This window comes from Canis lupus, chromosome 1 (assembly GCF_048164855.1).
Source record: "Canis lupus baileyi chromosome 1, mCanLup2.hap1, whole genome shotgun sequence".
NCBI lineage: Eukaryota > Metazoa > Chordata > Mammalia > Carnivora > Canidae > Canis > Canis lupus.
This window is the reverse complement of record NC_132838.1, coordinates 18039392-18183570: the sequence shown is the minus strand read 5'-3', so window position 1 is coordinate 18183570 and position 144179 is coordinate 18039392. Positions and strand designations below refer to the sequence as shown.

The 144179-nt window shown below is 44.2% G+C and overlaps 1 protein-coding gene, 1 long non-coding RNA gene, 1 other non-coding gene and 1 pseudogene across 5 annotated transcripts; 2 read left to right on the top strand and 2 right to left on the bottom strand.

Moving 5' to 3' along the window:
* Positions 1–23260: 23260 nt before the first annotated feature.
* On the bottom strand, positions 23261–23364 carry LOC140608879 (U6 spliceosomal RNA). Its single transcript, XR_012010866.1, has one exon. It is a non-coding gene; the product is annotated as a U6 spliceosomal RNA (small nuclear RNA).
* Positions 23365–28213: 4849 nt separating this feature from the next.
* MALT1 (MALT1 paracaspase) lies at positions 28214–89127 on the top strand. Its single transcript, XM_072773865.1, has 17 exons — positions 28214–28527; positions 36278–36444; positions 47081–47202; positions 53604–53763; positions 57013–57191; positions 57712–57808; positions 58329–58361; positions 61325–61351; positions 62494–62526; positions 67628–67831; positions 76305–76482; positions 77233–77307; positions 78018–78145; positions 80275–80424; positions 82728–82885; positions 84023–84148; positions 85214–89127. The coding sequence occupies exons 1-17, from the start codon at positions 28214–28216 to the stop codon at positions 85652–85654; spliced, it is 2592 nt and encodes an 863-aa protein (XP_072629966.1). The 3' UTR covers positions 85655–89127.
* LOC140631087 (small ribosomal subunit protein uS17-like) lies at positions 47865–48441 on the bottom strand (annotated as a pseudogene).
* A 21271-nt stretch (positions 89128–110398) lies between the features above and the next one.
* Positions 110399–135799, top strand: LOC140631000 (uncharacterized). 3 transcript variants are annotated; one of them, XR_012028654.1, is made up of 3 exons: positions 110399–110567; positions 111058–111143; positions 135347–135799. It is a non-coding gene; the product is annotated as an uncharacterized lncRNA (long non-coding RNA). The 3 variants fall into 3 exon arrangements; XR_012028653.1 differs by lacking the exon at positions 135347–135799 and adding an exon at positions 115080–116457; XR_012028660.1 differs by lacking the exon at positions 135347–135799 and adding an exon at positions 111505–112299.
* Positions 135800–144179: the final 8380 nt, after the last annotated feature.

Here is a 144179-nt window from a genome sequence, read left to right as displayed (position 1 = left end):
TACAAATTTTTTTAAAGATTTAAAAAATAGTTACAAAATTATTGTCATTATTATTACTTTCCTAATATCAGGGGAAATTTAAGACATGACTCTTGCTACATCTATCCAACAATGTACAGGAGGTTCTAGGCAGGGCAATGAAGAAAAAACATTAAAACATACATATTGGGGAAAAAGTAAAACTGTCTTCATTCACAGATGACAAGATCCTGTATGTAGTAAATCTCAAGGATTCAGCAGACAAACCACTACCACCAATAAACAAGGTTAGCAAAGTCACAAGATGTAAATCAATATACAAAAATCACTTATATTTCTATATATGAGCAACAATTCAAAAATAAAATTAAGAAAACAATTCTATTCAAAATAGTATCAATAACTCTTAACTCGAGGAAACAAACAAGGTGGGGGGATGGGGTAACTGGATGATGGGCATTAAGGAGGGCACTTGATGTAATGAGCACTGGGTGTTATTTGCAACTGATGAATCACCAAATTCTACCCCTGAAACTAATAATACACTATATATTAACTAAATTGAATTTAAACTAAAAAATACTTAGAAATAAAAATAAGACATGTATACAGAAAACTATAAAACACTGAAAATAAAAGTAAGGAAAATTAAATAAGTGGAGAGACATTCCACATTTATGGATTGGGAGACTCAGTATTATCAAAGTTGCAGTTTTCCCCAAATTGATCTATAGACAACAGAATCCCCAGCAAAATCCCAGAAGGATTTTTGTAGAAATTGATAAACTGATCCTAAAATTTATATGGAAATGCAATGGAATTAGAACAGCCAAAATAATTTTGACAAAGATCAGCAAAGTTGGAGGACTTATATTCCCTGATTTCCCTGCCACATTCCCTGTGGCAAATTTGATTATTTGCCATAATAATCAAAACAGCGCAATACTGGCACACTGTCATATAGAGGGATAGTCTGAATAGATCTATCAGAATCAAGAATTCAGAAATAAATTTATGTTAACTGATTATTGGTAAAGGTACCAAGATAATTCAACAAAGGAAAGAAGAATCTTTTCAATAAATGGTTCTAGGGCAATTGGATATCCATATGCAAAAATTCTGAACTTTGAAACTTACCTCGTATCACACTCAAAAATTAACTCAAAATGGATCACAGTCCAATGAGCATTGGACTCCTGATTTCAGCTCAGGTCATGATGTTGGGGTCATGTGACTGAACCCCACATCAGGCTTTGCACTGGAGGTGGAGCCTGCTTGGGATTCTCTCTCTCTCTCTCTCTCCCTCTGCAAATCCCCCTCCTCCCTGCTCATGCTCACTCTCTCATTCTCGCTCTCTCTCAAAAAAAAAAAAAAAAAATCACAGACCTAAATGTAAATAAATGTAACAATAATAAATTTCTAGAGGAAAACACAGGAGATGATTATGACTTTGGGTTATGCAGAGTTATATCACTTGTCCTTTCCATTAAGCATGATCCATAAAAGTAAAAATTAGAAAATTGAATTTCATCAAAATTAAAAACTCTTTTACTTCAAAATACATCATTACACACCATATATTGGGACAAAATATTTGTATATCATATATCTCATAAGGGACTCATATCCAGGAATATATATATATGTGTGTGTGTATACAAATAAACACACACACACACATATTCAATAAAAGAATGACAAGTAATCCAATTAAATAGGCAAAAGACTTGAATAGACATTTCAGCAAAGAAAATATACAAATGACTAATAAGCACATGCAAGGATGCTCAACATCATTAGTCATTAGAGAAGCACAAAGACCACAATGAGATACCACTACACACCCAGTGTGATGGCTGTAACAAAAGAAGATAGACAATACTAAGTGTCTGTGAGGATGTGAAAAAATTGGAACCCTCTTACACTGCTGATGAGAATGTAAAATGGTACAGCCAGTTTAGAAAATAGTTGGGCAATTTCTTAAAATATTAAACATATCCTTGCCATACAACCCAGTAATTACACACCTGGGAATCTACCTATGAGAAATGAAAACACATGTCCCAAAAAATCCTGTATTCCAAAAACTAGAAACAATCCAAGTCCCTGTCAACCAGGGAATGGATAAAACAAATTATGGTACATCCATACATACGGTAGAATACTATTCAACAACAAAAAGAAAGGACAACTGGTAGATGCTACAACTTAAAAGAAACTCAATATTATGCTAAGTAAAAGAAGCTAAACACAAAGGACTACATATTGAGTTATTCCATTTATGGGATGCCTGGTGGCTCAGTGATTGAGCATCTGCCTTCAACTCAGGGTGTGATCCTGGAGTCCCGGGATTGAGTCCCACATCAGGCTGCCTGCATGGAGACTGCTTCTCCCTCTGCCTGTGTCTCTGCTTCTCTCTTTGTGTGTCTCTTGTGAATAAATAAATAAAATTTTTCCCTGTCATGAAGATGGCTCTGAAGGTGGAGAAGGAAGCCCCTGCCCCTCCCAAAGCCGAAGCCAAAGCAAACGCTTTGGAAGCTAAGAAAGCGGTGCTGAAAGGCGTGCACAGTCACAAAAAAAGAAGATCCATACATCACCTACATTCCGACTACCCAAGACCCTGCGTCTCCGAAGGCAGCCCAAATATCCTCGAAAGAACACCCCCAGGAAAAACACCCCCAAGGATAACTATGCCATCATCAAGTTCCCCCTGACTACCGAGTCAGCCATGAAGAAAATAGAAGACAACAACACACTGTGTTCATTGTGGATGTCAAGGCCAATAAGCACCAGATCAAACAGGCTGTGAAGAAGCTCTATGACATTGATGTGGCCAAGGTCAACACCTTGATCAGGCCTGATGGATATGTTCAACTGGCTCCTGACTATGATGCTTTGGATGTTGCCAACAAAATTGGGATCGTCTAAATTGAGTCCAGCTGGCTATAAATCTAAATTTAAATTTTTTTTACCATTAAATAAATAAGTAAATAAATAAATAAAATCTTTTTTAAAAAAAGAATTATTCCATTTATATGATATCTCCAAAAAAAGGGGACAAATTTATAGATACAAAAAAAGAACAGTGGTTCTTGAAGTCTGGAGGTGGGAGGGGGTTTAGCTGAAAAAGCCATGGAGGGGATACCTGGGGATGGCTCAGCCGGCTGAGCATCCAACTTGGTTTCAGCTCGGGTCATGATCTCAGCCCAATGTCAGGCTCCACACTCAGCGGGGAGTCTGCCTGGGATTCTCTTCCTCTCCCTCTTCCTCTGCTCCTCTGCTGCTCGTGCACGCATGCTTGCTTGTTCTCTTGTGCGCTCTCTCAAATAAATAAATAAATAAATATTTTTTTAAAAAAATGGACATGAGGGAACTTTTCAGAATGACGGAAATGCTATAGAACTGGATCATAGTAATGGTTACACAACTTTAGATATGCTAAAAATTATTGAAGTGTACACCAACAATGAAACAATTTTATGTTAATTATACTTGCGTAAAGCTGCTTTAAAAATAGAATGAAGGGATCCCTGGGTGGCGCAGCGGTTTGGCGCCTGCCTTTGGCCCAGGGAGCGATCCTGGAGACCCGGGATCGAATCCCACATCAGGCTCCCGGTGCATGGAGCCTGCTTCTCCCTCTGCCTATGTCTCTGCCTCTCTCTCTCTCTGTGACTATCATAAATAAATAAAAATTAAAAAAAATTAAAAAAAAAATAAAAATAAAAAATAAAAATAGAATGAAATAGTTAATGGATCCCTTGCCTATCTTTTTAAAACAATTTTTTTGTACTTTATTATTTTTTAATTTTTCCCACCTTTATTGAGGTATAATTTATATATAGTTTGCAATTATTTTCTCCCATTTTGTAGGTTGCCCTTTCACTCTGTTGATTGTTTCCGCGGCTAGACAGACTTTTCTAATTTGATATAGTCTTACTAGTATATTTTTGCTTTTGTTGCCTATGCTTGCTTTTGGTGTCATATCCAAAAAAGCACTGCCCAGATCAACGTCAAGAGGTTTTTCCTCTATGTTTTCTTCTAGGAGTTTTATGATTTCAGATCTTACATTCAAATCTTTAATCCATTTTGAGTTACTTTTTGTATATAGTGACAGATATGGGTCCAGTTTCATTTTTTCGCATGTGGAGATCCAGTTTTCCCAACACCATCCTTCCTCTCATCATGTGTTCTGAGTGTCCTGGTCAAAGATGAGTTGACCATACATGCAGGAGTTTCTTTCTAGGTTCTCTCTTCCGTCCCATTGGTCTGTGTGTCTTTCTGTGCCAGTATCATGCTGTTTTGATTACTATAGCTTTGTAATATAGCTTGAAATCAAACTGTGTGATACCTCCAGCTTTGTTCTTCTTTCTCAAAATTGTTTTGGCTATTCAGGGTCTTTTGTGGTTCCATATGAATTTTCTGATTGTTTTTTCTGTTTCTGTTTTTAAAATGTCCTTGGGTTTTGTTTTGTTTTGTTTTTTTAAGATTTTATTTGGGTATGCCTGGGTGGCTCAGCCGTTGAGTGTCTGCCTTTGGCTCAGGACATGATCCCCAGGTCCCAGGATCGAGTCCTGCATCGAGCTTCCTGCAGGGAGCCTGTTTCTCCCTCTGCCTGTGTCTCTGCCTCTCTCTCTCTGGGTCTCTCATGAATAAATAAATACAATCTTTAAAAAATATATTTTATTTGTTTACTTGAGGGAAAGAGAGAGCAAACACAGAGGGAGAGGGAGAGGCAGGCTCTCCACTGAGCAGGGAACCCAACACGGGGCTCAATCCCATGGGATCGTGACCTGTGCTCAAGGCAGATGCTTAACCAACTAAGCCACGTAGGTGCTCCATCCTTGGGATTTTTATAAAGACTGCATTGAGGGGCACCTGGCTGGGTTAGTCAGAAGAGTCTGAGACTTGAGTCATGAGTCATGAGTTCGAGCCCCATATTGAGTGTAAAGATAACTTAAAAATAAAATTTTAAAAAATTGCATTGAGTCTAGAAGATCGCTTTGGGTCGTATGGACATTTTAACAATATTAAGTCTTCTAATCTGTGAACATGAGATGTCTTTCCATTTATTTGTGTCTGCTTTTTTTTTTAAGATTTTATTTATTTAAAAAAAAACAAAAAACAAAAAAAAATAAAAAAAAAGATTTTATTTATTTATTCATGAGAGACACAGAGAGAGAGGCAGAGACAGAGACAGAGGGAGAAGCAGGCTCCCAACAAATAGCCCAATGTGGGACTCCATCCCAGGACCCTGGAATCACAACCCGAGCCAGAGGCAGATGCTCAACCACTGAGCCACCCAGGTGCCCCTGGAGTTTTTTCTTAATTTACTTTTTAGATAGTTCATTATTAGTGTATAGAAATTCAACTGACCTTTGTATGTTGTTTTTGTATCCTGCAACTTTATCAAATTTGTTTATTAATTCTAACGGCTGTGGGTTGGGTTTGTTTGAGGAGTCTTTAGGGTTTTTTACATATAAAATCACATTATATGCAAACAGAGATAATTTTCCTTCCTCCTTTCCAGTTCAGATGCCTTTGACCTTTATTCTTGAGTCATGTCAGAAAGCATAGGACCTACTGGATTAACCTGTGACTTTGAATGATTACTTCGGATCTCAATTGCTATGAGCCCAAGAAACAGATACCTAGTGAATAAATCCTCCTGAACATGATATTCCTCATGACAGATACCCGGAGAGCCAAAAGTCTAAGACAAGAATTATCACCAGCCACCTGGTGTGACACTTGCTCATTTGACAGTGTCATTATGCCACTCTCTTATGCAACAAGGCAGCATATGAGCCTATTCTCCAACAAGTGTAAAGGTAGCAGGGAAAATGGTGTGCTCTAAGGAGCTCTGCAAAGGTCAAGAGAAAGAGCTCCTGTACTCTATTGCCACATGTTATCTGCAGGGAGGTAGCTTTGAATATCTTAATGCCCAAAATTCTGCATTAGTAACAATCTTTTTTTTTAAGATTTTATTTATTTATTCATGAGAGACACAGAGAGAGAGGCAGAGACACAGGCAGAGGGATAAGCAGTTTCCCTGTGGGGAACCTGATGTAGGACTCGATCCCAGGACCCCAGGATCACAACCTGAGCCGAAGGCAGATGCTCAACCACTGAGCCCCCAGGTGCCCAGTAACAATCATTTTAAAAGCACAGTAAAAAAACACGTGACATTAAAGCAGGGGTTTTGGCAAACTATTATGTTTCCTATTCCTACTTTTATAGTTGCGTGATCAATTAAGGGACCAGTCAATTCTACCCAATTGATGAATGAGCAGGAAAAATGTAAGTTCCTTACCATTTTGTCAAAATGTCACAAAGGAGGTTCTCTCCAAATCACAGCGTTCTGAAGTCGTCTACCCCTGTTGCCTTCTATCCCTTTCTTTTTTTTTGGTTTCCAGAGCAATTTATTCATTAAAATATATTCAATATGCCATCAACAGTTCTCCTGTGTGTATTGTGCTGATAAATAGACACTGAGAGGATTTAACAAGTTCGTCGTTTAAGAAGTATGAATTCATTTTCACCACATGGTATGTACACGGTCATCTGTTCAAACAGATTTCTTTTTAACAGATCTTAGTTTTAGAAAGTCATAGATTAAAAAAAAAGTCATAGATACTGTGAGTTCTGTATAAACTGGTGGATAGTAAGTTAGTTCCTTTGTTTTGACTTCTAAGCCTCAACTTCACCGCAGAATAAAGAATGTAGGCCAAAGAAAGCATAATTGGTCACTCGTATAGAACAGTATTGTTTCTATAATTTGAAGCTTTCTGAATGGACGGGTTCAGGCCTGATGAAACTGTAAAAAGATTACTTAATGAATAGACTATGTGGAAATTGTACAAAATGTTATTAACTTTAATCATTACTACCTGAAATAGCACTATGTTACTAATTGCTATTCAAAACCAAAAACCTGTTTTTGAATCCCTAGGAAGGTAGCATGTGTACACAACCATGTACACAACCTTGTACTTAAGGGTGTGTCAATTCATATTTCAACAGAAACTTTGGCTTTAGGAAAGAGTCACAAACATTTAAAATAATGGCTTTAATCGTCATTATGAGTATACGGTAGGGGAAAGTGTGCTTTGATTAAATATACATCATACCAGTGATGCTGGCATGGTTGAGTTAATCCTAATGTTGATAGCTATAAAAACTAGTTTGTACACGACAAGACAATGAGAGAAAAAAGCAATCCCTTTGAAACAAAATTTTAAAAAATACATATGTTCACAGTGGTTTGTAATCAACAGTATGCACTTTATGACAATAACATGTACAGATTGAGTCTATCCCTTTCTGGAACTCCAGGGTCCTGTCCATGCTTCATGCAGTTCCATCCCTTTCTGTGGGTGAAAGATTTGCATGGCTGAGTTCTGAGCTCAGTTTTGCTAGTCCAGCGGAGGGCTTGAGGCTACAGCCTTGAAAACATGGCCTGTCTTTATATTTGAGAAATACTTCTCTCATAAGTTGTCCACACTGGTCTTCCCAAGGGCAAAAAGAGAACCTTACCGCAGGGTGAAAAACCATCATCTCTGACCTGCAAATGGTAGCTGCACGTGCTAGTAACATAACAACCAGTTAACATTTGCATTACACAGGCCTTTCTCCATATCCATTTAGTTTATGAAGGTTAATTTGAGTCCATTTTTTTCTGTCCAACCCCACCCCCACCCGCATAAATGATGAGACCACAGCAGTACCCTACCAGCCTACTCTTGCCAGGTCTACCACGTTTGCCACCACTTCCCAGCACCACAGCCACCATCAGCTGAGGCTACCAGTGGATAGCCTTCAGACCAGCCTTCCGGAAACACTGTTGTTTTTCATATTTCTCCCCTGCTGATAAATCTTCAATGATAACCCATTGTTCATGGAATAAAGCTAAATATCTCAAGTGGACATTCCCAAGTCCTCTCTTGTCCCATGATGAGAACCGACCCAGAGGTAAATTCTGAGGGAAGGGACACCTGGGTGGCTCAGCGGTTGAGCGTCTGCCTTTGGCTCAGGGCATGATCCTGGGGTCCTGGGATCGAGTCCCACATCAGGCTTTCTGCATGGAACCTGCTTCTCCCTCTGCCTGTGTCTCTGCCTCTCTCTCCCTCTCTCTCTCTCTGTCTCTCATGAATAAATAAATAAAATCTTTAAAAACAAATAAAAATAAATTATGAGGGAAATGTGGGTCATGTTTCTGGATGACTCTGCTCTTCTTTGGGGAGGGTACAAGCCTTGTATTCCAACATTCATCCTGCCTGGCTTCCTCAGCTTTCTTATCCATTTCAGCCATACCATCACCCCAGTCGATGGGTAACGATCAGAGCTTAATCAATGACACAGACTGTCAGCGGCTCATGTTGCTAGCACGTCAGAGATTTCTCAAAGAGAATTTATTTTATACTGGCATGAAGCTGGACTATATGAGCGCCTGTTGCCAGGACAGTAATACCTTGAGTGGTAGGTCAAAATGCCTTCACTGATCTCTGCTCCCCGTAGGCACTCTGCCCCTGCCAGGCCCTTCTTTTCATACCCCACCTACACACACACACACACACACACACACACACACACACACCCTGAACACCCCATGGTAATCTCTCTTGTACCTTTGCTGACCGGTCCTTTCACCTTCATGGCTCATGGAATTTTTTTCAAGACTGGGCAGGAAAATGGCACAAGACTGTGCCTACCTCCTCCCTGGAAATCCACTCTGGCCAAGAGGAGGAGGGTAAAACAGCCTCAGCCAGCTACATCTTGCTGCTGCCTCCGACTATGTGGTCTGTGCAGTGTCCTCAGCCACACTCGTGGCGTCCTGGAGACCTGAGGCCATCGTCCCATTTCTTTGTGGTTCCTGCCCAGGAGGGCACGATGCCACACCTGTAACCGGCTCTGCTGTGGATGTGCTTTGTGTAGATAATACCTGTCTAGACTGATCTGAGACACATTTTAGACTGTTTCCTGCTCCATTCCATTTCCAGGCTAAAGGCAGCAGAGGAACTCTCTTTTCTGGAAGAACAAAGCCCCTTCAAGGGCCTCACGATTACCTAATCCAACTTCCTCTTTTACCCAAATTACACAGGCCAACAAGCACAGATTCAGACACAGTCAAAGACGGGGGAGGGGTGGAGAGTGGAAAATAAGGCTGCTACATTCTGAGAACTGCACCATTAAAATAACTTAATTCCTGATGATGAGCAAACCGTTTGTTCTGCTGCTGACATATCCTTACTTGTGCCATGATGCCCCCTTACCCACTGTTTGGCCAGCCCCTTTCACTGCACACAAAGTATCTCACACCCTAACAGCGCTGAGGATTTCCTCACTTTAACTATCCCCTCCCCATACAGGAAAGCTGAAATACTATAGCATAGCTTTCCATTTTTATCATTGATATAACAACGTATTCCCTGACTTCACTGAAGTATTGAAAACAATTATCACTATGAACCCTATAATTTCCTCAGAAGCTAACTCACCTCCACCCAATCTGTAAGCTTTATGAGAAACACCTGCTCACCCTACAGCTCCAGTAGTTAGCACAGTGCCTAGCTGGCAATGGCTCAAGCCATGGTCCTTGACTAAGTGAATGGACAGGTCTTAGATAGCAGAGCCTTCTCACGGCAGTTGTTGCTCATGCTCCCCCAAAGGACTGACTTCCTGAAAGGCAGGTAAAATCAACTACAGTTACTCTGTGAAGCCTTAGCAGGCCCAGCACCAGTGACAGGAAAGACTGAGTGTTTTGAGGTACCAGTCCCTAGATACTTTCTTTTGATTCCATTTTCTCCCCCACTCCAATATTCCCTCAGCTATTACCATGCAATGTTGGGGGATTCCTGCCCATAATTTTCAGACCAGTATAGAAGTAGTGATAAAAACACAACCTATAGTGCCAGAGATTTTCATGTCATTCTATCTGGAGTTTATATTGACCTTTAAAGCTGTTCGTTTTGAAGGTCACTGTGTGCATCTGAATCTCCAGGGGCTCTTGTTCAAATGCAGGAATTAGGGGTCCATTCCCAGAGATTCAGACTAAGTGGATCTGAGTTCAAGGTCACAAATCTTCATTTTCAAAAACAACCGCCACCCCCCCCCCAACACACACACACACCTCATGCAAGTAGCCAGTGAACCACATGACAAAAATCGCTAAGACACTGATGGGCAACCAACCACCTTTCACCACATCATGTAATTAAATTTAGCCTCATATTTCTCTCTTCTACTTAAGGCTGGAGTAGAGAAGTCTGTGATAAACTCATACGCATTACAGGGTTTAATGGAAATAAGTTTAATGCCTTAACTCTAGAGAATATTTGTATCTTAAAGAGAATGCCTAAAGAAGGCAAATGTTTACATAAATGACAGGAAACTCAAAGGGTCCACTCAGAGGCCTCACCATCATTGATGAAAATTAGCATTATGTGGGGAAAGGGCGGTAAGAGGACACCCTCTTGAATATTCAAAATACTCCTGCATTTTTTAAGGGAGACCTTTAGTGACCTGGTTAGACAGTCTCTCCGTAAATTTGTTTGTACAAAGGTATTTCAAGTGTGGGCTTCATATGGCTTAGGCTACTGGTAAGAATTAATTATGCACAAAGATATTAAACTCAACCCACTTACATTAGTATATGTACCCCTAGATGTGTGGCTTGGACACATTTTTATCTCCCTGAAACTCCTTTGGTAAATGAGAATAATTGCAGCTTCTTCCTTAGGTTGATGTGGGGGTGAGTTACTTACGGAATGTTCCTAACACAATACTTGCTATATGGTAAGTGCCCGATAACTGTTAGTGATTGACATTGTGTAAGGGGAGGGGGTGCTGGGCACACAGACAAGCAGGAGACAGAACCTCGGACAGGTGTGCAGAGGGAGCCAATAAAGTATACAGGGCCGACTCTGAAGGAAGAGAGGGGGAATGGGGCGAAGGATGCTTCAGGGCAGTAACATCTCAGGGAGGTTTTGAAAGATGACTAGGCGCTTTGAGGAGAATGAAAAGGGGTCTGCAGAAGAACATTCTGATAGAAGTAACAGCTTGTGGGATGCCTGGGTGGCTCAGTGGTTGAGTGTCTGCCTTCGGCTCAGGGCCTGATCCCAGGATCCAGGATGGAGTCCCACATCAGACTCCCTGCAGGGAGCCTGCTTCTCCCTCTGCCTGTGTCTCTGCCTCTCTCTGTGTGTCTCTCATAAATAAATAAATAAAACTTTAAAAAAGAAGAAGAAGAAGAAGAAGAAGAAGAAGAAGAAGAAGAAGAAGAAGCAGCAACAGGGCAGCCCGGGTGGCTCAGTGGTTTATTTATTTATTTTTTTATAAAGCTTTTATTGTTTTATTTTTTTTAAGATTTTATTTATTTATTTATTTATGACAGACAGAGAGAGAGAGAGAGGCAGAGACACAGGCAGAGGGAGAAGCAGGCTCCATGCCAGGAGCCTGATGTGGAACTCGATCCTGGGTCTCCAGGATCACACCCTGGGCCAAAGGCAGGCGCCAAACCGCTGAGCCACCCAAGGATCCCCGGCTCGGTGGTGTAGCGCCGCCTTCAGCCCAGGGCCTGATCCTGGAGACCCGGGATGGAGTCCCACATCGGGCTCCCGGCATGGAGCCTGCTTCTCCCTCTGCCTGTGTCTCTGCCTCTCTCTCTCTCTCTCTCTCTCCTCTCTGTGTTTCTCATGAGTAAATAATAAAATTTAAAAAAAAAATAAAAATAAAAAAAGAAGCAACAGCTTGTGCAGAGTGATGTGTGGAAAAGCTTGGCTTATTCAAAGGAACTACAAAAGTAGTTTGGTAGAGCTGTACTACAATTAGCAGGGATGGCCTCATGGGCCTGTGACCTGTGGGGTCACATAGGACCTCTTGGTCACAAGGGCCACATGTTTGGTTCAACATTCTGCTATTGCCACCATAGAATTCTTAATTGCTCCTGAACAAGGGGCACTGCACTTCCATTTTACAGTGGGCCCTGCAAATTATGGAGCTGGTCTCAGGAGCAGGTCTGACATGTGCTTCATCAGAAAATAGAAGTGTGGATTATGAGCAAGTTACTCATTGGGAGGGAAATACAGGTAATTTTTGGAGGGGAATTCATGTAAAAATTAATGTTGGTCCCAGAAGAAACTTTGATATCTCTCTCCAGCTTTAGAACTCAGCAAGCAATAGTTTTTGTTGCAGTTAGATCTTTTCAACCATCCATACATATGTACACATACCACATCAGACATTGGCCGAGTGGAGAATTTCTTTTATCTTAGCTAAGAAAGTGTCAGATGATTTACTCTTCCAGTGATGACTCCTCCCTGAAAGTCTTTCGTGTACTCTCTCCTGCCAGACTGAATAGCTTGTTCTGGAATGTTCTCATGGCATCCTTGTATATGAGTCTCATCTTTTTCAGATACATTTCTAGAGATGGAATTGCTAGATCAAACAGTAAGTGCATGGTTAAATTGTCCTTCAAAGGGTTATACAAATTTACATTCTTCCCAGCAATATGAGATATGAGGTACCAGATTTGAAGCACAATCTAGTATCAGAATTTTTATTTGCCAATTTAGTAGTGGAATTAGCATTGTTCTATTATTTAATTGCATTTCTGTTATTTAAAAAGAGGTAAAGTATCTTTTCATATATTCAAAAGCCATTTGGATCATTTTTGTCTGTGAACAGCCTATTCATTTTCTTTGCCCATCTTTAGGTTGATAAGTAATCTTTTAAAATTATCTTGCAAGAGTATTTCATATGTTAAGAATAATACCCCTTGTCTTTAATACAGTTACCAGTTTGTCACTTGCCTTTTGGTGCTATACATGCTGTTTCTCCATGAACAAAATCTTCTTTTGTATGTACACAAATATACCAATCTTTTCTTTCAAGTCTTCTGAGATTTTTCATGTTTAAAAGCCCTTCGTACTCTGAATATAAAGACAGTCTCCTGAATTCTCTGCTTGTATCTTTATGGTTTCATTTTTAAGAATATTATCTAAAATTTTGATACAGTTGGAATTTGCTTTAGTGTGATGTTTAAGGAAACAATTCTTTTCCCATTTGTCTCAATACCAAACTAGTCAAAATCTAATTTTTCCCACTGATTCAAAATACCATGTTCATTATAATTTAAGTTCTTTAACAGCACTGTATTCTGTTCCATTGATCTGCCTACCCATGTGTGGTGTAAAACTGTTTTAGTACTTAGGGCGCTTGAGTGGCTTTGCTGAATGTCTGACTCTTGATTTCAGCTTGGGTCATGATCTCAGGGTTGTGGGATCAAGCCTCTAGTCAGTCTATGAACTGAGCATGGTGCCTGCTTAAGATTCTCTCTGGCCCTCTCCCTACCACTCACTCATGCATGCATGCCTGTTCTCTCTCTCTCTGTCTCTCTCTCTCTCTCTCTCTCGCTCTCTCAAAAACAACAGCAACAACAACAAAAAATCAAAACCATTTTAGTACTTATAGCTTCTTAAATCTATTTTGACATTTGAAACAGCTGGTCTCTTCTCATTACTCTTGTTTTTCAAAAACTTCCTGGTTGCTACCTATTTACCTCTCCACATGAACTTTATAATCATCCTATTTGGTCCCCTCCGCCCAAACCCTATTGGTGACATGATCAGACCGGAACTTCAGAACGATCATTCTGGCTAAAGTGTAAAGAAGCATGCAGGGAGAAGACCAGCAAGAGATGCTATTTTAGGAGTTCACAAGAGAGGTTAAGGGTAACTTGGACTTCAAGGTGGTGGCAGCAAACATAGAAAGGAAAGAGGATCAAGTGCCCTGGAGGAATAAAAAGTGGCAGAACTTGGTGATGAATGTGATTTGGCAGTTCTGGAAGATGGAGGTGGTTTTCTAGTCTTGCCTGGAGCAACCCTGGGATTTAATCCAGTCTGTAGAGGCCCTAATCCGGATCAATCCAAAGATGCCAGGCCAGGGGACCCCTGGGTGGCTCAGCAGTTGAGCATCTGCCTTTGGCTCAGGGCACGATCCAAATTCAGGGATCGAGTCCCACATCGGGCTCCCTGCATGGAGCCTGTTTCTCCCTCTGCCTGTGTCTCTGCCTCTCTCTGTGTCTCTCATGAATAAATAAATAAAATCTTTTTAAAAAAGTGGCAAGAGTGTAATCTGAGACATTCTGTAACATCACATCTGGGGCCTGAAGATCCAACTTGTGGTTAGTGAAGAAAAAGTATGATAGTTCATAAGTTTTCCTTTCTTCAGTTCTTCAAAAAGTTAAACATAATTACTCCTAGGTACATACCCAAAGAATTGGAAGTGGGGACTCCATGAGCTCCTTATACAATACGATTGGCACATTTAAGCTTTCTTTACCTTAGTCCTTCTGTAGTCTATAGGGATACACTTGTCCCTAAATACCTTTCAAAGCAAAGCAGTACTGTTCACAATATCCGAAAAGTAGAAACTGCCCACCATCAGATGCATTAATAAAATGTGGTCTATATATGCAATGCAATATTATTCAGTTTTCAAAAAGAATAACATTCTGAAACATGCTACAGCATCGATGAGCCTAGAAAGTATTTGTTATGCTAAGTGACGTAAGCCAAAAATAAAAGGACAAATATTATATGATTCCACCTTTATCATATAACTCCTAGAATAGGCAAATTCATAGAAACAGGAAGTCAATTAGAGGTTGCCTAGGACCAGGAGGAAAGGGAGAAATGGGGAGTTACTGAGTAAGAGATAGAGAGTTTCTGTTTGGGATGATGAAAAAGTTCTGGGAAAGGATAGATAGTAGCTAGGGTTGCACAACACCAAGAACTTGATGGCACTCAATGGGACACTTAAAAATGGTTAGAATGGTAAATGCTTATGTATATTTTACCAAATTAAAAAAGAATACGCTTTCTTAAAGTTCTCTTTCCTAATGAGAGAATGTGTCCCCACTGAGACACATTACCCTCAGGTGGTTATGGCTATAAGTTGTATCAGCTCTCTGAGATCTAGGTATTACCCAGTAGGCAGTACATTGTATCACCCAAAACAATGCAAAATATTTTGGGAAACAAACTATATAGCCCACATCTCCGGAAACCCCCTCCCAAGTAGTTAACCACAAAGGGAGGAAACATAACAGGGTGAAACCAAAAGTTTGCAGCCAAATCTCAAGAGTCCATGGTCTTTCGTTCTGTACCAGGTAAACGCAATGCAAGTACGCACTCAGGAACAATACGATTGGAGCCTTGAAGCTTTCTCTGCCCTAGTCTTTCTTTACTCCACGTTTTAGGGATACTCTTGTCCTCAAATATCTTTCGAAGCAAATAGGTCTAAAGCATTGGATTAAACAGAAGATACTTAAAACTCACTTGACAAATCACCTGATTAATTAAGTCACCAGAATCAGGCAGTGTCTACTGAAGAGCTCTGAAGACAGCTGGGAATGAAGCTGAGTTACTGTTGCTCAAACTGATGTTACAAAGGACCTCAGGCTAGAGGCTGTTGAGCTGCCAATACTACTTACACACACACACATACACACACACAAATTTCTTCCAGAGATACCCTTAGTGGAATCTTTCATAAAATGTACGAACATCTAAATGGAATAATAAGCAATCCGTAGAGTGAATAGTAACATGCTATCCAGAAAAAGAAAAGCATAATTGGTTAATATTGTACAAATAAGTGGATGTGAATCACAGCGATAAAATTCTTTGGCAGAAATTTTCTAGAAGCAAATTTTTCTAAACACACAGTTCTCACAAGATGAAAAAATGTGCAAAGGTTCCATGTGGGCTCAGTGATAGTAAATGAATCCTCACTCATTGCTGGTAGCAATCAAATTGTATAGCCACGGGGAGAGTTTGGTGGTTTCTTACAAAACTAAACATACTCCTACCATACAATCCCATAATCACCCTCTTTGGTGTTTACCCAGAGGAGCTGAAAACCTGCACATCGATGTTTACAGCAGCTTAAACATCATTGTCAAAACTTGAAAACAAGCAAGATGTCTTCCACAGGTGAGTGGATGAATAAACTGTGGCCCATCCAGACAGTAAATTATTATTCAGCACTAAAAAGAAATGAGCTATCAAGCCATGAAAAGACATGGAAGGACCTTAAATGCATGTTACTAAGTGAAAGAAGCCAATATGAAAACACCACATACTGTATGATTCCAATGATATGACATTCTAGAAAAGGCTAAACCATGGAGACACACACACAAAAAAAATCAGCAGTTGCTGATTGATGAATAGATGGAACAGAGGATTTTTAAGGGCAGTGAAAATACTCTGTATTATAAAATGGATATATGTCATGATGCATTTGTCTAGTCCCATAGAATGTTCACCCCCAAGAGTGAATTTTAAGGTAAACTATGGACTTTTGGTACTTATGATATGACAAAGTAGATTCATCAATTCTAACAAATGCATCATTCTGGTCAGTGATGCTGATAATGGGAGAAGCCATGCATGTGTGAGGGCATGGGGTATACAGGAAATCTGTGATATCTTCCTCTCAATTTTGTTGTAAACCTAAAACTTCCTAAAATATGAAGTTTAAAAATAGTATGAATTGATCATGTATCCACTTAGCGGATACAGTAAAATAGGGGTGCCTGCCTGGCTTAAATGGTTTAGTACCCAACTCTTGGTTTCAGGAGGGGTCATGACATCAAGCCCCACATCTAGCTCCATGTTCAGAGGGGAGTCCACTTGGAGATTTCTCTCCCTCTCTCTCTTCCCCTCTCCCACTCTCTCATGTTCTCTCTCTTGCTCTTAAACAAATCTTAAAAAAAGGGGGGCCACCTACATGGCTCAGTCAGTTAAGAGGTCATGATCTAGGGTCATGGCGGGGGCATCTGCTTAGGATTCTCTCTCCCTCTCCCTCTGCCCGTCCCTCTACACACATGCTCTCTTTCTCAGATTAATTAATCAATTAATTAAAAATCTGTTTTTAAAAAAGAAAAAGTAAAACAATTTAAAACTTTACAAGGTGTTTTGTTAAAGCATGGGCAGAAGACGATGCAAAGTGAGACATAGTACCTAGAGACAAGTAGGCTTCGACAGTGAAGGGGTTGAGAATATTCCACACCAACATATGCCACTTTGGTGTAAAGGTTATTTTTAAGCTGAAGACACTTTTGAGACTCAGCAGATGACAGTGGGGTCAGCTCTGGGAGTTTCCCTTATGTGATTAAAAGGAGCAACTTCTGGGAAATAAGACTGCCACAAATTCTTCTTCAGGGCTAATCTACAGTGGAAGGAAAAACATGAATAAAACCTCCCCCAAATCCCTTCTCCAGGGCAGTCTTATTACCCTGAAGATGGAAAGACCACTCACACCTATCTAGACATTATCATAAATCTTCTTATTCTCTACTTTTTTCCTAAAACCCATCTGCCTTTCCTTTTAAAAAAAAACAAATATATATATATATATATATTTATATATATATTTATTTATTTATTAATGAGAGACACAGACAGAGAGAGGCAGAGACACAAGCAGAGGGAGAAGCAGGCTCCCTGATCCGGACTCGATCCCGGATCCTGGATCACACCCCAAGCAAAAGGCAGACACTCAACCGCTGAGCCCCTCAGGTGTCCCCCCATCTGCCTTTACTAAAGAAACCTATTTGCAAAGTTACAGATCTTTTCTAAAAGTGACTTCCTTTAACATTTTTGATGCTAACATTTTCTCCCATTTTCATATTGTTGCTACTGTAAATTTTAAAAAGGTTGAAAAAATAAGAAACCTATTTGTTCTTCACCTAAGAAGCCTTTTCTTCCCCCCTTCCTTTTTTCTACTAGATTAGGGTTGTTGTTGCTTTTTTTAAAGATTTATTTATTTATTCATGAGAGACACAGAGAGAAAGAGAGGCAGAGACATAGGCAGAGGGAGAAGCAGGCTCCCAGGGAGCCTGATGAGGGACTAGGATCCTCAGATCCTGGGATCACATACTGAGTGGAAGGCAGACGCTCAATTGCTGAGTGACCCAGGGTCCCAGTATTTAATCCCTTAACTCTAATAATTTAAGAAGCCAGTTGCTTCCTTTGATGGTTCTCTTGTGCGTACAAAATAAACCTTTTCTCCTGTTCATCTGTCTTTTATTGGTATAATTTGCAGGCCCCAGGTACTGAATGGAGGAGGGTAGAAGAAACTTTCCCCCCCTCCCCTCCTAGTAACAAAAAAGGGAATTTGTTGGCTTACCCAACTGAACTGCAGAAAAGGTAGATGTGAGCCAGGCTCAGGGAGGATTACAACCAGGCACTGGATCAGCACCAGTCTTTTCTCCACCTCTCGTTTCTCTTTCTCAGTGTACCAGTCACTTTTCCCCACCGCCTTCTGGCTTCCTCCACACAGATGGTGGGGACATGACCACCAAACAGCTCGATTTGTACCTCCCAGTTTTGCCACCTGACACAGTCTGAGACCCTCTCCATTTGGTTGAAGGTCAGAAATTCCCAGCACAGGCCAAGTTTGGGGAACAACATGCCTACCTCCAGCGAATCACTGAGTTAAAGAAACATATTGGTAAGAGACTGGAGGCTCCTACTGAACCCCACACTGAGAAGCAGTATTTCTGAGACAGGAGTGCTATTCTAGGCAGACAAAACAGTAACCACCCACTGTGCCATCCTTCCAAACAGCATTGTGAATACCTCAGAAACAGTGGCTTCACGTGGCTCCCTTGGCATTCTGAATCCCATTCAATTTCTTGGGCATCCTGAATCCCTGGATTTCTCTGCTAACTCAGTTGGCAGGAGTGAGTGGGGAACAGTAGAATCCTTCCATGAATCACAGCCAGTCCATCTGGAGCCTTTTTTTTTTTTTTTTTTTAGCTTGTCAACAATGCTCAAGTCCCAGAGGGCTGGATCCTTCTTGATTCTATTTTGCTTTTAATCAGAGTTTCTGGAACAATATTGGCTAATATTCTAGATTCTCATCTTTTCTACTGTGTAGCTCCCAAGTTTTCCCCCCACTCTGTATTCCCTTGATTCCATGTTGTCTTAGGAACCTCAGACCCTCGGAGCACCTGGGTGGGTGGCTCCGTAAGTTGGTCGTCTGCCTTCAGCTTGGGTCATGATCTCAAAGTCTTGGGATCAAGCCCCACATGGGGCTCCCTGGTCAGCGAGGACCCCACTTCTCCCTTTCCCTCTTCCTTCCCCTCTGTTCATGCACTCTTTCTTTCTCAGATAGATTAATGGAAAGAAAAGAAAGAAAGAAAGAAAGAAAGAAAGAAAGAAAGAAAGAAAGAAAGAAAGAAAGAAAGAAAGAAGAAAGAAAGAAAGAAAGAACTCAGACCCCCAACTAAACTGTACCATGCTCCTCTTCGGAGTTGATCTTGGATTACCAAATTATCAAATAATGGTAATGGGGAAGGGGTGGAAGGTCAGGTCTTGTTTCCCTACTCTCTGCCCACTGCCAGCTATCTTCATCTCCCCTCTCAGCTTGGTTCCCCTTCTGCTGAGACCCATCCTGCACTGTTGCCCATAAAAGAACTTAAGAGAAGTATCTCTACACTTGTGAAGACTGTGTGACACGCCCTTCAAAACTTCAGGGAGATAAATTTAGACATAAAACAGGAAGTAATTCTCTATGTGGCTGAGAGAGATCTAAGGGAACTGACTGCCTCAAGATATTTTAAAGCCAAGATGTGGGGGAGTAGTTCTTAAACATTCAGGTGGATCAGAATCAGCTGGAAGGCTGGTAAACTACATACTGTGGGTCCCATCCCAGAGTTTTTATGAAGTAGGTTTGGGGTGGGGCCTGAGAATTTGCATCTCTAAAAAGCTGCTGCTGTTGGTCCAAGGGCCACACTTTGAGAACTACTATGTAGGGGTTCAAGAAGGGGGCAGCAAACCTCTCTAGGCCACAGGGCTCTCATCTGAAATTAAAGGTGTTGGCTAAGTCGGCCAGAGTGCTCTTTAGGACTGACATTCTGAGCTTACAGGGTTCAACATGTGTTGAATTCTGACTACATGTGTTCTTATTCAAGTTATTCTCATTACCATGAAATAATTATTGCTTACCTATATTAAGATGCCATAAAAATTCCCAGAAGCTTAAGAGCTCTGATCTATACACGGCAAAACCCCATTAAATAAAATTCATTCCGGTCACTTTTGAAAAATGTATATTACTGAATATTTAACTAAATGCCCTTTCACTCACAATGTCAGCTAGCCTCCCACAAAAAAAGGGGGGGGGGTTCAAAAAAAAGTCTTCACTGACGTGGCTTTACGGAACAAGTTAATAATTAGCATATAAGGCTTAGCATGGGACTAATATTTAAAGACCTTAAATATAATTTAAGCTATTGGTCAACTAAATATGTACTTCTCCTCCCCTTTCTTGTAACAAATAAATATTACTTGCATTTTAATGTAATGTTCTGTCTGCCTACCCTCCTGAAATAGCCGTGCTGTTCACAACATCTAACTTTAGCAAATAACTAATATGGTACCACTTGACCTGTCAGTCATTTAAATATTGCCCCTCTGCCCCACACAAATAAATTGTATTTACATGTTAATTTGCTTAACTCAATCCTGGAGCAGCTGCAGTTACCCTGATAAGACCTTGGCTGGTCTTTGATCACATGGTCTCCTCCCTCTGGGACCTTATGCCTTTCTATGCAGAAGCTTAGGATTAAAGGGGACTTCATGTCTAGTCCCCTCCCCTAATCTGAGCCACCAAATGCGTCTTCAAGGTAGCACGCCAAGGGATTCCCAGATCCAGAAGGGACAGTCCGAGCAATCAGGAGCTTTGAATGGATCACTAACATCTTGTGACAGTCTGCGAAGGTCCTCCATCAGTCACCCCAGAAAACAGGACAGGTCACCTTTGGAGGCACGGAGTAGAGCCAGCACAAATGTATTTAACCACCTTTCTACCTGGGTGTGTTCACATGCAAAGGTTAATTTCATTAACTGGGAATAGTCACAGTTGTCACATTTAAAATATATATATAAATGATACCATTATCATCCAGGAAATAATCATGCCTTCATCGCTCAGATTCCTTTAACTCTCTGGGCCCACCATTCCTAATTCCAGAAGTTTATTTCTCTTTGCTCCTGGACCATTGCTAGGCCTTTGATAAGTCTCTGGAAAACTAATGAGCTACAATGCACTAAAAATGTGGAAATCCTCAAGTTCAACACCTTCCTTTGCCATTTTTTCATGTTTATATAACTTATCTCCTTAACAAGATCATAGGTTCCTGGAAAACATGGGTTCTGCTTTATATTTTTTGTCCCTTGTTCACTGTGTCTGCAGAGATTGCCAGGATCTGGCACCCCAAGACCCCTTTCCAGTGTTGGGTTGGTTCCCAAGGGCCATATATATGGAAGAGGGGAATGTCTATAGGAGACATTAAAGGCACTTACCACCACTGGGCAAGTGACCAGCCAAAACCCTTATGGTGGGATTTTACCTTGATGAAATGACACAGACTAATGGGGAACCACTACTTTACCTCAAGGCATAGAGCAGAACTGGCCTCCTCTGCCCTCTCCATACTTCTTATCTTTAGGGGCCACCCTGATCCCACATTGCCTTTGAGCTGCATGACTAAATCCCTGCTCCACCCCTGGCCTAGTTGGCCTTGGTTCCAAGGAAGTAGGGGTGGACTAAGGCATTCCTAAACAAGATAGCAGGATATCATGGGACCTAATAAGTAAAATGAACCATTATTTATATAGAAGAACAGAAAAAACAAATGCCACGGAAGACATAAGTGACAAAAGACTGGCTGAAGGTAAGTCAGGATCACACAGAGGATGGTGTATGTCTACCATCTCGATATTCTTTTAAGATAAGCTGGCCAGTTTTTCATGCACCAGCAATATAGCCCCTTGATTGAGATACTCTTAGCAGCCCTGGCTTTTTGGGGCCTTGGCTGAGCAGGTCAGCTCTGAGCCCCTCCTGGGGACGGAGAGGAATTCAAAGGCAGGAAGTGGGGAGCACTGCCCATGTTAGAAGCTGTTAAGAGCTAGGTGCCTACAAGAAAGAGCCTTTCTCTTAAGAGTGAGCCTAATAGATGGATCTTCACCCTTTTCTCCTGGGCCCTCCACTGGTCTTTGCTTCTCCCATTTTTAGCATTCTGACTCTGTGGAGGGAAAAAGAAGGAATCAAGTGGCCTTTGGACTCTGCCCCTGATTTCATCATTAGCATAGAGAAATACTTGTTCTCCCAAAGTGGAATGAAAGGCAGAGATCCTGGGGTGTTTCCAGAGCAAAGGTTCTCCCCTTAGGTTGCCTACTAGAATCAGATAGGGAATTCAGAAAAAATCTCGGTGATCAGGCAGGAACCCCAAGCCAATTAAATAAGAATCCTGGGTGTAATCACAGACTCCACTGTATTTTAAAACTCCCCAAATGGTTCTAATGTGTAGTCAAGGCTGAGCCTCACCGCCCTGGAGATTAAGCATCCCGTCTTCCTCCTGTCTGCGTTAGAATACCCTGAGGGATACATCAAAAGCTACTGCTGCCTAACCTGAGACCAATTAAATTTAGCATCTCTGAGGACTAGAGCCCAGGTATCAGTATGTTTTGAAGGTTTCTTGGGTGATTCTTTTTGTATATGTGGTAAACTATTTGTAACATAGAATTTACCATTTTTGCCATTTTTAAGCATACAATTTTGTATGCTTAGTTTTTTTTGTACATTTAGTGGCATTAAGTACATTCACAATGTTGTGCTCTATCCATTTCCAGAGCTTTTTCATTATCCCAAGCAAAAGGTGTATCCATTCAACAATAACTCCCCATTCCTCTCCCCCCCCAACCCCAGCCCTGGTAACCTCTATTCCACCTTCTGTCTTTATGAATTTGTCTTTTTTAGGTACCTCATATAATTGGAATCATGCAGCATTTATCCTTTTGTGACTGGTTTATTTCACTTAGCATAATGCTTTCTAGGTTCATCTATGTTGTAAACACACATCAGCATTTCCTTCCTTTTTAAGGCTGAGTAATACTGCCTCGCTTGGACATGCCACATTTTTTTTATCATTTGTTAATGGACATTGGGCTGTCTACCTTTTGGCTGCTGTGAATAATGAGGCTGTGAATATTGGTATACAAGGAGCTGTTTGAGTGCCTGCTTTCGATTCTTTTGGCTATATACCCAGAAGTGAGGCTGCTGGATCATATGGTAATTCTATGTCTAATTTTTTTCCTGTTTCATTGAGATATAATTGATGAGCAGCATAATGATCTGACTTACATATATCATGAAATGATTATCACAACAGTTTAGTTAACATCCATCATCTCATACAGATACAAAAAATATATATATGGGATGCTCCACAAATTTGCTATCATCCTTGCTCAGGGGCTATATTAATTATCTCTGTATCATTGCTATTTTAGTATATGTGCTGCCAAAGTGCACTTTAGCTCTTTGATGAATTGCCTTGCCCTTATGTGATTCTTTTTTTTTTTTTTTTTAAAGATTTAGTTATTTGAGGGAACCTGGGTGGCTCAGTGGTTGAGCATCTGCCTTTGGCTCAGGGTGTGATCCTGGGGTCCTGGGATCGAGTCCCATGTCCGGCTCCCTGCATGGAGCTTGCTTCTCCCTCTGCCTGTGTCTCTGCCTCTCTCTCTGTGTCTCTGAGGAATAAATAAATAAAATATTTTTTTAAAAGATTTATTTATTTCAGAGAGAGAGAGAATGAGAGCAGAGAAGGGGCAGAGAGAGAGGGAGAGAATCTCCAGCACACTCCCAACCTGAGCTTGGAATCTGATGTGGGGCTCAATCCCAGGACCCTGAGATCATGACCTGAGCTGAAATCAAGAGTCAGGTGCCCAACCGACTGAGCCACCCAGGTGCCCCATGATTCTTAAGGATAGCCAAAGATGAAGAACACAGGTGTTCCTCCTACATCCTAAGAGAATACTGATTAGTAGTTGGTGAGTATTACTGCTTGACTTCCTTCATTAATTACATTGTAGCCCAATGAAATTGTTTTTGTCACAAAGTCAAAAGACTACTGGGTAAGTTAATAGTACTCTTGAATACCCCAACAAAGCATCTCATGGCCATGAGAAATAGCACCTCAATTGCAATTCCTACCTTGAGCTGAAAAGGGTCCCCAGTGATTTGTTAGTAATGATCATTTAAGTATCAGAGTTTCTGAATGATTTGCTTTGCAGATAATAAATAAGACTTCAAGGCTTTTCCTATCAGAGTGCCGTATTTATCATGATACCTAAAATTATTTCTATCATCATACTAGCACTCAGATGTGTTTTCTTGACTCTGAAGGAAAAATGGAGATAACGACGTGATTGTATTGCACATGAAGGTCTTCCATGTCATAAAGCACTGCTAAACTATCCATTGATAGTCTCATGAGAGTTCAAGGGTAAAGGGATGAATAGGTGGGGCACAGATCTTTAGGGCAGTGAAAATACCACTGGTATACTACCATAATGGTGGATACATGTTATTATACATTTGTCTGAATCCACAGAATGCACAACACCAAGAGTGAACCCTAATGTAAACTATGGACTTAGGGTGGTTATGTGTCAGTGGACGTTCATCAGTTATAACACGTGTACCACTCTGCCGCAGGATATTGATAATGGGAGAGGTTGTGCATGTGTAGAAGCAGAGGGTATATGGGAAATCTCTGTACCTTCCCCTCAACTTTGCTGTGAATCTAAAACTGCCCCCTCCCCCAAAAAAGCCTTAATAAAAACTATCCTTTAACAGTAGTTGGCACAGAGCCTGGCACAAGGTAGGCATCAGTAAATATTTGTTAATGATCGAATGAATGAGTGAATAAATGAATGAATGAATGAATGAATGAATTTAGACAAGTAATTGTAGTCTTTGGTATGGATGATTCATTATGATGGAAAATTATTATGACAGTTACTATTCCAAAGTTGAAATCCAAATGGGAAAGTGCCCCTAATTCTTTGGGAGATGGCAGCAAGAAGGGACTGCAGTGGGTGTGGAGAGCCTTGTTTCTGAGGGTACACTGAGTGGCCTCAACACAGAGCGGAGCCAGAGGACATGAAGGGTACTGGTTATGGAATGAGGGTGAAAGACAGGGGTGCCATGTAAGTTACAGGACTCCTGCATCCTCCCCCTCCATTGTACACCAGTCCAGGACTTGCAGGTTTCCTCCTGCACCCACGCGGCCTTTGAAAACCTGTCCAGATATGAAATAACATGTTGTCCTGGCATTTTTAGTTAGAGTACCATCTAAAGTCAAATTCTGTAAAGGAAAAGAAACTTGTGAGTCAGTTTCCAGATTTGTATTTTGAAGATTACATCAACGGATTTCCATAGAAAGAAACCACAAGCTTCTTGCAGATTGTCTGGATTCACAATGATCTATGTCACTTTTAACAAATGAGGAAGAGCTCCCAAGCATATCATCTAAAGATATGCATGAACTTTGAAGGTGCATTTAAAAGCCAGATCTCCACTCTCCATTTTACTCCTATCTGCGTATGATTGCAATGGTTAGCATAGGAAAGGAAGCGGAATTACTGCTTATTACTTTGTTCCCAAAATTAATGTGGCAGTTTTGAGAGTACTAATATACCCTGCATCTACTTCTCCCAGACACTTTTTATATGTATACATTATTTTTTCTCATTTCATCCTCACAACGTCATTTGAGGCAGGTACTATTATCTTCTGCTTTTTACAGACGTAGAAATTGAAGCTGAGAGGTTAAAGTAACTTGCCTAAAGTCATGTCTCTAATAAGTGGCAGCATCAACATTCAAATTCAGGGCTAATTCTAAAGGTCATAATTTTCCCTATTAAACCATCATGCCCCTTAAGAGAACCACAGGGGGTGAAATTACATAATAAAAATGTTAATATTTGATTAAGAGGAGAAAAAGACCAATCGTAAGATGTAATGTCAGTCCATGGCAGAGGTTGGAGGGTGGTGGGTGGGGTGACTGAATAGGTTATAAAACTGCAAGGTAGGTAGGAGGCACCGGGCTGGCTCAGTCAGTAGACCATGGCATTCTTGATCTCGAGGTTGTGAGTTCAAGCCTCACGTCGGGGGTTAGAGCCTACTTAAAAAAATAAAATGGGGGCAGCCCGGGTGGCTCAGCGGTTTAGTGTGGCCTTCAGCCCAGGGCGTGCTCCTGGAGACCCAGGATCGAGTCCCACGTCGGGCTCCCTACATGGAGCCTGCTTCCCTCTGCCCGTGTCTCTGCCCCTCTCTCTCTCTCTCATGAATAAATAAATAAAATCTTTAAAAAATAATAAAATAAAATAAAACAAAATTTCAAGGTGGAAAACAGGACCCAGAGTAGAATGAAATGTGGGAGGCAGTCCTGCTGGCAGGAGAAGAGTGGGTGAGGAGGACATGGGAGGGGATGGACACTGTCAGTATCTAGCTGAGCTATGTTGGATAAAGAAGCACCTGATCAAATTAGGAAGGATTCCCAGGGTGAATAAGATAGATGTGCCGAATAAGATAGATGTGCATTTGACCCCCAGGCACATTTGAAAAGCTGCATAAGCAACGTTGAGCACATAGCAGACTTAGAGAAAAGAAGCCGGTTGAATCCCAATTTTAAAAGACTAGTTGACTAATAAAGACTAGACCAGTAAAAACTAAAAGACTTGATTTCCATAACTGGCCCATGCAAGCTAATAGATTGTCCTATATGTCCGATGACTAAGAACAAAACAGGGAGGCACCAAGAAGTGTTCGGGAAAGGTTATCAAGTCAAGCTGAGTATGAAACAAGCTTTTGCGTTTGTAAAGATAAAAACTAGCATTTGTCACCTACTATGTGACAAGCAGAGTTAGGTGCTTTAGGTACATCATCAGCTCCCTTAATTCTGGTAACAAGCTTATACACACTACTGTGTCTTCGGTCCCATTTTAACAGGTGAGGCAGAGAGTTAAGTAACTTATTCAAGGTCATAAAACTAGAATCCAGCAGATCTTTCCGGATCTAAAGGCACTTGGCCGTTGCATTCTCTGAACTCTGCATTTACACCGGATGAAAAAAAGTATAGCGATTGCTTGTGCTTAACGTGATGGGAGACTGCAGGGATCAACTACCTCGCCAGAAGGCTGCAAGAGTTGGGTACAGGAAATCCTGCTGCCCTGTGTGATGAAAAACCTAATGGCACCAGAAATTGGGGGGAGGGGGGCAATCTGGCTGTGGTCGCATTTCATAAGTTGCTTGCTTTTGCCCCAGGCTACTCCACAGTCTTCAATGGGGGGGCAGTCTGACTCGGAGGAAACCAGACCATTCCTGCTAAAAACAATCATTTGCAAGATCTGCCATCCAGTTAAGAAAAAAAAAAAGTGTAGGCACAGATTTCGAGCAAATTTCCATTAGGTATCTGATGTCTAGGAACCACTTCCCTTAGCAATGCCTACACATCAAACCCTAAACGAGGAAGCCTCCCCTGAGGTTGCCCAACGCCGCTGCGGGTGGCGCCGCGGGCCGCACCGAGTCCCTGAGTCAGCTGAGCGCGGCCGGGCCGGCGCTGGGGAGCCGGGCGCCCTCCCCGCGTCCCCCGAGCGAGGCAACCCTCCTCCCACGGCCTGGGAAGCCCCGACGCCGCGGGCGCCCTCGCCGGAGCCCAGCCGCCCGGGCGCAGCCTCCACCGCCTCCTCCGCCGGCGGCAGCCACCCGGTCCTTCCCGCTCAGCCCCGACCCCACCTCCCCGCCCCGGAGCCGCGCGTCTCAGCCCCGCCCAGGCCCCGCCCAGGCCCCGCCCCCTCGGTGCTGCACCCGGGCCTAGCGCGCAAGGAGTGGCCCCGCCCAGGCCCCGCCCCGCCACAGGCCCCGCCCCGTCGGCGCAGCGCCCGGCCTAGCGGGCAGGGAGTGGCCCCGCCCCAGGCCCCGCCCTCTCGGCGCCGCGCCAGGTTCCCGCAGCCGCGTGCGCGGGGGGCCGGCCCCGCCCCAGCCCAGGCCCCGCCCCGGCCACGCCCCCTTGACGCAGCACCAGGTTCCCGCAGCCGCGCGCACAGGGGGGCGGCCCCGCCCCGCCCAGGCCCCGCCCCGCCCCATCCCAGGCCCCGCCCCGCCCCATCCCGGCCCCCGCCCCCGGCGCAGCAGGCGGGGCGGGGCGCAGCGGCCGGCGGCCCCGGCAAAGCTGTGTCGGCGGGGCGGGCGGGCGGCGGAGCTTCCTCCTCGGAGAGCGGTGCGGCGCGGCTGGGCTCGTCCTTCCGCCCCTGCCTCCGCGGCGCCGGGGCGAGCGAGGGGGCGAGCGGAAGGCGCGGCGGAGCCGAGGCCGGCGATGCGGCCGGCGGGAGGCGCGGCGCTCGCGGGGTCGCTGTGCGGGGAGCTGCTGCAGGCCCCGCCGCAGGCCCCGCAGGCCCCGCAGGCCCCGCAGGCCCCGCAGGCCCCGCAGGCCCCGCCGCCCCCGGGCTCGCAGCCGCCCCCGGCCGCGCCCTCGGGGCCGCCGCTCCCCGCGCCGGGCGGCGCGACCCTCAACCGCCTTCCGGAGCCGCTGCTGCGGAGGCTCGGCGGGAGCCTGGACCGAGCGCCCGAGGGCCGGGGCTGGAGGAGGCTGGCCGAGGTGGCGGGGAGCCGGGGGCGCCTCCGGCTCAGGTGAGGGCGGGGCGCGGGGCGGCGGGGGCGGCGGGGGCGGGGAGGCGGGCGGGCCGGGTCGCCTGCAGGGCCCGCGGGAGACGCCGTGGGGGGAAAGGCCGAACCTGGGACTCGCCGCCTCCCTCCATCAGACCGACCTCCCGGGGCCCCTCCTCGCGGGCCCGAGGGACGGGGCTGGACGCAGCACGGCGGGCCTCTTCCCGGGCCCGGAGCTGCCGCCGTGGGGTGTCGGGGCTGGTTTACACCCGGCAAGTACCGAGGACCCCGGAGGGGGCTGCCCGCGCGTTCCGGCTGCCGCCCGCATACCCGGGGTGGACACCGAACACGAAGCGTTAGGTATGCTGACTTTTTAAAAAAGAGTAATCCGTTACATGTTCACAGAAGTGACGTGTTCTTCTTTTTTGGAAAAAGAGGCTTTTCCAAAACAGGCAAAAAGTAGTTAGACAAGAGGCATTGCTTTAGGTTGGGAAGGTCCCTTGCACGTCGGGTCCCTGTTCCGTGTTGCTGCCTTCAGTGGGCCGCGCTGTATCCCGGGCCCTGTGACGCCGGATGCTCCAAAGTGTACGTTTCCTCCGAAGGTAGATGAAAACGGTAAATAGCATCTCAGTGTTCCTGTGAAAGACCGTTTTGACCTTGCGGTGCCAGGGTCCCAGGAACTGCACGAGAGATGCCCAGACCACACTTTGAACCGCTCCTCTATACCGTTGTTGGGATTTTGGTCTGCCTGGGAATCCCTGAGAAGTTCTTGTAACTCCTTATGTGACTAAACCTTGGCTTGTACTGTGATTATTTCTACGCTTTTGATGAACTCCTTGAGAACAGGAGGCATCAGTGAAGATTCTGTGTTCTATGCGTGGAACCTGTCTTAGGCACTTTGGAGTAAATACTTTGGAAAGGGGAGTCATTCATTCACAGTTATGTTTGTTTTCAGGGCCTATTATGAGCTGGAAGTTCCAGAGGATAAAAAGATGACAAATATTTTATTCCTATTCACAAGGGCCTACCTAGTAATGAACTGTTATTCTGGGGCATTCACAAATAACATGTCCAAAACGCTGTGTGGGATGTAATGATAACAATAGGTTATCATTTATTGAACACTTAGAGTATACTAACGCACTAAGCATCTCCATGTGTTATCTACTTTAACCCTCACAACAACCTCGAGTTTCAGAGTTTGGGGTTAAACTGGGGTCATGATGATTTAGGGTTCTTTGGCCACATGTGAGGTTGGAATTAAGAAGTGGTAAACTCACAAAGTTGAGCGGACAGATGGCACAATTTTCTTTTCCGGGGGAAAAAAAAAGAAAACAAAAAACATGCTTCTTTTAGGGAGAGGTGGTTGTGCAAAGAAAAATCCAAAATACTATTACATTAGGTCCATAGGTTTCTGAATTTCTAGACTTAACAACAGAAAAGTGTTTTCTTCTTTGGAGATCAGATCATCAGATCTGGGATTGGTTAGTTTGTGATTCGTATGCTAGTTAGAGAAGGCTCTGGACTCTGCTGAGGAGGGCCTGGGAATGAGGACTCCTAATTTGGCAGTGGAGGAAAGAAAAGAAAGGAAGGCCCTGCGGCTGAAGAAGCTTGGCTGATGGAATCAGAAAGTGATGGATACCTGACATCACACACTCAGTGTTCCTCCCCAAGCCTCCAGTTGGGTTTTCCCAAAGGCTACAGAATGGTTCGTTTGGCAAACTAATAGAAAAGTCTGAGGCCACATCTCTGATGAAGGTAGAATGGAGAGAAGGGCAGCAGCCTCGCAAGGGGTGACAGGCAACAAAGTGCATATATTCCTAGAACCCGGCAAATTCCAGGGTGGGAGGTCTGAAAAGAAACGGATAGGGAAAAGAAAGAAAGAAAGAAAGAAATAGATGGGATTTCACCAGACTTCCAGGTTGGTGAAGATTAGTTCAGAATAGGTGAGTGATGGTGGGAGTGGGGGCACCCCTGCAGGCTGGGAAATAGGAGAACATTAAAGTCATATACTTAACAAAATCAGAATTAAGTTGGCATAACAGAAGGAAACTAAGGGGCTGGAGAGTGACATCTGAGGAGCAAGGTAAGCTGGGGACGCTTTCTCTATGTAAAACCAAAAAAAAAGCTATTTCAGAGTAATTTCATACTGGTGCTAGAAGAGCATCTATGATAGCAGAAAATCCCAAAGATATTTTTCTCTAGTGTGAGATCGAGGAATTAAAGTGTGACGGTCCAAGTGGACCACAGTTCCCATAAGGATGTGGACTTTTTCCCTAAGGTCTTCACAGGTTGCCTGTTGTTTCTTTCCACTTTTTTTCTGACTCTATACATGTTTCCTCAAATAGATGAGAATTTACTGAATCAACCACAAGAGCCCATCCTGAATGGTCTCTCACGGATTAGGAATAAATGTCTTCATATGATTCTGGGTGACTCAGAGTCCATCCAGGTTTACGCTTTAGTTTCCCACGACCGTGTGCACACGGAAATGCCCTAATTACAACCTCAGCCCTAATTCCACTCCTAACCACCCTGCTACTGAACAGCCTTTGCTGTCAGTGCAGCTAGATGCAGGTTCCGAGTGTCTTGGCCAAGCTACGTAAACTGTGTGCTGGTGTGGGACCTCGGAGCCCGGGAGGTGCCAGAACTTTCAGGAGGCTCTCCTGCTGCCTGGACTCCATGCAGAGAGCTTGGAAGGGGGCTGTGGGATGCGGGCCAAGGAGACCCATCACAGCGCACCTGCTGCACAGAAGGCGTCTTCAGCTGCAGATTTCTGCCCTCACACAGTTATAAGCCTGAGAACCTGTGAAAAGCTGAAACAAATTTCTCCTGTCTCTTCAGTGTCAGAAATTTGGAGTGCTGTAGGGTTCAGGCCTTGTGTCTCCGCCTACACGTCCTCACCCAGTCCCCTTCTTGGTGTATCCTTAAGTCTCAGGGTGGATTACTCGGTTCCTATCTTTGCTTTGAACCCCCTGGATTCGTTAAGCGTATCACCTCCAAAACTTAGCACATCTTCCTCCACAGCCCTCTTTCTCATGCAGTTTTCTTTATCTCGGGAAATAGCGACTGCACCCCTCCGATCGCTCAGGCCCAAAACTTCACCATCAGCCCCGACTCCGCTTTTACACAGCACATCCGTGTTATCAGCGACCCTCGTCTGCTGTACCTCCTGTGCATCCGGAGTCCAGCCTCTCTCACCTGGATCATTCCAGGAGCCGCCTGCCTTCTCCCACTTTGCCCCTGCCCCCAGGCTGTTCTCAGCATGGCAGTGAGAATTATTACTACTTTTAAAAGGTTCAGTCGAGTCTTCCCCTTCTTCTGCTCAAAACCCCTTAACTGCTTTTCTGTTTCAGGATAAAAACACCAGTTAGCTAACCACCTATCTCTTGGACGCTGTTGTCTTCCTTTCTTTGCTCTCTGCACACTTGCTTTCTCGCTTTTGACTTGAACACGGGAGGGTCTTTGTACTTGCTGTTTCCTCCATCTGAGATAGTCTCCACAGGTGAACTGACTCCCTCCTTTACCCCTTCAAGTGTTTGCTCACAAGTCACCTCCTTCAATGAGGTCTTAAGTGATCACATTATTTAAAAACACCCAGTACGTCCACTCCAGCATTACTTATTCCCCTGCTTTGCCTTTTTTTGCTCCAGAGCACTTATGACCATTGGATGGACACACACACACACACCTCTCTCTTTGCCTGCCAGTGCATGTGTGTGTGTATATATATATGTAGTAGTAAAATCCAGGCTGATAGAGAATTTTGTCTTGTTTGCTACAGTATCCTAAAGAACCTAGAAAAAATGGTTGGCCTATTTTAGATGACTAATGAGTAGTTGCTGAGTTAATGAATAGAGATTTCAAAGAGTAAATGTTCCAAGAAGAGAAGCAAAAGAACCTGAAAGCGGGGTCATGATTTGTACCCTAAGGGATGCATGATGTGTTTTATTTGGGTATATATTTTTTTATAGTGAAGATAAATAACTTTTTCTTAAAAGCAAAACCCGTTTGTTTCGGTAATAGTCTTTCAACTTAAATGAGAAATTCCAAATTAGGGCTGATAGAAACCACTTCAAAGTATAGTCTTACAGGAATGTAACTAAAAAAGGAAAGAAACGGTCTGGGTATGTAGAGGCATCATCTTAGCTGAAAGCCAGGGCCCATGCGGAAAGTCAGTAAAAAAGGAAAGGAGATACAGAATCTTGTTTTTCTCCCGTGCCTCTTGTATTGGAAATTTTTGTCTACTTCAGCTTGGCCTCTTTCTTCATTTGGAAGAAAGAAGTCAAACTGTTTTTCTCTTTCTTCTGTATCAGTATAAACATCAAAGCATCACTTGGCTGCATTTGATGAGATGGCTTCTGAATTTTATGTACCAGATTCTGACTACCTTTCTGAATCATAAAATATATATATATATATATCATACAGCATCCTTGTTTTTATAGATCTTAATTCTAATTATTTAAAAGAATAGTAATCCTTCTATTGTCTCTAATACTGGTTTCTTGACCAGGGTGTTACAGGAACTAATGAAAGGAAATTTTACAGAATAGAGGACCAGCAGGCATCCATCCCCAGCTTTCATTGTTGCTGTCATCATAGTCACCATTATTCCATAAAAGAAAGGACACTTTAACACTAAAAATATAGGAAAGACCATCTTGAAGTAAAAGGCGGTCATTATAGTCCTTATTTTTATCATTTTACCGTGGACTTCAGATTATGCTGCCACTAGTCTACAGTCCAGATTTTGGGAACAGTTGACCTATGTAATGATGAGTCACATTTAACAAAAATAGGGTATTGAATATACACATAAATCTGAGACACTTAGAAAGGAAAACCTAGTGAATTTAGAGACAAGAGGCCTTGAACAACATGATCGGGATTACCAAACTAGTAACTACTTAAAAACAGTTTTAAGGAAAACCTAAAACAGTTTCAGAAATCAGCATAATTAGGAAATTAATGCTCTTTTAATATCTCATATTTCTACTGCATAATAAGAACTCCCTTTTTTTTTTAAGATTTTATTTATTTATTCATGAGAGAGAGAGAGAGGCAGAAACACAGGCAGAGGGAGAAGCAGGCTCCATGCAGGGAGCCCGATGCGGGACTTGATCCCGGGATTCCAGGGTCACGCTCTTGGCCGAAGGCAGGCACCAAACCGCTGAGCCACCAGGGATCCCCCAAGAACTCCCTTTTATTGAATGCTCGTTTTTTGCCAGTCACTGTTCTAAGTACTTCTAGCATGGATTATCTAATTTAATTCTAATAATCCTATGAGATAGATGATCTGGGATTGAAATTATTTTGGTTGAATACATTTTTTTCCTAAAGTTATGAGATTACCAACTTCACCACAGAATTTAAAACTTTGAGTGACCATTAATATAAATGCTATGGTAGCCTTTTAATAAAACTGATCAAAATGAATGTGGATTAAGAATATTCAGGAGCACCTGGGTGGCTCAGTTGGTTAAATGTCCAACTCTTGATTTTGACTCAGCTCTTGATCTCAGGGTCATGAGATTGGGCCCTGTGTTGGGTTCTACACTGGGCATGGAGTCTACTTACTTACAATTCTCTCTCTATCCCTCTCTCCCCCTACCCTACCACCCCCTGCATGCATGGGCACACCTGTGCACCTGTGCGCACTCTCTCTCTCTCTCTCTTAAACAAAAAAAAAATTCCAAGTCATATAAAAACTTGCTCACCATGCATCTGGCACAGCTGTGATACTGTTGTATCTGACTCCTTCCATCTAGTCGTCCAGCCTTTTTAATTATGATTGAAATTCACTCCATAATCATTCAGATACAAATAATGAATGTGGGCAAGGCAGATTTTAGGTATTGAGGGGTTTAAAATATGGGGTTTCTGTTTTCTAGGAGTACTACGATCTGGTTAGGTAGAGAAGACATGCCTATGAAAGAAAAGCACACAGTTTTAAAGCAAAATTGTGTTAATTGAGACATAGAGAACAGAGGTCTGCAAACAACAGTCCCTGAGCCAGATTTGGGCTACTGCCTGTTTTTGCAGTTTATGAGCTAAGATTGATTTTTATATTTAAAAAATTGTAAGACAAAACAAAAGCCAGGAAAGAAAAACATGCGCTAGACTGTATGGCCCATAAAACCTAAAATATTTTCCCTCTGGTACTTTACTGAAATTTGCCAACCTTTAATATGTAAGATAAGCACCATGAGGCAACTCTGACGTGTGTTTGGGGGACTTGTGTGGTCTGGGTGAACTCCACAGAGACTCTACAGTTTATATATTGGACTATAATTTAAATTGGCAGGAAAGGGAGAGGTCGCTGCAAAGGTGTGTGAGGTACGAATTCTGCAGTATGTCATGGAGATTATCTAAAGGCTTTGGCCTTTGTTGTTGGTTATGTCTCTTTGGGAAGATTTTGGGGGTTTTTTTTGTTGTTTTGATTGTTTGGTTTAACTTTCTTGTTTTTCTTCTCTTGAATGTTTCATACTTACGCTTTCTCTTCCTATGAAATGGTTGAAGTCCATACTTCTTGTCCTGTTATTTATGACTTTCTGTTGTCTGACCTTAACCTGGCTTTCTAACCTTGTATATGCCTACTGAGCACAATGACATTGAAAAGGAAATGGTATATGTATGTTAAATAGTGGTAGTACGTGATGTGATGAACACTGGGTATTATACGCAACTGATGAATTATTGAAAACCACATCTGAAACTAATGATGTACTATGTGTTAGCTCAGATTAAATTTAAATAAAAATTAATAAAATAAAAATTAGTGATAGTTAAAAGAATAGTTTTAACAAAAGGACAGTGAGACAGAGAGTAGGTTCTTTGGGACAGAGGTCAGCAAACTTTTTCTACAAAGAGCTAAATAGTCCATGTGTTTCAGCTTTGTGGACCAACTGCTCACCTCTGCTGTTACAACGGAAAGCAGCCATCCACCACTGTAAATATGTATGTGAACGAGTGAGGCTGTGTTTACAAGATCAGGTGGCTGGGTGGGTTTGACCCACAGACCAGATTTTGTCTTGCCCCTGTATTAAGGTATTTCTAGATGCTTAGAAGTACTTTGAATGTTAGTAGTACTGCTAGTCTTAAAAACTGTTGAAAAAAATGAGGACACATAGTAAGAAAAATTTGACAGTACACAAGAGTTTATAGTAAAAAGTGAATCCTCCAGCTGCCCTGGCTCTCCTCTGTAGGAGAATTACTACTACTGGCTTCTTGGCTATCTTGTCAAAGTTAACTCTGTACATATAAGAGCAAATATGTATTCTTACTAATAAAAATGATATCATGCAGAACAAACACTGTTCCTTATCTTTAATCATATTGAATATATATGTAAGCACACTACTTTGCTAATACAAAATACTGTATATTAAGTTTTTTCATTTTTCAAAATGCCTCTTTCTTGGGTCATATTATACTTTATAAAGGCAGAAGAATGAGTAGAGAAAGGTATCTGGTCTTTCTAATCAGTATTCCCAAATTAGATAAAAATTTTTATTGACATCAGAGCCAAACTTCTATCCTGTTTCAAGATTTCTCTCATTTTCTAATTTAGTAGTCACAGGAGCTGAGTTGGAGAAGGGCATAAAGAGGAATCCTCTATGATGGCAGAAGAAGGAAAGGACAGGAGCATTCATAACGTAAATAACTGCACCGGTGACTTACAGTTTATCCCTACAGAAGTTCATACCAGACATGTAGCAGGCATATCATGTTGGAGAATCCTGTTGACTTGAATTAAATCTGTTGTTTGCAGTTGTCTGGACTTGGAGCAGTGTTCTCTTAAGGTCTTGGAGCCTGAAGGAAGTCCAAGCTTATGTTTACTGAAGCTGATGGGTGAGAAAGGTTGTACGGTCACAGAACTGAGTGACTTCCTGCAGGCTATGGAGCACACGGAGGTTCTTCTGCTTCTTAGCCCCCCAGGTAGGTTCTTCTCTTGGGTCTGTTCTCCAGGAGTTTGTGTAGACAAACGTAGAGGAAGATCTCTCATTTGACAATGAATTGTATTAAATATTTTTGGAAAATATAAACATTTTTTCCTTCCAGGTTGAGACTAAAGAACACATGAAAAACAAGTATAATGCATAAATATTTATTGGGTTGTGGTTCAAAAGCATCAACTATAGATGATATTTTGGGGACTTGTAAAACCATTTGGATTTAACAAGTGTATTAGATATTAGGGAATTATCATATGATAATGGTATTGTAGCTCTATAGAAGAATGTCTTTATTCCAAGGAGATGCATGCTAAAGTATTTAGGGGATGGAGCACCTGGCTGGCACAGCTGGTAGAGCATGCAACTCTCACCTCAGGGTCGTGAGTTCAAGCCCCACGTTGGGCGTGAAGCCTACTTAAAAAAAGTATTATTTAGGGGTAAGATTTCTTTTTTGTTTCTAGAGATTTTTATTTATTTGAGAGAAAGAAAGCAAAATAGAGAGCATGAAGTGGGGGAGGGGCAGAGGGAGAAGGAGAAGCAGATTCCCTGCCGAGCAGTGATGTGGAGCTCGATCCCAGGACCCTGAGATCATGACCTGAGCTGAAGGCAGATGCTTACCCTACTGAGCCACCCAGGTGCCTCTACGGGTAAGATTTCTATAACTCGTGTTGAAATAGTGTAGCCAAGGCTCAGTCAGTAGAGCCTGTGATTCTTGATTTTAGAGTTGTGAGTTTGAGCTCCACGTTGGGGGTAGAGTTTACTTTGAAAGAGAGAAAGAAAAAGAAAGAAAACAAAGAATCAAAGAAAGAAAAGAAAAGAAAGAAGAAAAAAATGCAGCCAAAAAAATAAGTATATATTAATATGTAGACAAATGAGATAAAGCATATATAATAAATGTTTATTGTTTAAGTATTTCACCAACATGATGCTTTTGAAATGTTGATTGATTCAACCGTGATTTTTCTTCTGATCATACCAATATTGAGAGATTTTTCACTTCCAGGGTCAGGTGTGAGGAATAGGAAACAGCCCCTTGTCTCCACAATGACAGATAAAGTTGGTCTGCTGCAGCAGTGTCAGGCAGGAGAAACCATGTGATCTAAGTCACTTGATGGCACCAGCACCGCAGACCTTCTCTCTCAGGGGTTTGGTTCACCATTATAGGTTCCACTAGAAGCAGAGAAACCAGTCAAGATTGAGAGGTCCATGGTCTAAGGACTCATGCTCTCTATTTTACATGGTTTTGATGTATGCAGTTTTTATTACATAACCGGCTTATTTGTGATAATGTTTTGAAGTTAACATGGGGAACCTAAAATTATAATTTAGATCTTTGTCAGTTCTGGGGTTCCGGAATCTTCTAACTGAAAAGTCTTGAAGCAGGTTGGGCTTCAAGAGAGGCTGAGGACAGCCCTGTTTTCAAAGAATTGGTTTGTTTTCATCTTTGCCCCTCCTTTCTTGTTTTTGGCTTCCTTCCAAGAGTGACTTTCTACATAGTTGCAAGAGCTCTCCTGACTGTTCCTTGCATTCATCTTTGTTCCAGCAAAAATCATAATAAGATTCACTCTTGCTGGGATCCCTGGGTGGCGCAGCGGTTTGGCGTCTGCCTTTGGCCCAGGGCACGATCCTGGAGACCCGGGATCGAATCCCACATCGGGCTCCCGGTGCATGGAGCCTGCTTCTCCCTCTGCCTGTGTCTCTGCCTCTCTCTCTCTCTCTCTCTCTCTCTCTCTCTCTCTGGGACTATCATAAATAAATTTAAAAAAAATTAAAAAAAAAAAAGATTCACTCTTGCTAACTAATTTCAATGACATGCTTGTCCCTACAACTGTCACTGTGGCGAAGGAGATGGAATGTGCCCATTTGCTGGCTTAGACCCAGGAGAGAAGTTGGGTTGAGTCAGCTTTCCAGAAACTACGTGGATTACCAAACGAAAGTGGGCCAGCATAATATGCTGAGGAGGTAACTTAAGAGTCCGCTACAAATGGAAAGGACCCTAGATTATAAGTCAGGAAACTTAGACTCTTAAGATCCTCCTCTGCTTCCCGAGGCCTAATGTAGATGATATAATAGGTCTTCTGTAAATGCCTCGTTTGAGTTACATGTTGTTTTGGATGCTTGACATCTGTTCCTTAGCCTCTTCATACCAAGAGGTATGGGGTAGGAGTAACCACTGTTAATGCAGCCCTTCTAGATGAAATCATTGTCTGTCACCAATCTTAATAAGGTGACATTTGTTAACTTTTATATCCCCACTCCCTGGACTGTTACCCAGGAATTGTGACCATTGAAATCTGCCAGTTGGGGCACTCAGCTACTAAGTTCTCACACTTCATAGAAGCAGGGTCTCTGAAAACTTAGGAAACCTCTCCAGGAAGTAAATATAACTTCTATATCTCATTATCTTTTTTCAGTAAGTACACTAATTACTGTTGGTTGCCAAGTCTATAAAATGAGAGTAAGTCTTCTGTACTTGGTAGAGTTGTAGGAGCTGCATGAAGTGATGCTGTGTGGAGTTGCCTCTAGGCAACCACAGAGGCTTCCCATCTCATTGGTTGTGGTGGGATCACTGGCCTAAGATCTCGGGCTTCCACGTTTTCTGTTTCCCACGAGTGACACTGGGCTTTACTGAAATTGAGTCCTGTGTTTATTTATGTGTAATGATCTGCCTAAAATTTTTGACAATATTTTATATTTTGATTTTTTACAAGCCAGCAGCGAATTACAGAGAGAGCCATTGGAGATGGCTGTAATAAGGAGTTTCTCTGTTTTTCTGAGAAACTGAGTTTCTCTTGTGTATTTGTTTTGGTAGCCCAAGAATAGTGGGGGCAGCATCCCCCTGTCTCTAACTAGAACGATTCCCTTGATTAGGAACCAGCCTCAGAGGTCCCTCACTTAGGATGGACTCTAAGCCAAGTGTAACTCACCCTTAAATTCTTGCTCTCCATGGGCTCTAACACAATATATTTTCTGAAGGAACCCCGTAGATTGAGGTTTCCTCTCTTCTACTTTCTTTCTAATTGGGCTTTTTCATAGCACATGGATGGCTCGCTGCTCCCTATCCTCAGTATATCTGGCCTGTACTTTATGTTACAGAAATCACCTATAGTTTTTGCGTGTGGATGCTGTCCATGCCCATTTCTCAGCACTGATGGCTTCCCTATTTTATTCTTTTGATCATCTCTGTGGGAATTGGAGGGAAGTGGGAGCGTTAGTGAGTGTGCTGAAATGGCTTGAACCAGAAGTCCACAATGATTTTTAGACCTTTATTTTCTCGTTAAAGCATCAAAAATTCTGATCCCAAAGCAACTGACATTGGCATCTCTGTCCTTTGCAAATGTCGTTGAGCCTCGATGTGCAGTTCAAGATGTTCCTGTTTCCTGTTGTTTTTTTAAGTGAAAACATTTTGAGTGTAGATTATAGGCTCCATCAGTTATGTAATTATGCAGATCACACAACTGCTGCCAAGGAAGTAATGCCCTGGCCCCAAATTAGTTAAGCAGAGGCCAGACAGTAGGGGATAGTTAGAATTAACATTTTATATATGGGTTTCGTTAGATGAATCCCAAGGTTCCAACTCCAGTTCTGTGATGTTTCATTTTGTTTCCTTCTTTATATAAAAGTTAGATCACGGGCAGCCCAGGTGGCTCAGTGGTTTAGCACCGCCTTCGGCCCAAGATGTGACCCTGCCTGTGTCTCTGCCTCTCTCTCTCTCTGTGTCTCTCATGAATAAATGAATAAAATCTTTAAATAAAAATAAATAAAAGGTAGTTGACTGGGTGGGGGGATGGGGTACTGGTGATGGGCAATTGATGGGATGAGCACTGGGTGTTATACCATATGTTGGCAAATTGAATTTAAATTTTAAAAAGAAAAATAAAGATTTAACTGAAAACAAACAAAAAAATACTTCATTCTCCAGACATACGAGAAGACTCTGGCCAGGGTCTCCTCATCTGCCACTCCTCAAGTGGCATTTTTGCACTTGCCCCACATCTTTTTTGTCTTTAACAAAGGAGCCAAGGGGCACCTGGGGGGCTCCGTCAGTTAAGCATCTGCCTTCGGCTCACGTCATGATCCCAGACTCCTGGGATGGAGCCCCATGTCTGGCTCCTGCTCAGCGAGGAATCTGCTTCTGCCTTTCCCCTCTCATACTCTATCTTTTTCTTTCTCACTCTCTCTCAAATGAATAAATAAAATCTTAAAAAAAAAGGGGGGGCAGGAGCCAAGATTGTTGAATATTATTCTTTAATTTCCAAAATACCTTGAGTTCAGAACCATCTTATCTTTACAGTTCTGTGAAGGAACAAGAGCTCTGCTATTATGAACATTTAAATTTTCAAAGTGAGCAAACATTTGTGTGGAAAATGAGATTTCCAGCGTTTATCATTTAGCCAGAGTCAGAGTTATTGACAAAAGCAGATTAGAGCCCAAGTCTGCTGACCCCAACCTGAACTCAGTGGCATTTCCATCATGCTAAGAGATTGCTGGGTCATTCCAGAAGCTTGGTGATGAATTATTCCTCCAGTTGCCTCTTTGACCTATGGACTGCAGTTCTCTTGTCCTTGCCAAATTAAAAAGTACTCATACCAAGGGCACCTGGGTGACTCAACGGTTGAGCTTCTGCCTTTGACTCAGGTCATGATCCAGGGTCCTAGGATCGAGTCCCTCATCGGGTTCCCCGCAGGGACTCTGCTTCTCCCTCTGCCTGTGTCTCTGCCTCTCTCTGTGTGGGTCTCATGAATAAATTTTAAAAATCTTTTTTTTTTTAAAGTCCTCATCCTAGATCTCATTTATAAGGGATTTTTTTGATTGTGCGAGTGACAGAAATTACTGAAAGGAAAATATCAAGAAGTGGAAGAAGCAATGGTGGTATTGATGGGAGCAATGACAAAAGGAGGAGGAAGAGAGAGGGGAAGGGAGTGATGAGGTCCGAAGGAACGTCTCTGTGGAGCTCTTCAGGTCCCTGGGCAATGTGGGAGCAGGCGGGGTATAATGAGATAGGTGTAGACAAGGGGCAAATGTCAACTGCCTTGTAGGAGGGTCATACGTGGACATGCTTTGGTTGTGTTGCAGGGAAATTATTGGAGAAAGAGAAATGGTATTTATTCTGGGACAGTATGAGGCACTTTTCAATGAAAACTTAGACATTTTCAGAATAACTATGAAAGAGTTTTAGATAGAAGCTGATGGAGAGAAATGTTTGGTTCGCAGCCTCTGAAGACAGATGTGCCATCGTGTATACAGTGGATCTGTTTCTGGAACAGCTGTTTGTAAATTACCTCAATATTTAAATACATCCTGAGAGAGGCTAACTTAATGGGGAGCTGTAGTGAATCCTTCTGTCAAGTCAAGAACGACCCTAATTTATCTGCTTTGGAATTCCAGCAGGGTTTTTAATCTTACTGTTCGGTATCATGAATCTGTGATCAGCACAGGTGTGTGTTGGACGCACGATCCTCATGTTCCATCGTACCTAGTTCAGATTCTCCCTGGCTTACAGGAAACCAAGTAACCTCTTTGACTTCTTTGCAGATGTTATCTGAAAATAGGCTTGTTTGTCAGGAAACTGTGCATTCACCCTTTAAAATAGAACTTTCATTTGTGTACCTTGGTACACCCTCCATAGCCCTGTGCCATCTTCTTTCCTTACCTTTGTTCAGCACCTTCTGACTAGTGGGCGCCCCGCGAGGGCGGTTACAGGTTGACCATGGTTCCCTGCCGCACAACACTACGTGGGAGGAAGGAAATTTGTGTGGTGAAGGCATGGGAGGTATTGTGACTTCTTGTCTTTACTACTCACCAAGGGCGGTTTCCGAATCACATTGTGCCTTTCAATTCTCAGTCTTTGAAGCATTAAGTTAATAAATACGTGTATTTATTCGCTGGCTTATTGTAGACTAGGCTACTGAAATTGATGGTGCAGGTGTAAACGGAGCTTGAATGTACATTAGAAATCATGTAGGCTTGTCTCCCACACAAAGGAGGGACACCTTTTAGGACATCCTGGCCGTATGGATCCTTTGTCCATTAAAGTCATTCATTTCTTTGTAAGACACTCTAGGGAGAAAGCCTTTTAAGTTCCATCATTCTTGTCTCTTGTCTCTTTGTATAATAGGAGAGAATATTTGCCGTGGTCCATTTATAAGCACTGCCATGGTACGAGACATTGCACTCTGCCTGACATTCTCCCTTCAGTAAGAGAGGCTCACTGTAGCAGAAGATTAGCATGGGAGGTGCGTTAAGGATCACTGAAAGGGGGGCACCTGGATGGCTCAGTCCGTTAAGTATCTGCCTTTGGCTCAGGTCATGATCCCCAAGTCCCAGGATTGGGCCCGCATCAGGCTCCCTGCTCTGCAGGGAGGCTGCTTCTGCCTCTCCCCCTGCTCCTTTCTCTCACTTGCTCTCTCAAATAAATAAAATCTTTAAAAAAAAAAAAAAAAAAAAAGAATCACTGGAGCAGGGGCAGGGGCCAGAGCAGACTCCCCACTGAGCAGGGAGCCTAACATCAGGCTTGATCCCCAGACCCTGGGATCATGACTTGACCCCGGGACCATGACCTGAGCTGAAGGCAGACACTTAACCGACTGAGCCCCCCGGGCGTCCTTGGCGTGTGACTCTTGATTTCACAGTTGTGAGTTGAGGCCCCATGTTGAGCATAGGGATTACTTAAAAATAAAATCTTAGGGGGTCCCTGGGTGGCTCAGCGGTTTAGCGCCTGCCTTTGGCCCAGGATGTAATCCTAGAGTCCCGGGATCAAGTCCCACGTCGGGCTCCTGGCCTCTCTCTCTCTCTCTCTCTCTCTCTCTCGCTGTCTATCATGAATAAATAAATAAATCTTTTTTTAAAAAAAATCTTTAAAAAAAATCACTGGAAAATGCTAGCTAATGTGAAGTGATAGATGTGTTAATTAAGTCAACCATGGTAATCACTTCATAATGTGTATATGTAATAAATTATCGCAGGATATACCCTAAATGTACGCAACTTTCATTTGTCAAGCATACTTCGATAAAGGTGGAGAAAAAAAATCACTCGCTGGATTAAAACAAAAGCATGGGGATTTTAAAGCTCAAGAAAACCTAGATTGGTATTCTAGTTCTGCCATTTTACAAGGGAAAAAAATTGGTTTCCAAGAGGTTAAATAGTTTACTCAAGGTCATTTGGGTGACCTTTTGCAAATTACTTCATTTTCTTCATAGTAACATAAATTTAATGAATATCTAACTCATATGGTTATTTTGAAAGTTAAAGATCAAAACACCTGGCATATATAAAGCAGTCAGTAAACTGCTGACGTAGTAATTTTTATTACAGTGATGAAACACAGTCAGTCAACAAATACGTGTGGAACACTCAGTGTGTCACCATGTGCCAGGCACTGTTCTGGGTGTCGGGTAAACTGGTGACCAAGACAGGCAAGGTCCTTGCTCTCATGAAGCTTCTGTTTTAGTAGGTGAGGCAGACAAGAAAACACAGGGATTTCAGATGGTTCATGCAGTGAAGACCAGAAAGTGGGGTGAATGTAAGTGAGAAGTGGGGGTGGGGGTAGCTGGTTTAGAGATGTTTCCCAGAGAAGCTAGAGACCTAGATTATGAGAAAGAACGAGCCTGTCATGAAACATCGGGGGGTTTGAGGGGAAATCCAGCAGAGGAGTAGTAAGCAGAAAAGTAGAAAATAGAAAATAGGTTGGCTTCTGAAAAGAGGACCAGTGTGGCTGGAGCAAGGAGGACAGGCAGGGACGAAGTTAGAGAAACCAGTTTATGTAGGACCTTGTGACCTACATGAGAAGTGTGCATTTTATTCCAAGTACAATAGGTCAGGCAAGGGCTTTAATCAGAGGAGTGACATGGATTAATCTGTTTTATTTGATTTTATTTATTTAGAGAGAAAAAGTGTGTGAGGGGGTGGGGGCAGAGGGAAAGAGAGAATCTTTTTTTTTTTTTTTTTTTAAGATTTTATTTACTGATTCTTGAGAGACAGAGAGAGAGGCAGAGACACAACACAGGCAGAAGGAGAAGCAGGCTCCCTGCGGGGAGCCCAATGTGGAACTCGATCCCAGGACCCTGGGATCATGACCTGAGCCAAAGGCAGGCGCTCAACTACTGAGCCACCCAGTTGTCCCAAGCCACCCAGTTGTCCCAACATCCACATTTTGAAAGCCCATTTAGCCACAAATCCTATATTCTTCAGATTTATATTTGTTTTCTTCTTTTGTTGTTACAACTTTTTTTCCTTTCTTATCACACATTAAATTTTTAAATCAGAATCTCTTGATCTTGAAGTTGTGACGTACGTCTCTCCTGGCTAAAGAATGGCATTGGGAATGTTAAAGGCAGTGCTGTGAATTTGCCAGCCAAAGTGAGAGTGCTTATCCCTTTTTCTGTCTTTGACATGTACTTTGCCACCAACACAGAGTACAGGTTTCAGAAGAACTGTTACTTCCATATTGTGCTAACTTGGCATCCACATAAAAAATTAATGAATAGGAGAGGTCTCCCTTGGCAAAAGTTTTAAATTCTTTTTTGAGAGGCAAAACCTTTACTAAAGGTTTTCTAGGGTTTCTTCAGACCCTCAAATATAGTAAGTATGCAATAAATATTTATTTATTTTGGTATCTTCCTGGAATGGTTTTCACATACCTGTTTTACCTTATACGCTATTTTTGTCTGGAAAGGTTAGTATCTTTGATATACTGTAAGATTGCTCTTATTTGGATTAACTCCTCTTCAATTGTAATCTTGTTTTGATCCTTTGGATTAGTGGCTTACAGAGGAAGAAGATTCTGTTAACCATATTCAGGATAGATGAGGAAAGAAAATAAACTAGGTGGAGGGAATTCTATTTTGCAAGTTTTAATGACCTTTTCTTCTTCCTTCCTGAAAGCCAACTAACCCAGTTTTGTGTGCTGTAAGCTTGGCAAATGTCAAATTTCCTAACTTTGGTTTTTTTGTGTGTGTTCATTATCTGTTGCATAACAAATAACCCCAAAACCCAAGACTTAATACAACAACTGTTTATTACTTCACAAAATTCTAAGGCTAAGAACCTGGAAATGGCTTAGCTAGGTGTTTTGGGCTCTGGTTTTGGCCCCAGCTGTTGGGGCAGGGCTGCAGCCGTCTGGGCTGACTGGGGTTCAACAGTCCTCTTCTCAGGTGCTTCACTTAAATGGCTCTTGGCAGGAGTCCCACGTTTCTTCCCTTACAGTTTGGGCCTCCCACAGGGCTGCCTGAGTGTCCCCATGACAGGACAGCAGGCTTCCCCAAGGGAGTAATTGAGGGGGGTGTGGGGTGAGGGAATAATTTCATAATTGATTTAGGATTTTCTTTAAAGATGTCCATGTTTTTTGTTTTTTAAAGATTGATTGATTGATTGATTCATGAGAGACACAGAGAGAGGCAGAGACACAGGCAGAGGGAGAAGCAGGCTCCCTGCAGGGAGCCTGATGTGGGACTCGATCCCAGGTCTCCAGGAGCATGCCCTGGGCCAAAGGCAGGCGCTCAGCCTCTGAGCTACCCAGGTGTCCCTAAAGCTGTCCAAGTTTTGATGCTAGTAGTCATTTCTCAGATGAGAAATGTGTGTATCACATGTGTCAGATTTATCCTGCTGTTCTGTTTCCATGCCTTTCTGCATACAGAATGTTTTTTTTTTTTTTTTAGATTTTATTTATTCATGAGAGACACCGAGAGAGAGAGAGAGAGAGAGAAAGAGGCAGAGACACAGGCAGAGGGAGAAGCAGACTCCATGCGGGGAGCCCCATGTGGGACTCGATCCTGGAACTCTGGGATCACGCCCTGGGCAAAGGCAGACGCTCAACCACTGAGCCACTCAGGCATTCCTAATTTTTATTTTAATGCTAAATCATAAAAAAAAAAAAAAGCTAAATCATAGCATTGAAATTAAATGTATTTTGAAGATGTTTTCAGTAGTCAATACCTAGAACAGTGCACCTAACTCAACTGAAATTCCAGCTGTATGAACATTTAGGACCAAGTATTTGAAGAGGTGGCACTGAGAACTGCATCATGACTTGTCTAGCAGGCATCTCTTATAAAGTGCATTCTGGGGGGCGTCTAGGGGGCGCCTGGGGATCTCAGTCGGTTCAGTGTCTGCCTTCAGCTCAGATCATGATCCCAGGGTCCTGAGATTAAGCCCCGTGTCGGGCTCCCTGCCCTGCGTGGAACCTGCTTCTCCCTCTCCCTCTGCCCCTCCCCCTGCTTCTGCTCGCATGCTCTATCTCTCTGTCAAATAAATAAGTAAAATCTAAAAAATAAATAAGTAAAGTGCATCCTGATTTCAGAGGTGTTAGAACATGAAAAAAATATTTCTAAGAATTGTAGAAATATGGCAAACAATTTTCTCCCCCAGTTATGGGAAGTACAGTAGATCAAAGTCTTCTGTGGATGAGTTTCTTTCCTCTTGTTTTTACAAAGCCTGGAACTCACAGATGCACAATCTGATGGGGAAGGAGATATGAATGGGCAGTTTACAACTAGGATGAATATACAGGTTATTTCCAAAATACTCTTTTTTTTTTGGTTTCAGAAATATAAACAAGGAAAACCTCTCTTCCGTGACTTAATTTAACTTTTTTTTTTTTTTTTTTTTTTTTTTTAAAGGAATAAAGATCACTGTCAACCCAGAATCAAAGGCAGTCTTGGCTGGACAGTTTGTGAAACTATGTTGCCGGGCAACTGGACATCCCTTTGTACAGTATCAGTGGTTTAAAATGAATAAAGAGGTAAGTTTTTAAGTGTATTTTACTTCCTCTGTCATAAGAGAGAATGATAGCAAATTATTTAACGTCATTATCCTCAGTGTGTTTTTTTGAATTTTGCTCTGATAGACCTGGCTGTGGTATTACCGAAGTAGACAATAATCATTATTTTGGTAAGACAATTCCAAAAGTTGTCTTATAAAAAAATGGTGAGCAGGGCACCTGGGTGACTCAGTCTGTTACGCATCTGCTTGCAGCTCATTTCATGATCCAAGGGTCCAGGGATGGAGCCCCACATCCTTTGCACTCTGCACTCAGCAGAAAGTCTGCTTCTCCCTCTCTCTCTGCTCATGTGTACACACTCATGCTCCCTCTCTCTCAAAAAAATAAAATCTTTTTTTTAAAATGGTAAGCGGGGAGATGCCGGTTGGCTCAGTGGTTGAGCATCTGCCTTTGGCTTGGGTCATGATCCCGCGGTCCTGGGATCGAGTTCCTCATCGGGCTGCCCGCAAGGAGCCTGCTTCTTCCTCTGTGTCTCTGCCTCTCTCATGAAGAAATACATAAAATCTTTAAAGAAATAAAATAAAAATGGTAAGCAATAATAAAATCAATTCTCAAGACTTTAAAAATTGTAGAAAATTAGGGTTACTTGGAACAACAATGTTAAAAATAGTAAATATCACCAGTACATTCTAACATGCCATACAGAATTCCTTACAGCAAGTTATGTTCCAACCAAATTATTTTTTAAATAACTTTATCTTCTTTGGCGGTGTGGGTGGACGTCTAACCTCAGAACTTCTGGAATTGCTTCTTGGTGCCAACAGTCTTTGTGACTTTGAGCACATGGAAACAGAGTCTTGCTGAAAGGCCAGCACCTGCCCACCGTGACTGTATTGCCAATCTGGCCGTCCCTGCAGCAGGGGGACAGGTGCACAGATGTGTTCTTATGGTGTTTCTCAGAGTGGTTGTACTTTCAGATGTGGTGGAGGAAGGCCCGGTGGATGATAGTGGTCTCTGCGTCTTCATCCGATCACCACACCAGACTCAGTCTGCCCTCGGATGAAGACATTACCTATAAAGGGGCATTTCTTGTTGATATAGGACCCTCAGTGGCCTCCTTGGACATCTTGAAACCCAGACCAAAGTTTTGATGGTACCGTAGGAGTGTCTTTTTGCCAGTTTCTCCAGCAATCCCTCTTCTTATTTTGAAAGCTGATTTGGCTCCTTTGGGTAGGCATGTTCAGTCTAAATGTCCACCATCTTCCCGACCACCTGAAAAAAAGGCAATCAAAATCTTTAATTGAGGTATTTTTAAGATGACATGGAAGGCAAATAGAAGATTATTCTAAACATTCCATGTAACTATTATATCAAAAGATTTAGGCTAGGAGCACTTGGGTGGCTCAGTGGTTGAGCATCTGCCTTTGGCTCAGGTCATGATCCCAGAGATCCGGGATCGAGTCCCACGTCGGGCTCCCTGCAGGGAGTCTGCTTCTCTCTCTGCCTGTGTCTTTGCCTCTCTCTCTGTGCCTCTCATGAGTAAATAAATAAAATCTTAAAAAAAAAAAATGTAGGCTATTATGGTAGATTCTGAAGTCAAATTCCAGCTAGGAGAGGGGAGCATTATTCCTCCTGTAGAAATACTGTATCCCTGCACCCTCCAGCAAGTAATGCAAAATCACACATTGGAATTCTTTTTTCTTAAAAGTTCTTTGAGCCGCTCTGCCACTGGGCATGTCCCACTGCTCTGGCTCGCCCAGGTTGTGTCTCACTTTGGTAGGCTCCTCTCTTCTCCCTCTCCACCTGCCCTCTCCCCCTGCCATCCTAGATTGTACCTTGAAACTCCATATTCTGGGATCCCTGTGTGGCGCAGCGGTTTAGTGCCTGCCTTTGGCCCAGGGCGTGATCCTGGAGACCCGGGATCGAATCCCACGTCAGGCTCCCGGTGCACGGAGCCTGCTTCTTCCTCTGCCTGTGTCTCTGCCTGTCTCTCTCACTGTGTGCCTATAAGAAAGGAAGGGAGGGAGGGAGGGAGGGAGGGAGGGAGGAAGGAAGGAAGGAACTCCATATTCTTTTCAACCTGTTAGTGAAATAACTAAGCTTTCTTCCAAATGCAGTGCTAGGTCTACATTTGCAAACCTGAAACTAAGTTAAAGAGCTATTCTAAGATTATGATCTTTCCTTTAGTGGAATTGATCCTGTGCCTTAGAAGAAATGTGTGGTTTTATACAATTTCCTATTTCCATCCCTTACACACAGGTGAGGTAGGGCGGCTGACCTGCAGTAAAAGATTGTGCATAGGCTTTGGTGCTAGACAGGCCTGGGTTGGAACCCTGAGTGTCCATTATTAGTGACATGAATTTCTGTCCTCCAGGGGTATGAGAATTTAATAGGGCATTTCACGTACCTAGGCTTTCAAGAGATGGTAACTAAAGTTATCTGTAACATCTTCTCAATTGCAAAGTTGCTTTTGTCTTAATAAATGCCTTTTGAGGGAGAAACAATAGATAAAACTTGCTATATTAAGCATGTCTTATACAATGGAATATTCCTCAGCCATTAGAAATGACAAATACCCACCATTTGCTTTGACATGAATGGAACTGGAGGGTATTATGCTGAGTGAAATAAGCCAATCGGAGAAGGACAAACATTATATGGTCTCATTCATTTGGGGAATATAAAAAATAGTGAAAGGGAATAAAGGGGAAAGGAGAGAAAATGAGTGGGAAGTGTCAGAAAGGGAGACAGAACATGAGAGACTCGTAACTCTGGGAAACGAACTAGGGGGTGGTGGAGGGGAGTTGGGCAGGGGGTGGGGGTGGCTGGGTTATGGGCACTGATGGGGGCACATGATGGGATGAACACTGCATGTTATTCTATATGTTGGCAAATATACACCAATAAAAAATAAATTTATAAAAAAAATAAAATAAAGTCCAGGATAAAAAAAAAGCATGTCTTTTGTAAAGTAAGCCCTGACTTGACAAAGGTAAAAATGTAGGCAGGGGGCAGTACTTCTTCAATTCAAAGAGTTGTAATAGATTTTAAAGCCCTCACAAGGTCAAGTTTTGTCAAACTACTTTTATGGTCACGGGGTTATTTTAAGGGATACTCGTTTAACAAGTATTTGGCGAGCACCTGTTTTGTGCCAGGCCGTGATCTAAGGCCATGATGACGAAGTGCCGACACACAAGGTCCTGCCTCCCTCGGTGGGGAGCAACAGTAAATAAATAAGAGAATTCTTTGAGTTAAGAACTATGAGGAATATCAGGGTGATCTAAAGTGAGAAGCCACTGACTGTCTTAAGCAGGAGAAGTAACACGATAGAATTTGTGTTTTTAAAACACAATGCTGCTACTTGAAGGGAAGCAAAAGAAAAGCAGAAAGACCAGTTAGCTAATGCCTGTACTAGACTGTCAAGAATGACAGTGTGGACCAGAGTAGGGCAATGGAGAGGGAGCAGAGTGCCCAGGTCAGGTTATGTTAGACGGAGAGTTTTCCACACCTGATAGGTTAGAGGTGGAACGTGAAGAAAAAGGGAAAGAGATCAAGGGTGACCCTTGGATTTTTTACTTGAAGCATCTGGGGACGTGTTATATACCAAGGTATTGAAGATTGGGAAAGAAATGGATTTAAGGAGGTAAATCAAGGATTTGGTTTTAGGAGCATTAAGTTCAAAGCACCTGTTAGACATTTAGGTGAATCATCTAGGCAATTTGGATATCTGGAGTCCATGAAAGTTTATGTTACAGAAGACCAACCAGTAAAGAGACTAAGAACCTAAAAGAGAGATGGGAGGAAATCCAACAGAAGATGGTATGAAGCCTAAAAGGGAAATTATTAGGAGCACATGGGTGGTTCAGCGGTTGAGCATCTGCCTTTGGCTCAGGTCGTGATCCCAGGGTCCTGGATTGAGTCCCCCATCAGGCTCCTGGTAAGGAGCCTGCTTCTCTTTCTGCTTGTGTCTCTTCCCCTGCCCCCCATGAATAAATAAATAAAATCTTTAAAAAAAGAAAAAAGAAGAAAGATGTAGTTAGCATTCAATGCTGCTGAAGGGGGGGAGTGTGGGTCAAGGGAGATTTGTTTGGGATTTTTTTTCTTATTTAAGATAAAAAGCACTAGGGTATGTTTTCAAGAGTGATACAATAAACGAAGTAGATAGTAAAGTAGAGAGAAAAAGGCAGGAGCAAGGTAAGAGAGGGTGGGATTGGCAGGAAAGAAAAAGTTTCCCTCTGCCCCCCCCCTTTTTTTTTTGAGATTTTATTCATTTATTCATGAGAGAGAGAGAGAGAGAGAGAGGCAGAGACACAGGCAGAGGGAGAAGCAGGCTCCATGCAGGGAGCCCAATGTAGGACTCAATCCCAGGACCCTGGGATGATGCCCTGAGCCCAAGGTAGACGCTCAACCACTGAGCCACCCAGGTGTCTTCCCTCTGCCCTCTTCTGTTCAGTCTCTGAGTGCTTGTGAATTAAATGACAAAGTACAGATTAACAAGAGAAAAAGTTTATTCCTTTGGGAATTTACAAAGGAGGTAGCTCCATAAATGGTTAAAGTTAGAGCCTCACATACCTGATTTAGTAGGGAAAAGGGAGGAGGGAGAAAGACTTCTAAGAGAGGAACAAATGGGTTTCTTTTAGCACTACAAGGAAATTTCTAGAAGAATAAACAGGAGATAAGGAAGTTTGACCTTATGCAGGTATAAGTGGTCTTCCCATCTTTTTCATGACCATAAAACTCTCCTGGAGAGGGGGTTTGTGGTAGGTTTTTTTCTCCATCTCCTTCCTGAGTAAAGCCACCTGAAGAAGGAATTTATGGTAGCCTCATTTCCCAGAAGTGTCTACTTTTAGTTAGATAAGGGGATCTCTGTGTAAGCTGCCTTTTGGACCTGTTCATCCCAAATGTCTGCAGCTTGAATGAGGCTGCATACCTTCTGGGGTTCTGAGTGGATCCCCACAGATCCTAAGCCCTAGTAGCCTTTGCTAGGAAGATGTGTTTTCTGTTTTAACCAGAGAGAAGAGAGCAGTTATGAAGAGATACATAGATCACTTTGTGATTAGGTGGCAGGAAGAGGAGAGTTTCTATCTGAAGTCGGCAGGATTGTAGAAGGTTTGAGAGAGAGAAAGTATGCATAAATAGTCTAGTAGGAAAGCAGACTTAGTACATTAACACGGTGCCAGGTGCAGCCTGCCATCCGAGTTGTCAAGTCTTCAGCAAAATGCTCTTCCTCTGGTGCAGGTTCTGAGGGGGCGAGAGTTGAATTCCGTTGGTTGGGACTTGAAGGGGGGTACTTTTGAAAGGGAGCTAATGTACTATAACAAGGCACTCAACTGAGCGTCTTGGCAATGTGCTGGAAGTGAGTGGCACTTATAAATTGATGAGAGCAGCAAAGCAGAAAGAAATCAATGTCGTGACCAGAGCCCTGGGGAAGACCTTGGCCATTCTTTCCCATACTTGACCATGTTTATTCATGCAGGTACAAGTAGTGTTCTTTTTTTTTTTTTTAAGATTTTATTTATTTATTCATGATAGAGAGAGAGAGAGAGAGAGAGACAGGCAGAGGGAGAAGCAGATTCCATGCAGGGAGGCCAATGTGGAACTCGATCCCAAGACCCCAGGATCACGCCCTGGGCTGAAGGCAGTGCTTAACCATTGAGCCACTTGGGCTGCCCTACAAGTAGTCTTCTGACATGCTTTCCATAGCCCTACTCTGCCCAGACCCTGAAAGAAGAGTAGTGTTAAGGGGTCTATCCTCTTACAGAATTTTGCAGCTGAAAAAGTAGGGTCCCAAGGTGAAATATCTTGCTTATGTACTCACAGCTAATTTGACCAGAACTGAAATTAATAGCCAAGCCTAGGGATCCCTGGGTGGCGCAGCGGTTTGGCGCCTGCCTTTGGCCCAGAGCGCGATCCTGGAGACCCGGGATCGAATCCCACGTCGGGCTCCCGGTGCATGGAGCCTGCTTCTCCCTCTGCCTGTGTCTCTGCCTCTCTCTCTCTCTCTCTGTGACTATCATGAATAAATAAAATCTTTAAAAAAAAAAAAAAAAAAAAAAAAAAAAAAAATAGCCAAGCCTAACTTTTCTGTGTTACTTATAAATTTGCTGTTGTAGGTTCTTTAAATACTAAGATGTGAATAGTTTTAAATGACAGAACAGATACTTTCTGTTAGTTTTTGGAAGATCAATGGGAGAGAGCTTAACTCTCTGCTTAATGGATTTGTAAGAGTGTGGATTTCTAAGACTTTAGTCTTAAATCATTCAAAATGTTTGTTTTTTTAAGCAAAAAATATTTTAGAACTTGGGAAAAAGTATGCTTTTGACAGCTCCAAAGAAGTCAACACATTTTTTTGCATGACACATTTCTCTAAGGTATGTTTTGATGAATCATTCATTTACATTCTCTTACTGATTCTTTCACAGATTCCGAACGGAAATGCATCAGAACTCATTTTTAACACAGTACATGTAAAAGATGCAGGCTTTTATGTCTGTCGAGTTAATAATAATTTCACCTTTGAATTCAGCCAGTGGTCACAGCTGGATGTTTGTGATGTCACAGAAGTAACAGGAAGCTTCCAGGGTAAGTGATAAATGAAGTTGAATACTGGCATAGAAATTGCCTTATTTTATTTCGAACGTTTACTTTAGTTTCACAGTATCACAAACAGTATTGGCAGCTCAGGTACATACTTACCACCAACAGAAGGTCACCAGTTGCTCACACTTTAGCCCATGTGCTTTAATCCCTTCTCTGTGGACATGTAGACAAGCAGATGCCTTCGACTGGCCCTGCTGCTGGCCCCTGCAAACAGTCTTCTTTCTTTCTTTCTACACTCTATAGCTTCCTCCCAAACTGTTATATTACAGAATCGCATTTTGGAATAAAACCTCTAGAGTTGGGGGATCCCTGGCTGGCTCGGCGGTTTGGTGCCTGCCTTTGGCCCGGGGCGTGGTGCTGGAGACCCGGGATCAAGTCCCACGTCGGGCTCCTGCATGGAGCCTGCTTCTCCCTCTGCCTGTGTCTCTGCCTCTCTCTCTCTCTCTCTCTCTGTGTCTGTCATGATAAATAAAATATTTAAAAAAAAAAACAAAAAAAAAACCTCTAGAGTTGCTGTTTCATGCTGTTGCCATGAAAGGGCTCAGGTAACATATCATTCCCTGCAGTAAAGCATTTCATCAGATTTTCTGTTCTCTGTCATCCAGCCTTTTAGTCCAGTAACTAGTACTGATTTAAAAAATCTGCCTGGGGCAGCCCAAGTGGCTCGGTGGTTTAGCACCACCTTCAGGCAAGGGCCTGATCCTGGGGACCCGGGATCGAGTTCTACATCAGGCTCCCTGCATGGAGCCTGCTTCTCTCTCTACCTGTATCTCTGCCTCTTGCTCTCTTTCTCTTTCTCTCTCTGTGTTTCTCATGAATAAATAAATAAAATCTTTTAAAAAATAAAGAAAAATAAAAAAATCCGCCTATTCTAAAGAGTAGTTTTTGTTTTGTTTTGTTTTGTTTTTTGAGCTTAATTCCTTTATTTAATTATACATAAAGCTACCATATGGGTCCTTGACAATTAAGATAGAAAAGGGACAAAGCCTTCCCCAACAACAAAAAGGGAAAATAAACCATTTCTATTCCTTCTATATAGTAGTACTTTGTTGAGTACTGATGGAATATATCAATCAGAAGCAATAATTTTAATGTGTTGGTAAAATATAGTTCCTTTTGGTATATATTTTGCTTTGATATATATATAGAGATACTGTAATGAAGTTGTGTGACTTCATCTTACTCTCATTTGTAATACATTTATACAAAAAAAGAAAAAAAAAGATAAATCCTACTGGAGGAGGACCTTTATCAGAGATATGCCCGCCTATTCTAAAATCCGCCTATTCTAAAGAGCAGATGGTATTTTCTGTATTCACATTCACAGTCAAGAATCATATTCTTTGTCATTTTGCCAGACGAAAAGAGTAGGTGGGAAACAGACTTTTTGTTACCAGTCTATCTTCTGTATTCTTTGCTCTCAAATTTAGCTTTTCCTACACCTAAATAAATAATCTCTAAAAATAGTCATGATTAATTTAAAGGAATTATTTATATCTTTCTAGAATTTTTCCATGCATGTAATGAACTTTAGTATGTTTATAAATGAAATCCTGTTCATTGGAACACCTGGTGGCTCAGCAGTTGAGCATCTGCCTTTGGCCCAGGGTGTGATCCTGGAGTCCTGGGATCGAGTCCCACGTCAGGCTCCCTGCATGGAGCCTGCTTCTCCCTCTGCCTGTGTCTCTGCCTCTCTCTCTCTGTCTCTCATGAATAAATAAATAAAATCTTTTTTTAAAAATCCTGTTCATTCAGCAAAAACCAATCACTTGCAATGTGTGAGACGCTAAGTTTCATGATGGAGACTTGGTATTGTGTTAACACTAACAAGTCCTCCTTCCTCAAGGACCTTATAGCAACACGTGAGCATTCAATAAATAATGCTTTCTGGGGGCACCTGGGTGGCTCAGTTAAGCATTGGACTCTTGATTTTGGTTCAGGCCATGATAATCAGGGTCATGAGATCGAGCCCTCCATTGGGCTCCATGCTAGTTAAGATTCTCTCTCTCCCTTTGCCCCTCCTACACACACATGCACATGCTCTCTTTCTCTAAAATAAATAAATCTTTAGGAAAATAATAGTAATAATGCTTTCTGATGTCTGTCTCAGGAAGAAATGCTAGTGATAATGCATCCATATTTATTCCATGCTAATAACAAAACTTTATTTATTTATTTATTTAAGATTTTATTTATTTATTTTACAGCACGCAAGAGAGCACAAGCAGGGGGAGGGGCAGAGGGAGAGAGAGAAGCAAGCTCCCGCCAAGCAGGGAGCCCTGATGCTGATTCAGGGATGGATCCCAGGACCCCGGGACCATGATCTGAGCCGAAGACAGACGCTCAACCAGCTGAGCCACCCAGGCCTCCCCCAAAACTCTTTTTAATAAGTTAAATCAAACAGTAGAATATAGAACTTTCTGTGTTGAGTGTGAATATCACTCAAGATGTTAATAAGCTGTTTGCCCTCACCAGAAAGAATCTATAATCAAACACATATGGAAACCACTTGAACTATTTTGCCTTTTTATTTTTTTAAAGATTTTATTTATTTGTTTGAGAGAGAAAGAGGAGGGGCAGAGGGAGAGGGAGAAGCGGGCTCTCCCCACTGAGCAGGGAGCCCAATGTAAGACTCGAACCCCAGATCCTGAGATCATGACCTAAGCTGAAGGCAGATACGTAACTGACTGAGCCACTTTGCCCTTTTAAATGTACAAAGCAGGCAGCCCGGGTGGCTCAGTGGTTTAGCACCGCCTTCAGCCCAGGGCCTGATCCTGGAGACCTGGGATCGAGTCCCACGTTGGGCTCCCTGCATGGAGTCTGCTTCTCCCTCTGCCTGTGTCTCTACCCCTCCCCCCCGTGTGCATCTCTCCTGAATAAATAAATATAATATTTTAAAAATAATAATTAATAAACAAAGCATACTAACACTTAAAGCTCTGAGAAGTCCTTAAAAAAAGCTCTGAGAAGCCCTTCCAAAAAAAACAACCTGTTTAACTCTGTTTAACCCAGGATTTTCTAAGTATATTTGTCTTCAGCATCCTTTTATCCACAGAACATCTCTCAGAAGTGCCACAGCTTTATGCAACATAGTTTTGGGAGGTATTATTAAAGATCATTAAAAAATTAACTTGAAAACACTTTTGGTTTTTTTTAGTAAAGGGGAAAACAATTTTATTATTAAGCTAGAGGTTTTATTTATGTTCAGTAATGTTTTTCTTTTAATTTAAGGAAGTTCAGATGGCATCTCTGAATCCAAGTTGCAAATCTGTGTCGAACCAAGGTCCCAAAGGCTAATGCCTGGCAGTACATTGGTCTTACAGTGTGTTGCTGTTGGAAGCCCTATTCCTCACTACCAGTGGTTCAAAAATGAGTCACCATTAATACATGAGACGAAAAAGCTATACATGGTAAGAAGTTGGTAATTTGGGGTTTTTTTGTGTTGACATGTAAAATATTATAATTGAAAATTAAGACAAACATTAAAGTTCATATTCATCAGGGTGTCTTAATGTTTTCCTTTTTACTCAGTATTAACTCACTCTTATATTTACAAAAGTGCTATAACATAGCACCAGCCCATATCTAAGGGCTTATTCTAAAATGTCGTATAGGGGCACCTGGCTGACTCAGTTGATGGAGCATACAGCTCTTCATTGTGGGGTTGTAAGTTCGAGCCCCATGCTGAGTATAGAGATTACTCTAAAAATAAAAACCTTAAAATGTCGAATAGTACTACACCTCGCTTACCATGATTGGAATCATTGTATCATTTGCCTGCTTATATTTAACATAAGATATAGAAATAATCTAAGAAATGCCTAAAGTCCTCTGAAATGTTCTAGGTTTTTTTCCCTAATTCAGAACTTCTACAAGCCAATTAAATTGAAAGAAAATGTGTGTGTGTATGTGTTCTGATATTGATAATAGGTACCTTATGTGGATCTGGAACATCAGGGAATCTATTGGTGTCATGTATATAATGATCGAGACAGTCAGGATAGCAAGAAGGTGGAAATCATCATAGGTAAGCACTCTTACTCAGTGTTCTGACAAATGGATATAAGTTATGCAAGATGAAACATTGAAGCAATGGAAATTCTTTACCCCATTCTATTTAATGGGGGGTTAAGTATTCAGTTATATTGTTTATACAGAAACAGAATACATAAATTCACAATCATAAACATTTGTGGCCAAAAAAAGTATTCTTTAAGACTTTAGTTATAAGAAATCTGGTTTAAATGGGAAAAGATGTTTAATAAAACATTAAAAAAAAAAAAAAACATTTTAAGAACCAGGTATCCCAGGCATAGAGAGGAAAGAATGATCGTTAACCAACAGCCCCCATTATGAAGTTCGTAATGTGGTAGTTTGCGCTGTTGAAGCTTAATGCATTTATACTTAGGTTGTCACCAGTAGGAGAGTTGCAGCGTGTGTTGGTATGCAACATATTTCTGTGATATTTGTTTCTCTGTCTACCTGATGGCCGCCCTTCCTAAGATCATGAATTACAGTATATTCACATCTGTTTTCTCTGATACAAGGAAGAGCAGATGAGGCAGTGGAGTGCACTGAAGGTAGAGTAATCCTTTGGTTTGAAAGCACGTATCCTGCATGCTGGTTCCTCTGGGGATTGGTGGAGTGCTCTAGCCTGCGCGCGCAGTCATGGAAAAAATACTAGCTCTAAGAAGGGTGAAATTTCACGGAGTCTCAGGGTTTTGTAAATTGCCAAAGACACTGTTAAACTGACACACTTAAAGTAACTAATTTTCTGTTGATTTTCTACCGCACGTAAGAATAGTGTTTCTGCACATCATATGAATAGGGAGCATTTGCAGTTAATTCTTAATGTTAATTTTTTTTTACAGAATTACAAACTAATTTTTAGTAATTTGTTCAAATTTAATTTGAAATTTGTTCAAAAGACTGGTGGCATACTACCATGGATAATGGTTTAAATGATTTTAGCCATCCTTTTAGCCATGATTATCAGCTGCTCAGATGTGCATGTGGCTTCCGTGTCAGTTTCAGGACAGGCAATTTCCTGTTGAACACATGTCTTATCAAATATCTAATATTTCTATTTCAATATAAAATTGGTAAGATCCATTTTCTGAAACTCCCAAGTCTGTACATTAATCTACTATGTCATCTTTACCATAATATATAGAGAGACAACTGGGAAATCTGTTTCAACATAAACTTTTAAATTTGTTTCAGTTATGCAAAGCATTGTATAGAAGTTCTAATGAGTACATTTTAATACTTACGTTACCTTCTCTTAGTACATCACATTGTTTTACAAAATTTTGTTTGCAGATAGCAAAGTATTTTTTCAATGTCTGCTTCTTTAAACTATTGTATAATCTTGGGGTCTACTTGGGTAAAGTGAAAAAAAAACTTGAATGTTGTATTTCCTGGGTTTTCCTGTCTTTCATATCTCTGTGGTGTCACACTGAAATGCTATAATTACTATGTTCGTCCTAATGCATACGTTTGAACAGGAGTTCTCTAGCATAAGGGGGATTCCAGTCCTGTTGTCTATAGAGGCCTTACACGAGGGAAGCATATGAAGAAATCTTCAAAAACTCCTCTTCCTTTTCTTACTTCTTTTTGCCTAATTGCATGATTTCTAAACTTTTCCAAAGTTGTATATCTCTAAGAACAGATATAAAGTGGCACTGCTGTTTGGCTTCGAGGTATTGCATGGAAATTACCACCTTTGCTGTGCTGTTTCTTTCCCTGTATGATCATCTCTATAGTTTTTACAGTAGCAAACACAGTCAAATTCTCATTTTCACATAAACCTATCAGCACACTTCGAGATGAAGATCCAACTATGGAACCACTTCAGAAACTTCAAATGGGAGGATTAGATCCAACTTTTCTTTCGAAAAAAAGTGTGAAGGTTGAGATGTTTTATAATTGATGGATTGACACATACCCTTAACAGTATCCTACATCGTATCTTTTTTTTTTTCACCGCAGAACATATCACTTATTTCACTTTATGTATTTTATTTTATTTATTTTATTTTTTTTTTCACTTTATGTATTTTATTAAAGGTAGTCGATCAGGACAAAAGATGGGGATTGAATAAGTGAAGTCAGGGGATTTTTTTTAGGGCAGTGAAACAAGTCTGATCGTTGTAATGGTGAATACATGTATGCAAGTTTTTTAAATCATTTAGTGGGAGGTCAGGGGAGGGGGAATCCCAGAATGGAATGAAGAATATGACCAAAGAATCTAAATGCGTTACAAATGTATGCAGCAACCTCAGTGAAGAGGGGAAGGAGGAACAAGGTGCCGACCTCAGTAACTAGAAATGAATGAAGTCTCTAAGACAAGAGACAAAAGAAATTGTACAGAGCCTTGTACTCTAGTTGTTGATACTCTTTCATGGGTTTTACGTTATAGATAAGAGTTAAATTCCTCTGTGACTCTTATGAACAGTGTAACATTTGTAATTTATTGCTAATGCTAATTTGCATCTTCATAAGATTTGCAAAGGAAAAATAGATGGCTGTAATGTCATGGGTATTTGCTTAAATGATTGTATCTGTCCTTTCACCAGAGAGTACAGGTTAATAATCCTGAAACCACTGTACCTCCAAAAACACATTATACCCGTCTAAGCACGAGGAAAATATCAACTAATCCAAATTGAGAGACATTCCACAAAGTACCTCACCAGTAATCTTCACAACTGTCAAGACCATCAAAAACAGGGAAAACCTAGGGACGCCTGGGTGGCTCAGTGGTTGAGCATCTGCCTTTGACTCAGGGCCTGATCCCAGATTCCCAGGATCGAGTCCCACACTGGGCTCCTTGTATGGAACCTGCTTCTCTCTCTGCCTGTGTCTCTGCCTTTCTCCCTCTCTCTCTCTCTGTGTCTCTCATGAATAAATAAATAAAATATTAAAAAAAAAAAAAGGAAAAGCCTAAGACACTCACAACAAAGAGCCCAAGGAGACATAAGAAAATGTAATGTGGCATCCTGAATGAGGTCCCGGGGGGAAAAAAGAACATGAGTCATTTATTAGTTGTGACAAATACACCTTACTAAACATAAGATGTTAAAATAGGGAGGCAAGGTATGATGTATACGGGAACTCTTCTTTACTCGTTTCACATCTCAAATTCTTCCAAAATTAAAAGTTTACTAGAAAAAATCATTTGAGATTGTTTCTTAGTTTCACAGAGTTTTCAATTGAGGCCAAAGACCTGTCCCTTGACTGTTTTTGTCTCAAAAGACCAGAATATCTAAAACTTTGAACAAATGATGAATGAGTCTGTTCTGCTTTTTGTCATTTAACGAAAGTAGCAATAGCTCAGAAGTCCTACACGTATCAACAGTAACATTCTCTCACGCTTAGTAGTTGCATGGCTTCTCCCTGAAGGCATTTGAAAAGTTCTAAACTAATGAAATATTACAACATAATTTAATAGCTTGAAACCTACTTCTCTGATTAGTCTTACAACTTATGCTAAATTGGTGGTTCGATTATATAAAACTGATCTATTTTCTCTTCATTTTAGATGAATTAGATAATCTTGGACATCCTGGTGAGTAATATAAAACATTAGCTTGAATACAATAACTAGATAATCTTTTGCTATAGCAGTCTTAGTAATTTTTTCCTTTATTAAAATAATACAGTTTAGGGTTGAAATTAATACTTACGTGAAGGATAATTTCATGCAAGTAAAATATTAAACATTCTAGATTGTAAGACGACAGAAAAGTATACAGCAGCAGAATATATCAACGTATATTTTTATCATTGTGTATGACTCTAGGTCATAAAAAGGCAGTTAATGGAGTATCTTTATCTGAAGTAAAAGATGTGTGAGTGGGGAGAAATAGAGGGTCGTGGACCATTAGGAGACTGACACAGGGACACCTTAGAGGCTCAGTCAGTTGGTGGTCTGCCTTCAGCTCAGGTCATGATCTCAGGGTCCTGGGATCGAGTCCCTCCTCAGGCTCCCTGCTCAGCAAGGAACCTGCTTCTCCCTCTCCCGCTGCCCGCCACTCCCCCTGCTTGGGCTCACTCTCTACCTCTGTCAAATAAATAAATAAAATCTAAAACACAAAAAACCCAGAATTACCCTGTCTATAATAATGGACACATTACTGACTCAACTCCCATCTTTCCCTGCATGGTCCTTGGAGTGGGAGGTTTCTCATTCTATGTATATAGATGGCAAAGTGTGCAGACTGTGGAGTGAGGCTTACTAGTTCAATTACAAGTGACTCACTCAATCTCTCTGTGCCTCAGATTCCTTATGTATATAATGGAGGAAGTATGTATCTTAGACAAGGTGAAGCTTATTTAAATCCATTTTATTTAAAGCACATAGAACAGTTCCTGGCAAGCCTTTGGTAACTGCTAACCATTCCTGCACTGCTTATTACCACCACCCACCATTTTCAGACTACTTTCTACCTAGCATATCAAAGATTACTGCCCCCAGCTGTGGTAGTTAATTACTGAAAACATTCCCCTGCCCTCATTCTAACTCTGTCTGTCCAGGTGTGTTAATCAAAAATCTGAAAATATTAAAATTGTTAGTTAGCTGTTAGAAACCACATTCTGTCTTTTGATGCTTCTGCTATTGTTCATTTTTTCCATTGGTCTTTAACCCTGCAGATATTTGTATCATGGACAATAACACCTTATCTTTTTTCCATTTTTATCTTTTTGTAGACAATAAAGAGCAAACAGCTGATCAGCCTTTGGGTGAGTAGAGCTTTAAAATGCTTGGTCACAGGGCTCCTGGGTGGCTTGGTTGGTTAAGTGTCTGACTCTTGATTTTAGTTCAGGTCTCAGTCTCAGGATCATGAGTTCAAGCCTCATGTTGGGCTCCACACTGGACATAGAACCTACTTAATAAAATAAAATGCTTGGTTAAAATAGGGGCATCCGGGATCCCTGGGTGGCGCAGTGGTTTAGCGCCTGCCTTTGGCCCAGGGCATGATCCTGGAGACCTGGGATCGAGTCCCACGTCGGGCTCCCGGTGCATGGAGCCTGCTTCTCCCTCTGCCTATGTCTCTGCCTCTCTGTGTGTGTGTGTGACTATCATAAATAAATAAAAAATTCAAAAAAAAAAAAATAGGGGCATCCAACTTGGTTTTAGCTCAGGTCCTGATCCCACAGAGTCTGCTCAAGATTCTCTCTCTCTTTCTCCTTCTGCCCCTCCCAGCCCCTCTCATGAGCTTTCTCTCCGTCTCAAATGAATAAATGAAAAATATTTTTTTAAATAAATAAATAAATAAAATGCTTGGTCAAAATGCAACTTTATAGTGCTTTTATGGTGATCATGAAGGGATTCAAGATATTTTAATTTGACATTTTAAATATTTAAATGACACTGAGACCAAATGTTTTATTTTGGATATTTGTAAAAGAAATTCTAGAACAGGGAGCTTTAAAAGATTATGAATTCAGTTTCTGGGACCTAGTCAACTTCTGTGGGGTGATTTCTTTGTTTTAGCAACATGCAAGCAAACAAATAAGTAAACCAGGAACCTGCACATGTTACACAGAAGTGATTAATACTATCTCTTGGTGCAGTTAGAGATTGGAGAAGCAGCAGAGAGGTTGCAATAGCAGTTCTATATTTTAAAGGATGAATAGAGGGGCACCTGGTTGGCTTGGTGAGTGGAGCATGTGACTCTTGATCTCAGGGTTGTGAGTTCAAGCCCCATATTGGATATAAAGATTACTTAAAAATTAAAAAAAAAAAAAAAACTGTTTTAAGAAAAGATGAACAGAAGGACCTTCCAGACATAGGGAGCAAATTTAGATTTCTGCGTTCTTTTGAAAAGTGGTAGCTTTTGAGGGTAGCTGTGCTAAAGTGTGGCTGCCCCTTTAAACAGGATTTGTGCTCCTCTGTTTTCCTGTTGTACAACTGTGGGCCTACTTCACTCTCTCCCCTCCCTGTCCTCCTCCTTCCCCATGTGATATTGCCATGTAGCTAAATTTCTTTACATGGTGGCTGGGTCTCAAAGGTGTGAATCTTCCAAACTTCCTAGGGTTTAGATCCAGAACTGGCAAGTCTCACACCAAATTATGTTGTTCAGAGAGAATTAGGGGCTGCCCACATTCAGGGTGGGGGGGCTGGGGTGCAGTTCTGTACCCTGAGGACAAGGATAGCGTGGCTCCTCAGAGGTCCTCCCTTTTACCCCATCTGGGGAAGTAGGCTTAGACTTTACTCTGTAGGACACAGAGATTAAAAGATTGTGTGCAAACCAACAAGAACTGTATATTCAGTCAAATTTGATGCTAATACTCAATTTTTAATAGCCAAAGATTTTTTTATTTAGCAAATACCTAAATAGCACTTAATCTGTGTCAGGTTCTTTCCAGGTGCTTAAGAATATTATTTATTTTGGATGAGACAAGATGAATAACACACTGTCAGAATAATTTCTGACGTGGAATTAGTGCTGTAACATTGTGCCGGTTTTTGAAGAATACATTGCATTAAGCTTTGGAAGATGCCTAGGAGCATGTTAAAATATCTTTCTGAAGTGGTTTTATTACTCTATTGCTTGATCAACTGGCATTTATGTTTCCTTTTTCCAATAAATGGTTTGTGTTCAAGAAGTTGTGGGTGGCTCTTACAGTAAATGTTTTTCTTCAGAAGATTTCTTCCATCTATTTTATCACTTGCAAACCATCATGAATTGCTTATGTAGTTGCTATTTTGAAATTGTCTTTGATTCCTTACCCTTATCTCCTTAACTTCACATTTTACCGCTTCTTTCTCTGTCGTATCTCTAAAGTCTGGCTTTTCCTTTTCTTTTCTACAACCAATTCCTGGAACAGGTCTTTGTCATCTCTTATATTGACCACTGCGGTCTGCTTCTCTGTTCCAAATGCACCGCACTTCACCTGTCACTAAGGAACTGTTTCACATGTAGATTGGGCAAGGTAAGATTCACTTACCCATCATCTGTATTACCATTAAACTCAAGAAAATGCATTAAGACATTTTAGGAATTGGCCATTAAAAATAGTCATTAGGGAAAATTTTTTTAAAGAGCTATGGTCAACTACCGATACATTTTGAGCCATGTAGTTTTTAAATCGTTGAACCCTGGCCTTCTGTAAACTGTGCCAAGTGTTCTTTCTAAATAGATGACTCAATCCATGAATAAAGAATTGACATTAGCAAAAACAACTTAGTTTGACAGCTGGTCCTTTACCCCCCAGACTCCAGTGATTTTTTTTTTCCTGTTATAGTCCTTATAATTGTTTTTTGCCAATAAAACTTAGTCTAGGACATATATAGCATTAAATTATAATATTCCATCAAAAAAACCCTCTGGGATTTACAAATACTTTACTACCTGAAAAACTTTGGGAACCCATGATTTGGGCTGTAAGGTGTAAGCCAGAGACACACATTCTCTTACTTGCCCCCACACACACAGTTAGAGGTAGATTGCACTGAGTCTGTCACTGTAAATTCTGAGGTCTAAATTCTGAGGGGGTTGATGTGCTAACAAATGCACTGAGAATTTTCTTTCTGTGGATTAGTCAGCTAACAGTCTTGCTGGGTACTTTGGTATAATAGTGGGTACTTTGGTATAAGAGTATCGATCTAGGGGATCCCTGGGTGGCGCAGCGGTTTGGCGCCTGCCTTTGGCCCAGGGCGCGATCCTGGAGACCCAGGATCGAATCCCACATCGGGCTCCCGGTGCATGGAGCCTGTTTCTCCCTCTGCCTATGTCTCTGCCTCTCTCTCTCTCTCTCTCTGTGACTATCATAAATAAATAAAAAAAAAAAAAATTAAAAAAAAAAAAGAGTATCGATCTAGTTTATTTAAGAAGAAATTAAAACAAAACAAAACAAAACCCTAATGTTAAGTTTTATACTGCCTCCTATTGAAATCTATCCTGAGTGTCCTCAGCTTCTACAATGATTCTTAGAACTAAAGCAGTTCAGTAGAAACTATGTCTGAATCCTTATGGGTTTTTTTTTTAAAGATTGATTGATTGATTGATTGATTTATAATGAGAGATACAGAGAGAGAGAGGGAGAGAGAGAAAGAGAGGGAGGCAGAGACACAGGCAGAGGGAGAAGCAGGCTCCATGCAGGGAGCCTGACCTGGGACTCGATCCCAGGTCTCCAGGATCAGGCCCTGGGCTGAAGGTGGCGCTAAACCGTGGAGCCACCGGGGCTGCCCTGAATCCTTATGTTTTAAATAATCTTAATAATTGACCTTTTCTTTTGAATAAAGGATTATCATTTATATATGACTTGAAGTGACTTTTACTAAAGTAGAAATGCTTAAGTATGATTTCATTTTTCTAAAATAGATATATTCATGGGAATAAGCAACTTGCAAGAAATCTCTAAGAATGTAAATATAGAATAAAGATACCATGACATAAAAGTACTGAGGCTTTTCACACAGTGGGGTTTTCTTTCACTTTGAGAGAGTCCCATTCTTTGAGTTGGTGCTAGTTTTTCTCCAGACCTTGCTTAACACTAGACTTAAATGAAATGTTCTGTGGAAAGAAAAGAAGTTTCCCCGAAAGTTTTAATCCATTTAATGATTTGAAATTTTGGAAATTCTGTTCCCTATTGCAGACATCAAGTCAGCAGTGTGATGATTTGTGCTGGTTTCAATTTCATAAGAGTAGTGTTCATTATAATTTTAAGCAGTGTTTAGGGACAGAGGTTGGTCACCTAGTCCTCACCTGTGTCAGTCAGAGGCTCACACTCCTACCCAGGGCGGCTCCTTGGCCAGTTGGCTGAGTACTGCCACATGCTCTTGCTACACCTTCTCTGCTGTTCCCTTGTGTCTCTGTCATGGTTTGTACCATAATCTGGGCTGCCCATCCCCTACTGCCAGTCTTCAAGAAAAACATCATAACAGGTTACTACTGCCATGGCCTGGTCTCAGATCTTTAACCACTAACCCCACCCCAGACTAGCAAAGGTGTAGTTCTAAAGACCAGCCTTCTACAGCCATTTTGAGACAAGCTATACATGGTAAAGCTAGCTGGTACTTTCTAAGGCATAAATGTGGATCTTTTTGCCCCTTAAAAACATAAAAATTCTTTGTATGATTGATGAGTGTACATCTTTGAACAAAGTCTCTCCACTAAGGTCAGAAAATAAACTGTTAAGATATTCATACAGAAGGTCTTCACATATCCCTAAGGTCACCCAAACCAGGGATTTTTTTTTTTTTTTTTTTTTTTTTTAAGAAACCAAAAGGAGACAGCACATCAACTGAAAAAATACAGATAGAGTTCTTGTTAAGTCCCTGCTTTTCTCTCGCCTTTGGTTTTCCCCTTACTTGCTCTGACAAGAACTCATCCCGTTCCTCTTTTTGGTATTTCTTTTTTCTTTAGCCTCTTCCACTGTCACCAAACAACCTAATTTGACGGTAACCCAATTACTAATGTTGCTTGTTTAAATTTGCTTCAAACGTCTAGTTGAATATTATATTCTCTACTTTTGTTGTAACTCAATGAAGGTATTAATTCAATACTAGTTACCATACTGATGCATCATATGCAGCTCATAAATATCCTTTGCCTCGTTCTCAAAAGCATCACTAAGTTTGGTTTCAGTTGTTTGAGTTATCAGCCTGTGTTCATCAGTAGAGTTTACTATATAAAGTGGTCTACTCTGTACTGTAAAGTGATAGTTCCAAAATGAAATTAAATAGTAATGAGATCTTATTTGTAAAGCAGACATTTTATTATAATTATGCCATTTCTATAGGTTTTGTTTTAATCTTTATGTCCTCTTCTCAATCTCTCATTCACCTCCCCCCTCCTTTTTTGTTTTTGTTTTTGTTTTTGTTTTTGTTTAACAGCAAAGGACAAAGTTGCTCTTTTGATAGGAAATATGAATTACTGGGAGCACCCCAAGCTTAAAGCTCCTTTGGTGGATGTATATGAATTGACCAACTTGTTAAGACAACTAGATTTCAAAGTTGTTTCACTCTTGGATCTTACTGAATACGAGATGCGAAATGCCGTGGATGAATTTTTATTACTTTTAGACAAAGGAGTATATGGTAAGATATTTGTAATCTTTGTTTCTATAATTATTTTACTCTTCATTGCACAAGTTATGGTAAGAGATAAAAATCAAAGATTGGGTATGGTAAATACATCTCAATGAAGAATTTTATTCTTGTAAAAGTGATGGATCTGATCTTCATTCTGTAGTTCCATGTGAATAACTACTTAGCTCAATGTCTTTCCTTTCATGTCTCTTGTTTTATCAAAACAATATTATTCTTATTAGAATTCTTTCCTACTTTAGGTGATTTTGTGTGTGTGTGTGTGTGATTTTGTTTTTTATTGATAAGAGCTGAAGTGCAGTGAAGCTTAATGACCAGATGGCAAATTGTGGACTCATATATGTACAGTACTGCTGTGTGTGTGTGTAGGACAAAGGTCATCAAGTGTACATTCTATATGTTTTATTCCTTTTTCTAACTATTGCATGGCATTTTCTTGTCCTTTAATGGGAGCTAGAATTTAGCAAGGATATGTTGGTGAATGGAGCATATGAAAACAATTTGTAAACTAAAGCTCTATACAAACATAGTTAAAGGTGGACCGCCACAAAAATTCTAATGGTAAATAATTTGTAATCATTTTACGCATTCCTCATCTAAATATTAAGAACACCACATGTATGGTAAAGATTTTTTAAAGACACGGAATATGCTGTCAGTATATTTCTTTGGTGACTTCCTTCTTGTAATGGGTATAAGCACAAATGAAAGGCCAGCTGGCTGGCTGGTCTGAGCCGTATCTCACAGGGTGTGCACACTGTGATACCGTGCCGTGGCATTTGACTGCGAGAGGAGTGGCATCTGCAGGCCTATTGTTAGGCATGCTGGTGATAAACAAAAAGTACCAGTTTAGCTCCTATATCTTTCGAATTATTTTACTTCAATAATTTCTAAATTTAGCCTTTAATTTATGATTAGACTAGTATGATGAGGTGAGCTTGGTGGAATTGCTAATGGGTCTCAAAAGAAAATTTTTAATGGAAGAAAAACTTTTTTTTTTTCCAATATTTAATATGTCACTGTATATGAGATGGGGAGTCTTAAAATTTTAAATATTTAAATAAGTTTCCTCGTAAATAATAAGGATTGCAGTTGTGACACAACTAAATATCTCAAATTTGGGATTTCAGTTATGTTGATGTAGTAATAACATAACCTTGTTTATGAGTATTCACTTTTCTTGTGAAAACATAGACTGTACAAATGTGCCTTTTTGGCAATGGGTGTGCATACTTTTGATCTAGATTAAGAGGGTGGTTTGATTCTTTCTCTCAAATAATTTATCTCCGTTTATAAAGTACCAAGAAAAGGCTTCTAAAACGTCACTGAAAGGAATGAGGCAAAAGGGAAAAATATTAACCAACTTAGAGTTTAGGTTGGTGAAGTATTTTATAAAGATCTATTTATTTATTTGAGAGAGAGAGAAAGCATGGAGGTAGGGGCAGAGAGAGAGGGAGAGAGTCTCAAGCAGACTCTGCACTGAGCACAGAGCCTGATGCAGGGCCCGACCCCACAATGCTGAGATCATGACCTGAGCTGAAACCAAGAGTCAGACACTTATCTGACTGAGCCACCCAGGCGCCCCAGGTTGGTGAAGTATTTTAAGAATGAGGGAATTACATGAAGTATTGGGTACTTGATTATTCTCATTTCTTACTGACACTATCACCTTAGCTTTAAGCCCTTTGCCTAGCTAGCTCTTTAAATCAAAGCTTTTAATGCCCTTTCAAAGTAGAGAATCCAAAATATTAGAAAGCTGTGGCAAGAACAGCTCAGCTAATGCTGAGGCTTTGCCCCAGTATAAAAACATCATCCTGATCCTGGAGACCTGGGATCGAGTCCCACATTGGGCTTCCCTGCTTGGAGCCTGCTTCTCCCTCTGCCTGTGTCTCTCTCTGTGTCTCTCACGAATAAATAAATTTAAAAAGCCTTTAAAAAAAAAAATCATCTTGGAGTATGGAATACATAAGCATATTAAAGCAAAATAGCAGCTTAAGAAAGCTAGAAGACTTTTAAGTCCTACTGATTTGTGTCTCAACAGAGTAGCTGCATTATACTTTGAAGGATTATGAACCCCAGACATCTGGCACATGTGCATAGCATGTAAGTGTGGTGAGGCTTGAGGGCGAAGGCCTTCCTCCTGCACTGTGTCTTTACCTCCATTGGCAGCCCCGGGTCATGGCTGTATCCTGCGGGGTGGAGGAGGCTGGGGCAGAGCCATGGGAGCTTCAGCATGAACAGCTCTAGAGGTGGAAAGCATACACACTCAGGCTTATGCCCTTTTGTCATGTTGCCCGTGGGTTTGTAAGAGGAACAAAAATTGCCACAGAACAAAAAATAGGCAATTCACTTTTAAAACATATATGAACATAGAAAACACACTCTAAGAACAGGAATAACTGATTTCTACTACATGTCCTTGCAGACAAATGAAGATAAAGATTTCCAGTTATCATATGTGGAAGGCTCTGATAGGGAGCAACTGGCCTGGTATCTCCCCCACCGGTGCCTTCCTGCACTCACTGCTCACCGCAGCTCAGCTGTGCTTTTCTGGAGAAGGATATTGGAGGAGTCTGCTCAGAATAAGGCAAAAGCCTGGTTTATTCTGGGGGAGCCGTTCGTTTCAGCAGAGCTCGGTGGTGAAGCAGGAGGCCTTAAGTAAACTCGTTCATGTCCAGCGCTAGGGCTTTTCTACTGACCAGTGTAACTAGAACAGAGTTAACTTTTATAAGCAAGAGTTTCTGAAGTGGATAGACTAACCTGATGAGGTGATTGCAGAATAAAGAAGATAAAATAATTATCCCTGTGCCTGGCCTACTAAAAGCATTGTGGCTGTTGTTACCATTTCCTGAATTCCAGTTTTCCTTCATCTTTAGATGGGAGATTTGAACCAGATAGTATTCCACTGCAGGCCTCAATTAGAGAGACCCGGCTTTCACGTGTTGTTACCTATTAAGATTCAGCCTAAGATTTCATTTGGGGGCGGGGGAGAAGGAGTTTTCAAAATGATAGTGTAGTGAAGCCATGAAAAACCAGTACACTGACGTTTTGTATTTTCTGAGAATAAAGTTAACTAGAAAGCCAGTAGTAGGGCGCCTGGGTGGCTCAGTGGTTGAGCATCTGCCTTCAGCTCAGGGGGTGATCCCAGGGTCCTGGGTCGAGTCCCACGTCAGACTCCCTGCGGGGAGCCTGCTTCTCCCTCTGCCTGTGTCTCTGCCTCTCTCTCTCTCTGTGTCTCTCATGAATAAACAAAATCTTTTAAGAAAGAGACAGGGAGGGCAGCCCTGGTGGCGCAGCGGTTTAGCACCGCCTGCAGCCCAGGGCGTGATCCTGGAGACCCTGGATCGAGTCCCACGTCAGGCTCTCTGTATGATGCCTGCTTCTCCCTCTGTCTGTGTCTCTGCCTCTCTCTCTCTCTGTATCTATGAATGAATAAATAAATAAAATCTTAAAAAAAAAAAAAAAAGAAAGAGACAGGGAGAGAGAGGGAGGGAGAGGGCAGGGAGGAAGGAAACCAGCAGTAGATTATTAAGAGACAGTATAGTGGAGCACAGTGGTTGATCTGGCCGGTGTCCAAATTCTGTTTCCGTCACCTGTTGGTCATGTGGATTTATGTGAGCTCTTATATCTCTCAGTGTCTCAGTATTTCCATCTGTAAAAGGGAGATGACAATATTATCTACCTACTTATGAGAAATATATTATGAGGGTTATAGGAGGTGAGAACCATATAATTAAAGCAAGCACTTTATTCAGAAAGTGCCAGGCACAGAGGAAGAGCTCTGTAGGTGACGGTGGTGGCGGTGGCAGATGTCCTCATCAGCACCTTGCTAGGTGCTGCAGCTCAGCTCCAGTGGGACAATCTTCCATCCAAACAATGATTTTCTCTGTAGGCAAGAAGAAATATCTGTAATGAACTATATTCTTGGAAATCGTGTTCCCAAGAAATCAAATTCCCTGAAGTTCTAATCGATAGGATTATATTTCTAACCACATGAAGTTTTTTGTCACTTATGAAGATGCCTATGTTGTGTGCCTCTCCTTGAGTGATGGGATAGTCGATTCAATTAATAAGCAGTACTAGACATGCAATCCTTAAAATACCATGCTTTGATCTAACTTATTTTACATAAAAATGTTTAATCTCCCACAATGTCGTTCGGATATAGACTTTGATGCAAAATGTTTTTCATAAGTCATTTTGGGGTAGACAAAAGGTATTTTGTTCTAAGTGTCTTAGTGATTGCAGAGCAGGATTTATGGCTCTGAAATAACGGACCACACTTAGGTTTCCCTGCTCGATGGAGGGCGAACCTTCCCTTGAAGTTGGTGCTTCTCCCAAGTTACAAGTCTTGCTACAGACAGTTGTGTTCCGTGATGCAGATGCAATGGAGGCAATCCATGAGCCTCCTGGCTGGCTGGCTTATGTAAGAAAGCCAGTTGTAGAAATGGTACAATTTCTGTTGCATATCAGACCCTTTATGGAAAGTTCTCTAGCTCTGCCTCTGTCCTGATTGGTTTGCATTGTTCATTTAATGCATTCAAAAAATATGTTCCTTATTACATTATAGCCCAGATAAAGGAGTATGCTAGGTGTTGAAGGACATTCAGAAAATAAAGAACATGATTTATACTCTCAAAATTATTTTTTAAAGATTTTATTTATTCATGAGAGACCCACAGAGAGAGGCAGAGACACAGGCAGAGGGAGAAGCAGGCTCCCTGTGGGGAGCCCAATGCAGGCCTCAATCCCAAGACTCCAGGATCATGCCCTGAGCTGAAGGCAGGCTCTCAACTGCTGAGCCACCCAGGTGTCCCTATACTCTCAAAATTATAAATCCCTAAATATAATGAGAAAAAAATGCCTTTTTGGAGTCCAGACACCTATCAGCTATGTGATTTTAAGCAAGTCTATTTGATCTCTTTAGAATTTCCTCATCTCTAAAATAGGGGTATAAGTCATTTAAAGATTGCTGTATGGATCAAAAATCAGTTCATGGATATGAAGGTGCTTCCAAAACCATGAAAAAGCTATACCAGCTTGGAAGCTTAATGTCTATTATGATTTTTATCCAAGAAATTAAATATACATAGAACTGTAGGGTGTCCGTAAAAGCCAGTATGTGAGGGACGCATATTTACAAAGCTGTGCATTGGTTACCTAACTCCAGATCTCTTCCCCTACCCCAGAAAGAATCCCCATGTCTCTCCGCACTCACTCTTCATTCCTTCTTATCCCAAACCCCTGGCAACAACACAACTCCTTTCTAGCTTTATGGATTTGCCTTTTTGAGACCTTCCATAGAATGGAATCATTCCATACGTGTCCTTTTGTGACTGTTTTTTTTTCACTTAGCATAATGTTTTCAAGGTTCATCCATGTTGTTGCTTTACTATTATGGCTGGGTCATCATCCACTGTGTGGACGCATCACATTTCCTCTCATCAGCAGGTGGACATCTAGGCTGTTTAAATGGTGTAGATACTGTGAATAGCACTGCCTTGAACATTCGTGTACACAGTCTTGTGTGGACACACGTTTTCAGGCCTCTTGGGTGTATGTTCCTGGGATTGCAATTGCTGGGTATATGATAATTCTAAGTTTAACTTTTTGAGGAACTGCCTAACCTCCTTCCAGGGTGCTTGCACTGTTATGTATTCCCACCAGACATAAGTGAAGTTTCCACTTTCTCTGCCTCCTTGCCAACACTCGTTACTGCCTGTGTCTTCATTACAGCCGCCCTAGGAAGTGTAAAGTGGTATTTCATCATTTTTGTTTTGCTCTGCTTTTTTTTTTTTGTTTTGCATGTGCTTTTTTGCATTTGTATATCCTCTTGGGAGAAATGTTTATTCAGGTCCTTTGCCCATTTTTTACTTGGGGATTTGCCTTCTAATGGTCAAATTGAAGGGTTCTTTATGTACATACTCTAGGTACAAGTTGTCCTTTTAGATACGTGATTTGCAAACATTCTCCCTCATTCTTCAGGTTATCTTTTCATGTACTTGATCTCTGTTGTTTAGTGAATTAAATCCACTCCCTGTGTCATGATTTTCAGAATGCTCCCAATCAGTGCACTCTTACTCCCATTTACAATGATAATTTGATTCCTTGCCAGGCTGGTGTCCTTTCTATTAGCTGTCATTCCAGGTCCACACCTCGTTTCTCTTACCCCCTGCCTGTAATGAAGCTCACTCTTTCTCTGCCTTCCCACATTGTACCCATTGACTCTCAGGGCCACCCATTGCTGTGTCACTGCACCCTGAGTCCTCTCTGCATCTACTCCAATCGTGCAAGGTTTCCTTAATCACACAATTTATGGTATTTTATGGTATTTCATTATTTACTGACTTTTTTTGTTTTTTGACTAACAGCACAAGCACGAGCAGGCCTGAATGAGTTGAGAGTTCCCTGGGGCAGGAACTTTGTCTTCCTTTTCTTTTGCGTTTCTTTTGGCACATACACGGTTTCATTCAGGGCACAGAGGTGGAATAAACCCACCTGAATAAATGAATGTGCCCATTCTGACTTTTTTTTTTTTTTTTACCTGAAAGGTGACATGAAAAAAACCTATTTCTCATTTTAGTAGGAGTTTGAGAACAGTAGACCTGGGTCCTGCCCTCTAGGACCAAATGAAGCAAGTTGCTTAATGTTCAGAGCCACATTCTTTGTTAGGAATTGGGGCTATAGGGATCCCTGGGTGGCGCAGCGGTTTGGCGCCTGCCTTTGGCCAGGGCGCGATCCTGGAGACTCGGGATCGAATCCCACATTGGGCTCCCGGTGCATGGAGCCTACCTCTCCCTCTGCCTGTGTCTCTGCCTCTCTCTCTCTGTGACTATCATAAATAAATAAAAATTAAAAAAAAAAAAAAAGGAAGTGGGGCTATAGATACAAAGGATTAGCTTTCCTGTTGTTCCCTGTCTAAATCCCATTTTATTGTTGACATTAGAGTATATCCTAGAAAGAAGTCATCATATCCAGAATACCGAGATAAAAAAATTAGTGGGCCCAAAAGACCACATGCTCAGGGGAACATGTCTTCACAAGTATTTCTGTCAGATATTTTTATAAAGAAGCCCATACTGATATTTTGGATGTTGTTGTTGTTTTACAGCCAAAACAGATTTCTTTTTAAGAAAATGTTGAGTTGGGCAGCCCAGGTGGCCAGTGGTTTAGCGCTGCCTTCAGCCCAGGGTGTGATCCTGGAGACCCAGGATCGAGTCCCACGTCGGGCTCCCTGCATGGAGCCTGCTTCTCCCTCTGCCTCTGTCTGTCTGTCTGTCTCTCTCTCTCTCTCTCTGTGCCTCTCATGAATAAATAAATAAAATCTTGAAAAAAAAAAAAAGAAAATGTTGAGTTGTTTGGTGCAGTTTTTATACTATTTCTCGGTATAGAAATAATGACTCATCTATGAAATACTTTAGAACCCAGACTTTAGATTATTAATTCGAGACTCTAGATGGAAAATTAATGATATTTATATCTCATAACAGAAAGGAAAAAATAATCCATGAAATCAGATTTTCCTTCTCTGCTTAGAAAAAGCTACATTTATATTTTTATAGCCCTTACTAACATTATGTGGAAGTGCCTGCAGAATTTCTTATATTGGATATTGCCATTGCAATATCCATCTGAATTGTGTTTATTTGTTCATCTGTTAAAACTTGCTAAGCTCCTGCTGTGTCCCAGGAATACACAGATAAAGATAATACTGTCCTTGCTCTGGGGGAGCTCCTGGTCTCATAGAGGAGACAAATGAGTCACCAAAGAAGTCTTAATTAAGCCTTTTTCTTTTTTATATACATCATGAGATAAAATTGTATTCTGTGTTATACCATTGGTTATAAATGTGTTATTTTTATGAATTAAAATACACTTTAGGGGTCACCCGGGGGACTCAGCGGTTGAGCATCTGCCTTTGGCTCAGGTCATGATCCCGAGGCTCCTGGGATCGAGTCCCACATGGAGCATCCTGCAGGGAACCTGCTTCTTCCTCTGCCTGTGTCTCGTCTCTCATGAATAAATAAATAAAATCTTAAAAAAAATAAAATATACTTTAGAACAGCATCTCAATGTTGGTCTTGAAAACCATTGTCAAAATATTTTTCCATGCGAGGATGCCTGGGTGGCTCAGTGGTTGAGCATCTGCCTTTGGCTCAGGTCAAGACTTTGGGGTCCCGGGATCGAGTCCCACATCAGGCTCCCCAAAAGGAGCCTGCTTCTCCCTCTGCCTGGGTCTCTACCTCTCTCTGTGTGTCTCTCATGAATAAATAAAATCTTTTAAAAAAATTTTTCTGTGCAAACTTAGTTAACATTGACTGTGTTTATAATTGAGTATCTCTTAAATAAACTTGCATTAACTTGAAGAAAACTAAAGTCTAGGTTTCTCTCTAAAGAGTGCTCCATGCATGTTCGGAGTGCAAACTAGAATTAATTTTTACATCTTTTCTTTTTTCCTTTCCAGGATTATTATATTATGCGGGGCATGGTTATGAAAACTTTGGCAACAGCTTTATGGTCCCTGTTGATGCCCCAAATCCATATAGGTCTGAAAACTGTCTATGTGTACAAAATATACTGAAACTGATGCAAGAGAAAGAAACTGGACTCAACGTGTTCTTGTTGGACATGTGTAGGAAAAGGTAAACTGCCTCATCTTTGTTAAACAAAGTTCCCTGGAGTTAGGTAAGTATCAGCCTTGAGAGTTAAATCTGAGACAAACCTGGGAATTCTAAGGAGCACTTAAGCTTGTGAGTTTGTAATTAGATTGAAACCGACTAAGAAGGAAACTAAGGGAAAAATACATGTTCTATGTATTTAATTACTTTAACTTTTTTCCTAGTTGTTAGAGAACAGAAGTGAGAAACTCAGAGGTGTGGGTATTTATTCATACCTCAGAACACCTGCAGATGTGTCTAGTAATTGGTGCATTCATTTCTCCAGGAATTGATAGAAGCAGCCCCCGCAGAGGGGGGGCCTCTGGCAGTCCTGGGCTCGCATATACAGAAAGGGTTTGGGTCCCAGTTGTTGGCCACCGTGTTACTAGGGAATAGAACCAGTGATTATCCCTCTCCGAAATATGGTTTTGTACTTGCTCAGCATTTAGCGATCAAAAACCAGTGCCAGAGTTCAGATATAACTCCGGTTTTGAAGCAAACCAGAGAGCGGATGATGTGGCTGTTGGCTGTCTCAACAGCAGAGGAGCCCTGGGTTATTTGGGGCAAATATGTGCCTGATTTGATAATAGGAATTTTGAATCTATAATCTTAATTTATGTGTAATTGAATAGCATTCTCAGATTTTGCATCATATTATTATTTATGCTCTCTTTAAATGCTGCTTAATTTTTTTCACATTTGTATCTATCCTCCTTCCTCCTCCCTTTTAAATAGAAACGACTATGATGATACCATCCCAATCTTGGATGCACTAAAAGTCACTGCCAACATTGTCTTTGGATATGCCACGTAAGGAAATTTTGCATTTGTGTTCAAGATGCCTTCATTTTTCAATGACTTCCTTTTGATTATAGGTTAGAAGCCTAGATATATCTGTAGAAATGTAGGCATACATTTTCGTCCCTAATATTCTTAATAGGACAAATGAGTTAAGTAATTGACTTTTACTCCTCGTATCTTGGCATCTTCTTTTTACTAAACGCCAGAGCATTTAGTTCCTGCTTAAAAATTAACTTTTTTTTCCTAAGATTTTATTTATTCATGAGAGACATCGAGAGAGGCAGAGACAGAAGAGGGCTCCCTGTGAGACTCTATCCCAGGACCCCAGGATCATGACCCAAGCCAAAAGCAGCCGCTCAACCACTGAGCCACCCAGGTGCCCTAAAGATTAACTCTTTAGGGATCCCTGGGTGGCGCAGCGGTTTGGCGCCTGCCTTTGGCCCAGGGCGTGATCCTGGAGACTCGGGATCGAATCCCACATCGGGCTCCTGGTGCTTGGAGCCTGCTTCTCCCTCTGCCTGTGTCCCTGCCTCTCTCTCTCTCTCTCCGTGTGACTATCATGAATAAATAAATTTAAAAAAAAAAAAGGTTAACTCTTTAATGAGAGTGTCATTCAAAAGGCAGAGAGGCAAGCAAATGAGGCTCATCAGTATTTATATAAGCCCCACGTGGCAACTGTTAACTTTTTTTAAATTTTCTGTCTTTTTGCTGTGTTTAAGGTGTCAAGGAGCAGAAGCTTTTGAAATCCAGCATTCTGGGTTGGCAAATGGAATTTTCATGAAATTTTTAAAAGATAGGTTATTAGAAGACAAGAAAATTACTGTGTTACTGGATGAAGTTGCAGAAGGTAAAATAAATAAAGAGAAAGCTACCCAGGGTTCTCTGATAATTATTTTATTCCTACTGTTATTGTGCAGGTTTGGAATTAGTATTTATTTTTGTAAAACAATTTTTTCTAGAATGTTCAGCAGCACTCCTGTTTTGCTTCTTCCTCCCTCCTCCTTTCCCTGGTGACTGAGCTCTGTGCCATCTCTGCAGCATGATCCAGCTGCAAAGCTCGTCCCAGGCAAGACTGGAATCTGTGAAGTTTCATCCTCAGTGCTCTGTGCCTCAAGCCTAGTGCAGAGAAAAAAAAAAAAAAAAAAAACATCCAGAGAGCATCCTCTCCCTGGAACAGACAGATACAACTTTATAGAAATTTTGAGGCCCTAGTGGAGAAGCCTGGGTTCATTTTTTTCATGATGGACTTATGGGTTTGTTTGTTTTTTTTAAGATTTTATTTATTCATTCATGAGAGACACACAGAGAGGGCCAGAGACACAGGCAGAGGGAGAAGCAGGCTCTTTGCAGGGAGCCCAAAGCAGGACTTGATCCCGGGATCATGCCCTGAGCTAAAGGCAGATGCCCAACCACTAAGCCACCTAGGCATCCCGACTTAGTGTTTTGGTTTTTTTTTAAAGATTTTATTTATTCATGAGAGACACACACAGAGAGAGAAAGAGAGGCAGAGACACAGGCAGAGGGAGAAGCAGGCTCCATGCAGGGAGCCTGATGTGGGACTCGATCCCAGGTCTCCAGGATCAGGCCCTGGGCTGAAGGCGGCGCTAAACCGCTGAGCCACCCGGGCTGCCCCTTAGTGGTTTTTAAATTCTGCTTTCAGGACACAATCCTAGATGGCTAACATCATGTCTTCCATTTCCTTCTCTGCCTTTTCCTTCTCGGGATAATGTTATGCTCCCATCGGGTGCTGAACAAGTACATACCCTACTATACCAGTAGACTGCCAGGTATTTTTTTGAAATGCCATTTTAAAAACCATACCCAAAGGCAATTCTTTTATGAACTAGCCCATGGAAAATGGAGTTTCATGGGTGTTCCAAAGATGGCACGTAGAGGATAAGGTATGTGAGTATTTCACTAAGAGCTGTGAGTCACCTTTGTTTATTTTCATATTTTTATCTGTGTGTAGATCTCTTAGCTGGATCACCTGACTTAACCACTTTCCCATTTAACATAGCCAGATCTTTGACCTCCCCCCACCATCCTGCTTCAACCGGAAAAGTTCTGCTTTCATCTGTTTTTTATATTTAGCTTCTATTTAAGAATAGATTCTTCTCTTTCAGAATCTTAGTTTTACCTCTTTTTTTTTTCAGATAAGTAACTACATACCAGGGGCCAGATATTATTACTTTATGACTTTATTAATTAATAATAATAATAAATAATAAAAATAGAAGTAAGAGAAACTATAATTTATTCATATTAAAGAATATGATATATATGGCTTTGTAAATTTAAATTGATGTTTATCAATTGTCACAAGTCCTTGCCTAAAACATGTTGGGTGAAAACACAAAGCATGCATACAGCATAACATTTGTTAAGCTTAAAACCTAAAACATTGGCATAAACTACTTACCAGTGCCTATGCATGAGTGAAAATTAAGATATGCACGGGAATATACATACTACATTGGATGGTGCTTACTTTGAGTCAGGGGAGAGAGGACTTATGGTGATTTAGCCATATCAGTGGTTGTAACACATTATTTCTTAAAGATATCTGAGATAAAGATGGCATGATATCTTCCTTTCTCATAGATAAGTAGTCATTTGTTTACTAAATACATGTATTTCTCAGCAGAGTATAGACATAAAATTACCATGTCTACCCTTGTAGTAAAGAATATACTTCTAGATCTTTGTAAATGTTAAAGCTTCAAATATTAGGGATACGATAATAGAATTATAGAAGATAAAAGCTAAAAGGGGGCCTTTAGAAGTGGCCTGACCCAATATTTTCTCTGTTTGCTCATTACTTTGAACCGTGCCTGGCACATAGTACGTGTTCAAGAAAATAGTTGTTGAGTGCGTGAGTGATACTGAGGCCGTAACTGGATTTGCTGGAGAATTCTTGACTTAAATATTTTAAACACAGAAAGATTGTGGTCTTAATACTTATTTCTTATCTTTCAGATATGGGGAAATGTCACCTTACCAAAGGCAAACAGGCTCTAGAGATCCGGAGTAGCTTATCTGAAAAGAGAGCACTTACTGACCCGATTCAGGGAACAGCCTATTCCGCAGAATCTCTGGTTCGGAATCTACAATGGGCCAAGGCACATGGTACGGTGACGTCTGGCTTTTTGTGAGATTTTTCTATACTATGCTGCATTAAATGATGAAGGAGGTTTTTTCTCTCCTGAATAAATAGTTTTCCTCTTGATTTTGTAGTGAAAATATTTTAGCCTGGTGGGCAAACCCAAGACTAAACAACTTATGTAATATACAGTCCCTTAGATCCTATTCTTTTGTGAGCTGTTGGAAGTGTGCTATTTGAAAAATCAGACAGGTTTGGGTTCTGATCCTGTCTCTACCACTGGATAAGCACGTTACCTATAAATGGGGACAAGAAATAATACCTGGTAAGGTTGCTGGGCTTGAATGAGATCACACACGTAGAGAAGCACGCTCGTCAGCAAATACTACGTGCTCATAAATATTACTGAGTATTCTCTGTCTTTGACTCTTGAATCCATGAGTCAGTGAGCAAGACAATAGAAGGTGAGGTGGAAATCATACCTGTAACTTCGTTACCCTGGGTAATTCTATGTGACTTAGTGAAAAAGTAAGTTTAAATTATTGACCGAAATGAAGATTTTAGATTTGTTGTGAGTCCCAAATATCTGTATTATGTATCCCTTACTGTAGATAATTGAAAGTTGTATTCGTTGAACTTCTATATAATATCTTTCCTTTTCTAATAGTCTGTTCTCTAAGATATATTTTTGGTAAATATGTTAAAGCACATTAAAATAAAATGCCACAAATATAGTGTCTTGGTTTTTCAGATAGTTGGATAAGTAATTGAAATGAAAAAAAAAAAAGAAAGAAATTGATTCTTTTCCTTTAAAAAAAGCCCTAAACAACAACAGTAACAAAATCGTGGTGGTAAAAATCAACAGTAAATACAACCTTTATGAAATGAAACAAAGAGAGCATTTCTTTACTTGCTGTATGAGATGCTGCTGAATTCATGAATTGCCTGCCTAATAAAGCCAATTAGGACTTCGCATTAAAAAAAAAAGAAAGAAACTTTAGACATGGGCTCGTCCAATATTTTTATCTGTTCTTTACTTTGAACTATGCCTGGCACATACTAGGTGTTCAGGAAAATAGTTGTTGAGTGAGTAAGTGATACTGAAAACATCACTGGATTTGCAGGATAGTTCTTGGCCTAAATATTTAAAACATAATGAAAAAATTGTGGTCTTAAAATAATACTTAATTCTTATCTTTTAGATATGGGTAAATGTCACCTTACCAAAGGCGAACAGGCTCTAGAGACGTGGAGAGTTTGTCTAGAAAGAGCTTTTTTTTTTTTTTGTAACAGATTTGGTATTTTTTATGTTAAAGAGCGCACGCAAAGTGGTAAAAGGAAAAACATTAAGACTCCCTCAGTTAATCATCAAAGGATGCAAATTCAGCCTACACAATTGAGAATATATTAATAATTAAGAAACAAATACAGGGTGGCACAGCGGTTTAGCGCCTGCCTTTGGCCCAGGGCACGATCTTGGAGACCCAGGATCGAATCCCACGTTGGGCTCCCGGTGCATGGAGCCTGCTTCTCCCTCTGCCTGTGTCTCTGCCTCTCTCTCTCTCTCTCTCTCTGTGACTATCATAAATAAATAAAATTTTTTAAAAATAAATAAATAAATAAGAAACAAATACAGAAAATGGTAAACTTAAGTAGTAATTAGAGAAAATAAAATTAAAACTATGATAGTACAGTTTTTCCTTTTTAATACCATCAACTAGGTACACACTTTGAAAATTAATGTTACTTCATTTTGGAAATGTTATGGTGAGATCTATTTATATTCTATATAAAAGGAGATGTCACATGTGTGAGGGACCTTCGAGTAGCTGTATCTAATAATCCTAAAGCATTAAGTACATATATATTCGAAATAATGACTATGATAGAAAAACAATTAAACCCAGAAATACCACAGATACTCAAGAGTAGTGGAATTGTTCAAAGTAACAAATATTCAGTGACATTATGCTTTCTTAACTGTTTTCATGAAGATTGAGGGAACAGTGAAAATTTATCTACAACTGTATGGATACTTTCGATTCCCACTGTGAAAGTTACATATGCAGAGGGATGAGAACTATAAGGAAATAGTCAATGAAAGATTCTTATTTGCTTGACCAGCAGAACATGGGGCTTTTTTTTTTTTCTCTTTCTTTAAGTGCATGCATGTGTGTCTGTGTGTTTTTCAACAATGTGTTATAGAACATTTTTAAGCGAAAGCAGAAGCTCTCACTATATTTTGTCCCATAAAGAACAATTGCCTGTTGCTTATCAGAACACTTACCAAGCACTTCTCAAATAAGTTGTTCTTTTTGTTCTTTTTCAGAACTCCCAGAAAGTATGTGTCTTAAATTTCAGTGTGGCGTTCAGATTCAGTTAGGGTTTGCCGCCGAGTTCTCCAATGTCATGATAATCTACACGAGCATAGTCCACAAGCCACCCGACGTGGTGATGTGCGACGCCTATGTCACCGATTTCCCTCTTGTAAGAACCCCCTTTCTTCTTTTACTCAAAATAGGACGGTATAGCGTCACTTACTAAAGACTAAACATATGGAAACTTAAAGTTGATGGTAAATTTAAAGGAAATATGAGTACATATATATTCCATTTATCTAAATACTTATTTGTATTTTAGTATTATTAGTATTTAGCATTAGTCTGTTTTTCATATTTAATATATATTATATTACATTTAAAAACTAACCCCCCAAATATGCTAAATTTATCAAATTTAGGAATGGCTAAAGTTCACCTAGGAAAGAAGCCTTTAATTTCCTTAGCCCTGAGGAGGATATCAAGTGTGAAGAAGTAAAATTATAATATATTGGAAGCATAGAAATTTAGTTGTTTTTTCTGAAAATTAAGATATCATCATTTATTTCATTTATTTCCGTTGGCCTAAAGAAGCCAATAAATAGTGCTCCTCTTTCCTACATGACTGTAGTAAATTGAGAAGTAAGCAAGGAGCAAGACAAATCCAGAACATCACCCTTGCTACTGATAAAGGCTTCACAGAGGACACTGCTTTGTGTGAGAGCAAACAGTCCAGCCCTGAACCCCAGATTAGACAGGTCTGTCTACCAACCCTGACAGTGCTGGACTCGCTTGGGCCTCCTGGGCGTTGGGCAGGGAGAGCCTGAGGCCTTCTCTCTGAAGTTCCAGAACAGATCTCCCGCTCTCAGCCAGGGCTTGGCTCTTAGAGAAGAAAAAGGGAAGGGCTGCCTGTATGTACACGTCCATTTATTCTTTTTAAATATATGAATCATGTAAATCCCCCTACACCTTCCCAAAAGTGTTGAGTGAGCAGGAAGAGAATCCAGGAGTCACACACTAACAGGGCTGGAACCCTAAAGGAAGCTCAAGTGGACTAAGAAGTACTCCTAGGGGTAGTTTGAAAGTAACTAGCCTTGCAGAGCTAACTTTTTAAATGTATCTGTGCACAATTTAGAATTCCTGTTAGACTCTAGAATGTCGTTCTTACAGTTTCTTTAGTCCTAGCAAAGGGCTCACCTCTCAGGCCAAAATTCATGAGAGAGCAATACCTGTTCAGATAGTTTACTGTCATAGACTACGTTGTGACCTAAGTGATTTCATTAATAACGTCTGCTGATTTTCACAGGATTTAGATATTGATCCAAAAGATGCAAATAAAGGGACGCCTGAAGAAACTGGCAGCTATTTAGTATCCAAGGATCTTCCCAAGCATTGCCTCTACACTAGGCTCAGTTCGCTGCAAAAATTAAAGGTTATTACTTGTCCTGTTTATAACTACTAACTTAATGAAAGTGAAAGTTCATGTTGGTGTGTGACACTTGTATTAGTTTATAGATGAGCTGCTTCATTGGTATTAAATTGAAGTAGAGGTAAGTGATACACAGTGCGTCTCATCAGTGACCCTTGCATATTCTGTTCTGTCCCTGGTAGTGGCCTGAGGGTTTTTGTGTGAGAGCACATGTGATTACTCTCCACATTTTTGAAAACTTAGAGATACAGAGCATGGTCTGCTTTTAAATACCTTCACATCGGGCAGCCCTGGTGGCACAGCGGTTTGGCGCCGCCTGCAGCCCAGGGCCTGATCCTGGAGAACCAGGATTAAGTCCCATGTCGGGCTCCCTGCATGGAGCCTGCTTCTCCCTCTGCCTGTGCCTCTGCCTCTCTCTCTCTCTCTCTCTCTTTGTGTCTCTCATGAATAAATAAATAAAATCTTTAAAAAAAAGATACCTTTGCATCTTCAAGTAATCATTTCCTAGTTAAGGAACAACACAGACTATTGTCATCCTATTCCTAGCTAATCTACCTGCAGTCTCCTTTGTCTTTGTAATAACCCTAATGATCGGATTCAGTGGTATTTCTCCACCTGGGACTGTGGATTATTATTTCATGTTTTTTAAAACAGCTAAACTTCTGGCCTAGGTGTAAAGCCAGATTTTTTCATTAAGGGATCATTCTCCATCTTCACTAATAGGGAAGGGTAAGTTTCTCAACCCCCACTGCTTAGAAAACACCTTTCCACTGTTCACCCAGAGTATGGTACAAGGGCGCTGTGACTCTGGCTGCTGTCAGGAGCAGGATCTAGAGTTCCACCAGTTAGTTGAAAGTACTGAATGAGGGAAAGGGAAGGCGATTATAGCGGGCCTTCCTGAGTGTGGGGAAGGGGTAAACAGGCCTTGGGGATTTGGAACCTGGGAAAGGGGAGTGAGAGTGGCTGCTGTTGTTGTGTGATCATGTGTATTTGTATATGTCAGTAAGTACTCTTAAGATTGAGATGCTTTCACAATTGATAAAAATAATTGTTTCTTTTCCTTTTCAGGAACATCTCATCTTCACAGTCTGCCTGTCATATCAGTACTCAGGACTGGAAGATACCGTAGAGGAGAAGCAGGAGGTGAATGTTGGGAAACCCCTCATTGCCAAACTGGACATTCACCGAGGTTTGGGAAGGAAGACTTGCTTCCAAACTTGTATTATGTGTAATGGCCCTTACCAGAGCTCAGCATCCACCTCAGCGGGAGGCGGCCACTACCACTCGTCTCAAGACTCATTCCACGGGGTTTACCATTCACACCTTGGCAACTCAAGTAACATCTTGCCATCAGATGGCTGTCGCTGCAGCCGGACGGCAGATGCATTTATGTCAAGTCACCACACCCACCACTATCCATGCCAGTTCGGTAGGAGCAATGTGCCAGTGGAGACAACTGATGACGTGCCATTCAGTCTCTCCGATGCACTCCGAATTTCTGAAAAGTGACCTCCTTGTTGTTGGAAGTTGTCATAATTACCAGATGCCTCCTGTGCAACAGGACTGACATGAAGGGAAGCATCATGAAGAAGCAAATACCTATTCGAAGAGAGAGAAGATTAGTAAAGATATTTCATGGCAAACTCAGGACTTTCAGGTGTTGGAATTATATTATTTACCCACGGACCCTCTTCTTCTCTCTTAGGAGCTGATGAATTGGTTGACTTGTTCTGTAAGAGTAAAGGATGGATGTGTATATGTTCGTGTGTTTATAACAAAAATATTTTCATTTTGAGCACTCTGAAGTAAGAACGATGGGAATGACGTTATTGTAGAGTGAGTCATTGTATTTTTAGAATCAGGGCAAAAAACCCTGGTGATGATCACACTTAACCCAGTTTCATCAGTGGGAGAAACAGATGGAGGCATCTTGTGTACGTTAGAGCTGGCACCAGAACTGAGACCTCCAGGTTTCCATTCCAGTGTTTATTCCACTACACGCTACCTTCCTGACAGGTTCTGAGGTGTTACATTTGTAGATGGATTTAAAGATAATATGTAAATATGCAGGTCTGTATATAATCTTAGAAATGTATAAACCTTACTTTGTGATTATAGGACGTCACTGCAAGCATCAGTTACGAGGTTTGTATATAAATATAAATCTTATGTAGAACAGGCGGAAATTTATGGTTCCTAAGGTCAGGAAAGCACATGGAGAGGTGACGAAATGTTTGTCTGTCTTAGAGCAAGACAGCAGGATGCTTCTGCCACTGAATAATCTTGGCAGCTGCTTCTCTGAATCTTACCAACACTGGATATGTCCTCCTTGATAACATTTTCTTTTTTTTTACTTCTTCTTCTTTTTTTTTTTTTTTTGAGAACATTTCCTTAATGAATTTTACTGGCCTTAAGAGAGAATCTTACCACCTTTTGTCCTACCTAAAGCAAGTTAAAATGGCAAGTGCCAATAACAAAAATACTGAATTAGTAATCTTAAAACATTCCACAAAGAAAATACCAGGCTCAGGTGGCTTCGCTACTGTATCCTACCAAACATTTAGAGAATTACACCAATCGTTTGTAAACTCTCTCCCAAAAATGTAAGGAGAGAGAACACTTCCCAACTCATTTTATGAAGCCACTATTACGCTGATACAAAACCAGGTGAAGACATCGTAAGAAAACAGATCAAAAAGTTATCAACAAAATACTAGCAAACTGAGTCTGGCAACATAATAAAAAGGATCATATACCATGACCAAGTAAGATTGATCCCAGGAATGCAAGGTTTGTGTAACATCCAAAAATCAACGTCGAATGCAAATAATTCTCATTATTCACAGTAGTTATAATCTAGGAAGTCACAATGAAAACTGAACCAGTGAATGCAGAGCCATTGCTCCTAGGGGAAATGTGTGCGCACGTATGTGTGTGCATTCATATCTCAAATAGATTATATATAATCTTAAATCCTGAGAACAATTTATCCTGGTGTATATTGTTTTATTTTACAAAGAAAATGAGGTTCAAAAATATTAAGTGACTTCCTGAGGCTACCCCACTAATAACTGCCAGAGTTGGGATTCATACCCGTCCAGCTGGCCCCGGAGCCAAAGCTCACACAGCCCTGCCCCTGGCCCCTCATCTTCTGGTCATGTCTGGGGTGGAGCTGGAACAGGAAGGTGAACCATGGCCTTGTTCTCCCCCACTGGGAACATGCATATCAGTGAAACTCAAAATTTTCATAGGTCTGCACATATATATGAGTGATCATTAAAGTGCTGACAGTTTTGATTTGGGGATTACACATTTTACAAATAAACTGGTAAATTCACAAATATAGGCTCATAAATAATGAGTATCAACCATCCCATATTCATAAAGGACAAAACTACTACATTGACTTGCTTAATAGCTGCAGAACATATAAAATTCTGCACCCATTCATGATTAAAAATAGTTAACAAACTAGGAATAAAATGTAAATTCCCCAATATGATAAAGAGCAACTACAAAAAGCCCACACCTAACATCATTATTGGCAACAAACTGAATGCTGAATGTCCTCCCCCTAACATCAGGAATAAGAAGACAAGGACATTCACTCTTGCCCCTTCTATTCAACCTTGGTTCTTGAGGTCCTGCAGGGCATTTAGGCTAGAAAAAGAAAAGTTAATCCTACTGGAAAGAAGGAAAACTATCTATTCACAGATGACAATCTTATTAGATAGAAAATTCTAAGAAGTTTCATTTGAAAACTACGAAATGAGTTCACCAGGCTACAGGATAGAAAGATCAATATACAAAGATCAGTTTTATTTCTGTGTCAGCAGTGAATGTTCTGAAATTGAGATTTTTAAAAGTTCTATCTACAATAGCATTGAGATGAATAAAAACTATACAACATTGTTGAAAGAAATTAAAAGAAGACCTAAATAAATGGAAATACATTTTTGCTCATGGAGTGAAAGACTTTACATTGTTAAGATTGCTCCCAAATTGCTCCACAGAGTTCCTGCAGTTCCTATCAAAATCCCAGCTGCCTGGTTTGCAAAAATTGACAAACTGGTAAAATTTATACAGAAACACAAAATTGATAAAATGATAAAACTCGCATGGAAAATACAAAAGCCAGAACAATCTTGAAAAAGAACAAAGTTGGAAGATTCACACTTAACTAATTACAGAAATTAACTACAAAGCTACAGTAACGAACAGTGTGACACTGGTATGAAGATAAACATGGATTACGGGGATATAAATTGTATCTGAGAATCCAGAAATAAGCCTATAATGTTTATGATCAATTAATTTTTGACAATACTGCCAATAGCATTCAGTAAGAAAGAGTAATCTTCTCAACGAATAGACCTAGGACAACTGTATAGCCAAGTGCTAAAGAACCCCCCCCCCATACTACATACAAATTTCAACCCAGAAAGGATCCTATACCTAAATATAAGAGCTAAAACTGTAAAACTGACAAGAAAACATACAAGTAAATCTTCGTGACCTTGGACGAAGCAGTGGTTTCTTAGCGACAACACCAAATGCACAAGCAACAAGGAAAAATAAATAAATTGAACTTCCTCAAAATGACTCTTCTGTTTTAGAGAACACCATCGAGAAAGTGAAAAGACAACCACAGCACAGGAGAAAGTGTAAAACTCATGTCTGATAAGGTACTTGTGTCCAGAGTATATGCAGAACCTCTTATAATGAGCCATGTATATACTAGTGCTTAATTATGGTTACTGTAGGGCGGTAGCCAGTGAACTGCCCAGTGGGCCTTCTGTAATGATGGAAATGTGTCCGTGTCCTCCGCTGGTGTGTCCTCCGCTACCCTCCAACCCCGTGTGATAACTTGAACAATGGAAATCCAGCCAGTGGCTTCCATACTCAACTATGCGGTTGTTTATCCTGTATATTTGAATTTTTTAAGGCATGTATTTATAATTTTAAAACATTTTTTAAACTAACAGTCGTGTATTTTTTGTCTCTTCTATATGCCAGTTGCTTTATAACATTAGAGGGCTTTATACATCAGTAGAATTTAGGAAGGGCAACCCACTGATACCAACGACAATGGGAGGAAGAGATTAGGATAGTAAAGGCTCACCCTAAATCCAGAGCTAATATTTGATCCTGGGGAAGGGGTATTTTCTGGAAAGTAACTTCAAAATCCTAAAGTTAGCAATGATAAGTTACATGTTTTCTAATTTTAAAAAAGTTAAGTCAGGGGTGCCTGGGTGGCTCCGCTGGTTAAGCATCTGCCTTCAGCTCAGGTCATGATCTCAGGCTCCTGGGATCGAGCCCCACAACGGGTTCCCTGATCAGTGGGGAGCCTGCTTCTCCCTCTCCCTCTCCCTCTGCCTGCTGCTCCCCCTGCTTGTGCGTGGGCTCTCACTCTCACTCTGTCAAATAACTAAGAAAACCTTCTTTAAAAAAAAAAAAAAAGTTAACACACGGATCATCCAATAGAAAACATTAGCGGTATCCAGCTGAAGTGAACAGGCCAAATAAATCACAACCTTGAGAAGGAAAGTCTTTAAAGGATACTGACATACAAAAGGGACAATAACAGTCAGTACACACACAGTATAGACCTTTCCTGGTCCCCCCCCCTCCCCGTGCTGATTACTTTTCATACCTCTTACTTGCACACAGAGCAACCATGAGGTGGTCTCTTCAGTAGTCAAAATTGTTTTTGACTTGTTAGACTCCGTAAATCCAATCACCTAGCCACAGCTCGGATCGTCGACACACTGACACGTAGATTCAGCACAAGTGTGGTATCAGGATGAGATCTGATTTTTTAACAAAAGGCCTAATAAATTTTAAATTGTTTCCTGTTATTTGAATATTCCCCTAGTATTTTTTTTAAGATATTATTTACTTATTTGAGATGGCGAGAGAGAGAGCACAAGCAGGGTGGGAGGGATAAGGGCGGAGGGAGAGGGAGAAGCAGGCTCCTGGGTGAGCAGGGAGCCAGACTCGGGGCTGGATGCTTAACCAACTGAGCCACCCAGGTGCTTTTAGCTATTAACTAATAGGCTTTTAGCTATTAACTAATTAACTAATTTAACTATTAACTAATGCCAAACACTCAGAATTTGCACAATACTTTTAGGTTACCTGGGCGATGCAGTTGGTTAAGCATTGATCCTTGATTTTGGCTCAGGTCATGATCTCAGGGTCATGAGATCAAGCTCTGTGTTGGGCTCTGCCCTCAGCATGGAGTCTGCTTGAGATTCCCCGCCCTCCTCCTCGTGCTCTCTCTCTAAAATAAACATTTTTTTTTAACTTACACATTACTTTTGTGCAATTTCGACCTGTCCTTCTATTTTGACATTGTGGGCTTTATCCAGGCCTAATTAAAAAATATGTTTTTAATACTTTCCCTTATATGACCTACTTTTCATATTGATAAAAAAATTAGTAAAGAGAACAATACCCAGAATATAAGAATGTTTGTATAAGCATATTTAATTCTTTTTGCAAGTTGACAGCATTAAAAACACTTCATTTTAAAATTTTTTTTTATTTTTAAGATTTTTATTTATCCATGAGAGACACATAGAGGTAGAGATATATAGGTAGAGGGAGAAGCAGACTCCCTGATGCAGAACTCGATCTCAGGACCCCGCAGGGAGCCTGATGCAGAACTCGATCTCAGGACCCCGGGATCACCACCTGAGCCAAAGACAGACACTCAACCACTGAGGCCCCCAGGTGACCCCCCCATTAAAAATATTTCAGCATCGGACACAAAGTGTGACTTTACTAAGGAGGAGTCTGCTTGTCCTCACCACCCAACAATAGTGTGGCTTGAAGTGTGCCCTACAGCTTGTCTGTGCTTCTGTTTATCTTCTAGTACTTTACAGAACGAGCAGCACTGAGATGCTAAGTCCTTTCAAGAGCCAGCGCTTTGAAAAGGCTCCTCATCCTTGGAATCTGGCTTTCTCAAAACCATAGCAGTCAGTACACACACAGTATGGTGTATATTATTTGTTACTAAGGTGCTTCCTACAAAGTACTCTTAATAGTATTGGCAATGGGACGCCTGGGTGGCTCAGTGGTTGAGCGCCTGCCTTTGGCTCAGGTCGTGATCCCGGGGTCCTGGAATCGAGTCCTGCATTGGGCTCCACTCAGGGAGCCTGCTTCTCCCTCTGCCTCTCTCCATAAAATAAAATCTTTATTTAAAAAAATAGTATTGGCAATGTAGTATCACCTTCTAAAATAAGTTGTAATTGGGATAGCTGGAGGGCTCAGTTGTTGGGATATGCAACTCTTGATCTTGGGATCATGACCCTCGGGTTGCTCAATGGTTGAACATATGCCTTCAGCTCAGGGCATGATCCTGGAGTCCCGGGATCAAGTCCCACATCGGGTTCCCTGCATGGAGCCTGCTTCTCTGCCTATGGCTCTGCCTCCCTCTGTATCTCTCATGAATGAATGAATGAATAAAATCTTTTTAAAAAAAAAAATTTTAAATGCTTAAAAATAAGTTGCAATTGAATGTTGTTTACTCCAAAATCACGTTTCAGAAAGCATGGAAATTTAATGTCACCAGTTACCAGTATAAAGTATATTATGACTACACAGAAAGACAATTGATGAGCAGTGTTTCTCTGCTGAAATTATTTGTCTTTGCTTACCTGGATCTTCCAGTTTTTATACAGGAAACAGATGTGTAATTTACAAGTACAGATATACACACTGTACAATGTAAATATGCTAAGCTTCAGTGCTTTTTATTCTGTTAAAAAATAGCTAAGTCTAAAGTAATTACCACAAATCTGAAGGAATTGATGTTTTTTCTGCATCGTGTTTGAACGGCATTTAAGTAGTAGAAGTAGTAGAAACAGATGGCTGAGTGTTCCTACATTAATAAGTCACTAATACTTTGACTTTTTAAAATTTTTTTGACTTTTTAAAAATTTTGAAACACTTTCAAGCTTACATAAAAACTTCAAAACTTGTACAAAGAATTCCCATATTCCCTTCACCCTGATTCCCTATGTTAACATTTTTCCATGTTTTATCATTTTGTCTCATAAATGTGTGTGTGTGTATATATATATATATTTGTATCTATGTCTACATCTACAAATGATCTTTTTCCCAAACTGTTCAAAATGTTGCCTTTTTGCCCCTAAATACTTGTGTGTACTGCTTAAAAACAGGAACTTTTTAACTAACTAATTAATTTTAAAAACCAGGAACAGTCTCCTACATAACCACAGTAAACTGTCCAAACAGTTCCAGAACCTCCCTCCACGACAGCCCAAACGCTGAGAACCCACAGTGCTTCCCTGTCTCGCTTCTCTCACAGATCGTGACCTGTGACCTTTGTCCAATGTCTAAAAACTATTGTTTCTGAAAAAAAAAAAAAAAAAAAAAAACTATTGTTTCGTACTTTGAGTATGGCTTCCTACTTGTTCGTGGTGGGAGAGCGAATCCAGTCCTATCATCACATCGTGGCTGGAAGTGAACATTTGCAAGTGATTTTCAAAACTAATCACATATTTGAAAATAATTTTGGATTACTTTGCATACACTGCAAGAAACACCACTGTGGGCAAGCTATTCCCTTTCCTAGTCACGATTCCTCCCCCCACACTGATTTTTTTATTTTTTTCCTCCAAACTGACTCTTTTAAGGGCAGCTTGCATCCACTATTTTTGTAGAGCAAGTGGTTCATCAACATTATCGAATGAATACATGGGAGCTTCAGCGGTACACGTTTATGCAAAGGAAGGAAGCAAGGCTTGGGGTGGGGTGCTTTACGTTCTACGTGCTACGTACAAACATTTTACACACAGGCCTCATTTAATGTCTCAACAACAGAAGAGGAAACTGTAAGGCTAAATCAAGATGCTAATTCACCCTGGATAGCTGACAAGTGGCAGAGGCAGGACGACCCAGACCCAGAACAGAGCCCATTATTACTCTCCAGTGCTGCTGCTTATTACCCGATGATGGGGAGATACACAATCATTATTGAGTAATAAGTGCTGAATCAATGCAAAACTGGCATGACATTAAATGCTCATACTTGACGGAGTATCAACTATTATATCTAAGAGATACAAGTCTTTGAAAGAAGTTTGCAAAAAACCATCCTACTTTGTTTTTTTAAAAGATTTTATTGCTGAGTGAAGTAAGTCAGTCGGAGAAGGACAAACATTATATGTTCTCAATCATCCGGGGAATATAAATAATAGTGAAAGGGAATATAAGGGAAGAGAGAAGAAATGTGTGGGAAATATCAGAAAGGGAGACAGAACGTAAAGACTGCTAACTCTGGGAAACGAACTAGGGGTGGTAGAAGGGGAGGAGGGCGGGGGGTGGGAGTGAATGGGTGACGGGCACTGGGGGTTATTCTGTATGTTAGTAAATTGAACACCAATAAAAAATTTAAAAAAATAAAAATAAAAAAAATAAAAGATTTTATTTATTTATTCATCAGAGAGAGAGAGAGGCAGAGACGTAGGCAGAGGGAGAAGCAGGCTCCATGCAGGGAGCCTGACGTGGGACTCGATCCTGGGTCTCCAGGATCACACCCTGGACCGAAGGTGGTGCTAAACTGCTGAGCCACCCAGGCTGCCCAACCATCCTACTTTGAAAACAGAAGGAACGGCATCTTGAATTTGGTAACTTAAACTTGCTGTTTTTCCAACATAGCAGAAAATGAGCCAACAGGGGTTGTTGAAGATTGATTGATTTGAGACATGCAGGGGTCGGGGGGAGCAGAGGCAGAGGGAGAGAGAGAATCTTCGAGCAGACTTCCCACTGGGCGCAGAGCCTGATGCAGGGTTTGATTCCAGGGGCCCCAGGATCATGACCTGAGCCAAAATCCAGAGTCAGCTGCCTAATTGAGCCACCCAGGTATCCCCCAACAGTGATTTTTTTTGTGAAGTGTGTTAACAGTGTGGCTTAATACTTAAACCTTCTAAGTGTTTGAAAAAAAATTTTTTTTAAGATTTTATTTATTTATTCACGAAAGACACAGAGAGAGGCAGAGACACAGGCAGAGGGAGAAGCAGGCTCCACACAGGAGCCTGACATGGACTCGATCTCGGGACCCCAGGATCATGCCCTGGGCCAAAGGCAGGCACTAAACCACTGAGCCACCCAGGCGTCCCTGAAAAATATTTTTTAAACACTAAAACATTATTCTTAAAGGAGAAAATATTTGACCATCTCTAAAGATGAAAGTCACAGGTCACATTCCAAACATTTCTGAAGGAGTTGACCTAAAAATTAGTAATGTCGTTATAATATGCTCAACAGAGTTCTAACAGGGGAAGATGTTAAAATATATTTTTAAGTATTTTAATATAAGCTTTGGTTTCACCCACTAAACTAACATTCTTTGTGTAGAATGTTCAGTACTCTATTGCAAAGATTTAGTGTCTTCCTCGAAGATTGATAATTTTTATACCATATTTCTCCTACGTGCACGTGTTCCCCTTGCTGCTAGACATGGGTTCTGACCCTATTATCTGACCTCGATGTCTTCTGTCCTGTGCCCCAGCTTGTGTAAGTGGCCCCGTCGCCTTTCCCAATTTCCTTTTGTAACACTTGACCTCACACCTGAGTCTGGTGGTCTTCAAACTGTTAAGAACAGCTCCTGTTTGGGGGGTCTTTGGGGGACGCAGTCAGTTAAACATCCGACTCTTGGTTTTGGCTCAGGTCACGATCTCAAGGTTGTGAGATAGAGCCCCACGTCAGGCACAGCACTGGGCACGGAGCCTGCTTAAGATTCTCTCTCTCAGAGCGCCTGGATAGCTCAGGCCGTCACGCATCTGTTTGGGGGATCCCTGGGTGGCTCAGCGGTTTAGCACCTGCCTTCGGCCCAGGGTGTGATCTCAGAGTCCAGGGATTGAGTCCCACATCGGGTTCCTCGCAGGGAGCCTGCTTCTCCCTCTGCCTGTGTCTCTCATGAATAAATTTTTTTAAAAATCTTTAAAAAAAAAAAAAAAGTATCTGCTTTTGGCTCAGGTCACGATCCCAGAGTCCTGGGATAGAGCCCCACATCCCATCGGTTCCCTGCTCAGTGGGGAGCCTGCTTCTCCATCTGTCCCTCCCCCTGCTGGTGCTCACTCACTCTCTCAAATACATAAATAAAATCTTTAAAAAAAAAAAAAAAAAAAAAAAGATTGTCTCTGTCCTCCCCACACTTGTGTGTGCTGTCTCTAAAAAAAAAAAAAAAAAAATAGCTTCTCTCTGGCAGGTGGGACTAGGTCTCTGCACCTCATTTCATCTGGAGCATCTCTACTTTCATCTGCTTACATACCTCCTTCCAAGTTACCTTCCATTGGCATAAAAAGTTTCTCAGTGAAAACAATGGATCTCATCTCCTCTCACTGGAGCCCACCACCCGTTGGGGACCGTCCCCTCAGCCACAGCCGTCCCGCCCCGGCTGGCGACCTGGGCCAGGCTACCATGCTGAGAAAGGAGGGGAAGACCAAAACCCAGCCCAGCCGAGGGCTTCCAGCTTCCTGGTCCAAGGGAGGAGTTCAGGAGGCCAGTCTGAGCTGCTGGTGACAATGGCCTTGTGAGCAGGTGCAGGTGACCTGCTACCGCTGTGCTCGCCTTACTGTGCTCCGCAGACACTGGGCTTCTGACAAATGAGCAGTCTGTGGGAACCTCACAGGGGGCAAGTCTATAGGGGCCATTTTTCCAACAGCATTTGCTCACCTCCTGTCTCGGTGTCACATGTCACTCCTGCAGCAGCTCAAACTTCTTCTTTATTACATGTGTCCTGGTGACCTGTGATCAGTGATCCAGTGTACTGAAAGCGCAGGTGATGTGTAACCTTTTTTAACAGTAAAGTATTTTTAATAGAGGTACGTACATTTTTTTAGACATAATGCAACTGCACACTTCCTAGTTGCCGGGCCAGGGTATGCCGTGTGGGCCCAGTGCCACTCCATGCTGTCACCCGCTCGGAGAAGGCTGCTGTCGTCCTCAGATGCGCGGTCTCCAGAGCCCCCGTAGGGATCGGCCAGCAGCCCCTGAAGGGAACCCTGCGCTGGCAGGCCGAGGCACCGTGGGACCGGCCTCCCGCAGTCCTCAGCACCAGGGCAGGGGCGCCGCCTTGCCCCCCGCGCTGGCCCGCAGGGAGCTCCCCTCTGCCGCTCCCGCCTGCGCACAGGGCAGCTTCTGGAGCGCGGGGCCCAGGAGCCCGGGGAGCAGGCACCTGCCTAAGGTGGACGGACGGGGGACGTGCTCCCTGGGAGCCCGCGCCGACGGCTCCCACCCAGGTCCGTGGGCCTGCGCGGGGGCTGCTCGCCCCCACCCGGTACACCTGTGCGCCACACATGCTCCCTACTCCCGTCGGCCGCGCGTGCTCCCGTGCACTTGCGGCCACACACACTCCCGCGCACCTGTGCGCCACCCGCGCTCCCGCACACCTGTGGCCACGCGCACTCCCCGCACCCCTGTGCGCCACACAGGCTCCCGCACACCTGTGCGACACCCGCGCTCCCGCCCACCTGTGGTCACCCGCGCTCTCACACACCTGCGCGCCACCCGCACTCCCGCCCACCTGCGGGTCACCCGCGCTCCCGCACCACCTGTGCGCCACCCGCGCTCCCGCACACCTGTGCTCCACCCGCGCTCCCGCACCACCTGTGGTCACCCGCGCTCCCGCACACCTGCGCGCCACCCGCGCTCCCGCCCACCTGTGGTCACCCGCGCTCCCGCCCACCTGTGCTCCACCCGCGCTCCCGCCCACCTGTGGTCACACGCGCTCCCGCCCACCTGTGCTCCACCTGCGCTCCCGCACACCTGTGGTCACCCGCGCTCCCGCCCACCTGTGGCCACCCGCGCTCCCGCACACCTGCGCTCCACCCGCGCTCCCGCCCACCTGTGGCCACCCGCGCTCCCGCCCACCTGCGCTCCACCCGCGCTCCCGCCCACCTGTGCTCCACCCGCGCTCCCGCACACCTGCGCACCACCCGCGCTCCCGCCCACCTGTGCTCCACCGCGCTCCGGTGCCGGCAGAGGTGCGCGGCGGCGCTGGCGGTCTGGGCGGCCGCCTTCTCGGAGGCGTCCCCGCCCGGTGCTGCCGGCACCCAGGACCCCCCACGCCGCAGCCTCCCACCGAGGTGGTCCGCGCTGCTTCCGACGCTTCGCCTCCTCCATCCCGCGTGGCGCCTGCTCGGCCTCCGGGTCTCGGGCCGCCTCGGGCCCCGCGCAGACGGCCCTGCCCGGCCCGGGGCGCCCCGACGACGGCCTCGGCGGGCGCTCAGCAGCCGCGACCCACACGTTCACCGAAACAAACCGAGCGGGCCCCGCGCTGGGGGCGGAGGAGGGTGAATGGTGACCCCAAAGAGAGATCCCTACCTTCTAACCCCCGGATCCTGAACCGCGACCGGTTGGTATACGGGGGGGGGGGGGGGGGGGCCGTAGCAGGTGTCCTACGGGGATCTGGACGGGCGGCCGCCGCGGGCGGGGAGAACCCTCAGCCCCGGGCCAGGCGTCCTCACAGGCACCGACGAGGGGAGCCCGGGGACGCGGAGGAGGTGCGCGCTGGGGGCGGGGGGGCGCGCGGCGCAGCCGCAGCCGGGACCGCGGGCCCAGAAGCTTCCAAGGGAGCGTGGCCCTGCCAAGACCTCGATCTCTGCCTGCTAATACAATTTGGGATTTCCGGCCTCCAGCGCCACCCCAGGGAGCCGGATGGAGGCTGGTAGCGAAAGCGGCTCGCAGGCGCCCCGGGGCCGGCCGCGGAGGAGGCGCGTCCCGGGGTCCCTCTCGGCTGCGGTCTCCCGCGCCCCCTCCCGGCGCGCACACAGAAGTGCGCCCCTCCCGCCCCAGAGCGGTCGGAGGCCTGGGGTGCGCTTGGGAGAAGGGGCATCTCTATCCCCTCCCTGCTGGTAGGGGATCCCCGGGGGCTCAGCGGTTTGGCGCCTGCCTGGGGCCCAGGGCCTGATCCTGGGGTCCCGGGATCGAGCCTGCTTCTCCCTCTGCCTGTGTCCCTGCCTCTCTCTCTCTGTGCCTTTCATGAATAGATAAAATCTTTAAAAAAAAAAGAAAAAGAAAAAAGAAACCTCTTTGTAAGAAAACATCCTTAAATAGCACGTTCTCGGCCCCACTCCGTCTTGAAAAACACTGGTCCCAAGCTCTGCCCTGTGCCCCGTCATCTTTCCCGGGGAAACTCAACTCCCTGTTGATGGCCCTCGCCTTGCTCTCCTTCCCGTGACTTCCTCATCAACAGAGACGTTTCCTGCAACCCCACCCGCCTCCCCGGAGCCAGCCTGGACCTTGTCACCCCAGAAAGTGACTTGAACCATCCTCGCTCTGATCCAGTCTCCCCTGTGTTCCGCTCCCCTCCTCGAGTGCCCCCTGGATGGTAACTATTCAGCCCAATCCAGACTGCTCACCTGGGGGCATCTAACCTCCGGGGCATCTAACTTCTCTCTGGACTTAACTTACTCTCTCTCTTTTTTTTTTAAGATCTTATTTATTTATTTGAGAGAGAAAGAGAGAGCACATAAGAAAATGTGTAATAGAAAATACATTTATAGGGATCCCTGGGTGGCGCAGCGGTTTAGCGCCTGCCTTTGGCCCAGGGCGCGATCCTGGAGACCCGGGATCGAATCCCACGTCAGGCTCCTGGTGCATGGAGCCTGCTTCTCCCTCTGCCTATGTCTCTGCCTCTCTCTCTCTCTCTCTCTCTCTCTCTCTGTGACTACCATAAATAAATAAAAAATATTAAAAAAAAGTTTTAGAAAATACATTTATAGCAAGATACATATATTACTAAAAAAAAAAATTACTGTAAGTAGACCTGTGCAGTTCAAATCCAGGTTGTTCAAGGGTCAGCTGTAATAAGGAAAAGCAACCAATAGAATCTTAAGAAGTATTAGGATGCGTTCACAAGTAGAACAAATAACCCTATGTTATCAACGTAGTTTGTAACTATTTACAAATTATGATTTTCTTCTAAAAAGGATTTGGATAGGGCAGCCTGGGTGGCTCAGCGGTTTAGCGCCAACTTTGGTCCAAGGCATGATCCTGGAGACCCCGGATGGAGTCCCACGGGCTCCCTGCATGGAGCCTGCTTCTCCCTCTGCCTGTGTCTCTGCTTCTCTCTCTCTCTGTGTGTGTGTGTCTCTCATGAATAAATAAATAAAATCTTTAAAATAACAATAATAAAATTAAATAATTAAAATTAAATAAATAATAAAATTAATAAAAAATAAATAATAAATTAAAATTAAATAAAATTTAATTATTATTAAAATAATAATAAAATTAAATGTCTTTAAGATACCTATTAACATAACTGAAATCTAAATCCGATCCGGACTGTATTTATATAGCCAAGTAAAAGTAATTCTTCTCCTTAAAAGAAAACTTAACTCTTACCAATATTTGTGTTTAAGAAGACATCTTTCTTCTTAAAGAAAACACACACACACACACACAAAAGACCATACAAAAAAGTTCTGCTTTAACAGTCTGGAGAATGCTTTGGAGGTGTTAGGAAGCTGGTGAGATCATGCAGTCCGATAACTGCAAAAACACTTTTAATCCCACCCTCTAGTAAGTCATCAAAAGCCTGAGTGCAGGGATCCCTGGGTGGCGCAGCGGTTTGGCGCCTGCCTTTGGCCCAGGGCGCGATCCTGGAGACCCGGGATCGAATCCCACGTTGGGCTCCAGGTGCATGGAGCCTGCTTCTCCCTCTGCCTGTGTCTCTGCCTCTCTCTCTCTCTCTGTGACTATCATAAAATAAAAATAAATTAAAAAAAAAAAAAAAAAAAAGCCTGAGTGCAGGGCAGGGGCAGAGGCAGAGGGAGAAGCCGACTCCCCGCTGAGCAGGGAGCCTGAGTGGGGCTGGATCCCAGGACCCTGAGGTCATGACCTGAGCTGAAGGCAGACGCTTAACCCGCTGAGCCCCCCAGGCGCCCCTTAATTTACTCTCTTGTCTAACCTGGACTCTCCAATTCGTTCTACTCTGACTCTCACAAACACCACCCCGTCTTTGGACTGCGGGCCCTCCTCTTGTTTAACTGCCAAGGGTCAACCCCAAGTGGCTTTCACACACATTTTCTTTCTCCGCAGACCTTTGTTCCTCCTGCCACCCTCTTGTCTAGGCTGAGAACCCGGCCTCGGCCCCCAGAGACAGTGGAAGCCCCACAGCCCCCACGAGCATCCCCACCTCCACCACCACGCCCACAGTTCCCTGGCTGCTACCACCAAGGGCATGACCCCCTCCTGTCTAATCCCTCCACGGACCCCCCAGGGTCCTGCCTCCTTTCTTTCTCCCCCAAGTTTCATTTCTTTGGGTATCCCTTCTCTCCTATGGCATTGAGGTCTCTGTTTTCTTTCTTTCTTTTTTTTTTAATATTTTATTTATCTATTCATGAGAGACAGAGAGAGAGAGGCAGAGACCCAGGCAGAGGGAGAAGGAGGCTCCATGCAGGGAGCCCGATGCGGGACTCGATCCCAGGACCCCAGGATCACGCCTTGGGCCAAAGGCAGGCGCTAAACCTCTGAGCCACCTAGGGATCCTGAGGTTTCTATTTTCAATAAATTATTCTTGTCTGCTTCTCCCTCTCCCTCTGTCCCTCTCCCTGCTCCCCCCTCTCTCTCTCTGTCTCTCTCAAATAATAAAATCTTTAAAAAAATAAATAAACTCAGCAGGGAAACTTGTACTAGCTCAGAGGATCTGATGGGCTGAGAAATGAGGGGTCGAACTGGCTCCCCTGGGAAGGAAGCCAGCAGGTTTGAAGGCGGTGCTCACTAAGAGAGCTGGAAGGGTGACAGGTGGATGCTTCCAGAAGGTGGAGGGCTGACGTGTCAGGTTTCAGAGACAGTTCTGGAGAGTTCTAAGTCCAGACTAGTTGCGGGGGTGGGGGGCAGGTCTGAGGATGGGTGGTTTAGGTAAGTTGGAGGGTGAAAGTCAGGAGACAGGAGGCAGCTGGGTAAGTGGCTTTACGTGCGTAAGCCGAGGTGATAGCAGAAGTTGGAGTCCACGGAGGGACTTGGCCTAGATTTTCAACAAATAAATGGCCACCACTTACAAGGTGCCCACCAGGTGCCACGTGCGCTTCCAAGTGCTTTCCACATTCGTGTCCTTTTGGCGTTGGCAGCCGCCCATCAGCCCCGCTTTACAGATGCAGGAACCCAGGCGAGGGAGGGGGCAGGGTCAAAGCGCCAGCAAATGGAGCTGCAGACACCAGGCTGCCTGTGCCTCTGGTTCCAATGACAAGAAGACGCCACCCAAGAAGAGGTGATGTTGGTGTCAAGCACGGACAGGAAAGGAAGGCCTAGAGCCAGATGAAGGCCTTTGTGTTCCGTGCTGTTCTGGAACTGCCCTGGACAGCCGGCCGACTTCGCAGGAGTCAGACGAGGACAGGACAGTCATATAGTCATTCAGACTGGCGGTGGGGAGGGGACACCTGAGGGCGGGGGAGGGACTCTGACCCGATGCGGCTGGGCAGCACCTAGAACTGTGTTCTGGAAGGAAAACAGGAACATGTGGCCATGGTGGTCAGACCCCCAGGGCAGCCAGGAGCCAGAGCCCACCCCAGGGAGCACTTGAAGCTCACCGAGCCCCAAGGGGGAGAGCTCAGGGCTGGAACCGGCCAACGAGGAGTAACACCTGCCTGTGTCCACACCCGGGGAGGCGGACCGGTGAGGCCAGCTGGGGCCCCAGCCCAGGGGCGAGGACCAGCTCAGAGCCTGCACCAGGGCCCCCGGGGTCCCTCTCAGGCCTGCAGCTCTCCAGGCCCTGCCCCTGCTCCCCCTGCTCGGGGCCTCGCCTTGGTTTCCCTCCGGTGCCGAGCCGGGCACTGCCGTGGGCGGGGGAAGCCCAGCAGAGGGCAGCACAGGCCTGGGGCTGTCGGGGCGCCCGGGGTGGGACCCGGTGGCCCTGCCCTGCTGGTCTGCGCGAAGACACAGGATGGAGCAGGCCTGCGTTTCTGTAGGAGCTTCCACACCACTCAGGGCCTCCCCAGCCCGGCTGGTGGCTCAGTGCGATGACAGGAAGTAGGGCCCCCCCCCAGGTTTACGAAAGCAAACCTGGGAGATGTCATGAGTTTGGTTCCAGACCACTGCAAAACAAGTGAATTCAATGAAGCTTTTGGTTTCCCGGGGAACATACATATTTTTAAACTGTATTGTAATTTATTAAGTGTGCAGTAGCATTAGGTCTAAAAAACAGTGTATGTACCTTAAAAATACTTTACTGCTAAAAAACTGCTAAGTAGCACCTAAGGTACCCCAAGGAACGCGCCCTGATGGCTCGCAGTCAGCCTCCGCCAGGCCCTTGCCCACGGTGGGTTCCTCCCCTGTCCTGCCCTCTTGCTCCCACGGCCCTGGCGCTGAAAAGGGCAATGATGCTCAGAAGTGCTCCTCCTGGGATGCCGGGTGGCTCAGCGGTTGAACATCTGCCTTCGGCCCAGGTTGTGATCCTGGGGTCCCAGGATCGAGTCCCACGTCGGGCTCCCTGCATGGAGCCTGCTTCTCCCTCTGCCTGTGTCTCTGCCTCTCTCTCTCTCTGTCTCTCTGTCTCTCTCTCTCTCTCTCTCTCTCTCTGTGAGTCCCATGAATAAATAAATACAATATTTTTTTGAAATAGAAAAAGTGCCCCTCCCAGGCATGGGCATGGCCACGTGCCCCTGGACCCTCTCTGGGGGAAGTTCCTGGGGGCCCCAGTGGCTCAGTTGGTGAAGCATCTGCCTTCTGCTCAGGTCTCCATCCTGGGGTCTGCTCCTCTCTCCCTCTGCCCTGTTCCTGTTGTCTCTGCCTCTCTGTCTCTCTGTCTCTGTCTCTCTCTCTCTCCCTCTCTCTCAAATAAATAAATGAAATCTTAATCACAGATGAAGGCCCTTCCATCCTTCTCACCCCACTCTTGGGATTTTTTTAGTGATTGTATTTTTTTTTTAATTGTGGTAAAATATACCTAACATAAAATTTACCATCTTAACCATTTGAAATGTGAACAGATCAGGGGTGTTAAGAGCACTCAGGTTGTCCCCACTCTCCGTTTTTATTGTGATTTCGTTTTTACATACGGAGCCTGAGGCACAGGGAGTGAACAGCAAAGAAAAGGCAGAGATCTGGAGAAAGATTTTGCTGAGAAAAATATGGAAGGAATCCAAGCAGGGTCTGAGAGGCTTTTCAGGCCGCAGGGCCCTAAGGAACTTTCCAGGACACGTGGCCCCGGGGTTGGGGGGGGCACATCCAGTAGCCTTCATTGGCCGCACAGAACCTGCAGCTCATCTGGAGGGGTAGTGAGCACCCCGAAGGGATCCCCGCCCATGTCCAGAAACAGGACCAAAAGCCACTCAAAAATCCTTTCAAATATCTCTTTGAAAATAATCTGTACAGTATGTAAATGAGAGGCAGTTAGGATTTCCTTTTTTTTAATTAAGCAGTAAAATGCCTTAGATATTTGGCCTTTGATGAGCTACAAAGCTGAACAGAATTTGAACCCCTAATACTAATGGCTAATTTTTTTAAGATGTTATTTATTTATTTGACAGAGAGAGAGAGAGAGCACTCGGGCAAGGGCAGAGGGAGAGGAAGAGGGAGAAGCAGACTCCCTGCTGAGCAGGGAGCCCTACACGGGGCTCGATCCAGGGCCCCGGGATCATGACCTGAGCCGAAGGCAGCCACTCAAGCCCCTGAGCCCCCCAGGCGCCCCATGGCTAATACTTAGCATCTCCTGTGAGCCTGGCTTCCGGCTAACTTACTCCCCCCGCCCTCAGGCCTTTGCCCTGGAGGTGCCATTAGCAATTCCATGCAACAGAGAAGTGCAGGGAGGCCCATGGGCTGACTTGCTCGAGGTCACAGAGGAAAAGAGTGGGAGAGCCTAGATTGGACCCACACCCTGGCTCCAGTGACATGGCCTAAGGACCCCATCTGTGACCAGCACAGCTCTGGGGGCTGGAGGGCGGCCAGGAGGTGGGCTGGCGGCGGTCCTGTCCTGGGAAAGCTCAGAAATGGGTGGAAGGGTAAGTCGTGTCTCCCCTCGCCTTTGAACAATGTCAGGGTCACGGGTCCTGATGAGCTCCCATTGTCCTAAATCTGTCCGTTTTGATTGGCAAATAGCCGCATAAAACCTTTAATGAGTAGTCGGTGCAACCACGGGGCCCTTCACACATCCGCTCACCAGTCACGCCCCCTCTTTCTGCCACGTGCCTCAGTGCAGGACTAAAGTCACCACAGCAAGCAAAAATAATAATAATAATAATAATAATAAAGTCACCGAAGGACCAGAGAAAATCCCGAATGTTCTTCCACTCCCAACATTTCCCCTGTGCCGCCTGGGGAAGCCCACCCTCAGCCCTCAACCTGTTCCTTCTTCATTCTTGACTTCGCCGCCCAGCCTTTAAGGACCTGGACCCGAGAGCACCTGACGGGGAGACAGCCCAGGGAGGGAGGCCGTGTTTCCCGTGACCCAAAAGGGCAGAGAGAGAAAGCAGGACAGGAAAGAGGGAACGATGGTCTATTTTCCGTGCTTGGAATGCATTTTCGGCTCTTACGTTTCAAGCTAATGAGAGGTCGGAAGAAAAAGGGGTTGAAACCTCGTTGGTGCAGGTGCAGGTGCAGCGGGGAGCGGAGCACCCGGGCATCTCACCAACCTCCCCTTTCTGTGGCTCCCGGGGCCCGAGTTCTCCTCGCGGGGCCTGCAGCCACCACCTTGTCACCAGGCCGGGACCCTGGGGAGGGACCCCGCGGCCACTCTGACAACCCAGTCTGTTTCTTTCCCAGCCACCAGCCAACAAAATCCACAGCCTCCGGAGCCCCGGGTGGACCGTCTGCAGCCCCAGCGCTTCCCTTTGTCACCCGTTCATTGTGTTTTATAAAGGAGGCCCGCTGGCAGCGTGCGCAGGAGCAGGAGCGCGGTGTCCCCAATGTACTTGAGATTTAAGGGTTTCAGCAGAGGGGCACCTGGGTGGCTCAGTGGGTTAAGGGTTTGCCTTCAACTTAGATCATGAGGGATCCCTGGGTGGCGCAGTGGTTTAGTGCCTGCCTTTGGCCCAGGGCGTGATCCTGGAGACCCGGGATCAAATACCACGTCGGGCTCCCGGTGCATGGAGCCTGCTTCTCCCTCTGCCTATGTCTCTGCCTCTCTCTCTGTGTGTGTGACTATCATAAATAAATTAAAAATTAAAAAAAAAAAAACTCAGATCATGATATCAGGGTCTGGGATCGAGCCCCACGTTGGGCTTCCTGTTCAGTGGGGGGCTTGGGGGGGGTCGGCTTCTCCCTCTCCCTTGGTCCCTGCTCCTATTTTCTCGCTCGCCCACTCTGCCTCCCAAATAAATAATTCTTTTTAAAAAGTAAGGGTTTCGGGGATCCCTGGGTGGCGCAGCGGTTTGGCGCCTGCCTTTGGCCCAGGGCGCGATCCTGGAGACCCGGGATCGAATCCCACGTCGGGCTCCCGGTGCATGGAGCCTGCTTCTCCCTCTGCCTGTGTCTCTGCCTCTCTCTCTCTCACTGTGTGCCTATCATAAATTAAAAAAAAAAAAAAAAAAAAAGTAAGGGTTTCAACAGAAATGGGATGCTAACACAGCAAAAGGCAAATCCAAATGACAAAAAGTGCCAGGAGCGCAGAGACAGCCCCGCCTGCTGTCCGTGAGGCCGTGGCCGCACCCAGTCCCACAGGTGCTGGTTTTCGGGCGCAGCACCTGTGCTCGCGTCCCCTGTGCTGTCGGAGCTCGTGCGTCCCCGGTCCCTCCGTGCGTCCGGCCAGGGGTCCCCCCGGTGAGGACCCCCATTCCAGTGATTACCAGCTAAGACGACTATTTCTGGCTCTCTCAGCGGACAGAATTAGATATGAATTCTGCTGGGGGGGGGGCGGGGATGTCATTCTCTTGGGACTTTCTCGTCCCATCCTGTTGGACCAACTATAAATGTCCACTTTGATTTCTTTAAACCAGGGTTTCCCAATCATGGCCCTATTGAATTTGGGGGCCAGATAATTCTTTGTTGTGAGGAGCTGTCCTATGAGTTGCGGGATATGCCCTCGGTGCCACGAGATACCAGTCGCATCACCCCCCGCCCCCATCCCCAGCCTGGCCACCAGAAACATCTCCAGGTGTTGCCCAGTGTCCTCGGGGAGGGCAAAAGCACCCCCTGGTAGGAAGAGCTGATCTGGTGGTTAGAAGCCGAGGGTGTCACCAAACCTTCTGCAACGTCCAGGACCGCCTCTACCACAAAGAACCAGCTGGGGCCAAATGTCACCAGTGCTGAGAGCCCTGCCCTGTCTCACCTGGCATAACTCACATTTCTTGGCTTCGCATCCTAACCAATTCCTGTTTGACACAGTCCTCATTAAGATTTTTCTTCCTAGGGACACCTGGGTGGCTCAGCGGTTAAGCATCTGCCTTGGGCTCAAGTCATGATCCCAGGGTCCTGGGATCGAGTCCCACATCAGGCTCCCCGCAGAGAGCCTGCTTCTCCCTCTGCCTGTGTCTCTGCCTCTCTCTGTGTGTCTCATGAATAAATAAATAAAATCTTAAAAAAATAAAAAAAGATTTTTCTTCCTGTTCAAATAACTGAAAGAGCTGTGTGAAAGATAAGAGCTTCGAAGAGGGTAAGTATGCTTATCGCAAAGGTGGGGCTCTCCCAAGCTTTGTGGATGGAGGGAGCCTCTCCAGAGGGGGAGGGTGGCGGGGAAGCAAGGCTAGAGGGGAATTGACCCGTGGGTCCGAGGGAGTGATGGTCGTTGTAACCTCCTCGATGCTGACCCCAGGACCCTGGTTTGTAGAAAGTCCCCCCGGGGACATCCAAGCCACAGAACCAGGAGCGAAGGGCAGCAGGAAGTCTGGAGCACTCAGGGGAAGCATGGGCAGCGGTGCCTGCGACAGGGCAGGGGACTCCAAGACGCCCAGGAGCTCAGATCACATCCTAGAATCCACTACAACATCTGACAGCAGAATGGTGGGTGGCCAGGACCATCCTGGAGGTCCTAGGACACAGGAGCTGAGACACATCTCAGCAGATGAGAACTCTTGCTTTGAACGTGGTTCTCTGGGAAGCAGAAGGAAACGCTTACATGTGGTGGTTATGGTTTCCATCAGGGTTCCTCTCCCCAACTCAAAGCCAGGAACAGCCTCCTCAGAGATGCTCCAAAAGAACTGGATGAGGCTTGGTTGTTATGAAACCTGTTTTCCATTCCCTGTCGCTGCTGTGGCCAAGGGCATCTCCCCAGCAACCCGAGTTGGGTCTGCCCAGCTGGTAACTGAACCTTAAACAACTTCCTTCGCTTTCTGGAGGAAGAAGCTTGAGCTGCACGACTGTCTCAGCTCCCCTTACCCAGGAGAGTCTCAGGAATGACCTCTCTTGTGCCCAAGGTGGGAGGCATGTCAAGAAGCACAGCTCACCTTGGCACATTTCAGAACTCCGGAGGCAGCTCATGGATGAGGCATCCCATGGTCCTTGGCCTTAGAGAGACTGGTGTTAAACGGAGAGATTTCCACATTACAGGAATCCCTCCTTGCAATGCCATTCAGTCTCTCTGCCCTGATTTCCCAGCGAGGGAGGAAGAATAACAGCCCCCAAAGTCGTCCACATCCTAATCCCCAGAACCTGGGAATGGGATCTTGTATGGCAAAAGGGATTTTGCAGATCCAACTAGCAATCTTAAGATGGAGAGATTGTCCTGCGTTTTCTGGGTGGGCTAGTGCCACCACAAGGATCCTTATAAGGGGAGAGCTGGAGATGAAAGGTGATGGGTGACAGAAGCAGAGCTTGGGGGGATGCTCTTTAAAGATGGAGGAAGGGAGGTACTTGGGTGGCTCAGTTGGTTAAGCATCTGCCTTTGGCTCAGGTCATGATCCCAAGGTCCTGGGATGGAGCCCTGCATCAGGCTCCCTGCTCAGCGGCAAGCCTGATTTCCCTCTCCCTCTGACCTTCCCCCTCAACTCGTGCTGGCTGTGTCTCTCAAATAAATAAATAAAATCTAGAGAAAGGAAAGAAAGAAAGAAAGAAAGAAAGAAAGAAGAAAGAAAGAAAGAAAGAAAGAAAGAAAGAAAGAAAGAAAGAAAGAAAGAAAGAAAGAAAGAAAGAGAGAAAGAGGGATCCCTGGGTGGCGCAGCGGTTTGGCTCCTGCCTTTGGCCCAGGGCGCGATCCTAGAGACCCGGGATCGAATCCCACATCGGGCTCCCGGTGCATGGAGTCTGCTTCTACCTCTGCCTATGTCTCTGCCTCTCTCTCTCTCTCTCTCTCTCTCTCTGTGACTATCATAAATAAATAAAAATTAAAAAAAAAAGAAAGAAAGAGAGAAAGAAAGACTAGATTAAGCGGTGATAGGCCAAGAAACCCAGGCATTCAGTAGGACCTAAAAAGGCAAGGAAATGGGTTCTCCCTCCACCACCCCCTGCAGGCGCTCTGTCCCTATGAGCACTCCTATCTGGATCCTCCCCCTTGAAAGTCTCTAAATACTCATTTTAGCCCAACTTCACCTGTATTCATAAGTTGGAGAGGAGAAGGGGTGATGTGACCCTCCGTCTCCTCTCTGTTGTCCTGCTTGCAGACTAATCCAGAATTATTTTTCAGAGCTCTATTCTTTCCCTGCCTCGAGCCAAACAAGGAGTCTCCCTTCCTAGCAGGCACAATGCAAAACCAGGTTGTTTACCAGGGAGTTTTACTGCTCCAGGCTTCGGAGGGAGGACGTTTGAAGAACTGCTTGTTCCCTGTCCTGACTCTACCTCCGTGGTACTCAGATTAATGATTCGCTGGTGGTGTTCCCTTTATGGCCAGGCACTTCCAGGGGATTTTGCAAGGATCCATGAGTTAACATTTGGAAAGAACTCCTCGGACTCCTACATAAATAAAAAATATTGCAAGTCGTAATCTTGGTGCCTTGTAATGAGTCCCTTTAAAATCCCAAAGCAGGGGCGCCTGGGTGGCTCAGTCTGTTAAGCGTTTGGCTTGGGTCATGATCCCAGGGTCCTGGGATGGAGCTCCCTGTAGGGCTCCTCTGCTCAGTGGGAAGCCTGCTTGTCCTTCTCCCTCTACCCTCACCCTTGCTCGTGCTCTCTCTCTCTCTCTGAAATAAATAGCCTTTTAGAAATAAAAAAGCAATAATATTCCAAAGCACTGAAAAATCTGCATTGCTCCCTAGTCATAGAAATTAGTCGCACACACGCACATAGTTCTGTGCCTACTTGGTCCACTTACAACAGCAGTCACAGGCACTCAGGAGGTACCAGGCAGGGAGCTTCTCAACAACTTGACGATCTCGTTGACTTAGGGATGTAAAGATCACACGAGTTCCTGGGAGGAAAACAAAGCCCCGGGGGTGTGCTCACTTCTGCCCTGACGTCACCAGCCATGGGAAGGGCCCCCCTGCACAGTACCTGGCACAGGGTGGGAACTCGGTGTTGCAAATGGGTGGCGTTTCTTATAATTATAGCAAAGTGGGATGAGCCATTACTGGAGGGACCAAGGCTTGAGTCAGAGAAGCAGAAATGGAGGCCGCTGGTAATAAGGCTTCTCTGCTCTTCCAGTAATTTACAGAGGTTTAAAAATGCAGTGTCTGTCGGACGGAGGCTGGGGTCTGCTGCGATCAGGACTGGGCTTCACAGGGGATCCCTGGGTGGCTCAGTGGTTTAGCGCCTGCCCTTGGCCCAGGTCGTGATCTCAGGGTCCCGGGATCGAGTCCAGCATCGGGCTCCCTGCGTGGAGCCTGCTTCTCCCTCTGCCTGTGTTTCTGTCTCTCATGAATAAACAAAATATTAAAAAAAAAAAAAGACTCAGGGCAGCCCGGGTGGCTCAGCGGTTTGGTGCCGCCTTTCAGCCCAGGGCCTGATCCCCGCATGGAGCCTGCTTCTCCCTCTGCCTGTGTCTCTGCTTCTCTCTCTCTCTCTCATTCTCTGCCTCTAATGAATAAATAAAATCTTAAAAAAAAAAAAAAAAAAGACTCAGCTTCACAAGGCCAGGGTTTTCAGACCCCAAGCACTCGGAGTTCTGCGGGGAGGCCCTCTTCTGAGTACTGTCTCTCTTGCCCAGAGCACCGCCGGGGACGCTGGAAAGCGCTTCTCAGAAGCACGTGCATGGCTTGGCTCCCTTCCTGAGAACAAGGCAGGAGGGTGAGGAGGGGCTGTCTGCTGCGGGAAACCGCAGGGAGCAAGTAGGGGACAGTGCAGCTGCGGGTTCCGCAGTCAGGGCTCCAGGAGTCTCTGCACGTGGGAGCCACCAGGTGGCACTGTGATTCTCCAAAAATGCTGCGGGCGGTGGGGGCGCGTGCGTGTGCAAGTGTGGACCTGTGCACACACGTGTGCTGGGTGAGAGACCGCTTTGCTCAGCTAGGCAGATGCGCCCTCGTCCTCCTCCTTTCACCCACACCCCCGCTGCCCTCCTTCTTTTCTGTTCTTGGTCAAAAATCTGCAGAGAGGAGCAGGACAGCCCAGCAGAGATCCCAACACAGACGTCATCACATCAAAGGTATTTCCCCACGTGCCTTGGGAAGAACACTGAGGTCCTCATACCGCCCCCCCCCGCCCCGACTCCCCCATCCTGGTCCCCGTTCCTCCCCAGGCCTGGACGGGCAATGCTTTGCTGCCTTCCGGGAAGTTGGCCCATCATCTGCTGCATAGTGTAGGCTTACTTGTTTCTAAAAAGGACTCTAGACAGAACAAGACCTCAGAAGAATGATTTAATGTCTCTCTTCGGGGGCATTTTGTCTCACACACTCTAGATCTAGAGAATACGCCCATGGGGAACGGTCCTCTTCCCCTAAAATCACACCAGCATGGGAAAACCCACCTGCCCCGTCTTTGTGTGAAGCAGTTCTCCTCGGAGGCCTTAAAACCCCGGGCTCCTCCGAGACCTGGGAGCACAGACGGGGCTACAGCCCCCAGGAGGGAGCCTCGAAAACATCCTCTGCATCGCATTGATCTTGTTCTCTCTCCACCTGCTTACTCGGCACTAAAAGCCCCCCGCCGAGGCCTGCCTCCCGCCGATTCCAAATGCATCGACATAATGGACTCGTCTCCCCAGGACAAACCTCCAAGGACTCAGGTAAGGCAAGCCATTTAGAAAACCGGGGATGCAGGGGAAGCGGTGGCTGCTTTGGAAAGCAGCCCCCCCCCCCCGCCCCCGGGGTTGCTGAGCGCTTGAGCCCAGATCCAGACGCCACCGGCTAGGCGGCTGGGTGGCCAGGTTACGGAAGCCGCCTGGGCTTCCACCTCTAGGCCTGTGAGCTGGGATGGATGGCCCCGTGCACTAGCTCATTGCCAGCGGTGGCGATAACCTAGGCACACTCCCAAGGCCAAAAGGCCAAAGACCATACTACCGTGCCCGCGTGTGGGCAAGTACGCCGCCTGTGCACCGGGCCCCGGGCTCCCTGCTCAACACACGCCAATTTTCTTGATCCTCGCAGCGACCGCATGTTCAGACGTGGAGAGAGGAGCCTAAGCGAGGAGGGGCGGCACAGGATGCTGAATTGTCCGAGCAAAGCTGGTGGCAGGGGATGACCTGGGACCTTGTCATCTGTGTGGGGTTTGAGGGGGCCCGGCCTTGGGAGGGCTGGGAGTCAGGCGCACGGCCCCATTCTTCCCCTCGCTCTGGGCCAGGGAGGCCGCCAACGATGAAGAGACACCCCAGGAAGCTGGTGGCGGAGTCTCCGGGGTCCTTAACATGACCCTTCCCACAGCACCGCTTTCCAGGTGGAAACCATCGTCCCTCAGGAGCCGGCGTGAGGGGCATTACTCACACACACTCGCACACACTCACACACACTCACACACATGGAGGGGTCTCCCTCCAGGAGACGCTTATTTTTAAGGGATGTCGTTAAATCACACGGGTCATATCTGACCCTCGGGTGTGGCCTGGGAACGTTCAGAGTGGCTGCCGTTTTACATCTGGAAGCTCCCACGTCTAAGGACCGAGGGGACTGAAACCCCGCGGCCCTGACCCCTTCTTGGGGTTGCATCCGGGGAGCCCCCAAACAGCACCGGCGGCTCTAGGCCGTGCCTATTTTCTGACCCCCCTCGAGGCTGCCAAAGCCCTTATTATCCTCACACAAAAGTGGGCCTGGAAAAAGGGACGGGAGATGTTCGTGTGCTTTTGCTCTGCGTGCGTGCGTGAGTGTGGGAACGAGGAGTGCGGGCGAGGCGGGCGCTGCAGCGGGGTTGGATGAGGCTCGCGGAGAGGAGGCCACGGTGGGGAGGAGGCCACGGTGGAGAGGAGGCCACGGTGGAGAGGAGGCCACAGTGGAGAGGAGGCCACGGTGGGGAGGAGGCCACGGTGGAGAGGAGGCCACGGTGGGGAGGAGGCCACGGTGGAGAGGAGGCCACGGTGGGGAGGAGGCCACGGTGGAGAGGAGGCCACGGTGGGGAGGAGGCCACGGTGGAGAGGAGGCCACGGTGGGGAGGAGGCCACGGTGGAGAGGAGGCCACGGTGGGGAGGAGGCCACGGTGGAGAGGAGGCCACGGTGGGGAGGAGGCCACGGTGGGGAGGAGGCCACGGTGGGGAGGAGGCCACGGTGGAGAGGAGGCCACGGTGGGGAGGAGGCCACGGTGGAGAGGAGGCCACGGTGGGGAGGAGGCCACGGTGGGGAGGAGGCCACGGTGGGGAGGAGGCCACGGTGGAGAGGAGGCCACGGTGGGGAGGAGGCCACGGTGGAGAGGAGGCCACGGTGGGGAGGAGGCCACGGTGGGGAGGAGGCCACGGTGGAGAGGAGGCCACGGTGGAGAGGAGGCCACGGTGGGGAGGAGGCCAAGGTGGGGAGGAGGCCAAGGTGGCGAAGAACCCAGGGAAGAGTGAGCGGTGGGAGGGTGAGGGCCGAGGTCCCCCCCCCCCCGCGGAGGACGATTCAGAGAGGAGCCTTTAGGAAGTTCTGGGAATAGAAATGCTAAAAGGAATACTTGGTCTGGTCGGAAGATGCCAAGCGTGCAGATGCAGGGGTCAGGCCGGGACCAGCCCCTGAGCCCAGGCGGCCCGGCCTCTTCCTCCCCTTCGTGAAGGGGAAGGTCCCTGCCCCAGGACTCCTTCCAACACCCTTCCTCCCAGCATGTAGCCCGGCTGCACCCTCCTTTTCAACCCTCAACTGTGGCTCTGTCCTACCCGCAGGCCCATCTCCGGCCGCCTCCACCTGGGCAGGGACCCAGGACCCTAAAGCCTTCCCCTTCCCTTCTGGAACCGAGGGCTTCAGGGTGTCCACAGCTTCCACCAACTCAGAGAAGGGAAGGCCCTAGAAAGACCGGGCTCCTCCCTTCCTTCCCCCACGGATTTTCCCAGCTGGGGCCCTCCTCACAATGGAGCGGGGCCAGGCCCCGTTGCTGAGGGAACCAGCGGCAGGCCCAGCCCCCTTCCCCGCAGAAATAACCAGAGAGGAGCAAGGGATTAAATGGCCCTCATCTCCAGGCCTCAGAGGCAGCTGGGAGCCCGGCCAGCGCGCAGTGGCAGCTCCCCATTGGCCCGGAGGAAGCAGGAGGTCACCGGCCGGGCCTACCTCTCCCTTACCCCACCTCCACCTCTCTCCTCAACCACAAACCCCCCAAAAAGGGAGACCACCAGGTCGCTTCCCTAACACAGGAAGGGAGGGCCAAGGCCACCTGCCCCGGCCTGGCTTTACCCACCCGAGCTCTCCCGCTCGAGGAATGGGAGGGCCTGGCTGCCCTGGCCAGAGACGCGATTTTGTTTGGGTCTGACTCACTGTCTGCCAACGTTGGCGGATACGAATCGAGCCCACCCTCCACCTGCAGCTGAGGCACGGCAGGTACACAGGTAAAGGTGTGCTCGGCACGGCACCTCCTGGCCCCCGAGATGGCCCCAACGCGGCGGGGCTGAAGTCTCCAGCATGGCCTGGAAGGACAGTCCTTTAGTTCAGGGGTGTTCGTTCCTGAGTGTCACATGACGGTTCATGGGTCATTTGTTCCCAAAACCCACGCCCAGGTCCCACCCCAGCTCATGCAGTTTTGCTTGGTCTCGGGTAGGACTCCGGGGAAGGAGGTTGAGGCACCCCGGTAATTGAGGGAGCCCCTTGCTGAGAACCCCCCAGCAGCTGTTTCAGAGATGCCACTGTCAGCAGGGCACCTGGGACAGCAGTTTCCTGGCCTGAGCACAGTGCTCTTCCTGCAGGGTTGCTTTTACAGCCTTAAAAAAAAAAAAAAAAAAATTTTTTTTTTTTTTTTAAGAACTATATAACCCGGGGATCCCTGGGTGGCTCAGCGGTTTAGCGCCTGCCTTTGGCCCAGGACATGATCCTGAAGTCCCGGGATCCAGTCCCATGTCGGGCTCCCTGCAGGAGCCTGCTTCTCCCTCTGCCTGCATCTCTGCCTCTCTCTGTGCGCCTTTGATGAATAAATAAATAAAATCTTAAAAAATAATAATAATAAAATAAAATAAGATCAGGGGCGCCTGGGTGGCTCAGTTGGCTCAGTGACCAACCCTTCATTTCTGTTTAGGTCATGACCTCAGGGTCATGATCCAGCCCCACGATGGCTCCTTGATCAGTGAGGAGTCTGCTTGGGATTCTCTCTCTCCTCTCCCTCTACCCTCTTCCCCAACTCTGCTCTCTCTCTCTCTCTCTCTCAAATAAATAAACCAAGTCATACGGGGGTGCCTGAGTGAATCAGTTGGTTAAGAGTCTGACTCTTGGGATGCCTGGGTGGCTCAGTGGTTGAGTGTCTGCCTTTGGCTCAGGTCGTGATCCCGGGGTCCCTGTGGGGAGTCTGCTTCTCTCGCTACCTCTCCTCTTGCTTGTGCTCTCTCTTTCTATGTCAAATAAATAGATAGAGTCTTTAAAAAGAGAGAGAGAGAGAGTCCTGACTCTTGATTTTGGCTCAGGTCATGATCTCAGGGTCTTGAGATCACGCAGGCTCCATGCTCAGCAGGGAGTCTGCTTAAGGCTCTTTCTCTTCCTCTCCCTCTGCCCCTCCCCCCTCTAACATAAATAAATAAATCTTTAAATGATTTTTTTTATTTTTAATTTTTATTTATTTATGATAGTCACACAGAGAGAGAGAGGCAGAGACACAGGCAGAGGGAGAAGCAGGCTCCATGCACCGGGAGCCCGACGTGGGATTCGATCCTGGGTCTTCAGGATCACGCCCTGGGCCAAAGGCAGGCGCCAAACCGCTGCGCCACCCAGGGATCCCAAATAAATAAATCTTTAAAAACAGAAAGAAGATCCTACAACATAGGCAGCTCTATGTCCTCTTCTCATTCCATTCATTGCAAGCTGAATGGCGGGATGGGCCTTCTACATGCTGCTGGACAACATGTGGATTGGCAGTGTTTTCAGCAGCCTATTTGGCAACAAGTATCAAGAATATTTTCAAATTATCACCCTTCAGCCCACTAACTCCATCTCTAGGAATCTGTCTTCAAAGAAAGATCAGACGCAGGCAAAAATGTATTTACAGAGACTTTTGTTGTTGGTGTCATTTATAGGAACCAAAATTATCAACCTCATAAATGCACAAAATGTATAGGGAGAGTCTAATAAACTGTGGTTATTCATGAGACCGAATACTCTGTTGATGGTTAAAAATCACTTTTTCGAACAATGTGCTCTGGCTCTGAGAATGATCCTTTCCACAGGCCCTCCATGCTTATCTTAGAGGAAGATCCTTCTACTGATTCTACTGTAACACTTTTGGATGCTCGAGGCCAGTGATCTTTCCTCTCTAGATCACCCATAGCATTTATTCTCCGTTTTGGCAGTTTATTCTTTTTATTAGTTTTTGTTTTGTTTTGTTTTGTTTTGTTTAGTATTTACTATGCACTACTTCTACTTGCTGTCTGGCGTGCGCGTGTACTAAGAATGCATGTCGAGGGTCCACGGATAAGGCAGTGTATATGGAAGATGGAGAGAGAACTCCGTAAACCACCGAGGGCCTAGGCCATGAGTTCCACATCTTCACTCTCTGTCCGCTCATCAGTGCCAGCTTGTCTGAAACCGAAATCATCTTCTTCAAATCCATTCCAATTCCACAAATCGGTGTTTGAGGATGTGCTTCCCTCCCCAGCAGGGCTCTCCTTCCTGCATTACCACTTGCTAGAGTCATAGCACCTAAACCATTCTCCTTTGGGACATTCAGGTTCGAATTCTGGAGCCACTGGCCATCAAACCCTATCACTGTTCCAATTTTTTGTAAGTCTTAGTGCGGGGCCTCCCGTTCCCGTCACTGGCGTGCCACACCGTGAGCTCATCGCTTCCCTCCTGAACAGCTCTCTTTGCTGGGCCATCCACTTACAGCCTGTCGTCCCTTCAAACTAACCTGTGTCCAGCCACTTGTCAAAGTCATTTTTATCCTGTCACTTCTACGCAGAAGCCTTCAGTGGCCCCTTTCAACGGGCCATTATTAAATGACATGCTAACTTATCCTGACACATGGGTCTCTCTTTAATTCAACCTCAACCCATCCATCTTGTGGGTTTTTTGTTTTTTTTAATCACACAACTTGTTATCCCTGCCTCCTTTTGAAGTGTTGCATGCACCAACTCCTGTATTCTGGTGACTTCTCTTGCTCACTGGGCCATGTTGGATAATTCACATAACCTCTTTCATCTCAGCCCCATCATCTACAAAGTGTGGATAATACTAATAATATCTTCTTTGAAGGATTGTTGTGAGAACAAAGCAGATGCATGAATGCAAAGACCATCATTGATTTGTTCAGTTTTGCAACCAGGACAGAGCTTGGCCAGACAGCCCACAGCTGCACCAGGCAGCATCAGCTGAGGTGGGTCAGTGGGGTGGGAGGATCTATTTCCAGGATGGCTCGCGATGGCTTGCTCCCATAGCTGGCGGGGTGGGGTTGTTGGCAAACTCGGCTGGGGTTATGGTCCTGGAGCCTGAGTCGTTCTCCCATTTGGGCTTCCCATGTCATTTCCTGTCAACTGGGTTTTGAGAGTCAAGCAGAAAATGCCAGTCTTCTTAAAGGCTAGGCCTGGAAATAACTAGCACAGCATAATGTCCTCCACAATAATGCATTTGTCAAAGCATTGGCCCAGCAAAGTCATGGGCCAGCTCAGATTCAAAGTGTTGGAGCAGGAGACTCCACCTCTCCAGGAGGGCCGGGCCTGTGCACCCCTGGGGAGGAAAGAAGTGATGGCAGCCATCTTTTGAGACAAGATACCATCATACCATCTTTGTGATTCCATACTTTGGTTTTTAGGATTTTTTATTCATCCGTTTGAGAGAGAGAGAGAGAAGGAGAACACTTGAGAGAATGAGCGAAGGAGAGGCAGAGGGAGAAAGCGAAGCTGACTCCCCACTGAGCAGGGAGCCCGATGTGGGGCTCGATCCCATCCCATAGCTTGTCTAGTAGAGATGCTCAACAAATATTAGACAATTACTGAACTCTTTTTTTTTTATTTTAATTCCAGTTCAGTTAATGTAGTGTTATATTAGTTTCAGGGGTACAATATAGCGACTCAACAATTCTACGTGTACTACTCAGTGCTCATCACGATACGTGCACTCTTCATCCCCCTCACCCCACCCACCTCCCCTCTGTTAACCAACTGTCTCTTCTCTAGAGTTAAGAATCTTGTTTTTTGGTTTCTCTCTCTCTCTCTTTTCTTTTCCTTTGCTCATTTGTTTTGGTCCTTACATTCCACATGTGAGTGAGACCCTGGTCTTTGCCTTCACAGCTACTGAACTCCGAAGGCCTGTACCTTTCATCTGCCAAACGGTCCCTGGGATCGTGGCCTTGAATCGTGAGGTGCCTTCTTCCCGGCGTTCTGATTAGTTATGACGTTCCAGGTGAATAGTAAGCTCTTTGAGGGCAAGGCTCCGAGCTACCATATACATTTTGGTATCCCTCCCCCACCCAGACCGACACCCAGTAGGTGCCTCCACATGCAACCCTTGATTTCCTTTTCTGCACTGGCAAGGGAATAGACGAGTTGCTTCCACTGAATTTTTGTCCAATGGAAGGCTCACTAGGCTCCAGGGAAGTTTCAGAGAAACGGTCTCTTTGTTCTGCAGCCCTGTGCAGAGCTGGGGCCAGAACCTTCCAGAGGGGGAGGCTCAGAGAGGCAGTCGCAGACGGGGGACGTGGGGAGGAAATTCCATCCCAGACCCTCATTTCCGAAACTGCTCTGTGATTAGCCCGGCCTTGCGCCGGCCTGGGCCAGAGGCAGAGAAGGCCGGCCCCTAGGTCATAAAAGCACTGGGAAAATACAAATGCAGCCCCTTTACAGCCTCAAACAGGAGGTTCAAGGATCTGCTTTGTTGTTTGTTTATCTCTCAGACTGAAGCCAATTACTCAGGTTACTTTTTTTTTTTTTTAAGTTTACTAGAGATTGTATTTTAAGTGCATTTCTTCTCAAAAAACAGGCCTCTACTGCACATTTTTTTCCCCCTTTGGTTCCAAGGGCTCAAGCCTGGTCTCCGGGGCTGGGAGGGCAGGCCTGGGGTCACATGTCAGAGGTCAGGGGCCCCCTGATTGTTCCCAAATGCGCTTCCAAGTAACCATAGATTTGAACTTTGCATTGTTGTGGGCCCCGGGAGAGAGAGAGACCCGGGGGAGGGGGGAGGCCTTCTGTGCGTTCAAAGGCGGCTGCTCTGGTTTCACTGGGCCCAGGTTTCCATCCTGAAGCCGGTCCCCAGGGGAGGGGGGGGGCTCCCGTGGGTGGGGGTGGGGTGTGATCCAGGGCCGCAAATCCAGAGCCAAAACACCCAGGTCAGCGTCAGAGGCTGCAGATTCCCCGACTGCTTTCTAAAGCCCAGAAAGCCAGTAGAGGTTGTTCCTTGCCCAGAACCAACCAGTAGCTACCCACTTCCCAGCCCAGGCAGTATGCGTCAGGGGTAGCTAAGTGCATGGGGCACCTGGTAGCTCAGGGGTGGAGCACCTGCCTTGGGCCCAGGGCCTGATCCCAGGGTCCCAGGATCGAGCAGGGAGCCTACTTCTCCCTCTGCCTGTGTCTCTGCCTCTCTCCATGTCTCATGAATAAATGAATAAAATCTTTAAGAAAAAGATGTGTAGCTAAGTGCAGGGCGCGGAGGTTCAGAAAGGAACCCCAAGTTCTGGCCTTACCCCAGGGTAGCAGGTGTTCGCTAGATAATACATGTTGAAGAGGAAGTGAAAGATCCCAGACCCTCCCTCCAAACATGTATCTCCACTGACTGATAAATAGGATAAACTTATGTCTATTGATATGGAACAGGGTGTAAGATCTATTGTTAAGTGCAAAACACAAGCTACAGAGTAATACCGCGGTGTATGGCCCCATCTACATACGGGACACGCACACATAGGAGAAAAATGGGAGAAAATAAATTAAAACGTTGATAGTGAGCATCCGGGGGGCTCAGTCAGCTCAGCTCATGATCTCAGGGTCCTGGGGTGGATGTCCCCCACACCCCACCCCGCATCCCCCCCATCCCCTGCTGAATGGGGAGCCTGCTTCTCCCTCTGCCTCTGCCCTTCCCCCCAACTCATGCTCTCTCTTGCTCTCTCTCTCTCAAATGAATATTTAAAATCTTAAAACAAAACAAAGATGTTGATAGTAGTATCCCTGAGTGGTGGGATTTCAAGCCATTTTTTTCTTTCTTTTTCCAAATTTTAGAATTTATGTACACAACACATATATTCCTTACATATTTTTAAGAGAAAAATCAATGTTCATAGTTCATAAACCATTTCTTTAGTTACATGTTTTTCCAAAATGTGGTTTAAAGCACCAGCATCATCTGGGGTGACTGGATGGCTCAGTCAGTTAAACATCCGGTTCTTGGTTTCGGCTCACGTCATGATCTCAGGGTGGTGAGATCGACTCCCACTTGGGGCTCCACGCTCAGCCGGAGCCTGCTTCTCCCTCTCAGCCACCTCCTGCTTGTGCAATCTCTCTCTCTCAAATAAGTAAATAAAAAAAAATTTTTTTTTTTAAAGGCACCAACATCAGATTCAGAGAGCTTGCTAAAAAGGAAGGTCCCTAGGCAAGAACCTGGAGAGGGAGCCTGACAAACAATATTGTAAACTCCCTCCCCCGACAACTGTAAGGGCACATCTGCTTTCTTCAAAGGTACTGGCTCTGTGACGAAGCATCCATGTGTGCCCCCTGAACCCTGCGGCCCTGGACCTGCTTTCCTTGCCGCCCCTCCGCCCTTCCTGCCTCCTTTCTGTGCATCCTCAGGAACCAGAAATAGCCCGTCAGCCCTGACAACATCGACCAGGCCCTGCTCCTCCGCTTGCCCCTGACCAACAGTCCGCAGACAGAGCATCACCCTCCCCTCCTTTCCTTGATGTACTCTTCTCTTGGCCTCACTTCCCTTTTCGGACCAGAAGGACTGACTGCACACGCTGTTTCATAATTACCTAAGTCAAGTGAAACTGCAACTGTAAAGCACAATGTGTCTGCCAGCCGGCCGAGGGGCAGCAGCATGGCAGGTGGGCCTGACCCAGCTCCTTGATAGACATGTGATAGTGGGGTGGGTCCTGAACCTCTCCATGTCTCCGTTTCCTCTGTTGTAACATGGGGACAGTCCTCCCCACGTGGAGCACAGAGTGGCTGCTATGAGGCTGAAAGAAGCTCACGTGTATACGCAGAGGATCTGGTGCGTGGCAGGTGTCTGACAAAAGTTGCTATTACCAACCTGCACCAAAAACTCTTGTACAAAGTCGGAGACAGGCTTCCCAAACTCGTCAGTGAGTTTAGAGATAATGCACATTAGTAAGTCTCCCTCCCAGATATTCCAGATTCGTCCCTCTAAGGGGAGGCCCCAGGAAACTGACACTTAGCAAGTAGGCCAGGTGATTCTGATCACACCTTGCAGGTCCCTGATCACACCCAAAGGGACACTAGTCTAGATTTTCATCAACAAAACAGAAATAACTACAATGACCGGTCCCCCTATTGAGGCAGTTCACGCTTAAGCAGTCAACCATCCCCAAACTTCACAGGTTGGCTGGCGTTTGGTGGATCTGAGCTGGGCCCAGCTGGCCGTGGTTCCAGGCTGGGGTCTGGGTCCAGGTCTGCTCCACAAGTCTTTCATCCTTCCTGGACCAACGGATACGCCAGGCATGTCCTTTTCATGCCACACTTGCCAACATTCCATTGGCCAAGCAAGCACATGACTCCCAGCATCAGTGAGGAGAGGGACAGATCCTGTACTTTGCCCCAGAGACATGAGTGAAACATAAAGCCGTATCTCTATACGCCAGGAATCAACAAACTATCACCTGCAGGTCAAATTGGCCTCCAGCCGGTACAAGAATGATTTGTTTAAGTTTTAGGATTTGTAAAGAAGGCGCCTGGTGGCTCAGTTGGTTAAGCATCTGCCTTCAGCTTCTGCCCTGATCCTGGGATCGAGCCCCGCATCAAGGGTTCCCTGCTCATGGGGAGCCTGCTCCCCCTTCCTCCCTGCTCATGCTCTCTCTCACTATCTCTCTCTCTCTCTCTCCCTCAGATAAGTGAATGGAATCTTTAAAAAAAAAGGAGGGGGGACACCTGGGTGGCTCAGTGGTTAAACATCTGCCTTCAGCTCAGGAAGTGATCCTGGAGTTCTGGGATCGAGTCCCGCATTGGGCTCCCTGCATGGAGCCTGCTTCTCCCTCTGCCTGTGTCTCTGCCTCTCTCTCTCTCTCTGTGTCTCTCATGAATAAATAAATTAAAAAAAAATTTTTTTTAAAAGGAGTTGTAAAGTAAAACAAAATGAATAGGAACAGAAACCATATGTGGCGCATGAAGTCTAAAGTTTACTATCTGGCCCTTTAAGGAAAATGTTAGTTGATTTCTACCACAAATCATCAAAATGTCAAGTCTTTTTTTCTTTTTTTTGTTACACAGCATTGCTGCACAAATAAAGATGAGTAATTACATATTTTTGTTTGTTTTTAAATTAAGAAGGATTTCATCCCACTTTTGATCTTGGGGTCATGAGTTTGAGCCCCACATTGGGTATAGAAATTACATTTAAGAAAAAAACTACTACAGCTATCAGTTTAGTAAGAAGGATTTAAAAATGTTTCTAAGACGAGGCACCGGGGTGACACGGTTGGTTATGCATCCGACTCTTAGTTTCAGCTCAGTTGTGATCTCAGGATTGTGAGATGAAGCCCCGCATCCAGCTCCGCGCTCAGTGTGGAGTCTGCTTGGAAGTCTCTCTCCCTCTCCCTCTTTCTGTCCCACTCATGCCCTCTCTATCTGTCTCTCTCTAAAATGAATAAATCTTTTTTTTAAGATTTTATTTATTTATTCATGAGAGACAGAGAGAGAGAGAGAGAGAGAGAGGCAGAGACACAGGCAGAGGGAGAAGCAGGCTCCATGCTGGAAGGTGGAACTCGATCCCAGGACTCCAGGATCATGCCCTGGGCTGAAGGCAGGCACTAAACCTCTGCACCACCCAGGGGTCTCCTAAAATAAATGAATCTTAAACACACACACACACACACACACACACACACACACACACACACACACAAATGGTTCTAAGCCACGAAGCAGGAATGATGGAGAAGGAGCAGAAAGTTAAGGAAAGGAGAACGGGTCTTGGAAGAGAAGTGTCCTTAAGGAGGAAGGGACAGTGGTGAAAATATGTTGGAATCTGGTCAAGTGGAGAAGAGGGGGTGGCTGGGAGGGGTAGGATTGAGGAGTGATGCAGTTGTCAAGGAGAAAGAGGACAAGACAGGATTATGTGGGTCCAGGAATACCCAGCTACTGAGTGGCAGGGAAAATCAGCAGAAGAGGGTACTGGTGTCCTAGGAGTGGAGGGCTCGGGGTTTTCTAGGGGACCTTCCAGGAATTACCAGACTGTGGGGATGTGCACCTTGGATTATTTTTGACTGCCTACGCTATTTAAGAGATCTATGGGGAGAGGGATCCCTGGGTGGTGCAGCGATTTGGTGCCTGCCTTTGGCCCAGGGTGCGATCCTGGAGACCCGGGATCGAATCCCACGTCGGGCTCCCGGTGCATGGAGCCTGCTTCTCCCTCTGCCTGTGTCTCTGCCTCTCTCTCTCTCACTGTGTGCCTATCATAAATAAATAAAAATTTAAAAAAAAAAAAGAGAGAGATCTATGGGGAGAGAAATTAAGTCATAGAAAACTGACACCACCGGCTCTCCGGGTCCACGGGACAGCACAGCCTCCCATTCATGGCAGCGCAAAGGAATTGTGCACCCCGGAGAACAACCATCTCTGTGAGTCAAACTCTCACCCGAACCAGTTTTACCATCTTACTGATTTCCGCATTGACAGACGAGTTAAATACAATCTTTGGCACGTGTCTATTTCATAGCTGGATGAAAGTCATAATTTTACCATTAAAAAAATTTTGCTTTTAGCGTTATCTAAGGGATGTCACCTGGCAGTCACCACAGCCCTGTGAGACCATCCCTGCTGTCAATGTTACACCCCCATTTGGAGGATGACATCACTGAGAAATTCAAAGCTTATTTATACGCTGGCAGGGAGTGGCCGAGTCAAGGCAGGGACCTTGGGGGTCTTCTTCTGACTTCAAATCTCCTATTCTTTCCACAGCTGAGTTAAAGAAAAAAAAAACTTGACAAAAACTAAAAAAAACAAAAACAAAAAACTTGGCAGCCCATCACATTATTCATTTGCTCGTCATTGAGGAGCACAGGAGCTGTGACTTAGCAAGCAAACGGGCCTGGCATTCTTGGGTACATGATGGTTCATGTGCAAATGCTGGGAAAGAAGCCCCAACAGCGCAACCGCTTGCCCTGCCAAGAGGAGACAACATTTGAAACCAATAGGATTGTGGCTGAGGACCGTCACCAGGAGGAAATGGGTCTCCACTTACTCTTTGCTCCCCTGACAGATCATCAAACCAAAATTCTCAATAGCTGAATGTCTCACAAGTCCCTTCCAAAGTCTTATTGTTTTGTTTCTGCCACAAATATATGCCCCCCCAACCCTCCCCCATATGTCAGCGTTTCAGGTGATTTCACTCTGACACATTCTGCATTTTTCTCAGCATGATCACTTGTGTTCCACGAGAAGTCCAACTTTTCATGAACGCCGATGGTGGATGAGCTAGACATTTACAGGGCACTTGACAAATGTTCCCTACGTAACGTCACCGTCCGCAAGCTCTGCAGTCGCTCAATCAGCAAATGTTCAGCAGAGAGGTATAATAAGGTTAGCAACGCAAATATGACAACAAAACAAAACTGGATCTCCGCCTCGGTAGGGAGGTCTAAGGGAGAGACTTTCAGGCAAACAGACCATTGCAACACAACATGCCAATCAGGAGTTGGTGTGCGCACGGAGAAACCTGCCCCTGCGTGTTTGAGAGAATCGTGCAAAGTTTAATGGTGCTAGAATTTGCACTGAGACTGGAAGAAGCAGCAGGAATTTGCCTGGAAGAGAGAGGAGGAGGTGCCCAGAAGCTTCTAGACAGAGAGCAGTGCAGTAACAAAGGGGAACGGAGAACACAGGGTATCTAGGAGGCAGAAAACAGTCCAGGGTGGTTGTAGCAATCAGTATGTAGGGAAGAATTCCAAATATGAAACCAGACAGGTGGGCCAGAACAAGTCATGGCAGACCAGGATGTGGAAACTTGCCTGCAGGCCGTAACTGAGTCATTGCAGCCAGCAAGGGCTGAGCACACGTCCTGCACAGAAGTACCCACAGGAGACCTCCAACAGAAGGCAAGGGCTCCAGCAGGCAGACAGTCATACCCCCACTGATTGAATCAACACCCGAAAAAAAGAAAAAAGAAAAAAAAAATGAATCAACACCCGAATGTCCCACCCCTGTCCAAATCCCCAAATACCTTCCATGGCACTTGTCTTTTGGGACAATTATTAGGACTATTATATTTGCTAGTCTTTTGGGCTGTTTGGGCTCTTATAGCAAAATACTACAAACAGGGTGGCCTGTAAACAACAAAAATTCATTTCTCACAGTTCTAGAGGCTGGGAAGCCCAAGGGCAAGGCAGTGGCAGGCTCAATGGCAAGAGCCTCTTTCCTCATAGACAACCATATGTGTGCCCCCCCGCACCCGTGGCAGAAGGGGCAAGGAAGCTCTCTCGGGCCTTTCTTGGAAGGCCACTGATCCTATTCCTGAGGACTCCACCCTCCTGACCTAATCGCCTCCCAAAGGCCCCATCCCCGATAACATCACCTCAGGAGTTAGGATTCCAACCTACAAATTCCGGGGGGGGGTGCGTGCACATTCAGACCAGAGTGGTTCTCAAGAGGGATACTCAAGTGAATGGGCAGTTGGTTAGTGTAGTCCTAAGTACTTTCTGTCACCGGATTCTCTCTTCTTGGTCTGAGGTCTCCAATCCTTTATCACGATATTTTAAGTTGGGAAGGAAGAAGGCGAATGTCCCATGAACCAGAAGGAGGCCAACACTGTCATGGCAAAGTAAACTGTCAACATGGCCAGAAGCCAACAGATGCCCTTGCCATCCTTGTCTCCAGGTCTTTGGAGAAGCAAACTGGCAGGATGCAGATGACCCCCCCACCCCGGAAAATGTCTCCAGGGACCTCGCAGGGCACACTTCACTAAGTCCCTACCCTTCCCCATCTCCCTCTGCCTGCCCCCCACCCATCTCCACCCTCCCTGCCTCTCACCCTTCAGGAGGAGAAGTCTGCAGTAGGCGTATTTCCCTCTCTGACATCTGCATCCACAGGGAGCTGAGGGAGAGTCTGCAGAGATAGAAAGAGAAGCTTTCTCTTCTATCAGAGAACCAGAGCAGGGAAGTCTGCTCCCGAGAGAGGGCCTGCCTTAGCTGTCTGACAGCTTCATCTCCCCTGGGTTCCTAAACATTCCTTTTATTTTAATGTGCTGCCTCTTTATTAAGTATTGTTGTAAAGAAACTGAATTTTGGGTAATTGGGCAGTAGCAGCATCTTTTACAGCAAAACACATATCGCCTGTTAATAGTGTCTGTGACAAACACCACAGGGGAGAGCCCGGGGGTTCTCAGCAGCAAAGGGGCATTGTAGCCCTGTATCTTGTCCTTAACGAAATTCTCACTTCTTGATTCTTCTTTTATTGATTCTGATGTCAAAAAGAGAGGGGAGGAGTGGCTCAGTCAGTTAAGCATCTGACTCATGATCTCAGCTCAAGACTGCATGTCACGGTCCTGAGTTCAAGCCCCGCGTTGGGCTCCCTGCTGGGCATGGAGCCTACCTAATAAAAAAAAAAAAAAAGAGAGAGAGAGAGAGAGAGAGAGAGAGAGAGGAGGTGGGGAGTGTATACCCATCCTTCCATAAAGCACCTCGGGGGCTCCAGCATCACCTAACCGTTGGGGGTGATGTTACAGCTGGAGCCACCCAGCTCATCCCCGACACCATGGCCCATCACTACCACTCATGCACCCCTCTCTTCTCAGACCACGTCACTAGTGATTCTTCAGGGATTTTCCAGACCCGACTCCTTTGGCCTTTAACCCTGCATTTCCCCGCAGGAGCCTGCATTTATTGTTCCTGCAAGCTGAATGTTTTTGAAGGCAGCACCCATGTCTCCCTAGTATCCAGCCCAGGGTTTGACAGGCTGTATTAGTTTCTATTACTGGGTAACAAATGTCACAAAGGAAGCCAGTTAAAACAGCACCTATTTATAAACTCAGTCCTGTAGGTTAGACTTAGCTGGGTTCTCTGCTCTGGGTCTCACTTGGCTGAAAACAAGATGTTGGCTGGGCTGGGTTCTGGGGAAGAAACAGTTTCCAAGTTCATTGAGGTTGTTGGCAAAATTCAGCCCCAAGCAGCTGCAGGACTCAAGTCCCCATTAGCTTGTTTACTATCTATATGGGGTCAGTCTGAGCTCCTGGAGGCTCCTCTGTTCCTTGCACTTGACCCTCTCCATCTTCAAGCTAGCAAAGGTGCAGCAAATCGTTCTTATGCTTTCAGACTCTCTGCTCTTAGGGGGCTCCTGTGATTCAAATAGGCCCACCCAGGCTGTCTCCCTTTTGAGTTACTCTAAGTCAACTGATTAGTAACCTTCATGACACCTGCCAAGTCCCCTTTTCCCATGTAACGTAACATAGTCAGGGTACAGAATCTCATCTTATTTCCTGACCTTGAAATTAGGAAAAGGAATGGAGTGGGAGTTGCTTTATACTTCTTCCTACCACAACGGTCTCAGAATATATGCAAGAGCAAGAACCATTGAGGCAGCAGAGCCTCCACCTGCGCAGCTCTGACTGCTACCACCCCCCTTGGCAGGACAAGCCCTGACCTGGCCTCCTGACCACCTGACCACTGTAGACCTAACTGGGCACCATGATCCTCGTTGGGGCACCTCACGTACATGGTGGCAGGAGCTGAACGTCTCCCAGACCACAGTTGATCATGTGTACAAATCCTGAGCTTACTTAATTAACCCACAAATGCCCACCAGCCACACTCAGAGATTTTGCTCTCCTAAATTGGGACAGGCTGGTCAAGGGTCTTTCAGCTTTAAAAATGCCCATTTTAGGGGCATCTGGCTAGCTCAATCGGTAGAGCACACAACTCTTGATCTCAGGGTCTTGAGGAGGACCCCACATTGGGCATGGAGCTCACTTGAAAAAAAATTAAAAACTAAAAAAAAGATGCCCGTTTCTCCTCCACCGACCACATCCCCTAAGCGCTTGGACCTGGGCTGGATTGGGGTCTTTGCTTGATAGTAAAACTTTTCTTAGGTCTGTTCCTTGCTTGTTTTTGACCAGAGCTCTCCCAGCATCCTGATCTGATGTTCTTTTACCCAGTGTCATGTTCCCTATCCTGCACCAGGCCTCCATCCCAGCCCTTCTGCACCTCCTGCAGGTCTTTCTTCCCCTCCACGTGAAGATGTGGGAATCTCCCACTCCTCCTCTAGAAGCTACCATTTCTGTTTCTCACCCTGCTCTCTGTCCCCTCTGCATCTCAGGTGCCTGGTAGGGGTAGCAATCAGTAGCCATCTGTTCATCGAATGAATGAATGAGTGAAGAATGAATGAATGAATGAGCCAGTGAATGCATTTCTTTTTTTTTTTTTTCAGTGAATGCATTTCTAATCTCCTACTGTTCTTTACCATCAGTACCTTGGGGCTACCCTCTGGTTATGGGATCATTCATTTATTCATTACTTAACCCCAGGGATACAAAGAGGAACAGAATAAACATTTGCTCTGAGACTATTGGAAGAATTTGTGCTCAGTAGAGGATCTGGGGCATTTCCCCTTTGGGATAAGCTTTGCTGGCCCAAAGGTGTCTATAAATTCAGCATCTAGGAGTACAAGCCACTGTCAAATGTAATCATTAAGATTTCAGGTCTGCCAAGGCAAAAGTGATAGGATTCCATTCTTTTGTGAAATACAGCATTCGTATTGTTTTCCACTAAAAGAGACACTTTAAATTTGCTTCCCACCAGGTTTGAAGCTGGTGGCTAATGTGGCTGAAAATGTTATTGAGCCCAGGGAGGAAATCCAATGCCCTGGGGCCGCCGGGCTGAATGGCAGCCTTGTTTCCAAGGGCATTCTCCTTTGTCTGCCTGGGCTCTCAAATGACATGTTTGGACACAAAGCCTCTTAGGTAGAAATTACTACATTTGCAGGCGTTCCTAATTTGGAGTGAGGTTTATTTTTTCAAAGTCTTTGTTCAAGATTAAGCTTCAGTGAAGTTTTATAGCTGAGTTACAACTCTCATTTGAAAATAGGCTTTATTATGATATTTGTTAGTGTTCTTGTTAATTTTTTTTTTTAAGGTTCCTCTCCGAAAGAGAGCCACCCCTGCATTGAGATTTTCCAGCGAGGCTTTCACTTTCTTCCCATCGAGGTCATTTTCTTAACCTCTGGGAGATATTTATCTTCAGGAGTTTAAAACCTTTCTGTGTAAGGAGAGCAGAGGGGAGACAGCTGATAGGGCCTAGGAAAGTCAGAATCCTTGGGGAATTTGGGGAAAGAAAGATTATTTTCTTAATGACTATTATTCTCAGCTCCATAGATTAAGTGTTTCCTTAGCTACAAGGACAGGTTTGGGCCAACGGTCCTGGGAGCTTTTGTATTTGAGAGCCAATCTTTGCCACTCGCCCACTGTATTGCAGTATAATGTTCTAATTTTCCATATTCTTAATGTTCTAGTACTAGGGACTTGCTGACTGGGGAGAGACTGCCCCCCCCCCCCCCCCCCCCCCCCCCCCCCCCCCGGTCTAGCCAACCCTGAAAGATAGCAAACTACTCTCCTGGGAGCACTCATTCAATGTGCAAGCTACCCAAACCAGAGCCTGTAGTTTTTTGTTTTGTTTTGTTTTGTATTTTTATCCATTTATTTGACAGAAAGAGAGAGAGCGCACAAGCAGGGGGAGTGGCAGGCAGAGGGAGAAGCATGTTGCCCACAGAGCAGGGAGCCTGATGTGGGTCTGGATCCCAGGACCCTGGGATCATGACCCGAACCCAACGTAGCCACTTAACCCACTGAGCCCACCCAGGAACACCCAGAGCCTGTACTTCAAAGCACCTTCTATATGGTCCTTACAGTCCAGAAGGTGGCATTCCTCTGCCCCAAGTATCTCAGGGCCTAGGGACCAAACCACTAATGACAACCCCAGTGCTCCAGAGCCCATGGAAATGTTCAAACGAACCAATCCTAAACCCGCCTACCATGCTTACACGGCCTTCACCGTTCCTTCCCAGAAAACCACAGTACAGGCTCTCATCCATGCTTTCCCCTGCCCTTTCTGGCTCCTGACCACCTCTGGGGCCTCCCGTGTGGCCCCATGTGGCCCCGTGTGGCGTGGTATCCCTCCTACTTCTAGGGAACAGCAAGTGACACGCTGTCTCTTCAACGGCCATTGTCTCCTCATCTTCTGGTCTCATCCTCCCTAATAGTCACACAATCCACATTTTTAAAACACCAGCAGTGCTCTCAGACCCACTCGCACAAAGTAAGAAAGAAAGAGAAGTACAGGCAAGACCCCTAACAACCACTTCGACCCAGAAGGCCAGAGATGAGGGGAATCTGTGCAGGAGGAGAGGGAAGGTGACCAGTGTTTTCTGGCTCTGGTCATGGTCTGGGTCAGCTTCATCAAGAGCTTGTAAACTCATTTTGCTAATGGGTAACTAAGACTCAGAGAAGGTAAATAATCTGTCCAAGGCCACGAAGCCACTCTCGTAGGCAACGAGGCCACGACTAACTCATTTTTGTTTCATTAATTCTCAATGCCATTGCCAACTCAACCCCGAGCTTTTTGTCTCGGCCCCTACCATTCATGCTCCCCACCTTGTGTGGGAGCTTCTTTGGGGTTCTATCCCCAAATAACTTCTCTGTTCACCAAATCCCCTGAAATACGAGGATGAAGATTTATGGCACCGTGCTTCCTTCTGAAGGTACTTCAAGCAACCAGCCAGGGATATTTCTGAGTATCTGCCTACCCTCTTCTCTGAGCTCTATGCAATAGAGGACAATCCTGAGCATGATGTGATCTCCACCTGGGCAATTTACAATCTAACCTGGGATACACAGCTAACACAGGGACTGACCAGACAGCACAGGGGATAGTCAGCTGCCAGATTGTGTGGCACACGGAGTGCAGGAGAAATTGAGGACTTCTTGAAGTGGGTAAAACTTGATTAGGACCTTGAAGGATGGGGAGCAGTTGGGTAAAGAAAAAGATAAAAGGATTATTTTTTAGACAGTATGGCAGTTCCTAGAACATTAGAAATAGCATTATCACATAGCCAGCGATCCCACCTCGGGGTATGTCCCCACAGGAATCAGAAGTAGAGACACAAAGAATATTCATTCATAGCAGCATCGTTCACAATCGCCAAGAGGTGAAAGCAACCCAGGTGTCCATGGATGGAGGAATGGTAAGTGTGGCGTATACTATCACTCAGCTTTCCAAAGGGAGGAAAGTCTGACACGTGGGGGAACCTTAAGGACATTATGCCAAGTGAAATAAGCCAGCCACAAAAGGACAAATACTGTGTGATTTCATTTATATAAAATAGTCAAATTCATAAAGGTTGGAAGTGGAATGCTGGGTTGCCAGGGGCAGAGGAGAGAAGAAAATGGAAATTTAGGGGCACCTGGGTGGCTCTGTTGGTTACACGTCTGCTTTCAGCTCAGGGCATGATCTCAGGGTCCTGGGATCGAGCCCCATGTTGGGCTCCCTGCTCCATGGGGAGCCTGCTTCTCCCTCTCCTCCCTGCTCATCTTCTCTCACTCTATGTCTATTGCTATCTCTGTATCTCTCAAATAAATAAGTAAAATCTTTTTAGAAAGAAAGAAAGAAAGAAAGAAAGAAAGAAAGAAAGAAAGAGAAAGAAAGAAAGAAAGAAAGAAAGAAAGAAAGAAAGAAAGAAAGAGAAAGGAAAGAAAGAAGAAAGAAAGAAAGAAAGAAAGAAAGAAAGAAAGAAAGAAAGAAAGAAAGAAAGAAAGAAAGAAAGAAAGAAAGAAAGAAAGAAAGAAAGAAAGAAAGAAAGAAAGAAAGAAAGAAAGAAAAAGGGAAATTTATTGTTTAATAGGTTCAGAGTGTCTATTTGGGGTGACAAAAAAGTTCTGAAACAGATACTGCTGATGCATCCCCAACATTGTGACTGTACCAACTGCCACTGAACTGTACACTTAAAATGGTGAAAATGGTAAATTTCATGTTATATATATTTTACCACAATAAAAAGATTAATTTATTTTTGTTAATTTTTGAGAGAGGGAGGCGTGAGTGGGGGGTAGGATTGCAGAGGGAGAGGGAGAACCTCAAGAAGCTCCGGGTCCAGCACTGAGCCCCATGTGGGGCTCGATCCCACGACCCTGAGCTCATGACCTGAGCTGAAATCAAGACTCCATGCTTCACTGACTGAGCCACTCAGTCGCCCCCAAAAAATTAATTTTAAAAAATATTTGCTCTAGGGATCCCTGGGTGGCGCAGCGGTTTGGCGCCTGCCTTTGGCCCAGGGCGTGATCCTGGAGACCCGGGATCGAATCCCACATCGGGCTCCTGGTGCATGGAGCCTGCTTCTCCCTCTGCCTGTGTCTCTGCCTCTCTCTCTCTCTCTCTCTCTCTGTGACTATCATGAATAAATAAATAAAATCTTTTAAAAAAAAATATTTGCTCTACCCTTTTAAGTGTCAAACCTTGAAAACATTTGTTTTCAATAAAAATTTTCTCAGATGGCACATGCCCCTGCTCTCTTAAACAGAGCAGAGCAATTGTGACCTAAACATCCCCTGAGGTTGGTCCACTGTGGGCAGGATGGACACCAGCCGATCTCCGACGTGGTTGCGGACAGTCGGTTGGACGAGTTACGAAACTCTCTGGCACTGCCTGGCTGTCTGCTGCTTGGACTGTTTGCCACTTTCCCCGTCTCCTTCCCGGTTGCCTGCATCTAGCAGGTCAGCACTTCCTTTCACACTTGACTTTTTATGTTTTAGATCTACAGTGAGCTGAGAAAGCAGAGAGGCGGGTGTGTTCCAATGAAGTGCGATCTAAGCATTAGCGGGCTCCTCACCAAGTGGGTGGGAGCTCCCGTTCAGGCCCCGGACCAGCCTGGGTGCTGTGCAGGCACGACGGCTGCAAACCCACGCCCCGTGACGGCACAGCACGGGTGGCTCCTCACTGCCATGGAGCAAGTCCAAATTCACCTCACGGTCTGACCCCAAACTATTGGGCCAAATCACCGCCTGCCCATCCTCCTGCCCTCCAGACCCTTACGTGATATTCATGGTCACTTGCGTGACCCCAATACTCCAGCTACTGGCATATCTCCAAATTCTCACAAAGGTTTCTCGTTCTTTGTAGTATGTCTTTATGAAACAATGCACTCCTCGAGACCAAATTCAAATATCACCAGGGTTGGCCCTACGCTAACCTCCACCCCAACCTCTCCCCCCATCCTAAAATCAATCACTCCCTCCTCAGGACCTCCAATGTATTTGCTCATATGTCAGGTGATTTTTACATTAAGAACTGGCTGCAGGACACCTGGGTGGCTCAGTGGTTGAGCGTCTGCCTTTGGCCCAGGGCCTGATCCTGGGGTCCCGGGACTGAGTCCTACATCATGCTCCCTGCATGGAGCCTGCTTCTCCCTCTGCCTGTGTCTCTGCCTCTGTGTGTGCGTGTGTGTGTGTGTGTGTGTGTCTCATGAATAAATAAATAAAATCTTATTAAAAAAATAATAACTGGCTGCTTTCTCAGAAGGAGGCTGTGGGCAGTGCAGGCATATAGAAGGCCATTCTCAGAGCACTGAATTCTGGTGAACTGCCTGACTCCCCTGCTACAAGACAGTGTCTTGGTTTTGTATCCCAGAGCCTTGAAAAGGGAGACATTCATTAACTGTTTGCTAAACTGGAATGAATTACGGAGAACACATTACAGATTAAGCACCTACATTTAGATGAACAGAGAAAAGGAGATAGATAAGAGGAGATTTTATTGGAATCAATGAGAAATGTAATCAAATTCATATTTATGAACTTAGAGATCCCGTCAGTGTGTGAAAGTCTAATGGAAAGATATTTTGAGGCAGAAGTAACACCCATGGCCCTTGCCTTTGTCGGCATGCCCCTTCCCACACGTCCAAGCCCTTTGTACCCGTCCCAAATAGGAACACACATGGAGTCTGTAGACTTGAAACTCCCTACCCATGAGTTTTTCCACTCTCCTATCTTCATAAAGTGCAGGGGATCCAAAGTATTTTGAAAGCAAAATATTCTGCATGTATCTCTAATGTAGCCCTCATCACCTTGGATTATTACTACTATTATTATTCTCAGTTGAATTTTCTTTCTCCCCAGCCTAACTAAACTCCCTAAGAGCAGGGCATTGTGCCTACCACATGATAAGTGCTCAACATTTCAGTGAAGAATCACATGGATGGATGGATGGATGGATGGATGGATGGATGGACAAGTATTTTATTTTCTGCCTCCCTAAGTATATCTTCCTCTTAAAAGACATCAGCCTTTGCGGGTAAAGAAAAAGGCGAGGAGGAGATTTGCTCAATATTTCCACCTGTTCTTTCCAAAGTAGTATTTGTAAGCGTATTTCTAAAGTGTCATTTCATTTATATATTTTTAAATAGGTAATATGCTCAGAAGATATAAAATTGATTTAATAAAATTATATGGTTGAAAGACATGCAACTGAAAATTTCTACCCGGTTCCCATCCTCAACGTAAACACGGACAACTCTCTTGGGTGGCCTTCCAGAGATCATCGTAGCTTATGAAAGGAAGCCCTTTTTTTTTTTCTTCTTTAAGCAAATGGAAGTGCACCACATACCAGCTTGTCTCAACCTTGGCTGTACATTAAAATCATCTGGGGAAGCTTTTCAGAAAGCTTAAATCAGAATCTCTAGGGGAGGGACCCAGCCATCAGGATTTTTAAAAATTCCCCGGGTGATTCTGATGTGCATCCTGAGTCAAGGAGCGCCACATACACATTGCTCTGCAGACTACTTTTTGTTCCCTAACAATATGTCTGTCTTCAAGATCCTTTCACACCGATACGTAAAAATGCCTTTTCTTTTCTTTTTAACTGCTACGTAGCGTTTCACTGAAAGACAAGGGCGTTTATGAGGTTCAGCTTGTTTCCAATATTTTGCTCTTCCAAGTGTTATAACAAATAACATCTTACATCTGTCATTTCGCGCGTAGACCTATATGTCATATATATCGCCAGTGATGGATCCTGATACATGTTGGATAGAGTTCTGCAAGTGACATCAGTGGGTAAAAAAACAAGGACATTTGCAATTTTGCTAAATATTTGTGATTTTGCTCTTCGCCATTTTACGGAACATTTTGTCCTAAAAATTTGATAGGTGTTACCAACTGCCCTGTGAGGATTAATCATTGAACCAGGTTCACAAAGAGTTTTTAAAGTGGAAAAGCGTGATTGCATTTTAGAGCTGTATACACCAGGGCATACCTACTGTACTTGGGTTTCCATTTCATAAAGTGAGTAGAGACTGAGGGAAGCAGATCTTTTTGTTGTTGTAGTAGTTAGGGTTACCAGTGTCTTTCCTGAGAGGGATGGTCGGCTGCTCAGGTTCTTGTTCTTTCTTGCCATTAAAGAGTTTTGTTCTCAGAAAGGAAACAATATGTGCTCTTTGATGTGGCTCAGAGAAAAGAGGCCAACACCACATTTTAGAATGCTTGGTGGAAGAGCATCCAGAAGCGGCTCTTCTGAAGCAGCTCACAGAGCTATGGCTCAAAGAAGAGAAGTTTTTAGAGCACTTGAAGAAGTTCTGACTCCAGAGGAATTCACTCATTAAACACACACACACACACACACACACACACACACACATCACAAAAGCCAATAACGGAAAACTCAGGCACAATTATTCTCCCTCTAAAAAAAATTTTTTTTTCATTCTCTCTCTAACAGGAATAACTTTCCAGCCCCGGTGGATCTTTACTTTGAGTTGCTGCCAGAAGCCGAAAACAGTAAATGAAGCCTTGAATCAGAAACACACTCTTATCTAAAAGCATGTGTTCCTAGGAGCAGAGAACAGCACCCTTCTGGAACTTTCCACGGTCTTCTTCAGTTGAGGAGTCTGCCCTGTAACCTCAGTCCCTCCTGCTTCCTTCCTTAGTCTTCCTTTCTGTTTTTCCTCTGAGAGACAGACAGACAGGCACAGAGGGAGCCGGAGATAAACACAAAGAAAAGGATGTGCAGACACAGAGGGAAACAGAGAAAGATTTTCCTTCGGTTAGGACATGTTTTTATTTTATTTGATTTTTTTAGGATTTTTTATTTATTCATGATAGATACAGAGAGGAATGCAGAGACAGAGAGGGAGAAGCAGGCTCCCTGCAGGGAGCCCAGTGCTGGACTCGATCCCAGATCCCCGAGATCACGACCTGAGCCGAAGGCAGACGCTCAACCACTGAGCCACCCAGGTGCCCCAGGACATGTTTTTAAAATAGCTAGCAGAAAAAAAAAAAAAAATAAAATAAAATAGCTAGCAGGACAGTGCTCAAAGAAATGGACCATAATAAAATAGGTCATGTTCATATCAAATTGGATTCCATGCCACTCCTATATTTCCTGAAGAAATTCAAGCATCATTAGTCTTTGAATAGTCTATCAGTTGAAGTTCTTTGATAGAAAGCACTAGAAATTGGCTCATGAACTGAAAGCCAAAAGGAGAAGGTTGCTTGAATGATACTGAGCTGCTCACAGCGTTGAAAGCGGGAACCAGGACAGATCTGGGGACCACGGCAGCAGAGGCTCATAATGAGCTTCTGTTGGAGACCTTGCCATCAGATGAATTTTTCAGATTCCTAGGAACATAATCTGGCTAGCTTGGCTTCATCACCTGCCCACTTCCTGCGGTCAGGGCTGCTTGGTCTCGTACTGGAGAGGGGGTGGGAAATTGGGGTCTATGTCAGGAGGGTTGCCAATAGCTATCCCCAAACACTCAGTCCCTTATTCCCATGAATATTTGGTCTGGGGGTAATAGCGAGTCAACACTGAATTGCTATCACAGCTTATGACTTAACTCTTCCTGGAAATGCATCAGGAGTAGGACTGGACAAAACATTTCCAAATGCCCTTCATGAGGCTGAGGGTGTGATAACATACCTTAGTCTTCTGTACCATCCTGATCATTTCTTTATCTTTTTAAAGATTTTTTATTTATTTATTCATGAGACACACATACACACACACAGAGAGAGAGAGAGAGAGAGGCAGGGACAGGGGCAGAGGGAGAAGCAGGCTCCATGCAGGGAGCCTGATGTGGGACTCAATCCCAGGATCATGGGATCATGTCCTGAGCTGAAGGCAGACACTCAACTGCTAAGCCACCCAGGCATCCCTGATCATTTCTTTAAAAGTGGGTGCACAGGGGTGCCTGGGTGGCTCTGTTGGTCAAGTGTCCAACTCTGGATCTCAGCTCAAGTCTTGATCTCAGGGTCATGAGTTCAAGCTCCACATTGGGCTCCACACTAGGCGTGGAGCCTACTTTAAAAAGATAAAGATAAAAATAAAAATAAAAATAGGGAGGAGGGCGGGGGTTGGGGGTGAATGGGTGATGGGCACTGAGGGGGGCACTTGACGGGATGAGCACTGGGTGTTATTCTGTATGTTGACAAATTGAACACCAATAAAAAATAAATTTATTATTAAAAAAATAATAATAATAAAAATAAAATAACAGGGACGCCTGTGTGGGTCAATGGTTGAGTGTCTGCCTTTGGCTCAGGGCGTGATCCTGGAGTCCTGGGATCGAGTTCCACATCAGGCTCCCTGCGAGGAGCCTGCTTCTCCCTCTGACTCTGCCTCTCTGTGTCTCTCATGAATGAATAAATAAAATCTTAAAAAAAATAAAATAAAATAAAATAAAATAAAATAAATAAAATAAAATAAAATAAATAAGTGGGCTTAAAAAGTAGCATGCTGATATTTGTACACCCTGTTCACAGCAGCATTCTTCACAACAGCCAGAAGGTGAAAACAACTCAAGGGCCCGTGGACGGATGAAGGGATAAACAAAGTGTGGCATTCACATACAGTAGAATATTATCCAGCCTTAAAAAAGGAAGGAAATTCTAGCAGATGCTACAACATGGATGAACCTTGAGGACATTATGCTCAGTGAAATAAGCCACTTACAAAAGGACAAATATTGTCTGATTCTACTCACGTGAAGTACCTACAATGCTCAGATTTACAGAGATGGCAAGCAGAATGGTGGTTACCAGGGATGGGGACGTCTTGATTAACACGGCCAGAGTTTCAGGTTTGCAGGGTAAAAGGAGTCCTGGAGCCGGAGGGAGGATGGTGGTGCCAGTTGCACTACAATGGAAATGCCACACGTGTGCTTCACGCCATTATCCGTGCACTTAAAAAAGGTTAAAATAGGGGCACCTGGGTGGCTTAGTAGTTGAGCATCTGCCTTCAGCTCAGGTGGTGATCCCAGGACCCTGGGACCCAGCCCCACGTCAGGCCCTCTGCTCAGTGGGGAACCTACTTCTCCTGCTCCCCCTGCTTATGCTCTCTCTCTCTGTGTCAAGTAAATAAAATCTTTTTTTAAAAAAGAGTAAAAATAGTAAATTTTGCGTTTTATTCAGCTCACTACAATCTGAAGAAGGAAAGAAGCAGTGTCTGAAAGCCGAGATGCCAACTGCACAAGTCAGGAGGGTATAAAAGGGAGTGAAATTCAAGTCTGTTTCCAAACAGGGCTCCCTTGGGCGTGGCTTTCTGCAAGGGGTTCCCTTGGCTGCTTGCTTCCAAGCATTGTCCTTGATCATTCTTTAATTTACAGAATAAAAAATTCATGAGTTTTAAAGAAAGATTTCAAAGGCAGAAAATGACTTCTTTCTTCTATACGTTACTCATCTAGCTGGTAATCCAAACCCCCTGCATTGACACAGGCTTTTCTCACTGGATGGCTCTGCAGAGCCCAGGAGAAAAGATTAAAACTTCATGACCAAGAGCACTATTTCATTTCCTTTCTAAAGTAAGCCCAGGAAAGGCCACCCATGCAGGCTTGTGTAGAAAGAGCAAGCATATTGCCTGCCGGAGCAACCATATTGCTACTCCTTCTATGTTGAAAAAAGCCAAAGAACAAAAGTGCAAAACAAAACTGAATACAATTTAAATACATAAAAATTGCTGGTTTTCTTTTTCTTCTTTTTTTTTTAACAACTTCTGGATTTCATCTTAATAATTCACAATTGATGAAATGGTGAGGTTATCAATAGCCTGTGGTTAGTTTCAAAATGTTATTTATTACGCTCTTCAGACGGTGGCCTTCTGGTTTGTTCACTGACTTCCCCACTTACTTGGCTCTTCTGCACCGAGGATCCCCCAGCTCTCAAACGCCCTCCCTGTTCTGAAAAATATTCACATCTATCAAGATCTTCTCAAAAGTCTTTCTATAAAAAGTCATTCCTTTAAAGTCATCCTGGCCCTCGTCAGCTCCGGTGAATAGCTAGAACACTAATAACTTTTTTTTTTCTCCTAGTGCATAGGACTGTGGGTTATGAAAGCATAATTTTCAAAAAGCAAAAAACAAACAAAAAAAGCAAAAAACCCGACTCTCAGACAAATATAGAATGAAAACATGTCAATTATTTATGTAGCTAATTCATGAGGGTGCCAGGAGGGTGATAAAGCTGGTTCAAAGGAGAATTTGATGAACAGATGTCAGGAAAGAAATCCTAAAATAAGTTTTCTAAGCTACCGTTAGTGTCCTATGGAACAAGAAAACTATAAGCTGTGGGGTTATCTGCCCTAGTCTTGGAAATCTACTAGTTAACATGTAACATCAGAGAATTTGGCCATTGGTCATTAGTACATGGCAAGACAAAAGTACATCTCCTAAAGAATTAAATAAAATTTGGGATGTCCTTGGGCTGGACAGTGCTCCCATATGATATTGAAAGGACACAAGGTCATCCTTTTGCCTTATACCAAATATTTTGAATGAATTCTCCTGGCCAGGGATCCCTGGATGGTTCAGAGGTTTAGCGCCTGCCTTCAGCCTAGGGTGTGGTCCTGGAGGCCCGGGATCGAGTCCCACGTCGGGCTCCCTGCATGGAACCTGCTTCTCCCTCTGCCTGTGTCTCTGCCTCTCTCTCTCCTCTCTCCTCTCTCTCTCTCTCTCTGTGTGTGTGTGTGTGTGTGTGCCTCTCTCATGAATAAATAAATAAAATCTTAAAAAAAAAAAAGAAATTTCCTGGCCAGGTCAATCACTCTTATGTATGTATGTATGTATGTATTTGAGACACAGAGAGAGAGAAAGAGAGGCAAAGACACAGGCAGAGGGAGAAGCAGGCTCCATGCAGGGAGCCCAATGCAGAACTCAATTCCAGGACCCCTGGATGACGCCCTGAGCCAAAGGCAGACACTCAACCTCTGAGCCACCCAGGTGGTTCACTCCACTGTATAAGAGGAAACAGAAGTCTGGAGAGATTAGCTAACTTGTCCAAGATCACACCTGGCGAGAAGCTGAGCTGGAGCTTGAAACTAAGTCCGCTTGACCATAACACAGCACTTCTCCAAAGCACCACCGGTGATACACAAACAGCCAAGAGCCATAGAGCTAGTTGGTCTTAGGTGACATTAAGCAAAGGGTTCTATGATTCTACGCTTTATTTCATCAGTTGGATTGTAGCTTCTTTGAGAGCAGGTGTTCAGCACTTATAGATTTACTCAAAAAGTATTTTTTGAGATCCACCTATATCTGTGTCAGATTATATGTTCCAAAGAAAGCCACACCTCCATCGAGTCCCACGTCGGGCTCCCTACATGGAACCTGCTTCTCCCTCTGCCTGTGTTTCTGCCTCTCTCTCTCTGTGTGTCTCTCATGAATAAATAAATAAAATCTTAAAAAAAAAAAAAAGAGTCCCATGCTTAATGGAGTTACTCAGGCACTCTGTTGGTTCCTATTTGTAACTGGATGTGCCATGACTCATGTGAAGAGATAAATACTCAGAGCCCTGAAAAAGAAAAAAGCCAGTGTTTATCCAGGTGGTGGAGAGAAATTGGGCATGTTAAAAGTAGTAATGATATATATTTTTTTAAGATTGTATTTATTTATTTGACACTGAGGGAGAGAGCACAAGCAAAGGGACTGGCAAGTCCCTGCCAAGGGTCCCAGGACTCTGGGATCATGACCTGAGCCAAAGACAGTTGCTTAACCGGCTGAACTACCCAGGTTCCCCAGAAGTAATGATTTCTGGCTAAAAAGAAACAGAAAGTTTGGATTAAGCTATAGAGTAAAATTCACTGGAAGTCAGATGAGATGTGACATGGGCTTGTCCACCATGATGTTTAGATGATGATATTTCAGGGACACCTGGCTGGCTCAGTCGGAAGAGTATACGACTCTTGATCTCGGGGTCATGAGTTTGAGCCCCACGCTGGGTGTAGAGATTACTTAAATAAAATTTTTAAAATATTTTATTTATTTATTTATTCATGAGAGATACAGAGAGAGAGGCAGAGACACAGGCAGAGGGAGAAGTAGGCTCCATGCAGGAAGCCTGATATGGCTCGATCCAGGGACTCCAGGACCACACCCTGGGCTGAAGACCGCTGAGCCACCCAAGGGTCCCTAAATAAATTTTTTTTTAAATTTAAATGATATTTCAGCAAGTACACCGCCCAATGCATAAGTATATTTACTGGAGAATGTTTTGCTGGCATGAAGGTGTGCATATTTGTAGCCTTCTGAAGGTCTCTGGATGTATTCTCCTAAAACCTCAGAGGTCAGCTGTGCTTCTTGGTATTTTCCAGCGCCTAGCGTAGAAGTTCCCAAGTTGTGAGCTATGAGATTTCTCAAGTTCTCTGCCAAAGAACTCAGTTCCGGAGAAGAATAAATTAAACAGGCCTCCGATTAAAGCAGTCATTAGTGCAGGCTGACTCAGAGCGTTTGACCTCAGGGACACGGAAGCTGATGAAGTGGTTATCCCAGGAAGAGGCCTCATTTAGACAAAGTACACTTCCAGGAATATTCTTTAAGAGCATGAGTACAATAAATTACTATAAAGAGTGTATTTTAAAGATTCCTTGATTTATACAATTTTCCTCCCAACCACTGGAGGCTGTATTTTAAATAGCAAAACAACAGCAGAAAGGGCAGGCAGCTAAATGTAGCCACTAGGAAGTCAGGGTCTTGTTTCTGCCATTTCCTGCCACTGTCCTTTCCCTGAGTCTCTGTTTTCCTCCTCTGTAAAATGGGGATAATAAAAATCTGCCTCTGGGTTGTTCTGAGGATTGAGTAGGAAAAAGCATGGAAAACCCTTGGCACAGTGCCCATCACACAGTGAGATAATGAGAACTGTTTTCATGACCATTTTCCTTTTTTTTTTTTTTTTTTTAAGATTTATTTATTTATTCATGAGACACACACACACACACAGAGGCAGAGACATAGGCAGAGGGAGAAGCAGGCTCCATGCAGGAAGCCCGACACGGGACCCGATCCCGGGACTCCAGGATCACGCCCTGGGCTGAAGGCAGGTGCTCAACCACTGAGCCACTCAGGGATCCCTCATGACCATTTTCCTATATCCTCCTTCCTTTTCCTTCATCCATGAGTTTCTCGCCTGATTCCCTCACCAGAATTCAAACTCCAGACCAGCAGGAACCTGTTTGGGTTTGTTTGTTGTTTTTTTTTAAAGATTTTATTTATTTATTCATGGAAAACAGAGAGAGAGAGAGAGAGAGAGGCAAAGACACAGGCAGAGGGAGAAACAGGCTCCATGCAGGGATCCCGACATGGGACTCGATCCCGGGTCTCCAGGATCACACCCTGGGCTGAAGGCGGCGCTAAACCACTGAGCCACCTGGGCTGCCCTGTTTGGTTTTTTTTTTTTTAAAGATTTCCGGGACCCAGAATCGGTGCTGAATAAATAAAGGACCCATTTTTCTTGACTTCTATATCACTATAAACAACCTGTTGTTAATAATAAGACGAATAATAATAACTGCTGAATTAATTAAACAAGGAGACCATTAGACTGAGCTCGCTCTAATGTTATGGGCCCCCCATAAGCAAACCAAAATCTTCGCCTCTAAGTGCCTCAAGCTTACAAAATTGAAACTTACAACTAAAAAAATCACAGACAATAGGCTATAGCCAATGAATAGTTTTTTATTAGTTTTTTGCTGATCTCTTACAGTGCCTAATTTATAAATTAAATTTTGTCATTGGTATATATATATATATATATATATATATATATATATATATGAAACCTTAGTATACATAGGGTTGGGTACTATCCATAGTTACAGGAATCCATTGTGGGTCTTAGATATGGAGGGGAGACTCTGTATGTTTCTTGGCTTTTTCAGCAACTTCCTGTTGATGGATTTGTGTAACTGCCAAAGTTCAGAAGATCTGAGGAGCTATTATAAAGCAGAGACTCCTAGTTTCCTGCAATATGTATTTTTTGCATCTTTCCTCGTAATAAAACCTTTATCGGAGGACATGGCCATCTGTAATGATTACATTTGCTGACCTCCCTAGCAGCCAGGTGTAGCCAAGTGACGAAGTTCTGGCCAATGGGATGGATGAAGCTATGAGGCTTGCGTGGCTCCCCACCCTTCTCTTCTCTCTTCCTCATCATCCCTTTCGTGTCCTGATGTTGGGAATACTGACGCCACCGTGTTGGCCCATAAGGATTGGTCCCTGAAGACTTCTTGAAGCAGATTGCTTTCTTCTTCAATTTGTCTATCTTGTTAAGCAACTGTTATTTGGGGTTTTCTATCACACAGACAAGCTGATTCATTACTAATTCAGTGGCAAATGTTGTAAGTCAAGCACTCGAGGAGGTGGCATTTAGTGACAAAATTGATAACTACATAGCTGAGCTGAGATTGCATCCTGGGGACAAGAAAAGTGGTAATGATGACGACTTGCTTTTTATAGTGCTTTATTATTTCAAACATATTTTCCCTTTTGATCCTCATCATAAACTCCTGGGCCAGAGAAATAAAAGGACTTGCGGGGGTAGCCTCTAAATGGAAAGCCATCCTCTCCTGGCCCAGAGGGCACAGTTTTTCCTGTCGTGTCTCACCATCTGGTCTGACTCGACAATACAATGAATGGCACGTAGAGGGCTGATATTTTACTTTTCAGTTTTTTTAAACTTCTCAAATGGATTTCAATTATTTTTATAGTGATAAGGCCCATGCTTTGAGGGTCAGAATTGCATCCGCCACGAATTCATAGGTTGAGGCCCTAATGCTCATTGTGGCTGTATTTGGAGAAAGAGCCTTTGAAGAGGGACAATTAAATGAGGTCCTGCAGGTGGGGTCCTAATCCAATATGGCCAGTGTCCTTAGGAGAAGAGGAAGAAACACCAAGGATGCACACACAGAGGAGGAGAGGCCATGTGAAGATGACCATCGACAAACCAAGGAGAGATGGAAACCACACCTGTCAGCACCTTGATCTCAGAACTGTGAAAAAAATAAAGGTCTGGGAGCAGCCTGGGTGGCTCAGCGGTTTAGCACCGCCTTCAGCTCAGGGTGTGATCCTGGAGTCCCCGGATCAAGTCCCACGTTGGGCTCCCTGCATGGAGCCTGCTTCTCCCTCTGCCTGTGTCTCTGCCTCTCTCTCTCTCTCTCTCTCTCTCTCTCTGTATCTATCATGAATAAATAAAGAAAATCTTTAAAAATTAAAAAAAAATAAAAATGTCTGTTGCTAAAGCCACCCAGTCTATGGTATTCTGGCAACCTTGGGAAACTAATATGAGGA

Coding starts and splice junctions, on each gene's coding strand:
- MALT1 (XM_072773865.1), top strand. CDS start 28,214: ATGCGGCCGGCGGGAGGCGCGGCGCTCGCGGGGTCGCTGTGCGGGGAG. Junction 57,192..57,711: donor AGACGAAAAAGCTATACATG/GTAAGAAGTTGG, acceptor TATTGATAATAG/GTACCTTATGTGGATCTGGA. Junction 78,146..80,274: donor ACTGGATGAAGTTGCAGAAG/GTAAAATAAATA, acceptor CTTATCTTTCAG/ATATGGGGAAATGTCACCTT.